The 108,125-nt window shown below is 35.1% G+C and overlaps 11 protein-coding genes across 13 annotated transcripts; 6 read left to right on the top strand and 5 right to left on the bottom strand.

Annotated features, from left to right (window-relative positions):
- The first annotated feature begins 20,221 nt into the window (after nucleotides 1-20,221).
- On the top strand, nucleotides 20,222-22,970 carry LOC132189112 (subtilisin-like protease SBT1.7). Its single transcript, XM_059603644.1, has one exon. The coding sequence runs from the start codon at nucleotides 20,375-20,377 to the stop codon at nucleotides 22,673-22,675; it is 2,301 nt and encodes a 766-aa protein (XP_059459627.1). The 5' UTR covers nucleotides 20,222-20,374; the 3' UTR covers nucleotides 22,676-22,970.
- A 1,022-nt stretch (nucleotides 22,971-23,992) lies between these two features.
- On the bottom strand, nucleotides 23,993-27,194 carry LOC132189113 (protein arginine N-methyltransferase 2). Its single transcript, XM_059603645.1, has 3 exons — nucleotides 26,855-27,194; nucleotides 25,901-26,296; nucleotides 23,993-24,382 (listed from the first exon to the last, which is right to left on the bottom strand). The coding sequence occupies exons 1-3, from the start codon at nucleotides 27,126-27,128 to the stop codon at nucleotides 24,069-24,071; spliced, it is 984 nt and encodes a 327-aa protein (XP_059459628.1). The 5' UTR covers nucleotides 27,129-27,194; the 3' UTR covers nucleotides 23,993-24,068.
- A 2,915-nt stretch (nucleotides 27,195-30,109) lies between these two features.
- LOC132189734 (alcohol dehydrogenase-like 2) lies at nucleotides 30,110-35,484 on the bottom strand. The gene is made up of 10 exons (XM_059604513.1): nucleotides 35,212-35,484; nucleotides 34,963-35,102; nucleotides 34,820-34,866; nucleotides 34,391-34,716; nucleotides 32,666-32,748; nucleotides 31,607-31,682; nucleotides 31,436-31,500; nucleotides 31,156-31,251; nucleotides 30,768-30,929; nucleotides 30,110-30,369 (listed from the first exon to the last, which is right to left on the bottom strand). Exons 1-10 carry the CDS (start codon nucleotides 35,270-35,272, stop codon nucleotides 30,253-30,255), a joined length of 1,173 nt encoding a protein of 390 aa, XP_059460496.1. The 5' UTR covers nucleotides 35,273-35,484; the 3' UTR covers nucleotides 30,110-30,252.
- Nucleotides 35,485-42,606: 7,122 nt separating this feature from the next.
- On the top strand, nucleotides 42,607-44,173 carry LOC132190358 (VQ motif-containing protein 9). Its single transcript, XM_059605328.1, has one exon. The coding sequence runs from the start codon at nucleotides 42,884-42,886 to the stop codon at nucleotides 43,871-43,873; it is 990 nt and encodes a 329-aa protein (XP_059461311.1). The 5' UTR covers nucleotides 42,607-42,883; the 3' UTR covers nucleotides 43,874-44,173.
- Nucleotides 44,174-49,233: 5,060 nt separating this feature from the next.
- LOC132189366 (14-3-3-like protein) lies at nucleotides 49,234-51,317 on the top strand. The gene is made up of 4 exons (XM_059604080.1): nucleotides 49,234-49,935; nucleotides 50,423-50,545; nucleotides 50,786-50,902; nucleotides 51,013-51,317. The coding sequence occupies exons 1-4, from the start codon at nucleotides 49,450-49,452 to the stop codon at nucleotides 51,067-51,069; spliced, it is 783 nt and encodes a 260-aa protein (XP_059460063.1). The 5' UTR covers nucleotides 49,234-49,449; the 3' UTR covers nucleotides 51,070-51,317.
- A 3,733-nt stretch (nucleotides 51,318-55,050) lies between these two features.
- On the top strand, nucleotides 55,051-57,282 carry LOC132190592 (plant cysteine oxidase 1-like). Its single transcript, XM_059605628.1, has 5 exons — nucleotides 55,051-55,269; nucleotides 55,366-55,514; nucleotides 55,672-55,816; nucleotides 56,463-56,666; nucleotides 56,769-57,282. Exons 1-5 carry the CDS (start codon nucleotides 55,146-55,148, stop codon nucleotides 56,867-56,869), a joined length of 723 nt encoding a protein of 240 aa, XP_059461611.1. The 5' UTR covers nucleotides 55,051-55,145; the 3' UTR covers nucleotides 56,870-57,282.
- Nucleotides 57,283-57,925: 643 nt separating this feature from the next.
- Nucleotides 57,926-61,819, top strand: LOC132189745 (serine/threonine-protein kinase SAPK2). 2 transcript variants are annotated; one of them, XM_059604526.1, is made up of 9 exons: nucleotides 57,926-58,476; nucleotides 58,602-58,676; nucleotides 59,359-59,460; nucleotides 59,657-59,710; nucleotides 59,822-59,914; nucleotides 59,994-60,086; nucleotides 60,176-60,280; nucleotides 60,425-60,523; nucleotides 61,246-61,819. In XM_059604526.1, the coding sequence occupies exons 1-9, from the start codon at nucleotides 58,357-58,359 to the stop codon at nucleotides 61,516-61,518; spliced, it is 1,014 nt and encodes a 337-aa protein (XP_059460509.1). In that variant the 5' UTR covers nucleotides 57,926-58,356; the 3' UTR covers nucleotides 61,519-61,819. The 2 variants fall into 2 exon arrangements, with proteins under 2 accessions (XP_059460509.1, XP_059460510.1); XM_059604527.1 differs by lacking the exon at nucleotides 57,926-58,476 and having other exon boundaries at nucleotides 59,359-59,480; nucleotides 59,805-59,914.
- Nucleotides 61,820-68,835: 7,016 nt separating this feature from the next.
- LOC132190315 (small ribosomal subunit protein eS6) lies at nucleotides 68,836-71,318 on the top strand. The gene is made up of 6 exons (XM_059605267.1): nucleotides 68,836-68,933; nucleotides 69,015-69,079; nucleotides 70,077-70,134; nucleotides 70,210-70,318; nucleotides 70,454-70,726; nucleotides 70,908-71,318. Exons 1-6 carry the CDS (start codon nucleotides 68,928-68,930, stop codon nucleotides 71,144-71,146), a joined length of 750 nt encoding a protein of 249 aa, XP_059461250.1. The 5' UTR covers nucleotides 68,836-68,927; the 3' UTR covers nucleotides 71,147-71,318.
- A 1,145-nt stretch (nucleotides 71,319-72,463) lies between these two features.
- Nucleotides 72,464-83,775, bottom strand: LOC132189855 (lysine-specific demethylase JMJ21). Of its 2 annotated transcripts, XM_059604670.1 has the most exons (16): nucleotides 83,250-83,775; nucleotides 82,464-82,574; nucleotides 82,219-82,274; nucleotides 81,696-81,838; nucleotides 80,611-80,808; nucleotides 80,315-80,514; nucleotides 79,631-79,730; nucleotides 78,972-79,526; nucleotides 78,441-78,563; nucleotides 77,439-77,519; nucleotides 77,035-77,366; nucleotides 76,652-76,909; nucleotides 75,230-75,314; nucleotides 74,905-75,115; nucleotides 73,199-73,364; nucleotides 72,464-73,116 (listed from the first exon to the last, which is right to left on the bottom strand). In XM_059604670.1, the coding sequence occupies exons 1-16, from the start codon at nucleotides 83,396-83,398 to the stop codon at nucleotides 72,978-72,980; spliced, it is 2,907 nt and encodes a 968-aa protein (XP_059460653.1). In that variant the 5' UTR covers nucleotides 83,399-83,775; the 3' UTR covers nucleotides 72,464-72,977. The 2 variants fall into 2 exon arrangements, with proteins under 2 accessions (XP_059460653.1, XP_059460654.1); XM_059604671.1 differs by lacking the exon at nucleotides 81,696-81,838 and having other exon boundaries at nucleotides 72,467-73,116; nucleotides 83,250-83,339.
- Nucleotides 83,776-84,829: 1,054 nt separating this feature from the next.
- On the bottom strand, nucleotides 84,830-89,428 carry LOC132189286 (phospho-2-dehydro-3-deoxyheptonate aldolase 1, chloroplastic-like). The gene is made up of 5 exons (XM_059603953.1): nucleotides 88,758-89,428; nucleotides 88,385-88,662; nucleotides 87,036-87,312; nucleotides 86,412-86,657; nucleotides 84,830-85,303 (listed from the first exon to the last, which is right to left on the bottom strand). The coding sequence occupies exons 1-5, from the start codon at nucleotides 89,316-89,318 to the stop codon at nucleotides 85,037-85,039; spliced, it is 1,629 nt and encodes a 542-aa protein (XP_059459936.1). The 5' UTR covers nucleotides 89,319-89,428; the 3' UTR covers nucleotides 84,830-85,036.
- A 13,783-nt stretch (nucleotides 89,429-103,211) lies between these two features.
- Nucleotides 103,212-105,922, bottom strand: LOC132189946 (F-box protein FBW2). Its single transcript, XM_059604802.1, has 3 exons — nucleotides 105,675-105,922; nucleotides 104,227-104,542; nucleotides 103,212-104,024 (listed from the first exon to the last, which is right to left on the bottom strand). Exons 2-3 carry the CDS (start codon nucleotides 104,529-104,531, stop codon nucleotides 103,358-103,360), a joined length of 972 nt encoding a protein of 323 aa, XP_059460785.1. The 5' UTR covers nucleotides 104,532-104,542; nucleotides 105,675-105,922; the 3' UTR covers nucleotides 103,212-103,357.
- Between the last annotated feature and the right edge of the window lie 2,203 nt (nucleotides 105,923-108,125).

Here is a 108,125-nt window from a genome sequence, read left to right as displayed (position 1 = left end):
TGGTCCCCCACTTTTTTCCTCAAAGTGGGGGGCAGGTTGGACGCTAAAAAATTAAGTAAAAAAAAAAACATTTTTACTCTCTTAAGTAAGAATTTTGTTAAAATAAAGAGCTAAATGAGAACGCATTTAAGAATTTCAAGAGTATGTATATCCTAATGAAAGACGCACAATCAGCCACATCATCTCCATGTACTAGGAAAAGAAGAAGAAAAGTCTACATAAGTTTTTCTATTCAAATAATGCCCTCTTGACAACAGTACTTAAGACGAACTATGCAAGTGTACCATGTCATTTCAATGCACCAAGGGGTGGAATCCACCCTTTGGCTTGGGGGGCTGAACCATGTCATTTCAATGCCACCTTGGGGCAGAACCATCCTTTGGCTTGGGGCCTAGCCCTCCAAGCCATGGGTCGGTCCCAATTTTTTTTTTTTTTTTTTTTTAAATAGTCATTTAAAATTAAATTCCCCCTATGCAGTTTTTAAAAGATTTTGCTCCACAAAATAAAAGTTTCAATTCCGCCCCTGATGCCACCTTAAAGTTAGATAAGTTAATGCTATAAGAATTAACCGAACCACCTAAAATAAGTTTACAAGATTAAGGGTGTGTTTGATAAAAAAATTTTGTGAATTTTTTGCTTGAATAGCAATAAGTAATGATTGATGTGATGGATATTAATTTTTGTTCTAGAAAAAAAAAAAAAAAAAAAACAATTTAAGAAGATTTTTTTTTTTTTTAAAAAAAAAGAAAGTAAAAATAAGGATAGAGAGTTGCCAAATATCACCAAGACTCCATCTACGTGGTAGACCTACATAGATGAACTATGTAGGTCTACCACGTCATTTCAATGCCACCTTGAAGTTTGGCCTACTCTATAGTTATTACTCCAAAAATCATCTTTTGGACTTGAAACCCACGGCTACGGACTATTTACTCAGCTATTTCTTTCTTTAGCACTTTTTTTTTTTTTTTTTTTCACATAAAATAATATTTAAAGAAAATAAATAGTAGAATAGAAAACTTCTTAGAGTGTGTATGAAAAAATGAGTAACGACAGTAAAAATTTATACTTTTTCAATAATTATTTTGCCTACTTTTATTAAAGGATTGAATTCCCTTAAAATTTTCTTTAAATTTGAAATTCTTAAATTCATAAATTTCAGTCATTCATTTCGTCTAAGAGTCTAAAATAAGTCATGCTTCAACATGTCCCTAAGAAGTAGCTCAATCGGTTGGGACTACACTTAATGAAGTAGAGGTCATTAGTTCGAATCCCCCTCTCCCCTCTTGTGCGGACATGTCAAAAAAAAAAAAAAAAATCATGTTTCAACATTTAATGAGAAAGTTACCCTCAAGAAATTTAATAAGTCATATTTGTTCATTAAACGTTAAAACATAGCTTATTTTAAATATTTATATGAAATCAACAGTTAAAATTTATTAATTTAAAAATTTTAAAAAAATTTAATAAATCTCAATCCTCGTTGAAGATGTTTTAAAACCCATCACAATGCCGTCTTTGCAACGATACATAAGATGCAAGTCTACCACGTCATTTTAATGCCACCTTGAAGTTTGGGCTATGCTGATAGTTATTACAGCAAACAGTGGCAGAGCCATGTTGCCCCTTGGGGTTTAATTTTTTTTTTTTTTTTTGCTTTAAAAAAAAAAAAAAAAGATCTTTTTACAAAAAATTCTTTTCTTTTTACCCTCAAAATTCTTTTTTGTTTTAACTCATGGCACCTTCAAAAAATTGTTTTAACCCACGGCACTCTCAAAAAATTCTAGACAATTTTTTTTTTTTTTTTTTTTTTTTTGTATTTTTATCTTTTTGATATAATGTCGACATGTTACATTTTTAATATATCAATTTGAGCACATATGTATGAACTTTTATGGATATTTTTTGTAATGCATATATTGTGTGAATTATCAAATTTTTATGGTAAAGAAAATTTTTAAGGCATAAAAAAAATTTTAGTGTCACGTCCAATATAAAATGGTTGGCTCGACCGCTGATAGTGGAGGACTTCTTTCGTGAGGACTTCTTTTGTGCATATACTTTTCACCGTCCTCTTTCGTGCATATCCTTTTCACAGGGGTAGTGGAGGACTTCTTTTTTCAAAGTCATGTCCAATACGATTATTGTAGTAAAAGATAATTTCTGAGTGATAAGTTAAGGAGACCAATGCCACTCACGCTTATTCTATTCCCATACCAACACAACTTGTCAAACAAGGGAATGAAATGTGTGTATATAATTGGTTCACTTTCCGTTTGTTAAAGGCTTTAGAGGTTTAAGTGGAAATATATTTTTTTGACGTAAAAAAAAAATATATAAGATTTTTTTTTTTTTTTTTGGAAAAATGAAAAATATGGATGTTTTGTATGAAAAAGTGAAAATTTTTTGTTTTGTAATGATTTTTTTTTTAACAGTAATAAAAAGTAATTGGTATAATATAAAAAGTAAGAATGTTATGAAAATGAAAATGTAAGATAATAGTATCCAGTCTCAAAGGCCTTTGCCAAATGAAACCTAGGAGTTGTTTGTTATCAATTTGTGAAAAAAAAAAAAAAAGAATAATAATTAGTATAGAAAAGTAAAAATAATGATATTGAAAAGTAAAAATTTTTGTTTTGTAATGATTTCTTTATTTGAATTGTAGTAAAAAATAAATGATATGATATAAAAAGTAAATCAGTGGCGGAGCCACGTTGCCCCACGGCACCCCCAAGGATTTTTATTTTATTTTATTTTTTGATTTTTGGTTTTAACCCATGGCACCCTCAAAATAAAAAATAAAGAAAAAAAAAATCTTTTTACAAAAAATTCTATTCTTTTTACCCTCAAAATTCTTTTTTGTTTTAACTCACGGCACCTTCAAAAAATTGTTTTAACCCACGGCACCCTCAAAAAATTCTAGACAATTTTTTTTTTTTTGATATAATGTCGACATGTTACATTTTTAATATATCAATTTGAACACATATTTATGAATTTTTATAGATATTTTTTTGTAATACATATATTGTGTGAATTACCAAATTTTTATGATAAAAAAAATTTGTAAGACGCAAAAAAAATTTTAATGACACCCTCAATATAAAATGGCTAGCTCCGCCACGGACACCAAAGATCATCTTTGCTTAAAAGCCACATCTACTGACTATTCACTCATAGGTCCTACGTTGAGTCAATCCAATCAAAAATATTCATCATTTCAATGCCACCTAAAACCCATCACAATGCCGTCTTAGCGACGGTAAATAAGATGGAAGTCCACCACGTCATTTTAATGCCACCTTAATTCCACCTTGAAGTTTGGGCTATGCTGATAGTTATTACACCAAAGATCATCTTTGCTTGAAACCCACATCTACTAGCTCCTACGTTGTCAGTGAAGGTCACATTGGCTCAGAATTCAATCTAATCAGAATAATTTTAGTTGACGAGGTTGGTGATTCGGACAAAAGAATTAAAGAGGTCATTAAATATTTGGTTGGATCCGTTGAAATATGAAAAAAGAGGAAGAAGAATTGGGGAGAGAAAAGCCAGCAATGTTTGATTAAAATGTCATATTGACGAAGAGTGTTTGATTAAATGTCCAGATGGGGGACCTTGACCAGCTCATGCCCATGTACTCGATGATGATGAGTTAAAGAGAGATATTTTTGTATGGATTTTCTCCATCAGATATATAAAATTGGAGTAATGATACAATGCACGCGCCGTGCGTGGCACGCCCACGCACGCCAGTGCAAAAAAAATTTTTTTTTTTTTTTTTTTTTTTTAAAAAAAATAATAAAATAATAATAAAAAAAAATTTTGTGCCTGGCGTGCATTACTGGGCGTGCATTGTATCATTACTCATAAAATTGATACGAGCATATGAGCAATACATGTTTTTTTTTTTTTTTAATGAAAAAAACTAGATGCTATAACTGGCCAAAATTATTTGCTTGGGACAATAATCATACAAGACACACGAGACATCCTTCTACAAAAAGATTCCAATATGCACCAAACTCCGTCACAAGAAAGTTTGCTTTGTATTTCAATTCCATCAACAGCAGTTGTCTTCCCCAATATATGTAGTATTAGTAGTAGTTTAGATTTGCATTAATTAATTTATGATGAGATATCATTCTCTGGGGTGACATCAGCTTTTCTATTTTTTTTTATTTATCTGAACAAATACTTCTGGTGCTGCATTGTGCTGGTAAACCATGTTTAATTTGGTTGGATGAAGTCTTAATCTAACTAATAAATATTAATTACCATATGTTGAATTGTGGCATATATTTTTCTTAACTAGATGCCATTGAATTTTTGAAATTTTTTTAGACAATTATTCATATTTGAAGCTGCAATCATCCTTTCAACCATCTTATATCCATTATGTAGAAACAAAATTATGCCAACAATAATAATTTTTAATAATCTATCTCTTTAATTATCTCATGTACTAAATACATGGGTTCTGACCAATTTTTTCAAAGCGCTTACATTTGGTTTAGCAGATATTTAGCTAAAGAACACGCTATTTCTTTTTTAGTTACTCACTTTTCCAAAAATATATTTCCATCCACTCACAACTAAAATATTATGCTTTAGTAGTTTTTCATGTTTACAGTGTTCACTTTATCAGTTATAGAAATAATTTTAAAGCATTGTAATGTCAAGTGTAATTGTTATTCTAAACTCATGGTATAATGGAAAGCCAACTCAGAGTGAAAAGTCAATGATTTCCATATTTATTAGCACTGTAAACTCATATATCAGTTCTGCAATTGTGGTGACGTCCCTACAATTGTGTAGATGTTGAAGGTAGAGGGTTTGGCGTAGTTCAGGGTGCGAGCTTAGAAGTCCATGGTAGAAGAACTCTGTAACAGTTCTGCTTCAAGTGGTATGATATTGTTCGCTTTAGACCTAGCCTACACGGTTTTATTATTGGATTTATCCCATAAATGCCTCATACCATTTAGAGAGAACATATTTTATATAAATACATCATATTTTTTACACTCAGGTAATATAAGACATTACAAACTCAAGTGACCTCTACTTATGGGTGTCGACTTAAGTTAAGTTTGCCTTTGTGGATTTGTATAGATGCTTAGTATGGCATGCTGTATATTTAATTAAGATTTAGTTGTAATGAATTTATGTGATGAATTAGTATTTCTGGTGTGTTTTATTGATAAGTCTGTCAAGTTAATTAATTGAAAGATAAAAATTATTACAGGTTTTTCAGCTGCGTTAATTGTTTAATGATGTAATAGTGGTGTCTCGTGGTTAATTGAGAAGAAAATTTCACTTTTGCCCTTGAATTTAGGGATGGGTGATACAAAGGGTATGATTGCAAAATATATAAAAAATTAAGAGTAGCAAATGAAAATTTTCCTATTTATGTAGAATACTATCTATAGCAAAATTGAGACTTGAATATTTACTCATAAACTATGTAATTGTGCTTGCTTTCATATTTTTTAACACTTATTTATAATTTTTTTTATTAAACCTAATTTGCTGGATACAACCTATTTCTTAATGGAGCACCTTTTTTTTTTTTTTTTTTTTTTTTTTTTTTTTTTTTTTAATTTGTGTTATACGTTTTGCTGAATATATGTTCTACATTGTCAGCGAAGGCCATATTGGCTGAGGAGCCAACCATATCAGAATAAATTGAGTTGCTCAGGTCAAGGTCATTAATGATTCAGAGGAAATTTTCATCAACTCATTATGATAAATACTAAGTGTCCTCTACTATGTTGGAATTTCTTAAAAATTAATGTTTAGGTTCCTAAATAATTAGTAGAAGAGTAATAAATGACGGTTAAAAATGTTAGAAAAAATGTGTTTTCTCACATGTTAAAAAAAACCTTTGGGTAAAGTCCTCTTAACTCCCTCAAACTATCACCTCAATGATAATTTACCTCACAAACTATCAATTGCGATAATTTACCTCCCAAACTACTAAAACAATGACAATTTTCTTCCAATTTTAATAAAATGACGAAATTACCCTTACTAAAATAAATAAAAAAATACTAAAATTTATAAAAATTAAAAAATAAATAAAAAGCAAAACATGGGTGCCAAACCACCCCTGGATGGTGGCTGGTCACCCCCTAAAAATGTTTGGTAGTTTTATTTGGTCAAGAATTGGGAGAGCAAGGCCTTCTCTAAAGTTGATGGTGTGGGCAACGCCGGCTTTTTGGATGGTCGGCAGGCCAAGCTCGTAGTTTTCTCTGTTGATTTCCATGGCCAAGATCTGCAACAATCACAAATAGAATTTTTTTTATTTGTTGGGTTCATTTTTGAGAGGTTTAATTTGTAAATGTGTTAATGTTTTGTGTAATTTTAGTACTTGTCCATCATTAGGAATAGCAAGTGATGTGGCGAGGAGGGAGTAGCCTGTGTAGACGCCGATCTCCATGGTGTTCTTGAGATTTCTGGGGGTAGCTGTTTTCGAGGGTGGCCGGCCACCCAAAGAAGTTTTTGGTGGTGGCCCGAGAAACCCCCTAACACTTTTTAGCCACCCCATGCACCTGGGGGGGCTGCAAAGCCGCCCCTTGCCACACAAGGGGTGGTTCTTTCGAACCACCCATGTTTTTTTTTTTTTTTAACTTTTGTTTTTTAATTTTTAATTTTTAATTTTTTAAATTCTTTTTTTGTTTTTTTTTTTTTTTCAAATTTTTAGGGATATTGTCTTATTGAAAATTCTATAGGGATAATTTCGTCATTTTGCTAGGGATGGGGAGCATATTGTCATTGTTTTGGTAGTTTGATGAGTAAATTATCGCAATTGATAGTTTGGGAGGTAGATTGTCATTGAGATGGTAATTTGAGAGGTTTAAGAGGACTTTACCCAAATACTTAACATTTATTAAAGTATGAATTTTCTCTAAAAGTATTTAAAGTATGGGAGAAGACGAAGAAGAATCGAAGAAAAGTCTGGAAATGTGATATTGCCTTAAATGCCAACTAGTTACCATCAAATTATTATTTCAATTGACAAAGAGGTCACTAATTAGATGGGTATACAAAAAGGTGGATTGAGATCCCCTAAAACTTTTTTTAAATTTGAGATTCTTAAATTCATAAATCTCACCCGTTTATTTCATCTAAGCGTCTAAAATAAGTCATGTTTCAGCATTTAATGAGGAAGCCATCCTCAAGGAATTTAATAAGCCATGTTTCCTTATTAAATGCTGAAATATGGCTTATTTTAGATGCTTAGATGAAATGAACGGGTAAGATTTATGAATTTGAGAATCTCAAATTTAAAGGAAATTTTAGGGGATCTCAATCCCAAAAAGGTTGCCCAACAACATTTTTGTAGAAATACATAATGCGGAATAATAATATTGCGAAAATAATAACAAAAGAGAGGAAAGAGAGAAAAACATAGAGATTAAGGGGGAGATAATAATATTGTCAAACCCGCAACCTGCGCTTCCAACACTGCTACGTGGTTCTGGATATCGTTATCTGGAATATGTGGAGCTCCAGGTGGAGGAGGCAGAATCTGTTGGATCGGCTGGACGATTGCTGTGCCAACTACCACCTAAATTAATAGACAATATTCGGTACGTTTTACTCGCAAGTGCATAAGATCAAACGATAGTATAGTTAGGCAAATACGAGATCATTCCCACGAGAATTATTGATTTTGCTTAAAATTGATTTTCCAAATTAAAATACCAGAATCGTCACAATTTTGAAAAGATTAAAAAAGAAATGGAAAATACACTTTACCCCCTGAACTATCCACTAATTTGCACTTTTAACACAAATGTTTAAAAAGTGACACTTTACCCCACCCTAAAGTATCTAACATTGACACTTGACCTCCATGATGTACACTTTACTCCTGAAGTATTTTGAGTTGACACTTTACCCCCTGAAGTAACTAAGTTTTGGCGGGGTAAAGTGTCAAGTCAAAATACTTCAAGTGTCAATGTCAGATACTTTGGAGGGGTAAAGTGTCACTTTTTAAACATTGGGTTAAAAGTACAAATAGGTGGATAGTTCAGAGAGTAAAGTTTATTTTCCCCTAAAAAGAAATAATAAAGTGAGGGTTAGAGTTTTGATATCCACCACTAATGAGATTAATTAAGATAACAATATGCAAATGTTACAATCATACTGGTATATTTAATGCTTGTCAACCTAAGGGCATGGTATCTACTTCTTAAGTTATTGATCTCCATAAGCAATGAATTAGGCATGGTATCTACTCTAACTCTTTTCTTCCCTACAATATTTAGCATGATATCTACTGAGTTGTTCTTTAGGAAATCATAAATCTATGGAAATCGACAAACATATGAAGCCTAGAGCATGGTATCTACTCCCGGTTTTCCATGTTGATTACCCTAAGAACCCGTGATGAGATTCTTTTGTCACTTTATTAAGTCCAAGACTCAATCATCCAAATTAACTTAATTAACACATCCAAACACAAGCATATGATGATCAGGCACATTCATATGAGGAATTCAATTAACCAGAAAATAACCAATTTAAATATACCAAAATATGAATGTAACAAAGACACCAATATTGAAATCCTAAAAAGACATGATTAGGGCTTCAATTTAGCTCTAACAAAGGGTTTAGTTACACATAATTTAAATAAAGGGAAAAGAAAGAACCGATAATGCTTCTAGACTGAGCCTCCAATTCTTCTCTCCAAGATTGTCTATTTTTCGTGAGGCTTAGAGGTCTATTTATAGGCTTAGGAAAATCCTAGAAGCCCGAGAAAACTTAGTAAAATCGGAGGTCTAACTTCTAGTCCAATTAGGGTTTGGAAAACTTAATTTAAAGTGGAAAAGGACTCTTTTTGCATCTGGGCTACTCGAGTGCGCTCGATCCGAAGGGTGTGCACTCGAGCGCATGCCTACGCTTGATCCTACTCTCTACTGTGCTCAAACGATGGTGCGCTCGAGCCTTCTGCTTGCTGCGTTCGAGCACTGGTGCGCTCGAGCCTAAGTTGTGCGCTCGACCCCTTCCTCTTTGTAGCTTTTTACCAAAATTGGTATTTTATGCTTGAAACTTTCCATAAACGCTTCTTTTTCTTCAATCATCTAAAAACTGACAAAAACACAAAAAGGAAAGTAAACATCACAAAGTAACACAACTAAGAAATTAACATACGTAAATTAATGGGCTAAAATATGTATATTTTAGCCCTTATCATACCCCCAAACTTACATATTGGTAATCTCTTAGCAATACTAAACTAAAAATAAAAAGAAAGTAAAACAGAAACTACTCTACCTCCACTGTCGTAGGAAACATGATTGTATTTAGCATATGCAACAAGCCTTTTAAACCCATAGGCATGCTTAGTAGGACGAGTGAAGTCCCGTGAGGGTTTAATAGAAATGTTACTGTTAAGTACTAAAATATTCATATTTTTAGCCCTTAACTTACATGTGTTAATCCTTTAGTTTTTGTTAATTCATGCTATTTTATTTCCTTTTTGTATTTTCTTTGTTTTATAGGTTTTTGGAAGAAAAGAAAGCGTTTCCGGAAAAGTTCCAAACTTAAAGGGCAAATTGGGGAGACCTAGAAGATATGGTCAATCTTAACCAATCATGGTTAAGTTTAATCAAATAAAAGAAAGGATTAAATAAGAATTTCTCAAATTGGAGTCAAAATCAGATTGGATTCAAATTTGGATTCCGCACATGTCTCAGTATTTTGACCATAACTTTCAGCTCAAATATCCTATTGAGGTGATTCAAGCAGCATTGAAAAGCCAACTCAAAATTATACAAATCGTTGTGAAATAGAATTTTCCTAATTTGGAGCACCGCCACAAGTCTCGTATAAGATAACTGCCACAAGCACCGCCAAAAGTGGCTAAGGAATCGCGTGTCGCGATCAGAAACTATGGACAATGGAAGGCCGTGGAGACGGTATACTTCTCGAAAATACAATTGCACCAAGTTCACGGCATCGGCAGTGTTTTTACACGCAATAAAATGAACCATCTTAGAGAATCGATCAACTACAACAAAGATAGAATCATTACCTTTTGGGTCCGAGGTAAACCCAACACAAAGTCCATGCTCACATTAGTCCATGGACCCTTAGGAATAGGTAGTGGCATATATAAACCGGCATTTGTAGCCGCTCCTTTTGAAACTTGGCACACCCTATAGCAGCGCACCAACTTCTCCACCTCCTTTCTCATGCTTGGCCAATAAAACTTCTCCGCCACCAACTGGAAAGTTTTGTCCCACCCCATGTGCCATTCATTACGGCGCTCTTGAATAATCCGCAACCGGAGACTACCCTCGGGGATGCATAGCTGTGTGCCCTTGAAGAGGAACCCATTATGCAGCCCAAAATCATTCCGATTTCCCAACAACACTTCATCAACAATTGGGCCAAAAAGATGGTCAGTTGATAAAGCATCCTTTAAAAGGTCAAAACCAATTACCTCATTTGGCATGGTAGTCAAGAGAGTCAACTTCCAGTTAAGGGCGTCGGCCACTTTGTTCAAAGCTCCCGACTTGTGTTTGATGGTGAAGGAGAATTGTTGTACATATGCAGTCCACTTCGCATGCCGGGAGGAGAGTTTATCTTGACTATTGAGGTGCTTCAACGCCTCATGATCCAAGTACAAGATAAAATCATTGTAGGCAAGGTAGGAACTCCAATGCCTCAATGATTGCACTAGCGCATAAAATTCTACGTCATATGTGCTATAGTTGAGTCTTGAACCACTCAACTTTTTACTAAAGAATGCCACCGGTCTCCCACCTTGACTCAAAATTGCTCCAATGCCGACTTTGGAAGTGTCACAATGCAATTCAAATGGTAATTCAAAATCCCGAAGGACAAGTAGTGGGGCCATCGTCAACTTGAGCTTAATCAACTCAAATGCTTTGGTAGCCGCCTCACTCTAAGAGAATTTTCCCGCCTTCATGCACTCCGTGATAGGTGCCATGATGGTGCTAAAATTATGAATGAAACGCCTATAAAAGGACACTAATCTATGGAAACTTCTTACCTCGTGTAATGTCGTAGGAATGGGCCAATCCCAAACAGCCGCCACTTTTGCTTCGTCCACCGCCAACCCGTCTTTAGACATCACATAGCCAAGAAAAGCACCGAATCTGTCATGAATGAGCACTTGGCCAGTGATGCGTAGAACTTCTCTTGTAGGAGTACTTGAAGTACTTCCCTCATATGTTGAAGGTGTGTTTCTCTATTGGGGCTGTAAATGAGTATGTCATCAAAGTATACTACGACAAACCTCCCTATAAAAGGCCGAAAAGCTTGGTTCATCACTCTCATGAATGTGCTAGGTGCATTAGATAATCCGAACAGCATCACCAACCATTCAAAGAGTCCCTCCCGCGTCTTAAACATTGTTTTCCACTCATCACTTGGTCGCACCCAAATTTGATGATACCCACTCCCTAGGTCCAACTTGGTGAGTATCGTTGCCCCACTCAATTGATCTAACAAGTCATCCAACCGGGGAATAGGGAACCGACATCTCACGGTGATCTTGTTGATGGCCCTACTACCCACGCACATCCTCCATGAACCATCCTTCTTAAGGGTGAGTAAAGCTGGTACCGCACATGGGCTCAAGCTCTCTCGAATGTGTCCTTTGGCTAATAATCCCTCCACTTGTCGCCTCAACTCTTCATGCTCATTGGGGCTCATGCGGTAATGTGGTCGGTTAGGTAGACTCGATCCCGGTGCCAAATCAATTTGGTGTTGTATGTCCCAAACAGGGGGTAACTCATCGGGTAAGTCAACCGGAAATACGTCTGCAAATTCTTCGACTAACCCCTTGGCTTCTTCCGGTGCCTCTTCTATCTTCTTGCCTTCTTTACCCACTAGTAAGTACCCACAATTCGCTTTTAGCTAGGGGTGTCAATGCGGGCGGTTAAAAACTGTTCGCTAACCGCTAATCGCTTAACTGTATTAACCGCTAACCGCCTAGCGGTTATTGGGTTTACTAACCGTAACCGCTAACCGCTAACCGCCTTTTTATATAATATATTTTTATAATTATAATTATAAAAATATTTATACATATAACATAATCACTTTATCATTAAATCACAATTTTTTTTAAAAAATAATTAAATCACAATTTGAGTATTAATATATTATCACTATAATTTATATGATTATATCATATAATCACTTGATCATTAAATCACAATTTTTTTTTAAAAAATAATTAAATCACAATTTGAGTATTAATATATTATCACTATAATTTATATGATTATATCACATGATCAATTGATCATTAAATCATTTGATTATATAATAACAAATTATACATATATAATATGACATAACTCATAAGTATACCAATTCATATTAATACAATAATTAAAAATCTAGAGACTTATTTCCAATGTATGTTATAAACTTATAAGTCTATATAAGTCTACATATGCATATGAATAATATAAATGTATAATATCAATACTTAATCATATGATTGAATGACAATTCAAATACTTTATTCAAGACTTCAAATGAATCATATTATTAATGTACAATGATGATATGATTCGTATAATATCAAATTAAGTAATTGATATTGGATTAAACAATTACCAATGTGTTACTTATAAACACAATTTAAGTATTAATGTATTATCATTATAATTTTAGTAATTTATATATTATCACTATGATTGATATGATTATATCACATGATGACTTGATTATTAAATCATATGATTATATAATAATAAATAATACATATAGAATATGACATAACTCATAAGTCATAAGTCTACAAGTTAATCTTATGATTCATGTACAATGAGAGTCACAATTGATTCAATTGAATTAAACAATATATTACTTATAACTACAATTTAATTAAAGCATTATTTAGGGGTGTCAAAAATAACCGGGAAACCGGAACCGGGACCGGAAAACCGGGAAACCGGGAAACCGGAAACCGGAAAACCGGGACCCGGTTCCGGTTCCGGTTCCAAAAAAAAAAAAAACCGGGACCCCGGTTCCGGTCCCGGTTTTTGGCACCCGGTCAAAACCGGGAAAACCGGAACCGGGTATTATTTTATTAAATAATATATATATATTTTATTATTTTAATTCTTTTATTTTTTTGGGTTTTGAATTGTTGTAGTAAGGGGTATTTATTTCTTGTGCATGTTGGTTTGTTTACATATTTGTTTTTACTTTTTATTGTTTTAATGTTTTCTTTATGTATCTAATTTAAAATTATGTTTAGGGTATTTTAAAAAATTTGAATTTTTATTTCTAAGGCTCATATAGGCAAAAACATTGATTATTTAGGATTTTTATGCTTTTTTAGGTTTATTTTTTAATTATTTGAAACAATCACAATCAAGCCTCTTTAATTTAGACAAAAAGATTAATAGTTTTTTTTTTAAATGAGCTAACTTATGAAAAAAATAATGGGCTTATTTTAGGCCCAATACCTAAAATAAGCCCCAAACACTAATTATTTTCAAAAACCGGGTACCGGACCGGGTAAAACCGGAACCGGCCGGAAACCGGGACCCCGGTTAACCGGGGTCCCGGTTCCGGTTCCGGTTTTCCAAAACCAATAACCGGGGTACCCCGGTTCCGGTTCCGGTTTTGGCCAAAAACCGGGAAACCGGACCGGGTTGACACCCCTAGCGCCGCCTACAAAATGGGCCTTTTCAAAAGGTACAAACCAACTTGACACGGAGGAGTTTTCAAAGCTGACTTTAGACTTAGCCAAGATTTGTTGTTTTCTTCTTTTCTTTAACCCAATATTGCCGAATATGGAGGACCAAATTGAAAAAGGACAAAAAAATTATAATAACCGCTGTTTTTTTGGTATTAGTCATCCTGCTAGACCACAAAAATGAAAAATTATAATTGCGGCATAATCCCATTAAAAACTAGGTACATAAAATTTGTTTAGCTTCATGAATGGTTATATTATTTTTCTTTTCTGGGCATAAATGGAAATATTCTACTTTCGAAACTAAATGTAAAGATATAAAGAAAGGTTGTTTTTATAATGCAATTAAGAAATACTTTGAAAAAAAAAAAAAAAAAGCTTTCACTAAAATCTATAGGAAAAAATGTTTTGAATAGTCCCTACAACGGAGAGAAAATTTACAATGGGGATATGTTAAGGGCTAATCATTGATCTAAAAGTTTTATGACTGGTGGATATTGATTTGATTAAAACATTAATTTTTAGGATCGTAATATTATACTATGCTTTCGAATTCAACATTTAAGATGGTACACTACTCTATTGGCACTAACCCGATGGTTGAACTTTTTCTTTGGCGACTTCACTCACTTATTAATATTCAATGGTGTGGTGTCTACTATGATACCAACGGTTAATAGCCTAATCATTGATCTAAAAGCTTTAAAACTGTTGGATATTGATTTGATTAAATCCTAACAGTTACATTTGTTTATTGAATAATTCTAGAAACCATATTTTTATCCTAAGACTACCCCATAATACTAATGTGCCAATTCCAACCAATCCTTAATTAATTATTTTTTTGTTTAATAATGACTTATTCAAAGATTAGTTAGGACTACCACATCAACATTATAAGAAAATTATTGGATTAAAATATAGTTTCCAACATCACTTTTGTTTATTTCTACCCATGATCCATAAATTTACCGGAAGTCACTAAGTATATATGCTCTCTTTTACTTAGGACATGTTTGAGATTACGTTTGAGGAGCCTAAAAGTAATTTTAACACTTAAAAAATCCATTTAAAGAAAAAAGTATTCGTTTGATAAAAAAATTAAAAGCGCTTTTAAAGGTCTAAAAAGCCTAAAAATTGTCAAAACGCACTTTTGGTAAAAGCTTAAAAATGAAGCTTTTGCCCAAAAACTCTTTTTGACTTAAAAGCTCTATTTTTCAAACACAATCTCAAACATGCTCTTATTCTATTGTTAGAACGTGAAAGAGCAAGCACTTTTTTTTTTTCAAAGCCATTTTGAATATCCTTAAAAGATTAATTCAACTTGTGTTGGCAATTGGGCCAACATGCTCATACTTGAGCAGCCCACAAATTCATATGCAAAAGCCACGCAACCAATCCATGAGCCCAAAGTCGGTCCAAGGCCCGATTTCGGCATGCCATGCACAATAGCAATAAATTGCACTCTAAGCTAAATAATCATGCTCAGCCTCATTTTGTCGATACACTCCTAATTGAGGGCCAGGAAGATAAGGGATGCTTAAACCTAGGCCGTCGTGGCAAAGGCCTAAGCGTGACATGAAACAACAATATTATAAAATATAAGTTCAAGCACGATAAAGAAGACTTTAGATCATATTTAGTACTGCATTCAATTTTTTTCTTCTCAAACTCTATACTAACTTAACCATCAAAACTATTGTTCGCTGGCATCTATCAATAGACTCTCATGCTTACATCCTTTTTGTTTTATAGATGCGAATTAGCCCGGCATACTTAGCATTAAGAAACTGTTCTAACAACTTAAATTATATAGTGAAATGAAGATTGTGTTAATTGAGTAGTGTGGGATGGTGACAACCAAGAGAAAGCATGCCATAATTCAAGAGGCCCACAAATTAAAGTTGAGATTCCTAGCTAAGATAGATTGAGGGAGGAATCAATAATGATTCTTCAAATAACCAATCAATCCTTATTTTCTCGCCACTTTTCTCTTATCTTCTCTTTTGTCAACTTGAATAATTGTATTGTATCCACCACGTACTTGAAATTGATAAGATACCAACCGAAAAGAAACATCAAGAGCGGCATATGCTCCAACGTTCACATTGCTTTCTCTTGGTCATTGTTGCAAATTATTGGTGATCCCAAGAGCCAAAAACACAAGGAAATGGAGCGGTAGTGTCGAGATCAGGAAAATGTTCTTTTACGAAGATCCAAAAGGTCGTCTCGTCGTAGTCTCGTAGACTTAATGGGACTACTTCAAACCAGTATGAAATGGACCCCACAACAGTCCTACCTAAGGGTGAAAATATGGACGGATAGTAATCGCCCACATTTTGCCATTTGTATTTATCCGCTAAACGTTATCCGTAATCTACATACGCGGATGTGAATATGGATAACGGTTTAGGGAGTGCTGATATGGTAATTCCCTTTATATATATATATATTCACTACAACCACATCTTTTTGGATTTGAGAAGTTTATAATAATCTTTAGATTATGTTTAGCTTTTTCCACTATCATCTCAAAGTCATTTCTCACGCCTCATAACCACAATTTTTTTTTTTTTAAATGTTTTTCGGATTTATAATTTATGTTTGTCGAATTTGTAATTTATGTTTTTATTTTTATTTTTTTTATAATTGCTAGATTTTTAATGTTGTTGGATTTCACCGTTGGAAAATTCTTATGATTTGTTCTAATTTAGTTGTCTTATATATTCTTCATTTATTATTATTATTATTTCAAATATTTTTTCCGCCACCAACTATAGATAGATGATTCAAAAAGCTAAATAATATATGAGATGAATTTTTACGGCAAAATGATTAGCAAGTGTAATATGAATAATAGTATTCAACTATAGATAATGTCCTTTTTGTATTTTACTAGAAGCAAGAATTATGTACAACTCCAAAAAGGTCATTATGCGGATAACCGATAATAATCACAATAACTGGGCGTGGATAGTAATTAATTATATTAGGATACCAAAAATCATTTTCACCCTTACTCCTACCCTCAAGGGGTGGCAATTTGTGCTCGCATATCGGATTTAGACCATGTCAACTATAATCCAACTTATTTAATTAAATGGGTCGAACCTCTCAACCTAATTCATAAATTTTGTATTGGGTTTATGTCAAGTTTATAGGTCATATCAAAAATTGACAAGTCATTATATCGTATGTCAAGGTTTAGATATAAGACTATATAAGTCAACCATAATTCGATTCATTTAACTAAACATGTTAGATTCATCAACTCTAACTTTTTAATTTTGTGTTGAATTTATATCAGATTCGAGAGTCCTATCAAAAATTGTCAATTTTTTTGACTTCCCAATATCTAACAATTTATCGTCAATATCAAGTTCATAGAGACGAGAATGCTTATGGCTTAACCAAGTGTCTTAACCTTCAATTAATCGCGCACGAGATTTATGCGAAACATTAACCTATAGTGACGGCTATCCCATACAATTATTAGTGGCGGGGTCCTTTTTCCAGCTACTTTCCAGAAGATAAGATGGCGGCCGCATAGGCGCATACAGCGGAAGAAAGCAGCATTTCGATTTCAGTCATCATCAGACATTACGTTAATCAATTAATATGCATTATCTATGGATTTCAATATTTTTATCATTATCTTTTCATCACACAATACTTTCGATTTTTATATCACATTTAAACATATTTTTAAATTAAAATATATTATAAAAAATCTTTTCATAATTATTATTGATAACTTTATCGATAATGATCCACTTTTCCATCAAGTATGCATTATATTACTCAAAACACGACACATGAGTCTAAGAGATTTTAGGAGCTAAACAGGCTCTTGTTCGATCGAGATAACTTTATATATAATGAACCTCTTCTCCATATGTGTATAAATTATTTAGAGAAAAGTGGAAGTACTCTCTTTAAACTAATACTCAATTTGCAATGTTGATTTCAAATTGTACCTATTCTGTTTTTTTTTTTAAAAGACAAAAATACCCTTAAACATTTTTAAATAAGGCAAAAATTATTCATGGAAATTAAAAGAAAAAAAAAAGCAATAGGTCGGTGAAAACCCGTAGCTCTTCGCAAGACCCACCGACAGTGGCCATGGGTTTGATGAAATTGTCGTGGGTTTGTCACCATTTGTTTTTCTTTTATTAAGGGCATGTTTGGGTATGTGTTTGAGAGGCTTAAAAATGCATTTAATACTCAAAAAGTCGTTTGAAGAAAAAAGTCTTTATTTGAGAAAAAAAAAAAATGAAAACGCTTTTAAGGGTTCAAAATGCTCAAAAATGGCCAAAACGCACTTTTGGCAAAAGCTTAAAAATAAAATTTTTGCCAAAAAATGTTTTTTTGACTTAAAAACTCTATTTATTAAACGCAATTTCAAACATGTTTTAAAGATATTTTTGTTATTTGGATGACATTATAAATTATTGGTAGTTTGACGGAACACAGATAAAACCTTTTAGCTTAAGAAAACATTGCAAATTAAACGTTAGTTTAAGAAGGCGCGTACACTTTTTTCTAGTATTTAACATGGGAAATGATGTAATCCACTCTCTAATCATGCTTTAATTAAAAGAGCTCCATAATAATTAGTTAGTGGAGAAAAGTGTGCTTGAAAGGAGCCAAAAATTTGGCATTATTCATACAGTTAGTGGTCATTCCACTAAACCTCTATGGACAAAGTATTGTTTAGTTTTAAAGTGAAATGGGTTGTTGGATGAAAAAGACGTTGATCACACTTCACCAACAAAAGGAAACAATAACACGTTCCATTAATCACTGAAATTGAAGTGCTAGCAACTTCAGCTTCTTGTGCCTTTCTTTCCCCTTCACACTTCAATTTTCTTGCCTCGTGAGACATGATGACGGGGAAGATTCTCTCCAACCTTTCACTTTCTTTCTTCACTTTACCATTATTTCCCAATTGCCATTTTATTATTTCCCAAGCTAACATCTAGAAAGATGCTTTTAAATTTATAAATAAATGTTGGATTCTATCACCTGCAATTCGGGAACCAGCTGGTCCAATAAGGAGACGCCATGTCAGCTAATATCGACATCGATTTTGGTTTTTTGCTTAAAGATTAAATATATTAGCTCAAGTTTGAGATTATATTTGAGGGAAAAAGTGTTAGAATATTGATTAAGCAATTAAAAATTCATTATTTTTTTCATTAACTTAAAATTTTGGAAAGGATAATAATTTATCACAACTCCTAAAGCATATCTACAAAATGAGAGGTACTCTAAAAGCATATCTTTTATTTGCTGTCTCTTAAAGCATACCCAAAAAAATAAATGAGACGCCAATCAAATGACGAAGTTTTGTTTGCTTCATTTTAGATAACTCCATGCTTAAAGGTACGCCCAATGATGTGATTTGTTTAGGATTTTGGATTTGGCTTAGGGTGCGTTTGAGATTGCGATTTCGCAAGAATAATTTACGTTTTTAAAAGATATCACAAAACGTAAGTACTGTAAAAGAAATTATGGCACATCTTTTATAGTTTTTTCAACTGTTTAAATTTAACTTCAAGCTTTTTCATAAATAAATAAATAAAAAGAGAGAAAAAAGTAGAATTAAGTTTGGACCGTTGAAAAAAATTATGATAGAGAATATGAAATAGAGTAATTCTTGAACGAGGATTAAAGTCCTCGTGTTTTCTAAAATGTGAAGTAGCTTTTTAAATCATTAGTAGATTAAAATTTAATGATAATTTTAAAGGTCACATCACATTTAAGATAACACGAAAATGACTATAATCCTTCTAGCATTACTCTATGAAGCAAGGATGCTAAAAACCCAAACCCCTCAAGCAACGACTCAAAAGCTTAAGCTATTATCATATGCCGGTATCTGCTTGAAAGTTTTGCTCCACAATTATTGCATTTGAATTGAAAGCATCACGCAACCTAAGGGCATTTGCTAATATGGATACTGACCTGTAAAGTATATGACAGTACTATGCAGGCCTTGTTTGCCATAATTTTTGCCCACTCAATCTGGTCCGTCCATCTGACTGGCTGCGATTCTCTTAGTCTGTGCTGTGTCAAAAAGTATTATCCAGCAAATGTTATAGAATTATTCAAGTCAACACAGAGTGGTCCTTCAAGCATTGAATAATATTTGCTTAATAACACCAACTCTGTCTCCAAAATCTGCTCAGAGACCTTGATAGAATACGAGTCACCGAGCAAAACCCCCTATCATATCATTGTTTCAAGTGACAAGTCTGCTTGAGATTGCGTTAAAAAATTTAAAAAATAGTTTTAAAATATAAAAAGCTACACCAAACAAAAAGTTTGAGTCCATTTGGTAAAAAACTTAGAAAATACTTTTAACACTCTACTTTCCAACATAATTCCAAAAAGGCTCTTAACCTTTTGACAAAGCAGCTCCATTTGGTAATTTTTTGTCCGCACTTTTTGTTTTTTATTATTAAAAAAAAAAAAAATCTAAAATGTTTTGCCAAACAAACTTATATTAGTAGCTAGCTAATGAACCAAGAGAACCAGGAGAAACCCTCTCTGATGCCCAAGTGGTATTCACTTCTCTATTGCGTTTTCAGAATCAATCCACTACCAAACATTCAACTCACTGAGTAGCCTGAAACCCTGCTCTCTCAATCTCACAAAGACACTGCGAGAAAAATGAAGATTATGGCTTTCAGGCTTCTGCAGATGGTTCTACTTCTAACGTTTTCTTACACACACGCAGCAGTAGATGAGCAAAACCAGAAATCAAAACAGACTTACATAATTCACATGGACAAGAGCAACATGCCGCTAAGTTTCAACGACCACTTTCAGTGGTACGCCGCATCTTTGAATTCAGTGTCGGACTCAGCAAAGATGCTTTACACCTACAACAACATAATCCACGGCTTCTCCACAAGGCTGACGGCCGAGGAAGCCGAGTCACTTGAAAAGCAACCAGGAATTCTGTCTGTCCTGCCTGAAGTGAGATACGAGCTTCATACAACTCGGACACCGGAGTTCCTTGGACTAGAAAAGCCTGAGGTTCTCTTCCCCACGCACGACGAAGTGGGCGAGGTGATTGTCGGAGTATTGGACACCGGTGTATGGCCTGAAATAAAGAGCTTTGACGACACAGGAATGGGGCCGATGCCGAGTGGCTGGAAAGGTGCATGTGAGGAGGGTAAGAACTTCAATTCATCAAGCTGCAACCGCAAACTTATTGGCGCAAGGTATTTCTCAAAAGCTTATGAAGCACAGTTTGGACCAATTGACGAAACAGTGGAATCGAAATCCCCAAGGGATGATGATGGCCATGGAACTCACACCTCAACAACAGCGGCAGGGTCTGCTGCAGAAGGAGCTAACCTCTATGGTTATGCTCACGGGACAGCTCGTGGTATGGCGACACATGCCCGAGTTGCCACATACAAGGTGTGCTGGCTTGGCGGATGTTTCAGCTCAGATATTGCAGCCGCAGTTGAGAAGGCCATTGAAGATGGTGTCCATGTCATATCCATGTCTATTGGGGGAGGAACACCAGATTACGACAGAGACATTGTCTCCACTGGAGCTTTCAAAGCAATGACACTGGGCATCCTTGTATCATGCTCGGCTGGGAATGGTGGACCAAGCCCATATTCCTTGACCAACGTTGCGCCATGGATAACCACTGTGGGTGCTGGAACTTTGGACCGTGATTTTCCCGTTAGCATTCCCCTCGGAAACGGGAAACATTACACTGGTGTATCACTCTACAACGGGAAACCGTTGAGTGATCCTCTATTACCGCTTGTTTATGCCGGTAACGCAAGTAACGTGACATATGGTCGTCTGTGCTTGAGCGACACTCTAGTTCCAAAAAAAGTTGCTGGGAAAATTGTGGTATGTGATCGAGGATCAAATTCTAGGGTGGAAAAGGGTAGGGTGGTTAAAAAAGCTGGAGGCGTGGGGATGATACTAGCTAACACAGATTCTTATGGGGAGGAGCTAGTTGCCGATGCACATCTCTTGCCTACAGCAGCCGTAGGACAGAAAACCGGCGATGCCATAAAGAACTATATCCTCTCAGATCCTAATCCCACTGCTATAATTGGTCAAGGAGAAACCAAAATAAATGTCACACCCTCGCCGGTGGTTGCAGCATTCAGTTCTAGAGGTCCAAATCCGCTCACTTTGGGAATACTCAAGCCAGACCTAATAGCACCAGGAGTCAATATCCTAGCTGGGTGGACGGGTGCAGCCGGACCAACTGGGCTAGATGGTGATACCAGGCGCGTAAGCTACAATATTGTTTCAGGTACATCCATGTCATGCCCGCATGTAAGCGGGTTAGCTGCATTCCTTAAGGCTGCTCACCCAGAATGGAGCCCTGCAGCCATCAGATCTGCCCTCATGACCACAGCTTACCCTAAATACATAAGTGGCGAAACCATACTGGATGTTGCTACCGGAAAACCAGCTACACCGTTTGATTACGGCGCTGGACACGTGGATCCAGTTGCTGCTCTTGATCCTGGCCTCGTATACAATACCACGGTTGATGACTACCTAGGCTTCCTATGCGCCTTACAGTATACCTCTAGTCAAATTAAGACTGCCACAAACATGCAGTTCACCTGTGATTCAAGCAAGAATTACACCATAGGAGAGTTTAATTATCCATCTTTCGCTGTTCCTCTAGAAACAGCTTCAGGCAGAGGAGGTGGAGTTGGAGAAACAAGCACTGTAAAATACACCAGGACTCTGACTAATGTGGGCACTCCGGAAACATATACCGTTTCTGTGTTATCCCCCGATGTGAAAATCTTGGTTGAACCAAAATCACTGACTTTCAGTGAACTGTATGAGAAGAAAAGCTACACCGTGACATTCACTGCCAGTTCTATGCCATCTGGTTCAAACAGCTTTGCTCATTTGGTATGGTCGGGAGAGAAACACCGGGTCGGGAGTCCAATTGCTTTCACCTGGACATGATAACGGGATCTGAAGTGCCAACATGGCGTAAATGTTCTCTCTTTATGTATAATGAATTGGTTTGCCTTGTAGTTTTCCTTTTATCTTATGTCCAGCAACCCAGCAATTGGGGCCAGTTATGGATTAAAAAACAGGGGAAGAAGAAATCTAGAAAAAAAAAATAGTTGTACAGCAAAGCATGTAAGGGACTGGCTTGTGAATTTAAACTTGGATTTGTGTCGTACTATTTCTAGAACTCTCTGTGTCTTCTCTGTCATGGCTCACAATCGAAGAAAATAAAAAGGGTTTGACTTTACAGCTTTTCTTTGATTTTGAGACGAAACAACTGCCTGTAGAGGATTACTACAGGAACTGCTAGATTGAGATTGGTGGTGACTATCTATTTTTAGTACTTGTGTTATCTAACTGCAATAAAAAGATGGATTTTGTGGACTAGTACAGCATAAAGTCGATTTCAGTCAGGTATCATCTTATCTAACACCGATTATTGGAATATCTGTACCTTTACCCGCAATGGAGCCATGGGATCCTTTTATTTCTATGAGTATAATTCTAAGCATGCATATTAAATTAGGGAGGTATTTTAAGCAACTTGTAGTATAATATGATACAATAATGTGGTGTAAAATTACAATTTTCTAATAGTTTCATTCTCAAACTAATATAATGCAAAAATTAGAAGTTTGGACTTAAAAACCTATGCTTATGCAGTTCTTTTCCCAGAGCCAGGAATTTGTATCATTTCAAATCTTTATTCTTACCATGGAATTCAATAGGTGCAGGGGGCCAGTTGCTGCTGCTTTTGCAGTTGTCTACTGTATGCCCGCTAGAGTGCAGAACACGGGTGTTTTAGATCAAATTGATAAAGATACCAAGGGAAGTATGTAGCCTTTCTAAGTTTCTCCTTTTCTTTTTAGGTTAAATTATCTTATTAGTTAATAGATCTCGATCAGCATAACCTTTGGAAGAAATTGACGGTCATCTTAGTGTTTTGACATTCATTACTGTCAACAATTTCCCAGATCCTTTAGGGTAAATTGCCCAATGAAGTTTCTTGTCATCCAAATAAATTTTCTCATAAACTTAGAGATCCCCTGTTTCTTTATAGCTTTGACCAATTGCATGGTTACTAAGAACATATGAACTGAAGTTATCAATCATGTTTCCACTGCATTATCACATCCCTAATACGTTTCTGAATCGATGGTTTCAAGTTTCATAGCCAACACAGGCTCAAACAATGAAAATGTGATGTCATATATATATGTAGATTATTTGTTATAGAATTCTAACCCTTCAAACTCATCAACCAGGGGATAATGCAAGCATCGAATAACATTGACTTCTAACTGGTTAAAAGCGCTTCTCAAAATATCTTAAGTAAAAGCAAGCATCATTCCGAATCCTGTATTGACTGACAAACAGGAAGGTAATATGTATCAAGCTGCCAATATTTGTGTTTCACACCTTCCCAAACTTCTTCTCCTAGGCAATCCTTAACAGGCAATGGTATTAACTGTGTGGAGTAGCCCAAATTCTCGAGTTCCAGAGAAACTAACTGACAGTAGACAACATGGAAGAATGCATTACCTCCACAAAGGCCATTGAAGAATGAGTAAATTCCCCCAGGCTTCAACAACACAGGAAGATGTTGGTGGAACTCTCTCAGGTCTTCATAATACTCTCCATACGTGTCAAAGAAAATACCTGAAAGCCAACATATAAGAGAGTTACCATATCAGCAAAATGTGCCATACAGGCTGGCCATATGGAAACCTAGAAGAACATCAAGGACGTGGGGTGAAATAGCTTAGTCGTTAGTTATTATCCTTGTTTATGTTAGTGCTACATGGGTGGTTAGCATTTAGTTGTTATGTTAAGTTAGATGGTAGTTATGTGTTATGGGTTAGTATGTATTATGGGTGGTTACTAGATGTATTACGTAAGTAGTGGTTTGTAAGCCTAGTATAAGATAAGAGTCTAGAGGTTGGTTGGGGTATTGAATTTGTAATCTGACTTGTGTCTTTGTGGTTTGTCTCCAACCTTTAAGAGGAGTTCATTATCTATCAAATATCTACCTATTTCTGTTCAATTTATAGTGGATTCCCATCAGAGATATTTCATAACAATTTGTCAATTTCAGCATAGTGTCAAAGAATATCTGAACGCCAACATATGAGAGAGTTATCAGATCAGCAAAAGGCAGTACAAGTTGGCCATATGGATACAGTGTATAACAACTCAGTAGTTCTTGTTCAGCTCTTTTAAAAATATTTGCAATTTATGCAAAGTCTACACAAGTTAAACTTAATAAAAAGTCACCCAAACAGAAACCATTAATGTTCAAGCTTATGCAACAGCAGAGAAAGTAAATTTGCAGATTACCATTGCAGGTTGGAAACCAGAATTAGTTTACTCAATGAAAGACATGAATAACTAACTATCTAGGTTCATGCAAGTTCATTTTGCCCCAGTCAGAGGAATCTTAAATACAAAAAGGTATATGAATCAACAGTCGCCTGAGCGTCCTTAGTTCAATTCAATGGCATGCAATTTCATCAAGCTGCACCCAGATAATCTTATATTTATTTTCCTCCCTTCACCAACCCAACCACCAACTCAAACTTGCACTCTCCTCTCTCTCTCTCTAGCAGTCACCCCACACCTAATCAAAAGCCCTCTCTTCAATCTGATCTCCTCCCATGACCCCTCCAACTTCACAGCTTTAACTTGCTCCTATCCCATCTCCAGCATCATATGCAGCTAGTGAACAGATACAGATTTCCGCAGCAGAAATGCATCTTAGGATGAAGACATTCCTATAAAATATGATTTGGGGATAGATAAACCTTTACCAGGAAAAATGCTAACTGGAACCAGAAAAAATCATTATTGGTATAAGGAAATCGAGAGAAATTAAACAATACAGCCATTTCAGTTGGTCACGGGAGAAAAATGGAAGCTGGCTACGTAGTTATAATCTGGATTTCAGGCTATAAGCAGCACTATGTCCCAGTTTTTCATATGGAATCCAATTGTAAGAGTTATTAAAGTGAACATTCTAGTCAGACTTATATAATGGAATTAAACATATAGTTTAAACACAGAATACGTACATATGCATAAAAAAAAATAAAAAAAAATCAATATATAGTTGCATAAAACATAAAGATGCAAAGATGTTTGTGTATATTGGCAAAAAGCCGACTGAGATTCTGGAGTTACCATCATAAGATTCAAGTTGAGAGAGAACATCTTGCCAACGGCCAAATATTATCTTCACATTATCCTTCTTGCCCCAACCGGTACGAAGCATACGTTCATAAACTTCCGGGTGAGCCTCAACAATAGTGTGCATAGCAGGTGCATATTGCTGAATGGCAGTATCCACAAGACCCATTCCAAATCCAATGTTCAGAATGTGACCGCCTCCTGAGCAAACAGCTTTGGCATGAGCCTCCATCAATGGTTTCTCCCAAGCCATCATGACAGCCTTGCTATCAGAGTCCATCAGCTTATCCTCGCTAAAAGTAACTCTGTCTTCCAAGTAAACTCCATCAAGATCACCATTTTTATCAGCTGTCCTTGCAATTGTTCCTAATACCAATTCAGCTTGAATCCCTGTTCATATACGTACTTTTTTGTGAGTAAATTTTTTGATTGGCAAGGTAGACACTCACCCAGTGCGCCTTGAACTCAGTACCCTCCACCCCATATTTATTGGGGGAGGAAATATCGTTTAGGATAGAGCTTATTCGTTTTATATACAGAGACCTAATCCATTCTCAGCTAAAACAAAGGATGCCTATTGTCTAAAGAAGCAAACAAATCTATTAGAATACACTCGCAGAAGTGGTAATCAAGGGTACATACAAAATAAATAGAGAATAAATCCTGTAATAATCATGATAATTATGCATGCAGTGCCTAAAGTGCTGGCAAAATCAGAATCAGCTATTGCTGACTCTGGGCTCTGTATTGCTTGTTGATAATTAACCGGGAGTCTCAACAACAAATTCTAGTGTACCATTTCTCGAATCATTCAATAATTAGCAATTGAATTGGGATTTCATATATACATCTATAGCGTAAGTACATTGTTGTAAGCCACGCATTGGATTACTTGAGTAAAACAAAAGGCAGAAGATGGTGAAGCAAGCAAATGAGCAAAGGGCGTACCGGCGTTGAGGAGGATATCAAAAGCGTCCTGGTGGCCAGCTTCCATAGCGAAATCTCCGGCGGAGATGTTGGAGGGTGAGAGGGCGTTCCATGGCGCGCCAGCTTCGAGAAGGGCCTTGACCGCGGGGGCGTGGCCGTGCTTCGCCGCGTGCATTAGCGGAGTGACGCCTTGCCCGTCGAAATAGGAAACATCGGCACCGGTCTCTATCAGAGCTCTCAGCTTGTCCGAATCGCCGCTCCTCGCGGCCTCGCATAGCTGCTCACCTTGGTCCATGTCTGCGCGAATGAGCAATGAGTATGGAACCCTTACTTGAGCCTCCAGCTACAAATCTAAAGGAAATCACGTCAGGACCCCGGTTTTTTGTCATTTTGATTTTATGACACATTTTCAATTTAAAATTGTGAGAAAAATGCAAAATGAGAGCCCCTGTGATCCGGACCTTCCGCAAAACACCATTTTTACGGCGCCTAATCAACATGTGCCACATTATCATTTCAAGAAAATTGGAAAAAACCAAAATGAGATCAAACACAGCAAATCAAAATGAAAAAAATATAAAAAACACCTTGGCTGCCAGACCCAGCAAACCCACAGCCAGACCTGGTCGCCGGCCGTGGGTCTAGGTAGACCCATTGGCCTAGGTCTCGCCATGACCCACAGGTATGGCCGACCGTGACCCGCTTCAAAACCCGCTGTGATCCGTTCGAAAATCGCATCAAAACTCAATTCTAATACCTCAAAACCCGTTTCTAATGCTCAAAACTCGTTTTTAATGTTTCAAAACTCATTTTTGGAGTCAAGTTAAAAACCTAGAGGTGGAAGGTTAATCCTTTAGGGATTTTATCACACTAAAGGCCGAAACAGGCGCCAGAGAGAGGTCGCCCACGGTGAAACCCACGGAGACCCATGGCACCATACCCACGTGGGTCTGGGCAGTTTCACGAAGGGATCTGGCCAGACCCCTTCACCAGTTCTTTCATTTTTTTTTTTTCTTCCTCAAAGAAAATCCAGTGTATTAGGACTTAGGTTATTTTGGTGCATTTTTTGAGTTTTTACTTAGGTATCAATTAGGGATTGAGGGCTGTAAAAGTGATTTTTAAGGAGGCTCATAACCAAAGTTAAACTCATGCAAAATCAGTATTTCAAACAAACCCTCCCCCTTCCAATTTTTTTTTTATTATTTTTTTTATTAAATAGTAATAAAAATAAATAAATAAATAAAACCTTTAAAGAGTTTCAAACCAACCTTCCTTTGTGGGATTATCATGTCAACATTTTCTTAGATATTGTTTCCTTGTTTGTGATTGGAAATGTTAAGTATTCTTTTAGTCTTATGTATATATTATTTTTTAAAAATCAAGTGAGATAAATAAGAGTATTTTTTTTTTTTTAAATAATATTCACCTACGATCAAGAGGATACCGGAAGAACATTAGGAGAGCACTATATAGTTGGTAGTTGTCTACCAACCACGTAAAAAATAAAGATAAACAAAAAAATTCGATTCATTTAAATCTCACGAAATTAATTAGGTAAGATATTGTCTTGAGAGAAATTTAAACTTGAACATTTGCTTATAAACTAGGTAATCATGGTCACTCTCACCATTCTTCTTAATACTTTTCATTTCTCTCATAAATCATGAAATTAATGTCACTTTCTGTTTTACCTTTCTTAAAGAAATCATGATTAGCTCCATCAGTGGTGGAGCCAGCTATTTTATATTGGGGGTGCCGCTAAATTTTTTTTTTGCGTTCTAAAAATTTGGTAATTCACACAATATATGCATTACAAAAAATATCTATAAAAGTTCATAAATATATGCTGAAATTGATATATTATAAATATAACATGTCGACACTATATCAAAAAGATAGAAATACAAAAAAAAAAAAAAAAAAAAAAAGTCTAGAACTGCACTTTACGGTCTCTGACCATGATCATGCCAAGAAAAATAAGAGAAATTTGACCAACTACACATCATTGAGATATTACATCAAACATGTGATGTGTGTTAAGTTTGAGGGTGCCGTGGTTTTTTTTTTAAAAAAAAAAAATTAAAAATCCTTGGGGGCACCCCCAAGGTACCACGTGGCTCCGCCACTGAACTCCATTTTCTTTTTAAATATTTGTTTATTCACTACATTTTTCATATTTATTTTCAAAGTAGCTTAAGGTTTGGCATATATTTTATACTTTTGTTATTAACACTAATTTTGTAGATCCAACATTTTTTTTTTTTTTTTTTTTTTTTATAATCTAAATCTATTTATCAAGTTTGAACTTCACCTTCTCAAATCGCTAAACCTCGATCAGATTACCGCTGAAAGTTAACTGCTTGTTTTTGTCATTGCTCATTTTCCATATGCTCCAAACATTAACGAAAAATAGGGAAAAATACAATTTACCCCCCCAAAGTTGACAACGTTTTTCAATTTGAACACCAAAGTTTCAATTTTTGCAATCCACCCCCTCAAAGTTCCAAATTTTTGCAATTTGACCAATTGTATCAAAAACTTCCCATATTGCCCATAATTTTTTATTTTTTTATTTTTTATAAAAAAAATTTAAAAAATATTCGGACCACCCCTTTTGCCATCTGGCCATTTTGTACCCCAAAATTTGTTTTGTTTTTTTATTTTTATTTTTTTATTAAAATAAAAATTATGGGCAATATGGAAATTTTGGGATAGTATTGGTCGAATTGAAAAAAATTGGAATTTTGTGGGAGTGTATTGCAAAAATTGAAACTTTGGTGTTTAAATTGAAAAACGTTGTCAACTTTAGGGGGTAAACTGTAATTTTTCCTAAAAAATATTTTAAAAGAAATCAATTTTGATGAAAATATTTTCCGACTACAAACAATTTACATCAAAACAATTAGAGCCAATAGCTATGTTTGGCAAGGGAAGTCTATCATTTGAACAGTGCGCTCACAAATTCTGATCTGAGCTTAAAAGGTTAAATTTGACTTTGTAATTTTTTTTTTTTTTAAAAAACAAAGATTAAAAATTGCTTTTGATTTTTTTTTTAATTTTTTTCAAAGCAAAATATTAAAAAAAAAAAAAAAAATTACAAAGTCAAATTTAACACTGTTCATGTCAAATTGCACTGTAGCTGGAACAGTGCCGTTCCAGCTACAGTGCAAGGCTCTTCCCTTGCCAAACATAGCTAATGTGTTAGCAATTTTTTTCCCCGTAACAATTACAAAAGATTGGGATCATTATAAGAAAGAGCTTCAACAGAAAATATAGTTGGAAAGAAATGAAGAGTGACATCGGATTTTATTAAATTGTTCAAAAAGTTTAAAACATACAAGATATTGTAAATTTAATTATTTAATTAATATTTCAACCCGACTGTTCTTCCAATCAGACAATTTAGAGAGGCACCCAGCCTAGCGATCCATCCATATAATGCAACGGAGGCTCTTCCCTTCTTCAAGTAGTTCGAAGGCTTTGTTAATTTCTTGGAAGCTCAGCTCATTTGTTATGAACTCGTCCAAACTAAGCTCCTGCATGCAACACAAGCACACACCAAATTTGAGCACATTATGTTCTAATTCATGACCAGCAACATGATTAATGATTAATGATTTCTATAAACTATATATAAAATAAATCAAACATATATTTACTCGAAAATTTTCTTTCTTGTTTCAAAAATTGATTTTCTTTTTTCGAATCTTCAATAGGCTAATTAATAGGCTTAATTTCGTTGGTATTAGTATACGATTGATATAATAAAATGAGAAATACTACGTAAACTCTTTGCAAATGTCATGTTAGGAACTAAACACTTAGAAATGTAAAAGAGGAACTTCGTGTAACATTTTTAACTTTAAGAAGGCATGATCACTAGCATAGAAATAAGCCAAAATAAATAAATAATTATGGCAACTTAATTAATTACCTTGTCTAGGTATTTCTGGGCAAGGAGAGGGATGTCAGATTTGGGTTTGAGACCTCCAAAGAATGAGCCAGCGACGGTTTTACCTCTCAGAAGCTCATGGGGACTCACAGTCAATTGGGAGCCAAACCTCTCCACTCCAAGTATCACTGTCTTTCCCCATCCCTGAATTCACCAAACCATAACGTACTAAGGGATTATTTAATTATCTTTAATTTGCATGAATCATGAAAACAATCAATATATATATATATGCATGTTATGCAATATTGAACAGCCATGCATGTGGGAAAGATGCCATCGATATGTAGATATGCAGTTGCATGCGTGTGCATGAATGAGAGAGGGAGAGAGAGAGAGAGAGAGAGAGAGAGAGGGAGAGAGAGGGAACCTCTCGGCTACTTCTAATAGCTTCTTGCATTACCGACGCCATCCCGATACACTCGAAGCAATAGTCTGCACCGCCGTTTGTTAATTCCTTAATTACCTGATTATCAAATCACAAAATAATAATAATAATAATAATAATAACTGTTCATATATATTCAATTTGCATAAAATATATATATATGAACAAAAGATGGATGTGTAAGATTTCTCTCCATTTTTTGAAGGTTTTGAAAATTGAACGTTCATTAATAATTATAATTTCATAAGGTAAAAACTCCAACCTCGTTGACTTGCTTTTCTCCACAGGTAGCAGGGTTAACAAAATCAGTGACTCCAAATTGCTTTCCTGCATATTACGTTAAACAAAATAACAACCGTATTAATGGTTAAAACAAAAATTCCTTAACTCTTAAAAGGAAATAAATCGTCAGGTTAATTAATAGACAGCTCACCTATCTCGAACTTTTCGGAGTTCAAATCTATACCTATAATCTTCAAAGCACCACGAAGTCTTGCTCCCTCCGCAACCTGCAGGTGTCAATTTGTGCATCTAACATTCCTTAATAAAGGGAATCTGAACCTTTTTATTTTTTTTTATTTTTTTATTTTACATGTCCAAGATGAAAATGGGAAGCATGATTCAAGCTAGTGACTTTCGCTTTCATGAAGCGTAGCTCCTAGTCAATTGAGGATGATCCGGACCCTATTTTGGTAGCTAAAACGAATTCTTTTAATTAAGGCCCGAGTTTTTTTTTTCTTTTCTTTTCTTTTTTAACTAAAACTCTTTAAGGTTGGGCCACCTAATGGAACTCTTTGCATGTAAGAAACATACTTTTTAAATAATATGTGCATTTCACGTCTCTTTAATAAAATTTCCTCCAAACTTATTCTTGCAATTAAAAAAGAGAAATGATAAATGTACAACTTTTTAGCACAACTTTTGCCAAACTTTTCCATTTTGTGGTCATTTTTTTAAAAACAAAATAAAAAATAAAATAAAATTTCTTAAGTAATAATATCTTATGTGGTCCTTTTTTTATTTGGTATTTTTTTTTTAAAAAAAAATAGTCTTTTTCTTCATAATAATGACCATTTAAAAAAAAATGATTATTTTTATGAAGAAATATACCTTTGTTTTATAAAAAATAAAAAAAATAAATTAAAAAAAAAGGACAACATTCGATGATATTGCTTCAAAAAAAATTATTTATTTATTTATTTTTAAATAAAAAATAAGAGAAAAAATGGATCAAAATTGTACCTTTATCATGTCTCATAAAAAAAAAAAAAATGTGTTTCTCACCTATAAAGAGATACATAGAAATTTTATAGATGGATGAAAAAATTTCTTTTAACTTAATTTGAAAGAAATCTTTGGCCCCTTCTCCGGCCGTGGACCCAAAAACTTATTTGCACAAAAATTTTAGAGCAGATAAAAATGCCACCAAGTAAGGGCAGTTAATCCACCCCTGGGGTTGAGTTATTTTTGTCAATTACTATTACGCACGTACCGCAAGTCCAACTGCTCCGAGCCCAAAGATAGCAACAGTGGACCCCTCTTCGACCGCAGCTACCTTCCACGCCGCTCCTACCCCTGCAACCAACCACATGGGAAGCCTTCTAGAATTAGAATTTCTAAATTAGTAAGCATTATATATATATAAAGAGTAAAGGAATTAATATTATTACAAGATAACTTTGGATTATGTGTGCTTGAGTAATTTCACAACCAGGCAGTGAGTGGACAGTAGGGTCACCGACTCACCATCATGAGATGTTAGGTATCGTGGAATCATAATCAGAAGTGGATATATAGTGCGATTTTAAAAGTTTTCAAAATTAATATAGTTATGTTTTTGTTAGGGAATATTTTAAAAAATGCTTGGTTTATATTTTTTCATATTTTCTTATAAATTCAATTGATCAATTATTAAATCTGTAAGGTTCATCATTAATTTGCGTGAGATCCACATAAATTTACAAATCTAATGATTGATTTATAAAATGAAATGAGAAAAATATTGAAACTAAACATATTTTAATATTTTATAATGAAAGATATTTAAAGGGTTTTGAAAAAAGAATAAAAAAAAATATATTTATGATGTTAACCCACACCAAACTCTGAAGTAAATATTTATAATGACGATGCAACAACAAAAAAGTTATTCTTTTCTTGTCATTAATTTATTGAAACGTTGACACTTCGTTTAACGGATTAAGATTCTTAGTAATATTGGGAAAATTATCTACCAATTTTTTTTTAAAATCTTGATCATCTATTTTTATTTAACAGTCACTATTTCGCTACGTGTTTCACTTAATATAAAATAATAAAATATTATTAATTTTTAAAAAATAAATATAAAATTAAATAATAAAAAATAAAAATAATTATTAAAAATATGAGATGATCCTGCCAACCCAATTCAGCCTGATGGCCGAAGATACCCCCAACGGTTTGGGGGTGGCTCCACTGTTCTTACCAAACCAAGTTAAGAAATTGACTAGTTGTTGGGTTTTGGTAACGATTGCAGTATGTCTCGAGTCTTTTTATTTTTTATTTTTTAACAACTTTATTTATTTTCTAACTTTCATCATTTTTACTAAAAATTCTCATTGAACTTAAAAAAAAAAATTGCAATGTCACAAGACTCACAACTCTGATAAAATATCACGTTAAATCCTAACATATATTTAATTAACATAATTTGTAATTTTATAAGTTTTTCAGTAGTATAAATGTCATTTAACCAATTTGTTGTCTTATTTAACCTTAAATCTTAATAAAAGGGACATTACAAATTCAAAAAAAAATGTAAAATCAGTTCTTGTGGTTTATTTGATTTACAGGCATCAAAATGAACTTAAAAGTCTTTGAAAAATGCCAAAAAAAAAAAAAAAACAATTTAGTCCTTACAACCAAATTTCGTTCACTGACTTAACAGTTTATAATAGCTTAAAACGTTAGATCCAATAAAATTATGATACTTGTTTACATTAACAGAATTTGTTAAATTAGTTGACAAAATTTGACTGTAGGGATTAAATTATTTTTTTGATATACCTCAATAACTTTTGAGTTCATTTTGATACCGCAGTGAGCTCATCGTAAATCAGGTAAACTGCAATAACTATTTTTAAAAAATTAATTGCAAAAGAGACGTTAAAGGTTTTTCTGTTTTTTAATAATTTGATGGTCTGTCAAATCAACGAACAGCTTTGGAAAGACTAACCTGTGGATACTCCACAACTAAGCAGGCAAGCCTTATCGACCGGAAAGTCGGGGTTAATTTTGACGGCATGGGTTACATCAACGACGGTATACTCGGTGAAGCTGGAAACCCACAAGAAATGGTGCAACACTTCCCCATTCATATCCTTAAATCTGCTGGTTTCGTCCCTGGGCATGTCAGGCGAACGCTTCTGCCCAAACACCGAGCAGGCGTTGCTCTTTTCAGACTCGCAATCTCTGCATTCCCCGCAATTCGGGAGGAACACCGGCACCACCATATCCCCCTCTACGAATTCCTCCACATGCTCTCCCACGCTTTCAACAACACTAACGAATGAAAACCCAAAATTATATAAACAAATTAACAAACTGCTTATGACATTAACGATAATTGAATTGGGAATTGAAAAAGGAAGAATTATATTTATACCCGACGGCTTCATGCCCAAAAATTCTTGGGAAAACTGCACCAGGTCCCTAGAAAGATAATATTGGAGTTTATTCGATTTAATTAATACTTTTAAAGGTTTATTTTTATGGTAGGGATTCACTGGCCGGGAACGGGAAGCTTACTGCATTCAGTTTCCAAAAGGTGACGTCAGTATGGCAGAGGGATGTGCAGATAATTTTGATCCGAACCTCCCAAGCTTTAGGTGGGTCTACTTCAATTTCCTCGATCGTTAATGGCTCTCCCGGATTTCTGCAAATTGCGGCTGTTTGGATTGCAAACAAAGAAGCTAAATTGGTTAATATGGGATCCGGATAGCCTGCAAAAGACGATCCTAGAAAGCAGAAATGGAATGTTGAAATAAATACAAGAACCTTTGCATCTTATAACATTTCCTGCAGTTTCTGGTGTGCTTCTGCTGATCTCCATAACCATGGATGGACTAAATTGGATTCTGTTGAGTTCTTCTCCGACCTTGACCAAAGCTTAAAGAAGACAGAGCTCTTTGCTTGATCTTTTTGTATAATGTTGTACACAAAAACACAAGTCTAAGCAAAATTATTGGATAATAAATGTAAGGCCTGTTTGGTGGCTGTGTTGTTTCCAGAACAGCACATTTATGTACGACTGAAGACTGATGTTGCAAGCTCTCCCTTCTCTCTATAAATTCCTCTCTTTTATTTCTAGGCATTATCAAGAAAAACTTTAAAATGAAATCTAAATTTTTCCTCATCTTTTTCTTTAGTGGTAGTGTTCAGTGTCTTCTCTATAAGTTCTTCCGGCTTTGGTTTTCATTTCTGGCGGGTTGCTTTAGATTTAGTTTGTAGATCTAGATCTAGTCTTTACAACCTTAAATCTGATTATCTTCTTCGGTCAAGGCGTGTCTTTCGATGAGATGTTTACGATTCAACCATTATATATTTAAATATGAAATAATTAAATATATTTTATTTAAAATCATTCAAGCTTTAACTGGAATGCAGTTGTGGACAATTCTCATGGGCGTTCTGGGAATGACCTTATGGCTCGGGATTAAGAGAGTAAAGTGTCGGCCGCACGAAGTTTTACAAAAAAATATATTAGTAGAACTTGCTCTGGTTAAAGGCTTGGCAGCTCTATACGTCGCAGAGTTTGGTAGGGAGATGAGCTTTATATATATTATTTTGGAAAGAGAGTAAAAGCAAAGAGTAAAAATTGGAGCAAATTCGGTCATATAGTGGAGGGTGAAGCTAAACGGCACGCTGGCTTACGCAAATTTTTTTTTTTTAAATATTTTTAATTTTTTTAAAAAAAAATTAGCTGGCGTGCCGTGTATCATGGCCCTATAGTGGATGGTATCAAAGGGGATTACATCATTTTTTGGTATTTGAGGATTAATCATGTAAAGAGTGATGTAAACTCAGTTGCTCATGTTTTGGTGAGTGTGTTATAAATAGAGTTTGGGTTGAAGAAATTTCAACTTGTTTTTATGGTATTATAATCTGGAAACCCAGTTTAATATTTGTTTACCAATAAAGGATTAAAATTTGTTCAAAACAAAATTCTTTGTAATTAGTTTTTACTATAATTGGAGCCATAATTAAACAACATTGATTAACTTCTTTGTCATAATTGGAGCCTTAAGGGTTTTTTTTTTTTTAAAAAAAAAAATGAAACTTAATTATACATTTATACTGTTGATATTTGGGGCCTTATTTTACTGGGGACCATAGGCATTTGCGTAATTTACCCAGGCAATGAATTTGCCCTCGTTAAACTCAAGGCCCGCTCAATAAATTTGGAGGCCCAAGTCACAAATTTAGGTGGAGCCTTTTTATATTTGAATATTAAATAATTAAATACTTTTTATTTTATTTAAAATTAATTTTCTCACTTTTTACTCTCTTTTTTTTTTTTTTAATTTTTCCAAATGGCATGTAGAATTTATTTATGTTGTGAGACATTTAATTTCAACAGATGACATATTTTTTGTTGAATTACATATAATCCTTTTGAGAATAACTTCTACAAGATTGTGGCACAAACCCATAATTTGTGCTATTCAATGAGAAATTGACACATCAGCTTCGTACAATTAAAGCAAAAAAAAAAAAATAAAAATAATGGATCATGTCCAAATCCACTAAAAATTAAAAACTCGCACATCACATATATGGATGTGATATGGTATGTTTATTTTCTTTTCTTAAATTGTACTAAGCTAATGTGTCAATCTCTCATTAGATAGCACAAAATGGTGGGTTTGTGTCACAACCCCATAGAAGCAACTCTCAATTCTTTTTATGTAAAGTTTATTCACACAAAATAAAATTTACTTTATTCTAAAAATTATATTAATGGATGAATATTGGTTTTAAGTTAAGAAGTGTCATTAATATTGTCACTTTTAATTTTTCACTTTTATTTCCTCTAAAATTTCAATATATTAGGATTTAATTCTTTGTAATTATGGTTTACCATAATTGGGGGCCGGGGCCATAATTATAGACCATCGACTATTCTGTTTCATAATTGAACCCTTAAAGGTTTCTTTTATAAAAGGAAACTTAATTATACTATTATTATGTCTTCAAGGGGTAGTTAAATCGGCTGTGAATCACACCTAATGAAGTGGTGGTCACTAGGTCGAATCCTTATCCTCCTTCCCTTGTATGGACATGTCAAAAAAAAAAAAATATTCTATTATTATTTGGGACCTTATTTTATTACGGCCATTAGGCAATCACCCAATTTGCCTAGGCAATGAGCTGGCCTTGACTGACCGGACTCAACGAAATTTTCCTTCTCTTTGGATTGTATAACACAATTCCTTAAAAAAAAAAAAAAAATTCCTTTGTTAACCTTCTAATTTCCTTTCGCTCTACATCATGCCCTTTCTCAGGAGTCATGAAGATATATATCTATTCTTTATCACATGCCAATATTATTAGGAAAATGCTTAATTTCTTCCCTTATTTTTCTCTGATATTTCTACTTTATAAAATTACCATTAAATCTGTAAAATCATATGAGTCTCACACATGATTCCACAGACCTAATAGTAATTTAAAAAAGTAGAATGATGAGTAAAAATACCAGAAAAGATTATAATTTATAATTATTTTTTTCGAAGCCAGTATACATCTGGGAAATAAAATGGACATCATGGGCAACAGTGCAACACAGTTGTTTTTTAAAGCCCAAAAGGCAGACGAAAAAAAAGAAGAAGCCCAGTTCTCGGAATCTGCATCAAGAACAGAAGAATGAAAGTGAAATGGGAAGGAGCCCAACACAATTACAAGTCGTGGCCCAATAGACTAAATTGTGGGCTGCTTTGTTAGGCCGCATATGGATTTTCATGACCAATTGTAGTTGAAGTCCTGAATTAATTTTTGTTTTTTTCCTGCTATTAATTAAAATTAAGGATTCCCCAAATTGGCGATGGGGTGATGGTCTCGTTGATTATATTTACGAGACACATACTGATTTGTAGCTAATTCATATAAATTCATATAATAAAGTGATGTGTGTTACTTAATATGTGAGAAATACATGTTTTTTTTAAGGAAAAATGTATAATAAATCTTTGAGTCAACCCTCCAAAATTTTAATATCTCTAAGTTTTTTTTTTTTTTTTTTTTTTCGAAAATTTAGTTCCTGGATCAATTGAAATTACAATAAAATTCTTGTTGTTAAAAATTTTTAACAGACATTAGGATAACTCAAAATGCATCATTTTACTCTATTAAAATATTAATTCTTTATTAATTTAATTTAAAAAATTGAAGGGTGGCCAGCACCACCCCTAGCCACCACCCAATCCCTATGGGGGCCGCAAGCCACCCTAGGGGTGAGTTGACCACCCCTGGGGTGGCTTGCAGCCACCCCCAGGGGGTTTGGCCACCCATGGGGTGGCTCGAACCACCCCAAGGGTGGTTTGGGGTGGCTCGTAGGCCACCCCAAACCCCCTAGGGCCACCCCTGGTCACCCTTTAATTTTATTTTTTATTTTTTAAATTAAATTAATAAAAAAATTAATATTTTAATAGAGTAAAACAGTGTGTTTTGAGTTACCCTAACATCTATTAAAAAATTTTAACGGTAGGAATTTTATTGTCATTTCAATTGAGTCAGGGACTAAATTTTTGAAGAAAAAAAAAAACTTAAGGATATTAAAATTTTGGATGGTTGACTCAAGGATTTATTATACATTTTCCCTTTTTTTAATAGTCATATGTGCTTCTCATATATATTTTTAATAGTTATAGGGCACGTGTCACTTTATTATATGAGTTTATATGAATTAATTACAAATCAGTTTGTATAAAATTTTTGTCCATATTTATGTGTGTGACTCTTTGAAAGGAATATTTTATATTTCCAAATTAGTTAAAAAATATAAATAAATAAATCATTATCCGGTTTTGATGAGTAATTTTAGGTAGTCTACTTGTGGCTATTATTATTATTATTATTATTATTTTTTTTTAGCTTTTGAGCTTTTGATTAATTATTATTAAATTTTGATCAAATAGTGATTTTAATAGCCACATCATTCTTAATAGGATACAAGTAGGCCACCTATGACTACTTGATGTTGACGGTTTATCATCTCATTAATGTTATAATTCGTTACACTGGTTTCAAATAAGTGAAATTATGCAATTGATTGTTTACGTTAGAAGTGTGAAGATTTAATTGTATCGTTATTTTATTTTATGAGTCTTATGGTGGTCAAATGCACCAATCTGAGTCGGAAGTCTCCATGGCTTAAGAATCCGTAGTCTTTTTCCAAGACTCTCAAGCTTTAAAAAAAGAAAATCCCATATCTCAAAAAAAAAAGAAAAGAAAATCCCTTTTAGACGAGGGGAAGACTTCAAGCCATATGAATTCAATGCTTTTTTAAAGGAATAGGAATTGAAATGAATATATCACCAAATGAAAATGACTAAATTTATAAAAATTGATATGAATCGGATTTTAATTAGTTTTTTAAAAAATATCTAAACTTATAAAATAATATCTCTCACCTCCCCCAAAAAAAAAAAAAAAATCTTTTTTAGCACCAAAAGAAAAATTATTCATATTTGTCATCTCTCTCATAGGTAGACTACTATCCTTTTGAGGGTGGTCGGTGGCGGCATAAGCCTCCTGGAGACAATGGTTGTAACGCCCTTCCAAATATAAATGCGTTAACTTTGTATAGGTAGATGACTATCCTTTTGTGGGTGGTCAGTAGCAGCAGAGGCATACCGGAGACAATGGTCGTAATGCCCTTCCAAATGTAAATGCATTAATTTTGTATAATCCATGTGGTGCTACTACTATTGCCAAAATATGAAGCAAAATTTGTCATGTATTTTTTTTTTTTTTTTTAAACCATTAACTCATTTTATAAACTTTAAATAGAACGCCAAACCTATAATATAAACGCAACTCATTCACTTATAACCTAAACACCACATACAATGCGCTTTTGCGGCTATTTTCTTCATGTAAAAATGAGAGAGAGGCTTTTCTTTCATAGTAAATACCAAAACTGAAAATCCCTAGCATTTTACTTTTCAACACCATGTCATAGTATACATTTTCAATTCACTTGCAAGCAAATAATAATGTGAAATAACATTTAAATCAAACATAGTCATAATACAATACACATTCAGAATACAAAAAACATATTCTCTACTTCACTTGATAGTTTATTTATAGGTTTGTTAAGCGTACTTTCCCACTTAATACTGGAAGAGAAAAAGTTATAATTATTACAATTAGTGAAGTTGCCATGATCTTCACTCACAAAATTATTACTATCAATATTATTGGACTTGTCATTGTTGCTATTGATGGAAGCACAATGCATATCTACTAGACTACTATTACTACTAAACGTGATACTACTATTACGGTTGGACACACAACTATTTTTACGAACGAGTATGCAACACACATTCATTATTACTATTGAATGCACAACTACTATTATTATTGGATGCGCAACTATTGTTACTGACAGGCGTACAACACACATAAATTATTACTACTGGATGTGCAACTATTGTTATTAACATGTGCATCTATTATTAAGTCGTGCATCTACTACTAATGCTAGACATGCAATTACTATTGTTGTTGAACGTAACATTATTCTCATTGTTTTTAAGAATGTGATGCCTTATAATTAATATGATTATCTTCATATTTTCACTTCTTTTTTTTTTATCTTTTTTTTTTTTTTTAAGTTTATATGTTTTTAAAATTACTATTAAGGACAAATGCAGAGTTTAGTATGGACAAGAATCAAGGGCCAATAAATTGTGTTGTTAAGAGCTAATATGCAATTTTTTTTTTCCTTATGAGGTGGGGGGTGGCCATCCGTCCCCGACTATTATCAAATATATATATATATATATATATATATATATATTTTACTTTGAGCAGTGCTACCGAGCAGTATTATTTTCAAAATTCATCCCCAAATAGTGTTGTTGTAAATTACAAATGTGCCATTGCTTCTAAACATTAGTCTTTCATTTTTCTCTAAAAATAAAAAAATAAATAATTTTTACTTTATTTGTATCTCATATTAATTATTTTTTATTACTGTTTAAATTTTTTTTTAAAAAACGCCCGACAAAACTCTCCAAACAAACGATTACGTAAATTAAACACCACCTAAAATATTTGAAGAGTACGGGACACAATTATTCCGACACGATTATTCGAAGGAAAAACAAAAAAGAAAAAAAAGCATTTGAGGCTGAGGATGAAGACAGTAGATGTACAATCCTTTTTGACTTTATGCAGCTTTTTCTCTATTTTTGGCTTTTAAAAGACGACAACCAACGAGAAGATAGGATGGTGCCAAGTTGCAACTGATCAGTTGAATTTTTGGGTAACGTTTCGTCTCACATTTGACCAGATCAAAGCATTTGGAAGTAACTAGTTAACAAATTAACAACGCTAATTACATATTTAATTTAAAACCCCTTAATTAATAAATCCTCCAATCGATATATTATATGGGACCTGGCTCTGGCTGGGTGGGTGGATATTATTGTTGCATCGCAGTCAAGCAATTAAGCATCTTGGAGGCGACTGGCGAGAGCTTAATTAGACCACAAAACGTTGGACGTAATACATACATCAATGTTAAAAAATCTGTGCGGTTGATCGAATTGTGGCCGCAGGATGGGTCAAAAGGGTGCACAGAAGTCAGAAATACAAAGGTTCAAATGATTAAAGTATAATCCTGGGCCCATGTGTGTTAAAGAGAGATACCCCTGCTTAAAGAAAGAAATGGGTTCCGAGCTTTGACCAGATTTTTGAAACTTCGGTGGTCCGTGAACCTCAAAGTAAAAACCTTGTTGAAGCTACCAACTTAACTCTCACGTTTTTTCATCCTATTCCATAGTTTAATAGGTAGTAGTTCACGTCTCATGACGTAAAAGTGATTAATTCGAATTCTTCTCATCTTTTTTTACGTGAACATGTTAAAAAAAAAAAAAAACTTACGCTATTTTACCATCGGGATTATTAAGAAAAAAAAGAAATAATGACATAAAAAGTAAAATTAATTCTTACATAAAAAAAAAAAGGATTAATTTTTCACCCACACTCGTCACAATTATACGAGAATTGTACATCATTCTAGTGAATAACATTCCAATGATTTATGAGATGATATGGTGAAAGAGAGAGAGAAACTATAGCGTGCCTTCTTTTACGGGTAATGTTTCTTCTTCTCTTCTTTTAAGCGTCGGCACGAGAAGAGATGGAAGAGACAGAGACAGACATATTACATCTTTTTACATCTTTTGATTTGGTATTCATATTTTACCGCTCTCTTTCGCTGTAGAAATGCTGATAAAGTCCTCGGACCATATCTCTCTTTATCTCCAAATATTGATAATTTTCTACATAGTCCCCCCTCCCCCCCCCTTCTGTCCCTACTCGCCGACTGCCATAAGAAGAAGATTTATCCCCACAAGACCAAGATATACACAAACACAGAGGCGCCACTGATAGATAGATACATATAGAGAGATCTATAGAGAGAGAAAGAGAGATGATGGATAAAAGCTGTCAATCCTCTGCAGACTCTACCACAACCACTACTAGTAGCAGCACTACCACTACTAGTAATAATAATACCAGCAGAGAGCAGTACCTCAGACACCTCAACAAGCTCTCCCACAAGATCTCCAAACCCATCATCAAAAAACCCCCTTTTGATCCCCACAATCAAACTCAAAATCTTGTTGATAATCATGACAATCACCAACAATCACAACCGCCGTCACAGGCGCAGCCGCCGGTCCAGCAGCATCAGCCGCCGGTGTATAACATCAACAAGAACGACTTCAGGGACGTCGTCCAGAAGCTCACGGGCTCCCCGGCCCACGAGCGCTTCTCGACGCCGCCGCCTATCCACGCACCTAAGCCTCCCAGCTCTCGCCTCCAGCGTATCCGACCTCCGCCCCTGGCGCACGTTAGCAATCGCCCCCCTCCCCTGCTAAACGGCGGCGGTCCCCCTCCACAGCCGCAAGCTATGAACACTTCCATCCCCATAACCGCCGCGAATTCCAGCTTCGGTCAGCTCGGACGGCCCGTAACGCCTCTGTCGCCTCTGCCGCCGTTCCCGAGCGTTCACGCGGCGGCCGAATCGCCCGTCTCGGCCTACATGCGGTACCTACAGAATACAGTCTGCACCTTCGATTCCAATCCTAAGCAGTTCTCCGGATTCTCACCGTTGGCCCCTCTGGTCTCGCCGCGCTGGCACAATTCGGCTCCGCCGATGTCGCATCAGCATCAGCAGTTTCCACCGCCGCAGCAGGGGATGCTTCCCCCGCCGACATCGGCATCGATACCGTCATATCCGCAGTTCCCGATGCCGACCTCACCGCTTCCATTCGGTTGTTTGAATTCACCGCGGTCACCGTACCCTTTGCTCTCCCCAGGCCTGCTGTTTTCGCCTTCGTCCGGTCAACTAGGGTTTCCGCAGCTCCCGCTTTCGCCCACTGTGCCGGTGCCGAGCCCTAGATGGAGAGCTCTCTGAATTGCTTCCGTCTTCAGGTAATCCATCTCTGCGACAACGATGTCGTTTTAGATTTGAGGTTTTTGTTTCTATGGTTTTGTAAATGATTGGGGGGGCTTAGGCGTTATTCAACCGGTGGTAGTTGGATAAGAAACATTGTCCACCGCTGGTGAATTTTAGAGCTTCTTGTGTAAATTTCATAAGAACGACATGTGAAAAAGGAGAAACCCTAGATTTGTTTTTGACGTTTTGTTGGATATTTGGGTGGGAAAGAAAAGTTAAGAGAAGTTATAGAATTATTAGTGTTGGATGCTTCTGTTATGAGTTGGCTATTTACTTGTGAAAATCACTATGCACTCAATTTTCTATTTGTCTTTGCTGATTGAGTTTTTTCGCATGTGTGGATTAAATTTGTTTGGCAATTTGGATAACCGTTAGCCATATCACCTGCACTATATTTGGACTTAAGTATGACATCTTAGGAATTGGGTGCCAAGCTAAAATTTATAAAAAGAAAATTTTAGCTTCTTGGATTACCACATATGGTCAGACTTCTCTTCTTAATGGTGTCATGTTGATTGTACTGGCTACCTCCTATGATACACCTGTAGCAGTTTATAGATTGGTTGCACTTTATAGGGTAAGTGGAATGGTCTTAATTGATGTAAAGTTGTCAACTAGCTTTGCCAAGCCTGAGTTTGGAGGGATGGCATTTGGAAGTAGGTACATAGAAGAGAGCTTAGCTCTTTGTGGTTGAGTTGTGGTAGACAAGCTTTGTTGTTGATTATTTGAGGGATATCCATTTGGCAATACGACACAGGGCTTGAGAGTTTGCCGTGCTTGGTGGGCTCTTGCTCTTGTATGATGATTCTGCCTTTTGACTTGGATGCTTATAGGACTTGGGAAGTTATAAATACACGGTGTTGAAGTTACCAACAATTTTTGTAGTGCTAGGCAGTACATGATATGACTGGAGTGATGCTCAACTTTATCAATGCTAGATATAAGATCAACACCTATTAGATCTTCTTGCAGAACAAGAGATTTACTTATGTTGATGGTTTTATATGTTTTTCTTTTAGGTTTCTTACAATACGATCTAATGCTAGCTATGTCTAGACTCCAATGAACTTTTTGTTATATGGAAATTTCTAATCATTGTGAAGATTTGGAAAGATATGGGAGTAATAATAATTTCAGATGCTAAGATTGAGTAGTGTTGTTCCTAATAGGACTGGGATTAGAGGATAAGAGTAGCATGCCTAAGACTTAGCTGTCTGTCAAGTGAAGGGTTACTTTTAATGTCAATTAATTATCTGCCTAACATAAAGATTACTGTTCTGTAGTTGCTATTGCCAATCATGCCATGCCACGTATCACATGTCACTCTCTGTGGAAGTCACATGCCATGAGTAGTGGAAGAAGATGAAGCTGTTCCTCCAGAGGAGGACTGCTTTTAAAAGTACATGGTGAACTATTACCCCTCTGCTTGGACGTGTGTAGCAGAGGAATGGAGAGGGACTAGACAGTGTAACCCATTGGCTGCTATTACCATGTACGTCCCACTTCACTGACTATACGAATAAAGAAAGAAAGAAAAACTAACTGGAGAGAGATAAGTAGCAGGCATACTAGTTAGGTTGGCCCTCTTTCCCCAACTCTCATGTTTAGTAGTTGTTACATTTTGTTTATTCTATGAGGCTTGTAAGGTTGGGTGGAGCTGAGCTAAGGTTTTTGCTTAATAATAAGATTGATTGTAACTGATGATTAGGTTTGGTTAGTACTTATAGTTGGGTGAGAGAAAGTGATCAATCTAATTATCAGTTATGTTGTCAATTTTTTAGGGGAGAACAGAGAACTACATTTTGTTTTCAAGCTCTATGTGGTCCACTTGGGAGACTATTTCATAGTAATAACATGCTTGTGGATATATGTTTTATGTTCTATAAACTTTTCACCTGCTCCAAAGATTTGACTGTTTAGGCTTTCAATGCTCGGTGAAGCAATGGAATGGATGGCTTAACGGTGTGAGTCTTGTGACAAATGATCAGGTTTGGTTAAGACCTGTGGTTAGGTAAGAGAAAGAGTTATAATTAATTATCCTTGTGTTATTGATTGTTTAAGGTCCGTTCTTATGTCGTTTTGAAGTTCTGAAGTGCACCATTTGGATATCTATTTTATACTTGAAATTCAGGAGAAAGGAGCCTTTTGTGAAGGTTGTGGGTATGTTTGTTAAGAGTTTTGAAAAGTGTTTTTGGTGTTTTGATTCAAAAAGTGTTTTTGATGTGAGATAAAAGTGAGAAGTGTTTTCGGTAGGGTCTACATTTGAAAAAAATGTTGTTAGGTGGAGTTGAGTATGTAGCATTACTCCACCTGTGGACCACTCGGCATTTTCTTGTTCTTGATTTAATGGTTCATGATTTCCAGAGTTCTCTCTACCTTTGAGGTAAGATATTCAATTACGTCACATGATTGATGTCATGATCTGGTCCTATGGATATAACTCTGACAATGTTGTGGTGAAACTCTATTGAGCCAGGGTTTAATTCATGATTCTAATTTTGTGGTGAAACTCTATACAGCTAGATTTAATGCATAATTCTCTGGAGAAACTCTATTCTGTCGGGGTTTGATTCTATCATATATCTCTTTTCTCTATTACTTATCTTCATGGATCCAAACTCTCATAATTTGTGATAATCATATCTATTTTATGGACTAATATCTTAATTACTTCTACTTTTTTTGTTTTTTTTTTTGGGTGTTAATTTTTCTTAAACTGATTTTCAATTCACTTTGTGAAGTATACTGTACACTGAAGATATACCCTTTATGTATTTTATGCTTGTTAGTCTATAATAATATTGATGACAGGACATAAGGATCATGTTGTATATTACTTATGAACATCCTCTGGCGATAACCATTTTGCTCCAACAGTTTGAAAGAATTTTCAGCAGTTACAGAAAAGTAAAGCTCTCATTTCTTTGATTCGATATTGCTCTTGCTGTTTAGGAATATACCTGTAATCTCTAACAAGGATTTAATAGTGAGGGTCTCTCGTGGCTGTTGATTATGTTCTCAAATGTGGGGACAAGGGAAACCTGCCTTCATAGTTTTTATGGTATGAAATTTCTAGCGGTGGGAATTCAAGGAAAAATGGAAAACCTTTCTTCAAACCCAGCTTGTAAATATGATAATTTTAGTAAAACGAAAACAAAAAAACATCGATAGAAAATTCAAGTCCCAACTGCCTACGTGTTCCCGAAGGCGGTAGGCCCCATGCGCATTGACAGCAAAAATTCATGTGTCAATAGACGCATAAACGCATGTACCCGAAACTTAGGTCAATAATGCTTGCAAGGGAAGAAGGAAGTAAGCACGAAGATGTCGACGGGGAGAGTTTTTGAAGCTTAAGTCAGTATAAAAAACTTTTGAAGAATGATAAGTAGAATATCTATCTAGCTAAAGTGATTGTGATAAAGTGTAGGAGAATACCTAAATTGGTTGATTTCTTTCAGTTTATTTGAAGTGTAGGACAAGTCCCAATTGCCTACGTTTACCCGAAGGTGGTAGGCTCCACGCGCCTTGACAGTAAAAATTCACATATCAATAGATGCATAAACGCATGTACCCGAAACTTGGGTCAATAATGCTTGCAAGGGAAGAAGGAAGTAAGCACGAAGATGTCGGCGGGGAGAGTTTTTGAAGCTTAAGTCATGATAGAAAACTTTTGAAGAATGAAAAGTAGAATATCTGTCTAGCTAAAGTGATTGTGATAACGTGTAGGAGAATACCCAAATTGGTTGATTTCTTTCAATTTATTCGAAGTTTTTATTCTCTCCTCATGGTTGCTTAGGCTTGTTTACCGGTAACGCGTGGGCACAAGGGAATACTAGAATTAGGTTCTCGCCCTCTGATGGTAGCAACTGCTGCCTAGCCCTCCGCCGAGAATATTAGGGTGGTTGGGATGATATGGCAAGGCCATTATTCTCTACACCCGTTCTTTCTGCTTTACACTCATTGGGCTAATCTCAGGGCCCAATTGAGTGAACATTGGATATGGGCTAATTCCAACGAGATCTTAATATACTCTAGATACTATTTTGATGAGGTTGCTGGAGAGTATTTTTTTGTTGTTGTGATTTTTAATGATTTAACTCACAAAAATAGCAAAAAATAATAATAATAATAATAGAGTTTGGTGAGCCTACCATTTGATTTCCTTTTTGTTGGTAATAATATGCTCTGGTATAGAACACTATCATTTACTTTTGAAGCAGTTTGGGCCTTCTCTAGACCAACCATCTTCTCCTGCCGCCCAGGGGTTACACGAGGTGTTGTTGCAAAGGCGGCTCAATGATCCATCGGCCTCCCTTGGTGGTTGATCCGAAGGTCAACAAGGCCTGAATCCCATTACCATTGGTCTATGACTATCTACTTTTCAATTCATACCAGCCCTGTCGGGACCCCAATATGAAAAAAAAAAAAAGGAAAAAAGTAGCCTTGCATTAAAAATCCCACATTTCTCATCATCATCTTTTCTTTTCTTTTTTTCCGAGATAAAAAAAGAAAAAAGAATTGCGAGATTTCCCATGAGTCAACGAACAAATAAAATTCAAAATAGAGATATAAAAAATATATAAAATCTAAAGGCGGATGCTTATTAAACAAATCAGAATTAGAGGGAAAATTAACTTGATAGATAGATTGGAGAAAGAAAAAGAAAGAAAATGGTTTTACGTGAAATAGATGGTCAAAAGAGTTTTTTTTTTATTGATTTTTTAAAAATATTTATAGGCTGATGTACACCAGTTAACACCATTAATAATTCATATCAATCCAACCTATCAATCTTTGTTAAAATAATAATGGAAAATGTATTCATATTTATCTCAAATTAACATTCAATTTTTTCCCTTTTCCCCTTCTCCCGCTTTGATCCGAAAAAATAATAATAATAATAATAAAAAATTCAATTTGCGACTTCTTTTCAAATTATAAAAAATTTACAATGTCTTACAAATAACAAAATACCCTAAATAAATAATAATAAAAATTTTCCAATTTTTTTTTTTCTTTTGAATTTTTAGGAGTATTTTTGTTTTATTAAAAAAAAAATTAAAAGCATTTTTATCTTTTTGCCTGACAAAAAAAGTAAATGGTAAATTTTTGATAATTTAGAAGAGATATTAATGCAATCTTTAATTCAAAAGGAGATTGCAAATTGCAAATTAATAAATATTAATTTGAGAAGTATCTGTAATTTTCCCTCTAATAATATATATTCTAAACAGTATTACATATGGATTTGATTTATTCAAAGATGCTGCCAAATAACAAAAACAAAACGAAACGAAACCACACCACCCTGACACCCCTCTTCCCTCAATCAACCCCTCCCTCCCTGGTCCTGTGGATCCAACGGCCCACATCCATCCCCTCCCAACGCAATTATCGTTCCCACTACCCCCAAGAAAACCCACCCGTCCCCTCCCCCAATTTAGCATAAAAACTCTCGCAACTCAGATCTAACCATCTAATTCCTCATCTCTCACTCTCTTTTGATCTCTCTGTTTCTGTGATTGAACCAAGAAATGGCGGTGACACCCTCAGCTCGCGAGGAGAACGTCTACATGGCGAAGCTGGCCGAGCAGGCCGAGCGCTACGAGGAGATGGTGGAGTTCATGGAGAAGGTTACAGCCGCGGTGGAGAGCGAGGAGCTGAGCGTGGAGGAGCGGAACCTGCTCTCGGTGGCCTATAAGAACGTGATCGGAGCGCGTAGAGCCTCCTGGCGCATCATCTCCTCAATCGAGCAGAAGGAGGAGAGCCGCGGCAACGAGGACCACGTGGCCACGATCCGCGACTACCGGTCCAAGATCGAGTCGGAGCTCTCCAACATCTGCGACGGTATCCTCAAGCTCCTCGACACGCGCCTCATCCCCTCCGCCTCCTCCGGCGACTCCAAGGTCTTCTACCTCAAGATGAAGGGCGATTACCACAGGTACCTCGCCGAGTTCAAGACCGGAGCCGACCGCAAGGAGGCCGCCGAGAGCACCCTCACTGCCTACAAAGCCGCTCAGGTCACTCTTTTTCCTCGTCGTTGCTTTTTTGTTAGGCTTTTCCGTTTCTCTCTTTCGTCTTCCAATATATTGTGCGTCTCTCATTACATAGTTCGTGATCTTGAAGTGCAGATCTGGTATCTTTGTCTGTGTTTCGATCTACTTTGGCACCTAGTTTGGATATTTGACTATGTTTATGATAAATTTTGATATATCAATTTTTTCCCCCTTTTTCAAATGAATGTCTGAGCGTGGATTATGCGAATGCGTTTTCTTTATCTCGGTTGTTATGGAAAATTTTACTTACTATTTTAAATTAATTTGGTAACAAATTTTGTTTCGTTCACAGAATTTTGCGAATTGTTTTCTTTTTTTGGTTTTATTGATGATATATTTGTAATTTGATTATGTGCTTGATTTTTATGTTCCTTGATGATTACAATTCTTATCGCATTCCTACTGATTTTTCTGTGTTATGTAGCTCCTAAAATCCGTTTTGTGTCTGCAGGATATCGCAAACACTGAGCTGGCTCCTACCCATCCTATCCGGCTTGGACTTGCTCTGAACTTCTCTGTGTTTCACTATGAGATTCTGAATTCCCCTGATCGTGCTTGCAATCTTGCTAAACAGGTTGGGAACCTGAACTGTATGTGTATGTGTATGTGTGAGTTAGAAAATGTAAAATTCTATTGTTGATTGAATTGAATTATTCTCTTATCTAACGTTATGTTTAGTTTCCGAGTGAATCAAATCTATGATAAGATCTCTTTTGTCGGATCTTATGATTTGTGTTGTTTTGACCAATATATTAATTTGAATGCTCTATCAATCTATGTGTTACCCATCACTGCTATTTCCTGTGCCAATCAGGCATTTGATGAAGCAATTGCTGAGTTGGATACCCTGGGCGAGGAGTCATACAAGGATAGCACTTTGATCATGCAACTTCTCCGTGATAACCTTACTCTTTGGAGCTCCGACATGCAGGTTTGGAACTTGATCCTTTTTGGTTATACCTTTTTTTTTTTCCCCACTGCCTCAGTCTTGTTTTTATCTACTTATATTTTGATTCTGATTTATTTCTGGCTTTGATGTAGGATGATGGTGCGGATGAGATCAAAGAAGCACCCAAGCGTGATGACGAACAGCACTAAGCGCATTGGGCTATGGATTAGAGTTGAACCTCTCCTCTATGTGTTTTTGATGGGAGAAGGTGCTTGTTACTAATTCCACTGCTATTCTGAGTTTTTAGGAATTCTTGTTTATTGTTACCAAATGGTGGCCATTCTGAGTCCTTTTAGCTTGTCCATCAAATTGCATGTGTTTCTGGATGCACCTTATTTTCTTGAAGATATTGATGCTTTTTCTGTATTGGGCATTTGAAAAGATATATTTTCTGTCATTAGCTTCCTCATGTTTTTAGTTTTCTACTTGAGGGAAGTTGATTGATGCATCCAAATGGGTACGTCTTGCGTTAGTCTGATCAGAAGGTGCATTGAAATGTTTGTTGGATGTTTGATGATTGCTTCCAGTCTACCCCCATGAGCCATAGTTAATTGGTTTTGCTTGCAATTTCGTCCATTACTGCTTGTCCTTGATGGTTATCCCCACTCTAGTACTAGTACAGTCCACTCTCCTTGGGTCCGTAGCATTGGTGACTCTTGCTTTGGATGTTAGATTTTGTTTATCACTTACAATTTGTCAAAAGATTCTTCTAGGCTTGTATAATTACTTTGGTTGGAACCAACTATCTTGTTTGAATCGTGATGGGCATCCAATGAACTTTAGATTAGTGTCGGAGGCTGAAGCTTGTGAGCCATTACTCTGCCTGTAAAGAAGAGGCATAACCCATCAAGGACTCGTGGTTTGGTGATATTTTAAAATCACTTTTTCTAAAAAGATGCACGCAGTCAGAACATGGTTTGTATGACTTTCTTAGTGTCGACAGTTGGCATCTGTGTTTGCCTAGGTGGTCCACACAGTTTGACATGTGATCTGGTAATTGTCATTAACTGATTGATGCAGCTCATAATTGTTAGAGACCTTTTGAACGTCAATAGTCTCTTGCATTCAATGTATCCGTATTTCTATGATGATCGATAAGGCCTAGGGGATGGAGAGGGAAGAGAAAGAGAAAGAAGTCTAGTCTGTTTTGTTACTTTGTAAGAAGGAAGAGAAAAAGAAAGAACTCGGGAGGTAAGTTTAATGGCTTTAGAAAGTATTTGTTTTTTTATTTAAAAAAGTTTTTAGAAAGTATTTTGTTTTTTGATTAATTTTTTTTTTATGTGATATAAAATTGAAAAGTGCTTTTGATGGGGACTATAATTTTTTTATTTATTTTTAAATATTTTTTTTACAGGGTTTACTAAAAATTGTTTGAAAAGTATTGTGTTTTAAAGAAATAAATACTAAATATGCTTATTTTAAGAAAATTAAAAAAAATAATTTTCAACTCCTTTAATAGTTTGATTTCTTATTTATAAAAATTAGAATTTAAAAAAATGGAGATAGTGGGCGGTGTGGCCGCCTGTTTTTTGGTTGAGGTGATTGCTTGGGGATGGTCGGGTGGCCATCTCTCTCTTTTTTCAATCTTTTAATGAATAATAAGTTGGGCCCCACATCAGACAAATTAAGCACTTGCTTTCACAAACTATTCTTATGAGAAGAGTTTTCTAAAATGTGTTTTGTGTTTTGTTTTTCTGAAAATTTGTTGTGTTTTAAAAAGTGAAATGTTTGTTAAAATGTTTTGAGAAAAATGTGATTTTGGTTTTGAAAAAAAAGAAAAAAAGTACTTTTGAAACCGTTTCCAAACATACCCAAGTATTATCATTATGTGATCGTCTGAATGGTTTAGTGGGAAACAAATAAAACCTAAAAAAAAAAAAAAAAAAAGGAATAAATTATTCTTGGGCCGACTGATTTTGATTTGTGGCCTATTGTTCAACCCTTTGACATGCAATTAATTGTACAATCTCATAATTATTAATAGGAAAAGTTATGCAACTAGTCATTGAGATTTAGGTTTATATCAAATTGATCCCTAGAGCATAAAAATTATCTTAAACTCCCTATGGCAAGCTTCGTTATCAACTTGATCCTTCTGGCCAATTTTGTAAGGCCCAACCCATGGCCACCCACTATTTAGGCGGGAAGGGGGTGAGGAGATGGCTTGAGCTACTCCCTTTAGAGTGGGGTCATAAGTTAAAAGAGGAGTGGCCAACATATTCTTCTTGGACTTTCTTTTTCGCGTTTATGATGTGATATTTCTATAATTTTTATTAGGGATAAAATTGAAATTTTTATCAAGGCTTCATAAAAAAAAAAGGAAGAATAGAATTTGTATGGAATTGGGCAGAATGATCAATTTGATAACAGCTTACTACAAAGAGTTTTAAGATATTTTTGGTACCAAATTATCAATTAGATATAAGTCTAAAGCTTTGAAGCTAATTAAGTTTACTTATTAATAATGTAATCATGCCTTATATCATGGGATTGACTCGCCTCCCATTGAAAATTAAATCTAACGGCCAGAATCTTAAAATTTACTTCATCAACCCAACACCCTTTTCCTTAATGGCATAAAAGGCTGCATCCTTCTTCTTCCTCTTCCATGTTTACCCGCTCTCAATTCCCGTCAATGCATCTTTGTGAGGAATGAGTGGAGTGGGAAGACATTGTTTTGGTGATACAATTCCATGGAAGATCTATATATGGGGTCTCACTGCCTTTGAGTTGTAGAGAGAAAGTTTTAGATAAAGAAAGGGTGAGACCTTTCATTTTCTTCTTCATGGCCTGACCTTTCTCTATCTTTTTAAAACGCTCTCTTTACAACACGTTGCATGGCAGATATGTGATGACACACCATATTTTCTTCCATGGTTGATCTATGCTCACAATATGTTTGGTAAAGAGTTTTGAAAAGAAATGAGAAATGAATTAATTGATGTAATATAAAGGTGAAAGAAATTTTGAATTTTTTGTAAGAGAAAAGTGAATAAAGTTGTTTGATAATGTGAAAAAAAATGAATTTAACATTTTTGAGAGAGAAGAAAAACAACTTGCCAAACATAGTCCGATGGGTGAAGCTTCATTTTGGGATTTCATAATTGGTTTTCCAAACTACCTGTGCTAATTCAAGTTCTTAAAAAAGTCAAATCCGATTTAATAGCAGAAAGCCATGGTTATCTGGTAAAGGGTACATTACATCGTTGTTAGCACACAAAATAATAGTGTGCTGTAATACATTGTAAAAAAATTTAGAATTACTTTCAACCATATTTGTTTAAGTAAATCAAAGAACTTTGGCAAGAAGTGTTTTCTAACCTATGCTCAAATTGATGAAATATATAGACTTCGTATTTACAAGCTAAGTTACGGACCATCAATTAAAATTTTTTCTTAGTCATTTCTCTCATCAAGAAATAATTAATAAAAGAATCATGTCTAATTATATTCATCAACAAAAAAAAAAAAATTATTTCTAATTATAATTTCACAAATAATTTTTTAGATGAAATAAATTTCAAACACCTTCCATCCTTCTCGTGCCACATAAATTTCTTTATGGTGACATGTACTTTAATAATTGTCATAACTTTATTCATTTCAATTTATTCACGAAATACGCTCAACGATCATTATTGCTTGTTGAAGTCTAGTGATTAAAAAAAAAAAAAAAACTGAAGTCAAATAGAAAAGAAACAAGCTATGCCATCCATGGTAAAAGTACTAAAAGAGATGGCAGCATTCAACTAGCTCTAGCTGGAATCAAATCAAAAGGACCGGGACAGAGAGAGAAGGGGAGCTCGAGTGAGTCAATCTATCCGTTGGTTACGCTATCAATTTGATTACGTGTTTTTTTATTATCATTATTACATGCCAAGTGTTTAAAGCTGAGACAAACTCCGGCTGGAAATGGCACTCACCTTTCAACTCTCTCTCTACCTACAGGCTACAGCCTACTTTTACCTTTAAACATAGGGCAGATAATAATATTGTGTGCACAAATTGATTGATTTATGGCTCCCCGTAACAAAAATTCCTATTTGATAAAAGAAGCCCACTGTAATGTGGAACTCAACGCAAGCCCCAGGTTTCGTTGACTTCTTTTTGCTGAGCCGTTTTCTCGCTTTTTTCGCTATATATAGTCATCATCATCATCATCACTGATAAGGGGATAAAAATCATACAAAACCAGTTAATTGTCCTACCCAGAAAAACAAAAGCCATGGAAATGGTCTGCACAATGGAGAGGAGCAAAATCCAAGTGATATATGATGCCTGTAACGCTGTATTTTCTCAGAAAGAGCTTCCAACTTTCCAACAAATTCAATGGCTGAGAAATCTCCTAGGTATATATTCGCCTTCATCGATTATAAAATCCTCATATATACTATATTAGAAAAATCTTCCTTGTTTTTTTTTTAATCGTGACTGCCTGTATGCAGACAAAACAAAAGCCATAGATCTTGGGATTGATGAATTTGGGTTCTGTGAATCTCCGCCATCAAGCCCAACAAGTGTCGAGGGATTGATTCGTGGGCAAGGCGTCTGTAACATCACTTACATTCATATTCATGAATGCGACAATTTCTCAGTAAGTGGAAACATGTTTAATTATTATTAAATTTTCCTTTCTTTCAATATGCTATGTACGTAGATTATGAAAGTAGCACAATATATATTGTTGAATTTAACAAAGCCAGCCAGTTAGCAGTACGAGGTAGTAAGGTGATTTAGTTTTATGGTCGCAGATAGGCGTGTTTTGCTTCCCAGCAGGCGCGATCTTTCCTCTTCATGATCACCCTCGGATGACGGTCTTGAGCAAACTCCTCTACGGTTCTGTTTATGTCAAAGCTTACGATTGGGTGAAAGTTGTGAATTCTGGCTGCCAAACATGTAAGAAACCATGAAGATTTTCTGTTTTTTCATGTCTACCTAAATGCATGGCACCGCCTTCCAAATTAATTTTAAGAAATTACCCTTTTAGAACACTTTAGTGGAACTCTTATGCTCTAATTTATAGAGTAAACGAGAAATAATAGCAACTAACACATAGAAGTTCCACAAATACGTGATGGTAACAATGAGTTTCCATGTGAAACATAATTAGGTTTTTTTTTTTTTTTTTTGTGTACGCAGAGCTGACAATTTTTTATACGAACTACGAATCGGATACAAAATTAGCAGGTTATGGTTAATAGGTTTGACCAATTTAATTAGGATTGACTTATATATACTCATGCATCTACATAATCCGAACCTGACACACAAGACTGGCAATTTTCGACACCACCTACAAACCTGATACGTACGATAAACCCAATATAAAATTAATGGGTTAGGATTGAGGAGTTTGACCCATTTAATTAAATTGATCAAATTACGATTAACTTATATAATCTTATACTCATGTTTTAATATGATCCGAACCTGATATGTGAATACAAATTTGCCGTACTTTTATGTGTGTGTTGATCAATGATTTTGGCACATGTTTGCTGCTGATGATGATTGTTATGTCCTGCTAAAATGGTGGGTGCAGATGGATTGGCGGGCAGTGTGGTAGATGGGATTTTGAAGGCGCCATGTGAAGCTTCTGTGCTCTTTCCAGGAAGTGGTGGCAACATTCATTCTTTCGCTGCGTTGACTCCTTGTGCTATCTTGGATGTGTTGTCTCCACCCTACTCTGAAGAACTTGGAAGGCCTTCCACTTATTTCTCAGACTTCCCTATCCCTTCTCTTCCTGGTAATCACCCATCCACTTTAATTCCTTTTTGTAAAAATATTTTCTTTTGAAGGGTGGGGTTTAATTGCTTCCTTTAAATCACATCCGTCCGTTGTGGCCCAGGCTATGCTATTCTCGAGGAAAAGGATCTCCCAGATGATCTCGTTGTTATTGGAGCACCTTACCTTGGGCCTCGAATTGTCACCCAAGATAACCTTTCTTGAGTTGGGCCGGCATGACGTAGTACGCAATAGGCCCATTATATGTGTAGGGTATATTAGAAAGTTTATTTAGTAGACTCTTTTATGACTATTATACAACTGAATGACGTGACAGTAAAAATCAGCTATTGAATCAAAGCTCGTAAAAGAAAAAAACTTATAATTTTTACTGTCACTTCAGTTGTACAGAAGTCTACTATATAAAATTAATTGGTATACATATATGTGAATGTAAATACAGGGTGGCCACCCAAGTCTACTCTATATATATATATATATATATATAGTCATGCAGGAATCACGTTGGTCTGTAAATGAGGGAGCAAATTAATTTATGTAGGTTTCCCCAAAGATTTTGGTGAGAAGCAATGAGTGTTGGTTCTTTGTGGAATATGGACGGGTCTTGTAGCTACCATTGCCATAAGGGAAGTGGCAATTTGACTATGATTTGGATGGACCGTGGGATACGTTATACATATTATATACTTCATTCCAAGCATTTTGGTCCCAAATGATGTCAATGGGCTAGCTCCTTTGAATCGTAAATAACACAACACATTTGCTCAGCAGAACGAATATTGTCTCAATCAATTTATTTTTTATTTTAATTAAATATTGTAATGTTGAGTCTCGCTTATGAAAGAAGAGTTTGAACTCACACTAAATAATGGTATTAAAATATTAATTAAATAATTATATTTTTTATTTTTTATCTACTTAAATTTTTTAGATAAATCGCATATACTTATACAGTGGACTTTGAAGGAATAGGATTTTACACAAAACCCAGCTAATCAAATTTCATACCAAATTTAGCAAATTATATAATACTGAAATCTGGTAAGAGGAGCAGGTGCAGCATGCGACTCAGTCAAGTACTTGGGCCCGACCCACAGAAAGGAAAACTTCACCATTAAGGATCCTCATAGATCCATTGGATGTACGATGGATTAACGGCTAAAATTTTGCGAAGAATAGATCGAGTCAAAACTTTTTACCATCGAATTTGGAAAAAGTTCAAAAGAAAACAAAAGAGGTATGGCTTCCTTTTTACAGGAGATAAATGGGGCTTCCACAAAGTCCATGCCAGCCAACTTTGGCATGTAGCAATGATGCTCAGTCGTCAACATGGCTGTGGCCAATCTATTATCTGTCTCGGGCAAAGAATTTTCTTTACCCTCCCACACCGCCTGACCTCTCCCTTCTGATCTCCACCATACTTTCCACGTGTCAAATCTCTGTCTCTGTCTCTGTCTCTCTCCATCTTTTTCTCTCACTGTCTCTTCATCGTTCACTGCAGTCAATCTGTGGGATTTGTTTTGTGTTAAAAGACTTAAATGATGAGAACCCACGAGCAACACCCGAAGAAGCTTGTGATAAGTTAACATATCGGTGCTCTGGGTTTCCTGTTCGTCGAGTAAACGGGGAGGCGTAGGGTGAAGATAGAGAGATTGCTTTGGGTGGTCTTCTTTTGGAGTTTTTTTGAAACTATGGAGCGGTATGAGATTTTGAAGGCTATAGGGTCTGGGAATTTTGGGGTAGCCAAGCTGGTTAAGGATAAGTTGACCAGAGAACTCTTTGCTGTTAAGTTTATTGAGAGAGGCCAGAAGGTGTGCTTCTTTCTCCTTGACCTTTTCATTCCTTTGTTTTTTATATTTTTATTGATTTAGTTATTTTTTTTAGTGTGGGTTTTTTTTTCTTTCTGGTTGATTGAGTGGCTTTCTCAATGTTCCAGATTGATGAACACGTGCAAAGGGAAATCATGAACCATAGATCATTGAAGCATCCCAATATTGTTAGATTCAAAGAGGTATCTAATCTATTATGTTAGTATTCTCTGAACGTAGTAATAGGGAATAGTCTTTGTAGTTTTGGGTGTTCATTTTTTACTTGAAGAACAAAACTTGGCGTTTCTCAATATCTGATTACTTGTTCTTGCTTCCAAGACTATTCTCCGTGCTCTCTGTTTCTAGCCATCAATCAATATTCTATAACAATTTCTTTATAGGATAAGTCTCTGTGTGAAAATTGTATAAGCATTTTGAATTAAGCTAGAAATTTGGAGTGCTTATGTTATAAATGAAGCTTGCAACATACTTGAAGATAATATTTAAAAGGAAATATGAGATGATAAATAGCAATAATCAAACAAGCTGCTGCTTTTGTCTCCCTGTCCGGACTGAGATGTGGGGTTAGGACTTGAGAATTATGTTTGTGGATAATGCGCCTGGAACCTAGACGAAGTTTCATCAGAATGTTTGTTGGGTGTAGGAGGAAGGTGCAAATTATCCTGTTTGGAGCATTTTATGCTTTAATTAGTAAGAATTATTTTAGTTGTTTCTTACCACCCAAAAAAAAAAAAAAAAAATTGCCAACAAGCACAGTAGATTAACAGGACCAGAAAATTTTTCTTGGGGGGAGGGGGAGTCTTTATTTTGGTCATTTCTGGATAATGGTGATATTTGAAGAGCTTACAGTGCTGATTGTTGCAGGTCCTGCTAACACCAACGCATTTAGCAATAGTAATGGAATATGCTGCTGGAGGTGAACTCTTTGAGAGGATATGCAATGCTGGTAGATTTAGTGAGGATGAGGTATTCTATGAAAAAAATAGGTGGTTTTTTGGGTGTTCCATGAGGATCCAATCATTCCAATATAATATGAATTTACGTTTGAAATAAGTCCCATCTTATTTTTAGAAGCTATTGTACATAATAATCATAATAGAATTTGTTTGAATATTACTCCTAATGTATCTTTCTTTCTTTTTTATTTGTTTGTTTGTATCAGGCAAGGTTTTTCTTTCAGCAACTGATATCAGGGGTCAGTTACTGTCATTCTATGGTAAAACGTTAACCCTTCTTTGTGAGTTATTGTAACCTTTCAATGCAAATTGTTATTTCTTTATCTATGATATTTGACAGTGGGTATCATAAAGAAATTCATGTGTTGCAGCAAATCTGTCATAGAGATCTTAAACTTGAAAATACGCTCTTAGATGGCAGCACAGCACCCCGGGTTAAAATATGTGATTTTGGGTATTCAAAGGTAAACACGTTCACCAACCACATCAGGTGCTTATGTCCATTAGACTTTGATTACTAATACATTTTACCTCATATTGTAGTCATCTGTGTTGCATTCACAACCAAAGTCTACTGTAGGGACACCAGCGTACATTGCACCTGAGGTCCTGTCTAAGAAAGAATATGATGGAAAGGTGATAATTTTTCCTTATTCATGGAATTTCATCTTTCTTTTTTATTTGCTCGACACCTATTATCTAAAGCTAATCCTTATAAACTATAGATTGCAGATGTTTGGTCCTGTGGTGTCACCTTATTTGTGATGCTAGTTGGGGCTTATCCCTTTGAAGATCCTGATGATCCAAGAAACTTCAGAAAAACAATTGGGGTAAGTAGTGTAGTATAAACTTTTTGATCTCCCACCCTTCACCCGTCTTATTTTTCTACCCCAACTATGATAAAGATAGTGCAAATGTGGAGGTTCTCTTTTCTGTTTTGGAGTCCTAATTTTGAATGTTATGGCTTCTGGCAGCGGATACTTAGTGTCCACTACGCAGTTCCTGATTACGTCCGAATTTCCATGGAATGTAGACATCTTCTATCTCGGATATTTGTGGCTAACCCTGAAAAGGTAAATGAGGTTTCAATTTGGTGTTGAAATGTTGTTCCTCAAATGCTACTAGAGGGTTTGGTTTACCCACCAGATAGCCTATCTTTATTATATTTGACTAAATTTGATCATAATATCTGAACTCTCGGAATCGATTTATCACGGTCTGACTACATTCCTCATACCCAAATATTGTTGTTACCCTGTTCATGAAAGCACTAAGCAGACATGGCACATTCTTTCTAAGTTCAGGGATTTTCTTATCTATAGTGTCTGTGAATGTTCAAGTTTCAATGGCTACCACTCCCCTTATGGTCTTTTATGAATGTTGAAGTTTTGTATATTTCTACCTAATAATTTTGTGGTGAGACTGTCGATTCATACCCAGATCAGTTATTTATTCTTGATGGATGGTAAGCCCGACCTCATCTCCTGCTAATTTATGTATCTATTTTGGGTTTTTTAATTAAATGATTAAATTTACCATTTCTTATCATATTAAGCTTTTAGGATGAATGCTAATTTTACATAGTATTGGAGCTGGGGTCTTGAGTTCGAATCTTGATTCTATGGTTTATTCCCCATTTTCAATTAAAATTCCGCATGTTGTTTGGTCCCACACATGAGGGGAAGCGTTAAAGTAGTAATTAAATAATTAAATTTGCCATTTTCTATTAACTTAAGCTTTTGTGATGAATGATGATTTAACATTTTCTTCATGGTCTGTACTTGTCCCTTTGCAGAGAATAACGATCCCAGAAATTAAAAATCACCCATGGTTCTTAAAGAACTTGCCTGTAGAACTGATGGAAGGAGGAAGCTGGCAGAGCAATGATGTAAATAACCCATCCCAGAACATTGAGGAAGTATTATCGATTATCCAAGAGGCAAGGAAAACTCTTGAGGTCCCCAAAGGTGGTGGGCTTATCCTTGGAGGCAGCATGGATCTTGATGACTTGGATGATGCAGATCTTGAAGATATAGAAACGAGTGGTGATTTTGTGTGCCCACTATGAGTGGAAGTGTAAATATAATTTATGCCTTTCAGAGGTATTGTTTCCACTGTTCCCTGTTGTATCCTCTGTTTTGCCATTTGGGCAGATAAATTCCCTTCATGTACCTCTTGTATTACTTGCTTTTCATCATAGTTTTCTCATAAAAATATGTTCTGTTAAGTTTTGTTTCTTTGTTGCAATGACGTTGAAAGATCCTTTTGTTTTATGGGGAATGATATATCATTGAATGATTTGAGAAATTTTATAATGGTGGCCTCATCCCATACGTGTTGAGATGTATGAGCATGATTCAGACACTCCAGATATGCTTTTATACCAGCTTGCATTTTTTATTATTAATATAATTAGTTTTCTAATTGAGAATTCCTAAAGAGAAAGTTCTAGAATCAAGACATGCTTAACTTTTTTGTTGATACGAAGTTCAATTGTTGTTGTAGCTGCACCAGTGGAAACTAGAACACTTTTTGCCGGTTGGTGCTGTTTTTAGAACAGGGTGGAGCTTTCAGAGTCATCTACCTAATCCAACTTCATAGTTGAAAATATGATTGACTTTGAGGGCTTAAAGTCAGGTTTGTTGAACTGTTTTGCGCTTATTATTGAAAAACAAGCACTCGTTAGACGAACTAAGATCTTCAAAAAGTGAAAAGACAATAATACCTTTCAAATATATCTAATTAAATATTTTTTAGTTCATTTAAAATTGAGAGGATCATGTTTCTTGTTAGACTCGGTTTGAATCAGTGAGTTGATATATTAACATTTATGTTCTGCTCTGGCCATTTTTTTTATCTGTTCCTTATCCTGGCTCCAAATTCGAGCAAAAGCTTCTCACAAATTTTTAAATAATTGGTTACCATATATACCATTAGATGCAATAAAATCAAAATCTTAACAGTAAAATAGATCTTCTTTGTTTCACTTAAAATTCTTGACTTTTGCTAGAATAATCTATCGCGAGTAAATCCAAGGTCCCCAAAATAAATCCAAGGTCCCCAAAATAATTTGCGCAAAGTTTTTTAGCCTTTTTCAAAACTCAATTTTGGGATTCCACGTGGAGGGGCCATAAACGGCTGTTTGTTAGCATCCATGGTTGGTGGATGGGGTTGGAGAAAGACATGCCATATCTCTTATATGCAACTCAAAAGACAAAAATCTAAACACCTTTTCATGAGCTGTCACTACTCTCAAGTTGTTTATAATATCTTAACCATGGACTCCCATCACCATGACTTAAAAGCACATCATTAACCAAACACATATTCGGCTCTAAATGCTATTGATATTATTTATCGACATGTCATGTCAGCTGAATATATTGAAAGAAAAATTATAAAATATAAAATAATATTTTTCAATTTCAAACTAGTAAATTGAATTAACAAAATATATAGAAAACACCGCGATTGTTAGCACACACTCATATCATGACACGTGATCTCCTGTCCCTAACAATTTCCTCAAAAAAAATAATAAATTTGATCCAATGATCAGAGAAGAGAAGATGATGACACCCTCATTATAATTTTTGGGACCATTTTTGAAAGATACAGCAATGCCTAGACCCTTAGAAGTGCCCCATTTGGCCTCAGAAGCAAGCATAAAAGGACAATTAAATATCATTTTTGAAGGCGATTTTGTCACTATCATTCACCACATTTAAAACCAAACCCATCCATCGAAATGATCATAGTAGACATCCACAACATTATTGCGTAGAAAAAAAAAATCTTTGATCTCTACACGGGTCTGTCTTTGAAGGTGTTTGGTTGGTAGAATCTAACATTTTTTTTGGGTATTTATATTCTTATAAATATCTGAATTTTTTTTTTTAAAAAAAAAAACCGTTCAATCATTTGATGAATACTTTGAACAATATGTTCAGCCATTACAATATCAAAAGCATATTAAGGGGCTTCTTCTATATGAATAACTTATTTCATAATTGTGAGTGCACTCTTTGCAAGCCTATGAGCTGCTTCGTTCACTTCTCGTCGAACATGAGAGACTCTACTTTGTATAAGAGATTGCAACACAATTCGAGCATCGTCAATTACTTGACTATAGCGACACCAATTTTGCCCCTCTTTCTGTAAAGCCTGCACTATTTGTAACGTATCTCCTTCTAGCTCCACCTTATTCCACCCCATCTCTTTAGCAAAAATAATTGCCCGTAAAGCAACAACATATTTAGCTACAACTGGGTCAATAATATTACCTTTTGGAAATTGCAAGATAGCCAACACCTCTCCCATAGAATCACGTACAATCACTCCTATACCCATATTTTTATTATGTATGTCTACTGCAGCATCTCAATTGACCTTGACAATTGCCTTAAGAATATGACTATTTTTACGATTTGAAATTATTAGGAATATGATAGAATTCTAAGGAATATGAGTCTCATATATTTGGTTTGCTCCTAAGCATTTTTTTTTTATCCTCTTAAAATGCATAAGGCTATTTGATACAAAATTATTTGGAAATTAAACTAAAAATGACATGGAAGAAAACTATATGTAAACCGTGATTTTCTTTCATTTCTTAGTACATAAATTGTCTATACTATTTAATCTAGTTTCTTTATTTTTTTTATTTATAACCAAATAAAATCTATTCATTTTTCAATTTTTTGTGCGATAATAGTTTATCACTTTTATATACAGATTTTATGTTCATTTTCATTTTTTTTTAATAAAATAATTCATCACTTTTGTACACTAATTTTACAAATGGTCATAATCAAACCCAAAAAGTAGTATTAAAAAATAATCATAACAAAAATCTCAGAGTCCAACTTTTCTTCTATCACCGTTAGAATATCCAACTAAAACAAAAAGTGTAAAGTCCACATACCCCTCAAACTACCACCAAATTGACAATGTTCTTCTAATTTTTTAATCATGACAATGTTCTCCTAAAAAATGGACGGAACTGGGGGCTGGCTGGTGTAGGGCATGGCCCCCCAATCAAAGGAAAGAAAATATTTATATGGTAAAAAAAAAAATTATAAGGTAATTTTTTTTTTTCCCTATTGGCCCATACCCACTAAAATTTTTGGCCTTTGGCCCCTACCTATCCCAAGCTATGGCTCCGTTCCCCCCAAACTACCAAAACATTGTCAATGTCCACCCCAAGAATAGCAAAAAGATAAAAATGTTCCTATATATTTCCAATACAACAAAAATACACCTATAAATTCGAGAGAAAAAAATAATTAATTAGTTAATTAATATTTTTAAAAAAACTTTTAAACAAAAAATTTTAATTTTTTTTAAATGGAAATTTTAATTTTAAAAAAATGATTTTAAATTTTTATTTTTAAAACGAAAAAATTTTATTTTTTAAAACAAAAAATTTTCATTTTTTTAAAGGAAATTTTTATTTAAAAAAAAATTATAAAATAAAAATAAAAACAAAAACAAAAACAAAATTTTCAATTTTTTTTTTTTTGTTAAAAAAAAAAATTGAAATTTTTTAATTTTGTTCTTATAAAAAATGATTTTTTTTTTTTCTTAAAAGTTTTAGTATTTTTTGTTTTCATTTTACTAAGGGTAGTTTCGTCACTGGGGAACACTAACAATGTTTCGGTAGTTTGGAGAGAACATTGTCACAATTGAAAGTTTGGGTGAACGTTGTCAATTAAGTGATAGTTTAAGGAGTATATGAACTTTACTCAAATAAAAACAAGCATGAAAAAATATAGCGCCTTATTAATAAAAACGTACAGTATGTGGGCATTCTTGCCATTTAATAGAAATAAAACATTCTACGACCTCAAAGCCAACAGGAAATGTGGAATCCAACCTTTTTAGAAAAGAATTCATATCCACAATTCAGATTTTCTGTATTTGTATTACCTTTTTAGATAAGAAAGTCATTATGATATTAGCATTATCCAAAAAATTAGAAGAGAGAAAATATAATATGTATTACTACTGAAACCAAAATTCCCACTGGGCTTGATAGTGCTCAACTGAGGGATAATCCGTTCGTTGGGCTTGGCCCATCTAATAAGCTTCAGTTGGACTCCATTTGTAATGGTTTGGGGCCTTGGGCATTGGCCACATTGGTCCCAGAAAAAAAAAATTAAAATTAAAATAAAAAATAAAAAAACTCGCGTATCCTACAAAACACTAAAACGCAGTGCACACACTTCCTCTTTGTCATTTTCATTTGTTGCAGAGTGGCGCCTCTGCTCAGACCCGGCTTCAACGACTCAAGCTCTCATCCATCATGAAGTTCAACCTACTTCAACGATTGATAAATGCATGCTATATAACTTGTTTGTAAAACCACCACTAAACTCTAACTCTCCAATTTTTTCTAGAAATGCACAACTTAGAAGAAAGAGAGGGAAAAACGAGCTTCCCCGGGCAAACCAGCATGCTGGTGAAAATCTGCTTCCTCTTGAAAATGTGTTTCTTGTTGACTACTTGCTTCCTGAAGACCACTTACTTTTTGACATTGATAGCTTTGATGTTGAAACAAGCTATAGTGTAAATCAACCTCCCGTCATTATCTGCTGTTTTAGGATGTGTTGAGATTTCAGGTATTTCAAAATGACACGGATGTGAATCTTCTGTTTCCATATGAAGTCGATGCCGATATGGCTGGAATTCAGCTGGACAATATGCCGCCGACTGAATTTCAGCAGGTAATTCCAGTCGTCAACACTAATGCGGTTCTATTTTATCTTCTTTAACTCTTCAATATATATTTTTTGTATTTATTGGTAGTTAATTTCTATTGTTCCTGTTTGTGTTGGCTTTCAGCATGAGGATCTGGCATGATTTCAGGCGGATCTTCCATTTTTATTTGAGGCCGAATTTCAACAGGGAATTCCAATCGTCAATTCTAATGCGATTCTCTTCTTTAACTCTTCAATATAAATTTTTTGTGTTGATTGGTGGTTAATTTCTATTGTTTCTGTTTGTGGTTGCTTTTAGCAAAAGATCTAGCAGGATTTTAGGCGGATCTTCAGTTTCCATTAAAGGCCGATGTCTACAATCTATTGCCGTATTCGTTTCAGGCCGAATTCGTTTCAACATGAGGATCTAGAAGGATTTCATAAATATTAGGCTCAATTTGAGGCAAATGTCTTAAATTTGAGCACTATCAATTCATGATATAACTTAAAACATCGTAATTGGTTCTCCAATTTGCATACCGATTATAGACATTAGCCTCAAATTCGGCCTAATAATAAAGGGCCGGCAAAACAGGTGCTTGGCAGGTACCTGTTTATTCTATACATATTTTCTTATAATAAGGTTTTAGATTAGATGCATGAATTATCTAAAACTTTATTATAAAAAAACATGCATATGATAAACAAGTACCTGCCAGGTACCTGTTTTGCTTGTCAGTAATATTTATGAAATCCTTCAATATCCTCATGTTGAAACGAATTCGGCCTAAAATGAATACAACGGTAGATTGTAGACATCGACCTCAAATGGAAACGAAAGATCCGTGTAGAGAAAACTTGAAACCCCTCATAGAATAGCCTAGAAATGGACACAAGAGTAAGGAAACTTACTGGATAAAATTCAAATTCAACTTGAAAATTCAGTTTAATTGACAAAAAAAAATATTTCTATCGCCTATCAAACCGAATCGACGTCGAAATAATATTTTTATTTCGCCGTCAAAAGTTGGTTGCCAGTCGGTGACGGTCAGTAGGCAGTAAACGGTTAATTTGCCTACCCTTAATGTTTTTGGTAACTTGGTGGGAAGGGAATAAGGGATTGTTCAAATAATAATATATTTTTTTAATTTCTAGTTTTATTTTTTTGTGCATGGGAGATATATAGTCTCCCACGCACAAAAAATTGTTGTGTTCTTAAGCATATGATGTTTTTATTTTTATTATTTTTTTATTTTTTATGAGAGTTCTAGAGTCTATCTAAGGGAGGGCTGTAGTTTTGGAGTCTACACTCCGAAGCTCCCAGTATTGGTCCCGGCCCTCTCCATCTTTTGAATATTTTGTGTGTTGTAGTATATAAATAGCTAAATTTGCATATTTGGGCAAAAATAATTAAGTTTGACTCATGTCTAGAAAAAAGGCTTGTCCATTGGCTCTATTTTATATATAAATTATTTTATACCCGAACCTTAGACGGCCCAAATTTGTTATTTTTAAAGAAGTACGAATCAGAAATAGCATGTGGGAGCAATGTAAAAGAGTTTTTAATACAACATAGAGCTGAAGCGGCACGATACAGCTATGACAAAATGTCAGGTTTCATTTTGATAGGTGCTTGAGTTGAAAATTAAAGTATATATATATATAAAAAGCCCCTACCATCATATGGTGTAAAACCCTTTTTTTATACCATTCAATAGAAAATTGACACCTCAACTTTTCTCACAAATAATATAGAGCAAGTCCACACACAATCAACGCTCTCCCACTCATGATTCAAGAGAAACCCTCTCTTGCAACAGCCAAGAGAAACGAAGGTCACCTTCAATGCTTAATTCTATATGCATCTAATAGCCTTAAAGATGATCATCTCTATCTCTGTTCCAGACTTAGTTCCAGATTCGGTGAGTTTATTTATACAAGGTTTGGAAAAAAATTGATAATAATTGGTTTTAGCATAGAATTTTAGTCTCTAGCCTAAATATAGTGGACGCTCACAGAACTTGTTTCAGTAGACAAAAGAAAAAAAAAAACAAAAAGATTGCAATTTTAAATGGATAGCAAAGACCCAATCGCTTCAAACGAAAGTTGAGGGTGGCCGTTGTTTTTCTTGAATGAGATTAAGCATTTAAAAAAAAAAAAAAGAAGAAAAAAATCAAAGCGGGAGAGTGGGAAAAATGGAACAAATGTGGGTCTTTCCCACTATTGATCTTTAACCAAAGAAAAAAAAGAACAAGATATAAGAATTATTCCAAAAATACGGTTAGAAGCGGTCTATTTAACAAGCTGGTATGCTTTAAAGTTATTACTACTGAATGTCTTCACTGCTGTCCAATGAGTTGATGCATTCAATCGAAAAACAGAAGGGTTTCTTTTGAATTGGACTGGTTTGATCGTGTGTGGACATGCTTTTGGTTATTTGTGAAAAAATTTTAGGTGTCGGTTTTTATTGGAGGGTAGAAAATACATTCTTTATACAAGACCTGACTAGTTATTCTCATATGGTAATTCTGAAACCAAAATTCCCACTGGGCTTCATAGTGCTGAACTTAATCCGTTCGATGGGCTGGGCCCATCTAAGCTGCAGCCGGACTCCGTGGGCATTGGCCACATTGGTCCAAGGAAAAAATAAAAAATAAAAAAATCAATAAATCGACATCCTACAAAACCCTAAAAGGAGTACACCTCTTTGTATCTTCATTTGCAGCAAAGAGAAGCGGCGCCTCTGCTCGACCCGGCCTCAGCGACTCAAGCTCTCATCATGAAGGTTTCTATCTCAACGCCTAAATCTCTCTCTTCTCTCTCTTTCTCTCTCTCACTGAATCTGGCGTTCTTTGTGGTTTTGCAGTTCAACATCGCAAACCCGACTACGGGATGCCAAAAGAAGCTGGAAATCGACGATGACCAGAAGCTGTTAGTTCCTCTCTCGCTCTCGCTCACGCACACACAAACACACATTTACTAAAAATTAAATCTTTTGTTTACATGTTAACTTGGGTTTCTATTTGATCATAGTTTTCACGCTAAAGATGAATCTGTTTCTTTCAATTGTTGAATCCTATGAATCAGACAATTTTGGCCCAGTTGGATCTAACCTTACGTTATCATGATATAAATAAACCAGACAGTACAATAGTATGGAGAAGTTTGGCTGTCTCATAAAGTTCATAGGCTTGGGCACATTTGATTGTTCTCGCATAATTTGACAGACATTCTTGTATGGGTATAAACACAGAAATATGCAAACCTGCGTCTATTGAAATTTGGGGTCTTGTGTATATAATTGCATATCACTATTAATTCTTGGGATTGAAGTATGAGCTTAATTAATGTTAACAGTAAGCATAACTATGAAGATTTTGCAGGCAAATATATAGTATTTTCCTTTGCAAATATTTTGATGAAAAATTTGAATTATTAGTAGATCTTATATTACTTTGAAAAAAAAAAGGTGCTGAAAACATTTAATGACTTGATTATTTATGTACCTTTATAGGATGAGCACTCTACACTCCCCCAATGTGCTTGAGTGGTTCCTGTGGTATTTTTTCTTTAATATTTAATTTGTTTGATTATAGAAAGAGACTAATGAGTTTAGTGTCATTCATTAAGAGTTGTTCACAAATTTTACTAACTAGTAGAGAAATCTTTGGTTTGAAGCATCTGTTGTAAGCAGCCCAACTTTTATTTACCATGCTTTATGTTTGATTGATATGGCGTTTTCTAAACTTGTAGGCAATGATTTGCTTGGATTGACAACTTCTTAAGTTAGCCTTGTGGCCAAATGTCAAATTTTGTAACGAGTGGAATATCACTAGATTACAGTCAATTAAAATAGCAAATTCCTTTTAACTAATGTTTCTCTTTATGATACCTGAGGATATTCTGTTCTCTTTCTTTGACCTTTTAGACGGGCATTTTTTGACAAGAGGATTTCACAGGAAGTCAATGGAGATTCTCTTGGAGAGGTATGCACTGACAATGTTCTGCATTTCCCAAATCCTATTGAGTCTTCTAAATTTCTCAAAACGTTTGTTTGACAGGAATTTAAGGGCTATGTTTTCAAAATCATGGGAGGCTGTGACAAGCAAGGATTCCCCATGAAGCAGGGAGTGTTAACTCCAGGCCGTGTCCGTCTCTTGCTTCGGAGAGGTTGGCCAAAATTTCTGTTTTCAGTGCTTACTATTTTTACTAAAATTTAAATAGTCATTAAACGCATTTTGCTAGGACACATGTTAGATTGTCTCAGAGAACAGTGATAAGGACTATTTAAATTTTTCTGGCCAGGAACTCCTTGCTTCCGTGGGTATGGTAGGCGCAATGGAGAGCGTAGGAGGAAGTCTGTGCGTGGATGCATCGTCAGCCCAGATCTTTCTGTTCTGAACTTGGTTATTGTGAAGAAGGGTGATCATGATCTTCCTGGTCTGACTGACACTGAGAAACCAAGAATGAGAGGTCCGAAGAGGGCGTCAAAGATCCGTAAACTTTTCAATCTCTCAAAGGAGGATGATGTTCGCAAGTATGTGAACACTTACCGTAGATCTTTTACCAACAAAGCTGGTAAGCTTCCTAATTTCAGTATTGAATTCATTGGGCAGAAGAGCTTGTGAATATTTTTCCCTGCTTGTTAAGGCTTTTAAAATGGATTGAGAAGGTTCAATTTGTAATACAGTTGCTATAATTATCAGCTGTATGTTTTCTATAATTGTTAAACTCAATGCTCTGCTTCTGCGATTGGCAGGGAAGAAAGTAAGTAAAGCTCCCAAGATTCAGAGGTTGGTCACTCCATTGACCTTGCAGAGGAAGCGTGCAAGAATTGCAGACAAGAAGAAGAGAATTGCTAAGGCCAAGTCAGAGGCTGCTGAGTACCAGAAGCTCCTTGCCTCAAGGCTGAAGGAGCAAAGAGATCGTCGTAGTGAGAGCTTAGCCAAGAAAAGGTCCAGGCTCTCTGCTGCATCTAAGCCATCTATTGCAGCATAGGTCCACGCTCTCGCAAAGACATTAAATTTTGGTTATAAGATGGATATCATTGAAATTTTCTAGTATTCTGAAATACTTTTATGATTGCTTTGTTAGAAGCATCTTTAATGCTTTGCTCTTCATTTGATGTCGCTGACATATTTATGGTTTCTTATGTGGGATTGTTTTTTAATTGTTGCATCGTGATTTAGTTCTTTAATCTTATTTTTTCTATTTTAAACACTAGGTTATAGTTATGTCCATCTCCTGTTTTTTCCACCTTCACTTGAATTGACGTTGTTGTGAGTGAACCTTAACCCGGCAAGAAGTTCTCTCGGGGCTGTTAACCGCCCTATTGTCCGGCATGATCTTCACAGGGCTTGAAATTGTTATGAGCCTTAACTCGATGTTTTCGTTCAATGATATTTACTTTTGTGAATAGGAATAAAGCTATTATCTAGTGCACAGCTGAGCGTCAACTCAAATATTGAGTTTCATAAAAGGTCTCATGGAGCTCCGAAATAGAGATCAGAAAGCAATCTTGCAGAACGGTGTCACTTCAATGAAGCAGCTATTATTACTAGGTATCGGGGACAGATTGAAGTTAAGAGTAGGCAAAATTACTAGGTATCCGTATCATGGCATTTAGACCTTAAAAATTAAAGGGAGGTACTAACATTTATCTAAAATAACAATACGTTAATTAGGCGATTATCATGCTTAGAATTACGCCAATTATGGGAGAAAATATCGGGTACCACTCCAATAGTTAACGAAATAAAATTTTAATTAATGAAAACTGAGCAAAATTTATCGGGACCACTCCAATCACAAAGCATCGCAAATACCAACCAAAAGAACACACAAGACCTCAATAATCTCACCAAACATACCAGATTTCTCTCAAATAAATTTAAAACCACAAGGAATAATTTTAAAAAGTTGTGCGTGTATATATCTTCTTCTTTTAAGACTCGAGCTTTAGATCAGTTCTAATACAAGACAGACGTAATAATAGAAATGACGTTTTAATACAGTTTTGCTACTAAGATAAAAGAAATTTAAAATAAATAAATGCCTTATGCAGTGTTTCGGCAAGGCCATCACCTCCTAACTTAACAAAAAGGCAAATAAATAAATAGAAACACAAGCACGAAAGGAAAAAAGAAAAGTTTCAGAAAAAATTTGCATTAAAAATTGCTTCTTTTTTTTCTTTTTTTTTTTTTTTTTTTTTTTTACTGGCCCTACCCAGACCCAAAAAGAAAACTTCTTAGGGGTATAATTTTTTTTTGTTATTTATCTGACAAAAAAGTGAATGAAAGTCTTAAATTGAAACTAACATAAAGCTCAGGAATTAAAATAAAAAATTTTAAAACTGAAGTTTATAGTCGAAATGAGGTAAATCACGAGGATTGAAACACTGAAATATAATTTTTTTTCACTTCAATGACACGCTTTATCAAGAAGGAATTAGGCCACACCCTTTCTGTCGATTAAAATTTCAATCAAACCAGTTATGGTTGCAATAAAGACAATTTAACAACTCTATAAGCGACTGAAGGAATAAATACATTATTATGAAATATACGTCTTTTTTTCTTCCTTTCTTTCTTGTGTCTTTAACAACTCTATAAGCGACTCAATGAATAAATACATTATTATGAAATACAAGTCTTTTTTTTTTTTTTTCTTTTTCTTTCTAATTACTTTCTTTGTTGAAAATGAGGATTGAATGAGACCCATTACATTATAAACTCTAGCATATTGCTGTGCCCGAATTTTCTATGCGTATTAGAAATGACATAAATTTAGCAGAGACATGGCATCCAAAGTTTAGAGTTGCAGACAACGATCAGGGAAAGCCTTTGTAATTATTTAACTCTCCCCATACTGCCAGCTCAACTTCTTCCCACGACTTTGCCGTTCTGAGTTCATTCCATATGTCGAAGATGGCTCCCAAAATATTCTCGTCATGCAAAATACAGTAGCACCTATGCCCAAGAAAACATCCAAATGAATCCCACCACTGAAAATATGGCGTTGTTCAAATACATAGAGAGACCATTTACTTACATGGCAAGGTATGAAAGTCGTCCAACTTTCTCACCACCCTCCTCTGATTCATGCTGTGGCATTTTTATGAAAGGAAGTTTATAGCTTTCTAAAAATTGCTTAAGGAGCCTCTGGTCGCCTCTAAATATGTCTAAATATATGGGGATCAAATCAAAAATAGGATCTCCTGCACAAAGAATAATGAATCAGTTTGACACCAATACGTAAGTCATGCTTCATAACCCCATGACTCTAGAAATATCTTACTTTGTTCCCTATTTATGGTTCATACTTTTGACAATATTTTGCACTCACATTATCCTATGAACACAAATATATCAAAGCATACAAGACAAACTAAATTTGTAAGTCATGCTATAAAGCAGCCTGTGGTCTTGTACTGTAGCTATGTTCTATTTGTGTCATAAGGTAGTAGCATACTATACATATCCTACCGCAGAAGTTGCTCATGTGGCCAACAGCTTAGCCGACAATAATTGGAAAACCAGTTTAGGCCATTGGTGTCTAAACCAATACAAAATCTCTGTATTGTTTCTTTTAATCAGATGACTTTGTCTACCATGAATAATGAAATGCTAGGATCATTTAGCACAAGCAGATCTAGGGGGAGAACGAAAGGGTGAAAGAGGGGAAAGACTAGCAGGGTTAACATTTTCACATATTACGACTCAAAAATGCATGAGAATTGAATACTATCATCTATGTAAAACAAATCTGTATGGTAAAAGATTGGTTCGTAAAAAAAGAATCTAAGAGACCTAAAAGAACTTAAAATATGAAGCCTCAATTTTCATGAAGAAGCATACAGTTTCAGAAAAAAGAAATAAAGTAACAGTTAAGAACCACATACAACCCACATATTGAAACTCATACAAAAAGTAATCATAACGAAGAACTAGGAAATAATGAAAAATAAATCCAAGTATATACAGTAAACATGAAATTGAAGTAATTCATGTCATACCACCCCACCTGTACTGTTTAGCAAGAAATTAAATCATATTTATATATTGGAAATTTGCACAAACACTATTTTTAAAATAAAAAAAAAATCCATGAAAACATTTAAAAAAACCATAAGTTTTAGTGAATAGAAAAGGATGAAAAAAGTGTACATAGTCTGAATACTAATGAAAAACAATACAAAAAACAATTAACAGTCCAAGAACACTATTAAAGATTAGCATTAAACCTAATTAAGGTCTCATAATCAAAATTAATTGAATCACATAAAAGAACCAGATATAGAGAGCTGAGTGTCAGCAAAACGAGCAAAAATATTTACACAAATATACAGACATGCACAGGGTATATGTACATTACACAATACTTCTATGGAATATACATCCAGATAACTGAAGAATGTCCCAGAAATAGGTCAGAAACTGTCTGAAGTAAAAGCAGCCAGCAGACTGCGGTTAAGATTTGAGCAGTAGGCTACAATATTTAAAAGTTTATATTCCCTTTTCCCCCAGTATGTACCCTGCCCGACATTGTCATGCAAAAATAGAATCTTTATTTGACCCAATTATCATATATTTCTAAGATTTCCCATAAACATTTTTATCGAATTGAATCAAAATCTGTCATGTCATCAGGTCCATACTCAGCTCTATGCTAATCATGATTAAAGAAGCCTAAACAATCACTAGAACAAGTGCATATCCAATACATGGAAGTCTAATTGAGTAAATGAAAGCACTAACCTAACGAAAGATCACTGAAATCAAGAATGTGGCTAGGGCACCATGATTTTCCCTTTCCACCTTCATCACAGCCATTCATAGAGTCATCATCTTTGGCATTTTCACTCAAGAACAAACTAACCAACCTTGATTCCATGTGAATATTATCATCCATAATATCTGAGTGTATCCAAGAGCAAGGTTTACAAACTTTATTTAGGCCATTTTCACCCTGAAGTCAAATAGAAGACTGTGTTAGTCACAAATAGAGACTAATCTATCAAAGGACATGTCGATAAAAAATGTTCTGTAATAATGAATCAAATTGGTAGGATGGGCAAGAGACCTCAAATACATTAAGCAACTTCGCAAAATCATCTGGGATGTATTCATCAACTTTCTCTATCAGTGTGTTAGGAATCGGATTGCCCCTACAATGTGCAACAAAAGTATATCAGAGGTCTCACATTAAACTCTATGATTTCATTTATAAAATGCACAAATGCAGCTCAATTTTCATGCCAATATATAAACCATCATTATCATCACCATCTAAGAAATTTCACAAGGATTCAAGAAACAGATATCAAGTTGCAAGTAAAACTAGATCTTCAGCAGTACAGAATAAGTCTCTTGCAGATCAGGGAACAATATGATGCATTGTTATATGCACAACCATAGACTAACAAGAAAAGATACTAGAAAAATCTCAGGTTTTTGCCCTAGATATATTTGATTGAAAGAAATAAAAAGTAGGTAATGCCAAATATAAGGTCACCTATCAAAGCACTACTTTACCTATGAATTTGGTTGAAACACAGTATCCCTTTAATTAAGCACTCAAAATTTTACAAACCCATGCAATTTTCACAGCCACAACCTGATAAAGCACTAATTAGGATATTCAGACATGTAACAACATTCAGGCTGTTACTATCAAGCACAAAAAGCCAATGCCTTGACTAGCAAAATCTCAAGATATAACTGAAGACTCCTACAGCAAGAAGGTATCCAGTTATCGAACCTTTTCGTAGAGAATCCACTAAGTTAGACTAATTACCATCAAGAACATACGGATATAATGACCAGAACTGAGCAAACTTGCTCAATTAAAAGCTATAATATATAGGACACTTCTTAAGGACAATTGGTATGTCAACACTTTTCAACAAGATGTGCCCATCTTTATTTTCTGCAATAAATGTCGGAAAGCAAAGATGCCTTTTTGTTAGATTATTAGCAAACAATATTTATTGCTCAATGTACTTTCTATGATTTTTCTACAAGCATGCACAAAACATAAATATATAAGCCCCCCAAAAAAGAGTAAATTAGCCTATGCACACACACAAAGGGTTTTTGTCAAGAAATTTTAAAATCAGTTTTCAGAAACACAAACATTTGGAAGCATAATTGAAATCGATTTTTTTTTTCTTTGCACAAAAGCTCCACAGGCAAAGGTGTACCTCATTAATATATTTGGGGGAGTTCTGTGTCTATGATCTCAGCATATACATTTTAAAGAAGATATACAGATGGGTACTAATGAGTATCATAATAAAAATTACAGTGGAAGTGTGTCTACTGCCCAACATGACAATCTCCAAAAACTGAACACACTCAGCAGTCTCAGTCTCCAACACAGGCACTGGGTGTCGGACACAAGATAAAAGCTACAACCATCTATGCCTCACATTTTTGGTATATCTTCTTTATTTTTTGCTAACAATTGCAGGTAGATGTTCTAATATGAAAGACATAGGCATACCATTTAGACAAGCGACTTGATACATCCTTCTTCTTCCTCATTAAAGTTCTGATGAAAATTTCCCATTCGGCTGAAATTTTTGAGTTAATGGGAACAGCCTCCATAAAACCATTAGTAAAGGGCAATTGCAATTTCAGCTCAATATCTGAAAAAATTGAATGATTAAAAGGTGGAAGGGGCAAGAGATGAACGTTACGGAGCTGCTCTCCCAAAAAAGAAGCTAAGCTTAGTGTATCTTCCCATGACAGGCTATCTCTCCTGCAAAGAGAATATAATGAAGTCAAGGCCCGTTATTGAATTGTGCTACTTTTAGCATATCCTAAAATCCAAAAGTTTGTGGCATTTCAATTAGAAAGAGAAACTATTTTCACTTAGTAACTTACAATTGAGCAAAAATCTTCCCTTTGCACCGTTTTATTATGATGTATGGCCATATACTAGTGCATCCTGCCAGACCAATTGATTCATGTATTGAAATCGCAGCTTTTCTGTATTCTAATTGTTTCTTGCTCCATACACCAAAAGGATATTCATCTACTTTGCAATTTTCTGGACTCAGATTGCTCTCAGCAATCACATCAGGAACTCCTTTTCCATCCCAAGAAACAACTTTATAAGACCCATTTTCAAGGTAAAGAATCCCACTTGCCAAAACATCAGGAATGTGATTCTTCAGAGGGGAGTTGACTTTACATAATAGATTGTAAAACTCAAGCTGTTAACATGCAGTAAAATATTAGGTTTGTGTAAAAGATGTTATCATTCAAAAGTATAAGTAAGATCATACCTCGGTGCCTAAACCATAAATTGAAGCTTCCAGCCCTCCTTCAACAAAAATTTTGATTACAGTGTTTTCCATGAGATAAACCTGTTGAGAAAATTAACAGCATATTACCAGAGTCAGAACATAACTTCTTTGGCCCCAAAACTGAATTATAAGTTGATTTAGTGTTGTATAATACAATTTTGTCATGTTATACCAGTGTATAGCCACCTAAATTCAACAAGGACATATAATGAAGAAGCTTCAAAAAATGCACCCAAGTAATTTAGGTCTCATTTATTCTTAAAGTTAACACACCTAGTTCATTGTGGCTTACACATAACCAACAACCAAACTACTTGCCACAGAAGCATCATCTTCATTCAATGTTGATGTGTCATGACCTCCTCTACTTTGTTGATAGAAACAATCAAATGCCAAGAATTGTTTATTGCTAGCTGATCATTCCTTTGTTTATTGCTAAGTATCAAATTTATCAATCATCTGGTGGCACATGCCAAACAGATATCAGATTCTCAACCTGATTCAAAGCACTGACTGTCATGAGCCCCAATTGTGCTAGTTGGTCCCAAAAACACATTCAATGTGAAGTCAAGTCAGTGGGGCCTCCAGTTTTCTTTTTCTCTTTGGATTTGGGGTGTTAACTGACTTCGTGATTCTCTCCTAATGGGACTTGGCACATTGTTTTGTCCCACAGCTTAAATTTCTTTTTTAGCTGACTTTGATCAACTACAATGTCCTGTGTGACTGGCTTATTTTATTATGTTCTTTCTTGCTTCTGTGCTATCCAAAAAATTAATTTGTCACAGCATCCAATGAACTTCATGGATTTATCTCTTACTAAAAAGAATTGGTCCAGGATGTCGTTGAATTGATTTCCCATATTTTTTACAACATCATGAAATAATACACCTCAAAATAGAAGCAGCAAGTTAAAATGTAACAAATTAATATGTGTATCTTTTGAGAACCATGATTAATTAAAAAATAGATAAACCAACTTACAGGATTGCTACCCGTGCCAACAGGAAGCCTCTCATCATCTGTAGGAGAAGGCAAATTGTGGAAGGCACAAATTTCTGCCAGGCATTCTAACCATTTGTCCGCATTTAGTGCGAGACATGCTCCCTAAGACATATCATAGCAAAATATGAAGCAATAGAGATGAGAAGAAACAATAACAGGCACTTCATTTCAGCAACAAGGCAAATTCCTAAAAAGTAATCTAGCAGAAAAAACTTGTAAAATCACAAAGGCGCATAGCAAACTGTGTTAATGAACTCGAATATATAAGAGGCATGAAAGATGTGTAAAGAGGTTACGCCTCAAAGAGGATCTCCTCGGAAACAAACTGCCTCATTGGTCATAATTACCCTAAGCAAAAAATATCAATTATTTGTCTTGTAAAGAGGTTGATAACCTATGGCATAAAGTATGGGAATATCTTTATTGAATACTGCTACTAGCTTCCGTATTTAATAATTTTCACTTCAACTTGATGGACATAAAGAATAAGCTAACAAGGAAAAGTATTACCTTCCATATTAGTTCTCTCAATCCTGGTTTTCCAACCCAAAGCTTGGATAACCAGTCTCTCATTTCTCGTTGTCCCATGCAGTTGCCTGCGCTCCATGGATGAATGTAGTGGTCTTTCTCTTTATCTAAAAACATGGATAAGAAATTTATATCATATGAAAAACCTTGTTTCCACATATTATATCTTCTAGAGGCACCGTTGGTAGTTTTTTCATGATTTGGACCATCTCCAGGTTTCTGAATTCTGGCCCTCTTATCTTTCCTAGCCAGGTCTGGGTAATTGAAACTATCATCTGCATCCTCAAAACTGCCTTGTTCAAGAGCAAGCAATCCAGCACGGCAAACTCCCTTATGGCGATAACCAGGGGCCATATCCAAACATGCAAATTCAAAGTTTTTGGAATTCACAAAATTTTGTGTCACAGCAATAGTTGTTTCCAGATTCAAGACACAATGCCACCATCCACTCGGAACGAAAATTGTCTCCCCAGGTAGTTGGGTACACTCTACTGGCTTGTCTTCATCAGCAAGTAGTGGATAAAAATCTAGCCACCACTATACACAACAAGAAAAGCAAAAATATCTGATAAAGGTAAATTAACCAGATGCTACAGAATATAAGAATGATTATGAAGTACCACAATTTCTGCATTAAATACCTGCAGCGATGATGGAGTCTCAACATTGACATCACCATCTTCTTCATTTACATGTACTGTGGCTCCCAGGGGCACTCTTCCTGGTGGATAAAATGCCCACCTACATGATTGACATTGCTCCTAGCAAGTTATTTCAATCACAGTAAAGCAATACAAAGCGTGATAGATCTTATGCAGCCAATAGTATGAGATACAAATGATCCATGGCAGAAAAATCATAAAGGCAGACCCCCAATTAATGATTGAACGGGTTTGATGATATTCCCAAAATTAAGCAAATAAAAAGTAGCCACCTCTTGCTTAGGTTGTATTATACTTATAATCTAGGAATGAGATGACTTAAAATCCATCAACTCCCACATTGAAGAGAACCTCAAGCATGCATCAGATTCAATGGGCTTTTATTTCCTGAATGTGGGAGCACATCAACATGCTTAAAATTCCCATGAATTTTCCTTTTCCCCTACATTGATTCATGAAAAAAATAAAAAAAATCTAATCTAGAGCTGTTGAGTAATTATTAGTGTAGTAATCTGGACTTCCAAAAACAAACAGCACACAGTTTCATCAATTACCAGGTATATACAGGCATAGGCTGCAAAAGACAATAGGTTGCATTTAAAAACCATGAATTAATTTGGGTAGAATGAATGCACAGATACACACTGTTATTAAGGGATTTACCTTTTACGACCACATAGAAGGGTATTCCAGGCACTGGTAAGAGCAGGATCAACATGCCAAGAGGCACCAGACCTCTCTGGCCCAATTATAAGCCATCTAAATGGTGGTCGCTGATCTCGTTCTAAGACATCAAAAAAGTCTTCTTGAAATAGATGAGGGACATTGTAATCCTTCAACAAACCAGGTGCAACTTCCCCAAACTGCAAAAAAAGTAAGAATAATTTTAAAATTTCAAAAGAAACAATTAACAGAAAACAGCATAAAAGAGTAGTGATAATTTTGCACAAATAGAGCACCTTGTCATCAAATATATATAGTGGATCCTCATCATGCTGAAGTTTCATGTATGAGACATAATCTTTAAATTTCATCAAGATTTTTTGCGAACTCCTTTGAGAAATTCTGAAAGCTGTGTCTCCATAGTTCAGCAACAACTGGTCAAGCATCCATGTATGCCTTGCCGGCCAAGTGTCCGTCAGTCCAGTAAGCAAAAGCTGGTACACGTGTCAACAACAATCCATGTGAATAAAATAAACAATATACTAGATATGATTCACAACTTGCCAACTGAATTAATGAAGAAATGTCTAGTGCAGACAACAGGCCAGAATATGTTGGTAAAATCATGATTTCCTCTAGTTTTTCCTTTTTCTTTTTAATCATGAAAAAGAAGAAAGAATGGTCAGTAGGTCTGGAAATTCTAAATAAGACTGGCATGATAGGTGAGTACATAAACATGTTTAAAATCAGATGTAGCCAGAACACACAGAGTGGAATTTGTGATGTCTGTATCTGTGGTTATAAGAGAAGTCGTGTGGTGGAAGTAGACAAAAGAGTAATAGCCATTCAACTGGCAGAGGTTTTTGGGTGGTGGCTATACTGCAAATGTAGTTGGCAAGGTGGCGACAGAGTGTGCCAAGTAGGAGGTGGCAGCAATATAGTGGTGATGATAGTGTTGGCACAATAAAGGCAGAGATAGCATCTAACTGACGGAATTTGCAGTGCTAGTGGTTGTGCAGAGGTGGGCAATGGCTCCAGCGGCAGGGACAGTTAGTCTTGGTGGCCAGTGTGGTATTGGTAGGAAAGATGGTAAAAGTCTGGTGGCAATGGTGGCCAATTCTTTCAGAGAAAAACTTGTCCCTTCAGCAACATAAAAACTATAAATCAAGTGCACAAATATAGATCCATATAAATAATAAAAGTCGCAAATGAGTTTACTGTGAAATGATTACAAAAAAGGGGTAAAAGGAATAAAGAGAAAAGTGGGCCAAAGGATGACATGATAGATCTAAATGAGGAATATGTTCATACATAATGATTTGGAAGACAACGGTCTCAAAAGAAAATCTAATTAAATGGATATGAACCATTATCACTTTACCGGTTTCTTCCCATCATACTGATGATAAAACTCTTCTAAAGTAAGGTCCTTCTTTCTTTCCACAGTACCATTATCAAAAGAAAATCCGTTCAATGTGGTATGGCTCCTGTATAATCTTCTGTACAAGAACATAGAGCTGAACCCTGCAGGAAGGTTATAAACATGACCTTCAGAGATTTTTGTTTTTTTTTTTGTAAAGTGAAAAATATTGTTATGGTGACTTCAGAAAAAGTTTCTCAACATAAAATATCAATATCATGACGAAAAAATGAACCCCTGGAATAGTTGTTAAATAATACTCCACCCCATATAGTCGATCTTTTATTCCATTTTGGGATGTTCCAAAATATGGTCCACTTTGAAAAGTCAATGGATACAAGTTTGATAAATTTCCTAACCTATAACATTTTATTTGAGAGATAATGCATCAAATGATGTCTGCTTAAAAAGTTGGATTTCTAAACAGGATCAACAACATAGGAAAGAAGGAATACCAAAGATACTATGGCAAGAAACAAGTTACCATCAAAATGCAGTGGTTTTCTGCAGGGTTCTTCATATTCATTGAGAGGCTGCTCCCTGCATCCAAAAGGACAACAACCATTCATAATACATATAACAAAAAATTCCAATTATAATTTTTATAGCTCATGAAAATCCCAAGAATAAAAGGAATTAGTTACACCACAAAAAGAATAAACCTAGTTTCAAATCCCAGCAAAACCCCCTGATACTCAGCAAAATTATAGCATGAATTGTGAAACATACAAATGACGAGCTGTTTTCTTCCATGACCCTTTGTACTGAAGCGGGCCATTTAGTCTTTTAAAGCATAGACTCATCCACAATGGTTCTTCATTGCATAGTATGTACATCACACTGCATATCAGAAAGAAACAAAAGATACAGAATTATAGTAGGAAGAATGGAAATCTGCCTCCTAAACTTCCTTCGCCTTTCTTTTAAGATAATAAATTAATAATACATACAACTAGATGAACAATTTCTTCCAGCAAAATTCACTATTTAAAATGAAACTTATGACGTTGATAGGATCTCTGTTGTTATTTTAAAACGCATGAACCTAAACTGGGAGTCATGAGTCAACAAATGAATTAAAGACTCTGAAGTTAATATGTTTTAGCACACATACATTGGGGCATTGCCGGCATAAATTGGTTCAATAGGACTCAGGAGAGAAATTTTGCTTTTATGTGGTTAAGAATCTGTTCAACACTTCTTTACAGACTATATATGGATACAAATTTCATAAGCTATGGAACTAAATTCATGACGGAATTGCACTACTACCTAATCTGAGGCATATTCATAAAAACATCGCGAGAAAATTGGTGTCACTGGCTCTCGCTCCATTCCAAAATCGATTTATTGTTCTTAGCGGCAAAAATCAAATTCAAAGCACGAGTATAGCTATCAATGAGGAATTAAGAAATGATAGAAATGTGTAAAGCCCGAATCTTTCAGTATTGGAATAGCTGTGTATAATTTATAATACAAAAACCTAGAAATGCGGATTAGAGAACAGGTTTGAACCTGCTGACACAAGCGAGGCGAGCGAGATCCCGAGGAGATAGGTATTCCAAGAGAGCGCAGAGGGTTTCATCGGGAAGGACCTGAAGGTCTCCGAGGGCGTCAGTTCTGCGGTCTCTGGGCCCCAACGCCTGGGCCTGAGAATTATCCATTGCTGTCCTTTTGCGAGATGAAGAAATGAGATGCGGTTGAATCACAAGGTGTTTCTCTCTCTCTCTCTCTCTGTCTCTGTGAGTATTGTGGTTCGTTCTTTTTCGAAGTTGTGCTTATCGCTTGGAAAGAACGCGGCAAGTTGGCAGATAGGCGGGCTTTAGATAGTTTGCAATTGCAACTGCGTGCGCGTGCGACCGCGTTTCTTGTGCGCGGGTCTACCGTGTGGCGTGTGCACAGAAATTTCACGCCTGCGCGCTACGGAGTGCGGTGAGAATCGTGAGATGGCTGGCTCTTTTTCTCTTTTAATTTTCTTTATGAGAAAGCGAAGACATTTTACACACGACCAATCATAAGAGTCTCTCTGTAAATTTGAGAATTTGAACTTTGGCCAGCAATACGAAACCACTTCATAAGATTTTTCTTTTTTTTATATCTATATAATCTATGCTCTACGAAATTTATTTCCCAACACTTTTCTTTATATATTCCACCACCTATTCCGGATGGTTCAATATCAAGTGAGTTCATTTAGGCTACCCCAATATCATAAAAATTTAGAGAGCCTAAAGGAAAGAGTTGTAAGAATCACTGGTTCCAAATAGCTGAGATTGCAAAACCCACTTATTTGAGAAAACTGGGCTCTGCAACCCCATTCTATTAAGTTGCCCAGTTTTCTCAAGTAAATGGGTTTTGCAATACAACAACCCATAGCCGAAAACAAAAACAAGAAATATGCGAAAAGAATGGTTCGGCCCAGGTAGTAAGAAATCTGTCTTAGACAATATTTATTGCAACACTAAGCCAACTTGACAACGACAACAAAAAAGGGTGCACTTGAAGATGCAGCACCAGGACCTGGATCCATTGAAATGGAGGGGATCCATTTAGTTAAAACAAGATAATGTTTTTGTCAAAACCAAATATTTTGGACAAGTTTTGAACAAAAATACCCTCTTGTTTTAACTAAATGGATCCCCTCCATTTCATTTAAAATGAAAATGATAATGAAATGAAGAGGATCCTTCTCCCTGCACCAGAGCCACTAAAGCGAAACTCCATTGTGATGTCTGACAAGGGAAGTACTTGACAATGAAGGCGCAGAGGACACCACATTTGGACTTGCAACTGGATTTGAATGTCTCCATTACAAAAGCGGATTCCAGCTATCGTATGACTCACGTGAACCAAAATAAGCGAGTAACACATGCAAACTATGCGCAGCACATGGGTTACACGAGCTGCCGAGGGGGTCGCGGCGATCGGAAAGGTGAAAGAATAAGAATGTTGTTGACAGGTTTAGTAGTAATGTTAGAAAGTACGTTTTTTATCTCACAATTATTTCACAATGCAGACATGATAATTCTAACCAACCATTTATATTAGTTCTTGTTAATATATATGTATAGTAATACCCCAAACATTTTCTGACGAATAAAATGCAGCATCTTTTCCATTTATTCCACTTTCCTTTCATAGTCTCACATCATCAACTTCCTTATAAGTATACACATACAATACAAAACATAAATAACTAGAAAAAAAAAAAAATGAAAACTCGAAAGTGATCATGCTAATACAACCACTTATAACTTAGGGGCGAAGAACAAACATATTGGTGGGCATTTTGAAGCCCTGCTCTAGAACCCTAAGGAGGGAAGAGGTTGCTGAGATCTCATCCTCCTCTTTCTAAGACGCTCGGCAATGATGAAGGCAAGCTCAAGAGCTTGTGAAGCATTCAGCCTGGGGTCACAGTGGGTGTGGTAACGTGAGCTTAGGTCATCAAATGTCACGGTTCGTGACCCACCAATGCACTCTGTCACGTTCTGCCCTGTCATCTCAAGATGAACTCCTCCTGGGTGGCTTCCTTCTTGCTCATGCACGTCAAAGAAGGCTCTCACCTCATTCTGTCCAAATAATAGAAGTAAAGGATTAATTGCATTTTACTTCCCTAAATACATTATCATAAATAAAAGCCCGTCTGTCCAAACAAATTACCAATTATATTGTCGAGAATAATTTTAGTATTGAACCACGAACTATTCACAGTTTCAATCGTCACCAAAGTTCCAACAAAAAAAAAGAAAAGGTTTTACAATCCTTGCACCAAACCAAACACGTCATATGGATCACTTGGGTCCAATCACAATTGGGTAGAGTATCATGGAGAGTAGAACATAGGAAGGGAAAGTGAACTCAACTGTTTTAGATCAAATGAGTTTCTATACCGCAAAATTGAGAATTTTATACTGCAAAATGAATTTCAAGGTCCGAGCCTAACTTACAGATGGGGAAATATGACCGCTCAGGAAATAAAAAATAAAAAATAAAAAGATGGGGAAATGTGGCCACCTACCTACCAAAGGCAGCATATCTTATGAAAAATTATTAAGACACCCAACTTGACTGTTTCACCCGAACACATCATACAATTTGTCTCTTTCCACACCTACTACGCCTGATTATATTATTTCATACAAGTCAATTGCTAGAAAATGAAATGATCTTTCCTTCAAGCTACTGACTAATCGCTGTTCGGGACAATTGACTAGTTGCCCCACCTAATGAATGATCCACTAGCTAAATCACCTAACTTTTCAAAAGCAGTCAGGATGCACCATAGATTAGGTTGTTATATTAAGTGCAAGCACTGATTGGTGATTGATCCATCTATAGGTATTAAGGATCCCGAAAGCAATTTGGGAGAGAGTTTTGGGGTTACTACCAAAGCAAATACCTAGTTTATTAATGAATTTTAATATTTGGTAAATGAATTCTTAATCCATTCTAGTTGTGATACTTAATTGTTCTTTTTTCCACTTTTTATAAGAACTTCATTCTAAAGGATGTTTGTTTCTCTGAACGTTATGGAAAATAAATAGATGTTTTCATTTCTATGCAGTGTATGATACCATTTTGCAGCATGCATGCAACTCTTAATAATTACTTCCACCCCCTATCAGTGAAAAAAATAAACGACGAGTAACATAAGAGAAGAAATTGATGAGTAAATACCCTGATGGAGTCGAAGGGGCGAGTTTTGAGACCGCATGGAGCCTTTATTGTGTTTCCATGCATAGGATCACTGACCCATGTGACAATCTGCCCTGATCTGCGGACTGCCCTAATTAGATGAGGAAGTTTTACTCTCATGTTTTCAGCTCCCATTCTTGTGATTATTGTTATCCTCCCAGCTTTGTTCTGAGGATTCAAAATCTCGATGAGCTTGACAAGCTCACTTGGATCCATCTTATCACTGACCTGAAGCACAAGAACCACTCTTTGTTATTCATCTCATAAACTCATCATCAGAATAACAGAAAAAACTTGCATATATTCACATACAAGTATCGAAAACAAATACTATTTGACTTAGAGTTGGGACTAGAGCAATGCTCCACACAATTTCCAGTCTATTACTGGTTTCATCTTGGAATAGAACCATGTAAAAAATTAAAAACAGGATTAGTGGTGCCAATAAAACCAGCTTGGGCCAACATCTAAATCAGCTTCCCTTGGGTGTTTCATTCATCCAGTGGTTTTCAAAATACTTCACTTGTTCAAGTTAATGTTGTTCGTATCAAATTATCAGATAATCAATGTTTATGATTGAATTAGAAGAATAGAAAGCATAGTAACCTTAATGCCCAGGGGATTAGCAATCCCTCTTAGAAACTCAACATGAGCACCATCCAGCTGCCTGGTACGCTCCCCTGCCCATAGAAAATGGGCAGAGCAGTCATAGTAAAGGCCTGAAGTTGAATCCAACCTAGTAAGTGACTGCTCATATGGCAAGAGCAAGCATTCATGGGATGTCCAGAAATCAGTTGTCGTCATAATGGGATGGTCAACAGTGAGTCCAGCTGCAGTCATGAATCCAAGGGCCTCATCAACCCGATTAGCTAGTTCACGGTACCTGCCATGTCGAGACGATAATTAACATAATGATGACATACAATTATCCGTCAAAAGAAGGGAAACCAAGCTTAACGCGTTTGAATTTAGAATCCTAGAACCCAATTAAACTCATCACACTTTAAGAATTAGTCGATCATGTTATGAGAGAATTAGCCATAATTAAAAGGACAAAAAATTCCTCTAAACCAGTTTAGAGGAAATTTCCTTTAACCCACTCTAATAAATGCCAAATGTCTTCTAACATGTTTGAGTTCCTTAAAAATCAATGTTTGGGTTCCTAAGTTAGTAGAAGGGTAATAAATTACTGTTAAGAATGTTAAAGAAAACACGTGCATCTCATATGTTAAGAGGACATTTGAGATTTATTAGAGTGGGTTAAAGGAAATTTATGTCCTTATCAACAAAAATAAAAAGCCTTCGAATACTCAAAAAAGAATATTCCTATTAAAAATTGACATTCCGAACAATCTATCCACATATGTTATTGGTGAGATGGTATCATGGATTTAAGCTGCATAATTTAAGCTGCATAATTCTTCCACACGCCAGCCATATGAAAAGACAGGATACCATAGGACACGTTGATACCATTTAAGCTGCACAATTCTCCCACACGCCAGCCAAATGAAAAGACAGGATATCAAAAAACACGTGAAAGACGTGAAACAAAAAAAAAAAAAAAAAAACACGTGAAAGCAGTCCATCATTCTAAATAGGCAGATTTTTTATTTTTGGATGAATGAGTAAATAGGCAGATTCTTCAAGGAACAATCATAGAAGAGCAAGTAAAAACGTAAAGGAAGGCAGTTCTGGACAACCTAAAAGAAACAACCAAAGAAAGTAGCAAGCGATATGGATGGATATACTATATATGATATGAATTCATCTGCCATATAGTTATAGACCATGTCATCAAACCAAATAGACAGGAAAAGTGATAAAAAAAACATATGTGAAAATGACAAAAGTAAATCTATGCTGTAAAAACCTTTCAGTTCTATGCGCCACATAGTTCCAAGAAAAGTAATACAATTCCCAATTATGAATCTCTCGTCTGAGATGACACATACCTATCTCCCTGCTCGCTGTGCTCCGCGAAATCCAGATTCCACTGGGTGACCCTCTGCATAGCAGCATACCCTCCGGTAGCGAAGGACCTCAGAAGGTTGAGAGTGGCTGCAGATTGACAGTAGGCCCTAATCATCCTCTGGGGGTCCGGAATCCTCGACTTTGCGTCGAAAGCATCTCCATTCACATTGTCCCCTCTGTAACTCGGCAGCTTCACACCGTTCTTCTCCTCGAACGGATCCGATCTTGGCTTCGCAAACTGGCCAGCCATTCTCCCCATCTATAAAACAAACCAAATCACACAAATTCAATAATCCTATCCAATGCCCCAAAAATTCTAACAATTTAGAAAGAACCAAACACAAAAGCTTAGACCTTGATAACGGGCATTTGACCTCCGAACATTAAGACGGCACCCATTTGGAGGATGATTCTGAAGGTATCACGGATGTTGTTGGCATTGAATTCCTTGAAGCTCTCGGCGCAATCTCCACCTTGCAGAAGGAACGCGTTGCCCATGGCAGCCTCGGCCAGCCGCTCCTCAAGGTTCCTCGCCTCGCCGGCGAACACAATCGGAGGGAACGTATCGAGGGTCTTGAGCACCGACTCGAGCTCCTCCTGATTCGGGTACTCCGGCAGCTGGAGCGCCTTCTTGGTCCTCCAGCTCTCCACGCTCCACGTCACCGGAACCGCATTGTGGGTCGTCTTCGCCGTCGTCTTCGTTGGCGTTGGCGTTGGCGTCGCTTGCTGCTTCGCTGGCTTGTCGGAGACGACCGGGTTCTTGGCGGGCTCGGCAGCGTGGACGGCGGAGATCGAAGGGAGTGATCTGCGCCTGGAAGGGATGGAGGGTTGTTGGGGTTTGGTGGAGGGTAGGAGAGAAGACTGGGTTTGAACGAAGGATTTGGTGGGAATCACAGAGCTGCTTGTGAGCGCCATTATTTTGTCTCTCCCTGTCTCTTTATTTGTGGAATGTGAGATACGCAGATGTTCAGGGGTATCTGGAGAGGGTAAGAGAAATGTAGGGGATTTTATAGAGGATTAGCTTTGTGGGTTGGGCACTTGGGCTGTTTGTCTGGTGGAACAGAGACGTGGCGGGGGTAGTTGAGGGTGGGGGTGTTTTCTAAAATTTGGAGAGACGTGAAGGGTATTCTCGGGAGTTAGACCATGTTCGTGTGTTAGGTTCTTTTCACCCCTTGACGTGCGATAAATTAATAGTAATAAATGTTATTAGCAAGAGGATTGAAAAAGAAAAATAGAAAAATCTTCTTAATTACTCTGTATAATATTGATTTGGTCCAGCCGGTTCAGAGGATCCGGATCCTAAAATTCTTAAGGAATTAGTTTCTGAAATTTTAAATTTATTTATTTTATTCAATAATCATTATTCTGTCATGTCTCACTATTAATAAAATAATAATAAATTTTTAATGATATTAATAATCATTATTATTTTATTAGTAGTGGGATACGTGGCAAGATAATAATTTTTTGATAAAAATGAATGGCTTAGATCTAAAATTTCAAAAATTAGAATTTCCTTAAAAATTTCAAGAGATCTGAATCCCTGTTCAAATGCTTTTGCTGTAGTTTTTGTGCATTTGCATATACATATTATAAAACATGCATATAAGTTTGAGATTAAATTAGTTAAGACTTAAGTTATTTAATTAATTTAAATTATAAATTTTAATATTAATTAAATAATTAATGATTAGCATGAATTAAAAAAAAAAAAAGTTATGATATTTACTCTATATAATAAATGAACAAGTTAATTGAATAAATCGTGAATAATCTCGAATTTGTTGGAAAAATAAATGAGAGAAGTTTGAACAAAATATCTAGCTTGATAATAAGTTTGAGAACTTGAACATTCAATATTTAGCTCAATAGAACCTTATATATAACTTAAAAAAAATAAAAATAAAAATAAAAAATTATCACCATGACTTCCTAAAGATCTAGAGCATCTTCAACAAGTTTAGTTAAAATACATATAACCAAAAAAAAGTTTAATTATCTACTTCGACTGCCCATTTTTATACGAACTTAACTTCAACACACCCTCTATTCTCTATTTACTTGATTTAAATATTATTTTTTATTCTATTATTGCAATTCTCCGACTTAACCCTACCCTTGATTATTTCATCATACACCTGCAATGCATTCTCATGCTGCCCGCATTTCACAAACCCATGAATCAAAATATTATTTCATCATACACCATCGATCATTTTCCCCTCATAGTTTCAAATGCAACCGCAGCCTCATCCACCCTCCTGGCTCCCAAACTCTACAACGCCATTGGTTGAAAATCTAAAGGCGTGGAAGTTTGTAGTAGGTGAGTGAAGAGTGGTGGGTGCGGCAAGATGGACCTTGAAGAAGCGAAGGAGGTAGAAATGCGGTGAGAGAGAGAGAGTGAGAATGAATAAAATTTCATAACATTTGCTACAGTAAACTCTACCAACTTGTAAGATTTTAACTAGTTATTATTTCTTACTCAAAAAAAAATTATATATATATACTTTAATTGGGTATTTGGTGTTGGGTACCATGAATCCGAGCGAAAAAGGTCCATTACATGGCGAGTGTCCGAGGTGGTTTAAGCCTTTTAGGACAAAAAAGTAGACAATGTCCAGAAAAGATCAATTTCTTGTAGTTGACAAAAGCAGCACTCCTTATGAGACTTGAGAAAAATCGGGAGGGTCCAAGTCGGCCACTCTCCCACCTACCCACTTTCATTCATGCACCACCTTCCCTCTCTCCTACCCCCACCTATCGAAACATCTCATCCTTTACGCCACGTGTCCTTCACAAAATGACACTGGCATCAGATTCGGCATATTCGATCTTTTTCTTCGGGTGACATCAATGATTATTCGTAAAAAAATATTATATATTATACCATTATTTTTACCCCAACATTATCATAATATTATAATAATAAGAATCTACTAAATAACATTATTCATATTATTAAGCTAATATGATATTAATTCATCAACTCAATACCCATAACATTTCTCTTTATTAAAGTTTTGATCATTTCAATTAATAAACTCCACACATCTTGGTACATATTTCTTGGTAAACAATTTAATGACTAGCTTTTTTGAAAAAATAAATTAGTAGACAATGAGTATTGTCACATCAATCAAGAGAATGAAAACGTAATATATAACATTACTTTAATCTCATTTTACAGTTCTATCCGCCATTATTAAAAAATAAATTTAAATGCTAATTGACACATTGTCGCTGTGAGATAAGAATAAGATAAAGGTTTTTTTTAAAAAAACAAAAACCAATATTAAACGGGTCAAGCTGTAAGTATTTCATTGGTCTAAGTTACTAAAAATTCAAAGGGAAGTTGGAATGACTTCTAAGGACAGTTTCCTTTTGTCTTGACGTTGTATTGCTCACTTACACTATTTATTAGGCAATATTTATTGCTCCTTTCTTATGCAATTATTTTTAGCTTATTCCGTTTTCATAAATTTGAAAACAAAGTTTGGAAAGAGGTCAAAATTATCGGGGCATAATTGTATTTTTCTTTTTCTCTTTTCTTTAACTTGTGGTCAGTGGTCACCACACCTAAGCACCAATAACTCGTGTACAAACATGCAATGAACAAGTGTCCGACACATACAAACTCTCCTCCAAAACCACAAGCGTCCACAGCTCCACACCAACCGCTTTAGTGCGTGTTATACACGTGCAGCCACGTTTATTGTTTTTCTTTTTTATTCATACGTTAGGGCTATGTTTGGCATTCGCACGTTACCGTAGTAATGGCATGTTACTGTAGTCGAAAGTGATAGATGTGAGAAAATGTAATAATATTTGGTATAAAAAAGTTAGATTTTTTTGTTTTATAATGGTTTTTTTATTTGAATAATAGTAAAAAGTTATTGATATGATATAAAAAATAAAAATGTTGTGAGTTTAATTAATTATATGTTGAATGGTAAATGGCTTTGGTTTGGCCATTGCCAAACACACCCTATATATATTTTTGGAGAACTCCATATTTGGTTGTACTTTCCGTTTTGGTGTTCTGTGTTCGACAAGCGTTTCTTGCCAAATACCACTCTCACCAGACATCATGGCTAAGTTTCTCTTTGGCAGTTCTAATCCAACCTTTTTCAGTACTACTTTTTCAGTGCTATTTTCCTCGTTGTGGAGTATCCTTTCGCTTGCTACTGTCGTTATTGTGTAGGTAGTTCGGTTTCTATAACATTACCATTGCAAACCGGCCGTTGTGGCTGTTTTAGTTTATCAAATTGGTCAAATCATTTATTTGACTAATTCTCAATAGTTTTAGATTTGTTGGCGCTGATTTCTAGTTGTTGTCATGTGAATTACCTACCCTTTATTTGTATTTATTATTTAATGGACAATAACAATGCAAGAGTTTTTTTAAAAAAATAAAAATTTATAAGTCACAATGCAACAATTGAGTTGGAAAATTGGCAATACCGGCCCCAGTATTGTGACCTGCCTGGGCCTAAAACTTGTCGCTTGGCCATTACCTGGGCCGGACTGGGGCCCTATTTAACTTTTGGGTGTGCTTCACCTCCGGAAATTGAAGACCGAGCCTGGCCTCACAATGACGAATTAGGATTTTTTTTTTTTTTTTTTTACACATGTCCATAAAAGAGGGAGAAGATGATTCAAACTAATAACCTCCGTTTTATTAGGCATGGTCCCAGCCAATTGAGCTACCTCTTAAGGACTAATTAGGTTTCCTTTATTAGAAAGAAGTAGATATCTGATATCCTTAAATCAGCCCCCTATCCCACATTGAATAAAAAAAAAATTAAAAAAAAATAAAAGACATCCTCAAATCATGAGTAATGTTAGAAGTCTCTCTTATTTTTTTTTATTTTATTTTTTTTGTCTCTTCAAAAATGATGTGGCTTTTAAAATCACCATTAAACTTGTGATTGATCACTATTAAATTTTAATCAAATTATAATTTTAAAAGCCACCTCAATTTTAAAGTGATACAAAAAAAAAAAAAAAAAAAAAAAAATTCTAAAATTACTCTTAAATCAGGAAAAGGGGATTCTCTCTAGTGATTCGAAACGTCCCCATATTATCACAATCATCCGTTGCAGTTGGGATTTATTTTTTAACATACATCCACACAATTTTAATTTTTTTGTCAATTGAATTTTCTTTAATCCTTTATAGGTTGGACATTGGCAACTAAAGGCCGGCCTTTTTGGGCCCATCTGGTCCAAACCAGCATAGAGCCACCAATTCTTTCTAGTGCGTGGCTCTGTGAAATTTTCAAAGCTTCGGATGTTCTTCTCTGGAGATAGCCAAGAATTTCAGTAGGTCCAAAAGCATCTACGTACGTTTATCCAGTGAGAAATGGGGAAAATCTTCAGAAGCAGAATATTCCAAGCAACTTTCCAGATAAAATGCCCTAATCCAGATTCAGAACTGTTAAAACGAATAACACAAGGCATATTATGTTAAATTATGACAATCATATGTGTCTTGTTTTTCTTTCCTGAGGATAATCATAGGCAACTTTATTTCATCATAAAGTTGTTCGAAAATCATATAACAGGCGTAAATTATTGGGTATACAATTTGAAAGTGGGGGGGGTGTCCGGGTCCCTTACTGCTGTGTCATTTTCGGTTGGTAGTTTTTGACAGGAAATATAAGCAATCATGGCATAGGACGATTCCCCAAACGGGCCCTTGAAATTCATTATTAGTGAAAGGCGGTAGCCCGTAGGCCTTCTATATCATTCATGCCACGTGCAGGTTTATCATTCACCCTTGGCCCTGATTTGCCTCTGGTTTCCATGACCAATGAACCAGGTTAGGTGGGATTTCATTTTCAGAAAAGCAATTTTTTTATTTTTTATTTTTAAAACGTGTATGCTTGTCAATGTATTTTGTGTTTGGAAGGACATTTTATATTTTGGGTCGTTTGTTAATGTATTTATTTTTAGAAAAAATAAAGATACAAACAAACACGACACTAATTAGTCTCTCAAAACATGCCAAAAATGCTTAGGTGTAGGAAAACATTCTTAACACCATAAATCTAATTGGAAGAGGTAGTTTAGTTGCCATATTATCAAAGATTATTGATGATTAGAGCATGTCCTTTATTCATCTCAAATCATCGTATTGGACCCCTCCTCAATCTTGTCGGGCACTACATATACCATTTCGTGTTGTTCTTTGACGAGTGGATTAATTTCTTTTAAAATATTTGAAATAAGTTAACGTAATTTCTTTAAATTACTATCCAATTAATAATATCATCTTAAACTTTTAATTATGACAAATCTTTTTCACTGACCAAATTACTTAAATAAAATAAAATAAAAAATCTTTTTTTTTAAAAAAAAAGAGACTAAAACCAAAAATGAAAATAAAGGACCTATCAAAAATTGACAACTCTACTAAAAACAACCACTTTAATCAGTTGATGGGTAGGGCTGGGAGTATAAATAGTTCTTTTTATATGCATGTGCATGTCTTTTTTTTTGGTTGTAGGCATGCATGTGCATGTCCTTGTTTGTTCCTAAACTTGGCTAAGAGCCTAAGGCAAAAGGGGATGATGTATGATTAATAGATGTATGTATTAATGTATGAGTGGGTAGGTCCGGTTATTTCCCCATGGGGCCTGGGCAAATTAAAATGGAGGACCATCGATGTCTGATCTGTCGCGAAACATCTCACATGCGTATATATTCCTAAAATCCTAAGACAGGCAATAGGGACAAAATTCTAGAGAGGACACTAGAACAGTGCTTCAGGGGAATCTTTTCTTCTAGCCTTCATCTTCATGGGATTTCTTCCACGTGGCAGTTGATGATAATAGCCAATCGGAGCCGCCGGGTGGGGTCCGCAAGATCGCTCGCTCATTTTGGATGATTTCTGAGTTTTGTGGTTCAAATTGAAGAAAGATTTTAGAAATAGGATAAACTCCATTAGATAATTGTTTGATAAGGGATCCGTCTATAATAACTTGGTAAATAATAGCATTATTTATTAGGAAGTACTAATTCTTCACTAAAAGTGAGATCTTTCATAAATCATTTCATTATTTTATGAGTAATGCATTATCCATTTTCGCTTCCATAATTTTCAAAATTACCATTAAATTTAAATACATAATTTTTAAAGTTATTATTGAAATAATCCAATAATGATTTTTTTTTTTTTTTTTTTAAAGATAAAGGTGTAAGTTGTATTACGGTTTGTTTGAGAGTGCATTTTTAAAAAAATAATCTGGGTTTTTAAATCAAATCGTAATTTTGGAGTATTTGAAATTTCAATTTTAAAAACGCAAATTTTAAAATCGGGGAAAAATTCGCCATTTCTATTAGCTGACAAGGGGGTGTTTATTTGAAAATGTGCGAATTTAAACCAAAATCATGATTTCGCTTAAAATAATATTTGGCGCAATATTTACCCATTCGTCCATGAAACTGCAATTATATGCTAATGTCATCAAAACACTCAATTGATAAAAAAAAAGTTCTCAACATGTTTTACCAAATACCTATATGATTTTAAAAAGTTGTGATTTCAAAAACGCAATTTTTAAAATCGCACTTATTGAAATCGCACTCACAAACAGGCCCTTAATCAATCAAGAGATAGAGTAATTTGCTCCGTCAAAATTACATCACGGATATAGTCAATAATTTCTTCCCTCCGTATGATTAGTGACTTGATGGATGGCCACCTTTGCCAATTTGTGAGCTGCATTATTTACAGCTCGATTCACATGGCAGCACCGCCACCGGGGAAAAGATTGTAGGATCATCCGCATGTTGGCTACAAGCCTACAAGGTGCCAAAATGACTCTAATTTTGCTCAGCCGAATTCATCACATTCACTAGTGGGAGTGCATCTCCCTCTAAGCGGATGGTCTGCCCTCCTATGTCATGGCACAGCCTGGCTGTGCAACAAGCTGCCATAACCTCTCCAGCAACTGGTTCCACATTACCAAACTAGGTAAGACTCCTAGCCGCTATCACTAGTCCCTTTGAGTCCCTAACCACAACTCCAACATCCACTCGCCCTTTTTTTTTTTGGGTCAAAAGTCGCTTCCCAGTTGGCTTTGCAAGCCATTTTATGTTGCGCCTTCTCTCTTTTGCCTGGCAGGTTGAGGAAAATGGGTATGAAAAAAAAAGAAAAAAAATAAAAAAAAAGTTTGGGTAGTATTTTCAAAGGCCATTAAGGTGGTTTGGCCACCCATTCTAGCCGTTGGGATGGCTCAGCCACCTCCAATGGCCAAAAGAACAAAGTTTTTCTTCAAACTGAGTTAGAAGAATTTCGTCCTACCCAATCTATAAAAATGACGTATGTCAATTTTTTTTATTAACATCTGAGATGCACATGAGTTTTTAGTAAAATTTATTCCAACTTTGTCCATACCATTAAAAAAAGATGTACATCTCATATGTTAAAAGAACACATGTCATTTTTATAGATTGAGTTTGAGGAAATTCCTAAAACCCAGATTTGATGAAAATTTTGTCCCAAAATGGGGGTGGTCGGCCATCTAAATTTTTTTTTTTTTTTTAGGGTTTAGTTTTTTTTTTAATTATTATTTTTAAAACACGTGGCATGTTTATATTATGACACATAACAGTCTATTAGTTTGGGTTGACGAAATATAACAGAGATATTAAACTGGTCTTTATCCATAAAAAATAAAAAGTGGAAATTTATATATATATATATATATATATATATATATAAAAGAGCAATTAACACTGAAAAAATTTATAGGAATTTTATCTTTTACCCCAACTCACTATATAATATTCTTTTGATAAGACAGTTGCTTTATAAGATAAGAGAGCCCATTTTAGCTTGTTACTTGCATGTTGGAAAATGAAGAACCGACAGGATCTAGTAATTGGTGCTGCAAAATCAACATATAATTCAAGAATAGACAGGTTTCTTAAAAAAAAAAAAAAGAATAGACAGGTTTTCAATATTGGTTGGTCATGAATTAGCATTTATTTATGAGAAGATTTCGAATCTCTTAATTTTTCTCTTTGCTCTTTTTATTTATAATTGTATGTATTCTACTTTATATATATATATATATAAAATAAGAAACAAAAGAATAGTTAATTAATTTTTGAATAAGTATTGCTATATGCTTAATTTTCATATTACTTTTATTTTATTGGGCTAATGTGATAGTATTCATTCATATTTAAATCAACCTATATTAAAAAAATAATAAAAATAAAAATAAAAATAAAAATCAATGATGATGGGCTTGTTTGGAAAGGGAATCTTTCCAATTTTTCTCAGCTTCTTTTTTCTTATTTTTAAGTTGATTTGATACAGCTAACACTTAACTCAACTCAAAATTTTTAAACTTTATTCAAAATGAGAGTCTAGAACTTAAAATTACTATTTTGGAATATATAGTGATGTTAGTAATTGATCTATATAGAGTTTTCCTTCAAACTGTGTCGAAGGAATTTCCCTTGATCCAGTTAGTAGAGTTTTCCTAACACTGAATTTTAGTGTTAATTAATGGATCAACATGTTAAGTTTGAAAATACTACGAAAAAGATATGAGGCTATGCTGGTCCAAACGGTAATAATTGTCTTAGTAATTCACCGTGAGTGCGCAGCCTACCACCATGGCTTCGATTGTCCCCCACTACGGAAAAACAAAATTATATTTATACAAATTATATATAAAACCTCCAACTGATAAGGAAATATACATATACTACACTGGTTTTTTTTTTTTTTTTCAAAACTTTTAGGTAATTAATATACTAATAACTATTAAAGGTAAACAATTGTTTAATTTTACTAAAAGTTGTCTCTCTTGATAAAAAAGAAACATTGTTAGATAAATTGGATAAGGATCTTGGCCTTGGCCTATCTATAAATAAATATGCGATTTTCATCTGTCACAACTTTAATGTAAAAAAGAGATAAATAAAAAAAACTCATATTTATCACTCTTCATTCTCTCAAATCTTGATTCTTCAATTCAAATACTTAAACAAAACTGGTCAGAAATTGACGTTCTCTTTTATGTTTTGTTATTACTTTTCTCCCAAAATCGTACATTAGTTGTTGGCGCCCATCTAGCTCTATTGGTAGAGTATAAAGTTTTTTTTTTTTTTTTTTGACATGTCCACACAAAGGAAGGGGGATGAAAATTCGAACTAGTGACTTTCGTTTCATGAAGCGTAGTCCACTGCCGATTGAGTTACTCCTTGAGGATAGAGTACAAAGTAATTACAAAAGGAAACAAGTAATTAAGGTAATATTTATATATAAATAATCTTGTTTGATTTTTTTTTTCTTTTATATAATGTTAGAATTTTAGTTTGGTTCTCCATTAAGGGATTAAAAGGAATTTTGTTTAGTTTCCAAATTCTTGCTCATCATATACAATTTATTTATTTTCAATTTTGTGGATGGATTAGGTGTAGCACTTATTTGAAGGGACAAATTGGGTGAGCCGTCCAAGGCATGAAGACACGGGTCAAACTCACATCTAAAATGGTCCATTGAAGTCGTGAGTCACAAGATCCAAATAAATGAATCACATGCAATCATGTGACCACAAAGCCTCTACTATTGTACAACTACGAAGCCTACTCAAAAGGAGTCACTACAAAACAAAATAAAATTTATTGATGTGTCTACACTAATTCATTTTTTGTCACATCATCATGTCTTGACGTGTTAATTATTATCACATTGTTAAATTTAAATTTGTGTTTTTTATATAGAGAAAAATACAGTTTATTTTTTGAAGTTGCAGAAATTTTTTAATTTTAACCCCGAAGTTTAAAAATTGGCAATCTATCCCTTAAAGTTTAAAAAATTGGCAATTTAAACCCTGCGTTTAATTTTTCCTTCTAAATTGACGGAAATCTATGAAATTACATCATTATCCTCAGGTTTTTTTAAAAAAAAATTTCATCCAATTTAACGGAAATTAGTAACGGAAGGTTTAAATTGTCAATTTTTAAAATTTCAGGGGGGTAGATTGTCAATTTTTGAACTTTGGAGTTAAAATTGAAAAACCACTAAAATTACAAGGGGTAAACTGCATTTTTCCCTTTTATATATTTTAGTGAGGTGGCAAATTATAAGAAAACAAAACTATATTATAATAATAATAATACCAATGAAAAAAACATCTCACAATCTCATATATAGATATTAGGAGTACTCCTTTTACGTTCACTATTCACAACTATTTATTATTTACAGCAAAAATTATTATCTGCATATACGGATGCGTATAGCATATAGCAGTTTTAGAAATAATCGCATCTGCATACTTTTTATATATAAGTATATTTTAAAAATTTGTTTATATATATTATATTTAACTAAAGGAAGGTGGAACATAAATAATCTCTTGCACGATCAAAGGCCAAATTAATGGCTGTTTGTCGACAATTCTCTTATGAAGATACGACCTAAATGGTACTTAGCATATATAAGGTTAGTATGAGGCTAAATTCATGTATGCTCTCATGCTTTAATTTAGGAGTTGACAATTTTTGGCACGATCTGCGAATCTAACATAAACCCAACACGAAATTAAATGATTAAGATTGAGGAGTCTAACCCGTTTAATTAAATTGGTATAGTTATGATTGAACTATATAGTCTTATACTATGCATTAACATGACCCGAATTCAACATGCGATATAATGGTTAACAATTTTTTTACATAACCCGTGAATCTGACATGAACCTGATATAAAATTATAAGGTTAGGGTTGAGGGGATTAACTGGTTTAATTAAATAGGTCAAGTTATAAACGACTTATATAGTCTTATACCTATGTCTTGATACGATCCAAACAAGACACTCAAATACAAATTGCTACCCTTACTCTAATATCTATCTATCTCTTTCATTTTCACATTCATACCTTTACTGATTTAAGCATCGGAGGTGGTGCCACCGCGTCCTCCCCCTTTTGCGGTGCACCACTTTAAAAGTTGGCTGTCTTGCAGAGATCCCATATAGATAATTAAGCGTGCGTAGTTCCTAATTAATTTTTGGCATTAACATTATTAAATTTCTAAAGTAGTGCTATTCAACACACTCGGCGTGAGAGAACAATATTTACACTAGATAAACATTGCGTATGAATTTAAAAATATTTATTGTTTTCAACTTTTTTTTTAAAAAAAATTCGTACATACTGTTCACCCAACATAAATACTGTTTACTTGAGCCGAGTGCGGTGAGCGCACTACCCAAATTTCTGCCATATAATCGACACAACCAAGACCAGGCTGGCTTTGATTAGTACGAATTCTGGACACTTATATTAATTTACTTTTGGTTTTGATTTTTTAAGTACAAATATCCAATTATTAACTCTATGGGTTCATGAACATAATTGTACTTCACAGAGCATCTTTTCCTTTTCCTGATAAGTCCCCATTTTCTGGATGAGGAAAGTGCCGAAAGCTATTACACAAGATCTCCTTTGTCATTAGCTTTCACAAGTTTGTCCCAACTTCAGCTTAATGCTTACAAAAGTTAATGTTAAGGATCTTGTCGTCCAAATTTCGTTATATATATATATATATATATAAAAGGAAAAAAAAAAAGAAAAAAACGAAAAAAAGAAAAGTTAAAAAGAAAAAGGGTGCACACACTTTTGATTGTATTTGATGACGTGAAGCATGTATCAATATATGTACTTACATCTATCATCTTGTTGAAAGGGGCCGTGCTAACATGGCAACCAAAATGACAGCTCACTCGTACATCTCAATTTTTTTCAAAAAGATAACCTGAGAAGCATGTGTGTAGGACCCACTTATTCCCTGTACAACTTGGCACAGGTGATTCTTGGGTGTAACAGGTTGTAGGTTTTCTTATTTGAATCCTGTGATCAGAGTTGTCTTTCACTCCAAATACAACCAAAGGACTTGATGCTAGCACCACTCTTAAGTTAGATGTATGCATATTGCTGAAAGGGGATTGGGGTTTCTAGAATTTGTTGTATACATTGCTAGTAATTTGAACGATATTACGTGAGCGAACTCATATGAAATTCATTTATTTAAATAAATTTTGCACTTGAATAAACGAGTCTCATATAAACTATCATTCTGATTTTATATACTATATTCAAATTGCTAGATGGAAATCTTTATTCACCAAAGAGTGCCTTTCAATTGTCATTTGCTAGTTGAAAATCCTTATTTACTAAAGAGTGCTTTTCAATTGTTATAGGGGTGGGTGTCTTCTCATACTCTCTACCCCTTCTCTTCGGACATAAATATGTGAGAAGAGCTTTCTTGTCTAAATAGAGACTCACTTTTGCTTTTTGTCATTTTTTTTAATAGAAGTATGTGAGAGTGATTCTTTTGCCTAAGCAAATACCCACCTATAAGGTATTCTATACGGGCAAGGGCTCAGAATCTCAAATAAGAAAATCTCTCTCACAATCTTCTGTTATTATCCGTGCTACTTCTCTTTCGATAGAAGTATGTGAGATGTACTCTCTTGTCTGAGCAGAAACCCACATTTACTTTTTGTCCTCATTTTTTTGAATAGAAGTATGCGAGAGAGGCTCTTTTGCCTGAATATAAGTACCCACCTGTAACGTCTTCTGTATGGGTAGGGGCTTATAATCTCAGATAAGAAAATATCTCTCACAATCTTCTGTAATTATCCTTGCCCATTCTCTTTCGACAGAAGTATGCGAGATGTGCTCTCTTGTCTGAGCAAAAACCCACATTTACCTCGACTCCTTTTTTTTTAATAGAAATATGTGAGAGAGGCTCTTTTGTCTCAATAAGTACCCACCTGTGAGGCCTTTTATACGGGTAAGGGCTCATAATCTCAAATAATAAAATCTCTCACAATCCTCTATTATTATCTTTGCATATTCTCTTTCGACAGAAGTATGTGAGAGGAGCTCTCTTGTCTGAGCAAAGACCCACCTTTACTTTCCGTCCCCTTTTTTGGGACAAAAGTATGTAAGAGAGACTCTTTTGCCTTACCAATGACCCACCTACAAGGCCTTTTATGTGGGCAGGGGTTCAAATAAGAAAACCCTTCTCATAATCCTCTTTATTTATCCTTAACCCTTTCTCTTTGGGAGAAAATAAGAGGCATCCGAACCTATGGCTAACATTATTTTTTTCTGAACACTGCTTGGAAGAGTAAGCAGATTTCGTCACTCGAAAAACTTTGTTGCCAATACGATTCTAAAACACACAGTCCACTTGTATTTGCCTATTACACGATGCCTTATAAAGGAGAGATTGTTCAATGGAAAAAATCAGAGCACACAAGTCTTTTAGCCATGGCAGCTGATACAGAAACCCTGAAAATTTCATTGTCATAAAGACTTATTATACACCTTGTTATGCCCCCACATGATGCGAGGAGAGAAGACGGCTTAAGGCCCACAGACAGAGCTATAAAGATTCCATTTTACTGCTCCTCCAGAGCCAATTATCTTTAAGAAAACAGAGAATTTTCTTCCCCTAAAGCATCAAAGGGGCCTTATCCATTTATCCAAGAAATGCCAAGCTTGCTCTTAGAAAATCAATGGGGATTGTAGAAAGTAGGAAATAAGATGCTCGTAAAAGTGGGGTGGCACTCATGACCTGACCCAACCGGACCCATCCACTAAAAATATCAAATGCCGGGCCATCTTTCCTATTTCAAAAATCCATATGCCCAACTTTCGGCAACAAACTATATGTTATATTTTTCAGTAGAAACAAGTCAATAACATGTAAAAGATGCAAATATCGTATAAAATTTTGCACGTGAAGAAAAACTTCTCTACTCATGGGAGTAGAAAAACAAAGCAAACTTCTTCATTCCCATTGAAACATATACAAGCTCCAAGTTCCAAAATAGAAGCATAAAGCAAGTTTCTAGATATATATATAGAAAAAAGAAAAAAGGAAGCAGAGAATTTCACAAGAAAGAAAACATAACTTATGGAGAAGGAGGCCAATCATACAGTCCTGCATCTTCATCAATTCCTTCATAGAATCTCAGCTCAAGCTCCTCAAGCCTTCCCTCATCATCCCACATGCCATAGTAACTACTATCATCATCATCCTCATCAAAATCTCCCATTTCACCAGCCATAAATTCCCAGGCCAAGTACTCGAAAGCGTCCGACGAATCCGAGCAATCATCCCAGTCATTCCGCTCGTAGTGATCAACTACTAGTGGCCCCAAAACCTTTAATTTTGGGAACCTCTCCTTGAGGATCCTCTCATCAAATTTAACATCCCAACAGCCTCTCAAATCCAAAAATTTGAGCTCAGGACAGCTTGATAGTATCTCAACAACACTTGGGGTGCTGATAAGATGGTAAGCCATCTCAAGATGCTCAAGCTTCGGCATTGTGGAGGCAATGGCGTATGCCTCATCATCTTGTAAGGGCTTCCCAGCCGTGTCTAACGGGTGCAAGTTGCGGCACAGTCCTGCAAGGAATTTGCAATTCTTTCCAATGGCCTCCAATGCTCGAGCACCAATTTTACCACAGTAGCTCACATCCAAGAATGTGATCATAGAGAGCCTGCCAGCAATCTGTTCCACCATTGAATCACTCATCTCACTTCTAGGCAGCCTTAATGTCTGAAGGGATCCAGCACTTGCAAAACCAAGAGAACGATTATAATGTCAATTAGAAAAAAATTCCTAAACACCATTATAATTGCAGTCCTGATTCTACCAAGGAACAAGTTAAAACTTAAAACCCTCACATCAAACTATGGCTCTATAAAAAAAGATTTCAGGAAAAAATTAACTGCAAGGTATAGTGATTCTAAAATCAACTGTGCAGTTTTGCTTACTTTTCAGCAATAAAGGTAAAAATCATTTTGCTGTGGAGACCAGAAACACAAAGCTTGCGAACTGATCCACGGCTTCTAGTGATTAACATCGGAAGCATCCGATCGAGGTGCTCAGGCCGGCGGTTGCTCCATTCCTCGATATCTATCTCTTGCCAGCAATAAGGTCCGGTCACTACTTTGCCCCATGATTTGCAAACCCTGGGAATCACTGTCAGTATCTCCTGGAGAGAAAGATTGCTGAAGATTAGCCCGAGTGTGTCAGGTATTAATTCGTCCCAAGGCCGATAATCTCTTCCCTCTTCCATCTATTCTCCACCTTCAAAAAAACAGAAAGAGATCAAATAGAAAAAACAAAACAATTAGTCCCTTTCATTACGCATGGAAAAAAGGCATTTTGGGTCTGCCTTGTGGGAATCTCTGATGCAAAAATAGGCCCTATTTCTGACATTTTCTATGAAACCATGTGGAGAATATCGAACAAACAAGATTCTCGCATACAAGTTATGAGCAGAAGTAAAATATTTACATATCATATCCAGCAATCAGATTCCTTTTAACTTGTGATACAATTTTTTTTTTCCTAAACAATAAACAAGAAAAAGAGAATCGATGAAAGCCCAGGAAAGTAAATATACAAGTTTCGCTCACAAAAAGGGCAAAAAGAAAAAAAAGAAAAAAAAAGTACAGATTAACACCCAGAGCGGTAAAATCCATATAAGAGTAACCAGAGGAACAAATATAAAACATTAATACCAGTAAAGCAACAAGAAGAACAGTTCGAAAAATAGAGAGAAAGACAAATCTAAAAGATTAATAGCAGTATAGCAGCCAGAGAAACGGTTCAAAGGGAAAATAGAACTTCTTTTCAATAAAAGCAAAATCAAAATTCTTGGGAAATAGTGCAAGTTTACAGATCCATCAACACCCAGGTGAGTTAGTCGGCCAGAAAATCAGAACAAATTGGGGAAAATAGCAAATAAAAAGTAATAAATAGAGAGCTACCTGGAGCAGGAAGACAGAAAATGAAGATAATTCAAGTCATTGCATGGAAATGACAAAGTCAACACCTCTCCACAGGGAGAGAGGAGAACTAAAACTCTGCCCGGTTACTGAGAAAACCAGGGAAAATAAGGGAAAATCAACTTAAATCCTAGATTTTCCATTATTTTTTTTTTTTAGAACCAAGAAACAGAACCCCGCAGTGAACGGAGGCTGGTAACGACTACTTCACTCCAAAGTACCGAACTTTGAGATTTTGGTGGAAAGACAGGCAACATCAAGCATGCAAAACACAGATTCAAATTCATGTTCTTTTGCTCAGCTATCTCGGTAACAAAAGGCGGAGAAGAAGGAAAAAAAAAATGTAAAGTACACAAACACCCAAGAGAAGTGAGATTTTCAGCTAAAAAATCTGTGCCTTTAAGGATATGGATGATGCAAAGACTCACCGGTTTATCCGCCTGAAACGCAGGGGAAAAGAGAGGAAAGAGAGTGAAGCAGAGGCGGAGGGGGAGGGGGAACTAAAGCTACAAAGCGAATAGACCCATCACCCCACCAACCCACAAGCTTCAACGCAACCACCACCACCAAGAGAAAAAACAGGAGTAAAAACAAAGAGTAAAAGCAACCGAATGCGTATGAGATTAAAACTATAAAAAAAAGTGTTTGTTCAGAGAGAGAGAGATGAACAGAGAAAGACAATAATGGGGAGTTTTATTGTGACACTCAAAGACTGTCAAAATTTGTGTTAATGACACCTTTTAATAGCGTCGGTATCATCCACTATTTTTTTTTTTTTTTTTACTTTTATGAAAGAGAGGCTTTAGGGTGACTGATGAGGCAGTAAATATCAAGATGTCTGTTTTTTTTGTGTGCCTTGGACAGAGAGAGAGAAACAGGGGAGGCACCGACACGGGTAAGTGGCTTAGAGGAGGTAAAAGAAGGCAAAGGGTGTCTCGATTGACTGTAAATATAGGCATCTGAGATTGGCCACTGGGTTTCTCTTTTCAACAGTGGTGGGCAGTTGGGAAGTGTTGAGACTGTTGACCATAGCCATAGCCACAGCTTCAATCTTCACCTTCCAATTGCTTGACCGACTTTAAACAGTTGATTCACTTTGGTACTTCGTTTGTTGCCATTTGCCAACCACAGTCAACTTTGTTCAAAGTAAATGTGATGATCGGATTTCAACAATTCCACTCTCTCACTTGACATTAAATTGCACTAATGTTAGGTTTGAATTAAATTGCACTTGAAATTTAATTAAAGTGGATGTCATTAGATTAGATGTGACACTTTTGTTTATGTTAGGTTTTGTTTTTGCAAAATCGAAGTTTAAGTATAAGAATACGATTAATTTAATTAAACGGATTAAATTCATCAATTATAATCTGTTAATTTTGTGTTTAGTTTATGTCGAGTTAGCACGTCATGTAAAAAATTATCCTCCTTAATTGCACTAATTTGCAATAAGCTCCATATAATTTAAAAAATGACTCAAAACTTCATATAATAAGTATAACTTACAAATAATTCTCCGTTCATTTTTTTTTTTTTTTGACATATAGGACCACATTTCATGAAATATGGAGGTCACTAATTACCTCGACATATAAAACTTTTTAAATTACAAGTTAACAAATCATATTCAACCTACCACTAATTACCCCTTTATTTATTTTTTATTTTTTATTTTTATTTTTTTTGTAATGTAAAGGAGTTGAACCTAGGAGTTTCACTCCATGGTAGTTATGCTTTTACCGTCAGCTTTTTAGATAAACATGGGGTAGTTTATTATTATTTTTTACTTATTTTGTAGGTGATAAACTAGGTAGGGGTAGTTGAATCACGCCACATTCCTCACAGGGGAAGCGAGGCATGATTTGTTTTGCAATGTAAATGCGTTGGCAATCCCTTCCCAGTCAAAGTTTCAACCTCCTTTTTTTGGGTTATGGAGACTCGCATCCAAGCATGTGGGTCCAGATAGTCTCAGAGCTGTCATTGTGAGTTCCACTGTCACAATTTCTTCCCATTTGGACCTCCCTTTTAAATATATAAAATAATAATCGTTTTCTTTTTGGGTTTTTGGGTTCAAATATTCTTATTAGCATAAATGTCATGAACACAAGTTACAAAATGTTATCCGAATCTTACCCCAAATTTGATCTATTATTGTAAAACAAGCCACACGTTCAGAGCATCTAACACATTCGTCCACATTATGCATACATCTTTCTGTCCCTAAACATCTTATCTTCTCCTTCACCTCTTCTTTCTACCCATTATTCTCGAAATATATATATATATAATAACATGTGTTTCTCACATGTTTTTTTTTAATAATCTTAGTGAGAAAAATATACTTCATATACTTAAAAGAATATATCATTTTTTTAGAGACTGAATTATAAGAAGTATAACCCGCTTTGTAAGACGTTGGCACCAAAAGAGGAGAGACTAATTGCAATGGAGAGTCATCAGATAATATTTTGTCTTAAGCTGAGTAATACTACATACTTATCTCTCATTCTAGTCTCATATCATATATCACTCTATGCCTATCAGCCCCTTAGATCAACTTATATTAATAGGAGAAAAAAAAAAAAAAAAATTCAAAGATTGATGAGCACAGTCACACCAACCCATGAGATGAGAAATAATAATTTAGAATTTTCCACGCAATTAGTTCCAAAAAAGTGATTTCTTCTTTTTAGCTTAAGAATTAATTATTGAAGGCATTGTTGGGGCTGGGCAGGATCCTATTCTAGATATTAAAAGCCCAAAAGAGTGAGAGAGCATGGCCTAAAAAGTACTTAGTCAGTTAACCAAATTTCGCACGCATGAGAGAACATGTAGATGGGCTAAAAGTAGATGTAATTTCGAACCGAATAAGCCCAAGT

This window comes from Corylus avellana, chromosome ca8 (genome assembly GCF_901000735.1).
Source record: "Corylus avellana chromosome ca8, CavTom2PMs-1.0".
In the NCBI taxonomy this organism is placed as follows: Eukaryota; Viridiplantae; Streptophyta; class Magnoliopsida; order Fagales; family Betulaceae; genus Corylus; species Corylus avellana.
This window is presented reverse-complemented; position numbering and strand designations above follow the sequence as displayed.

Bases quoted from the DNA above. Each gene is read 5' to 3' on its own strand.
- LOC132190358 (XM_059605328.1), top strand. From the start codon at position 42,884: ATGATGGATAAAAGCTGTCAATCCTCTGCAGACTCTACCACAACCACT.
- LOC132189855 (XM_059604670.1), bottom strand. From the start codon at position 83,398: ATGGATAATTCTCAGGCCCAGGCGTTGGGGCCCAGAGACCGCAGAACT. The intron at 79,527-79,630 runs GTATTTAATGCA...TGTTGTGTATAG, and splicing joins AGACTCCATCATCGCTGCAG to TGGTGGCTAGATTTTTATCC. The intron at 73,365-74,904 runs GTTAGTGCTTTC...TTCTTTGTGCAG, and splicing joins TTTCAGTGATCTTTCGTTAG to GAGATCCTATTTTTGATTTG.
- LOC132189946 (XM_059604802.1), bottom strand. From the start codon at position 104,531: ATGGAAGAGGGAAGAGATTATCGGCCTTGGGACGAATTAATACCTGAC. The intron at 104,025-104,226 runs GTAAGCAAAACT...TGGTTTTGCAAG, and splicing joins TTTACCTTTATTGCTGAAAA to TGCTGGATCCCTTCAGACAT.
- LOC132189113 (XM_059603645.1), bottom strand. From the start codon at position 27,128: ATGGACCAAGGTGAGCAGCTATGCGAGGCCGCGAGGAGCGGCGATTCG. The intron at 26,297-26,854 runs GTACGCCCTTTG...GTATATGAACAG, and splicing joins TGATATCCTCCTCAACGCCG to GGATTCAAGCTGAATTGGTA. The intron at 24,383-25,900 runs GTAACTCCAGAA...GTTGGCTTTCAG, and splicing joins TCAACTTGAATCTTATGATG to GTATTTTCTTTGACACGTAT.
- LOC132189734 (XM_059604513.1), bottom strand. From the start codon at position 35,272: ATGGTTATGGAGATCAGCAGAAGCACACCAGAAACTGCAGGAAATGTT. The intron at 31,252-31,435 runs GTTGGAGTTTTT...TTTGATAATCAG, and splicing joins GAGAAAAGCAAGTCAACGAG to GTAATTAAGGAATTAACAAA. The intron at 30,370-30,767 runs GTAATTAATTAA...TGTTGCATGCAG, and splicing joins CCCAGAAATACCTAGACAAG to GAGCTTAGTTTGGACGAGTT.
- LOC132189745 (XM_059604526.1), top strand. From the start codon at position 58,357: ATGGAGCGGTATGAGATTTTGAAGGCTATAGGGTCTGGGAATTTTGGG. The intron at 58,677-59,358 runs GTATCTAATCTA...TGATTGTTGCAG, and splicing joins ATATTGTTAGATTCAAAGAG to GTCCTGCTAACACCAACGCA. The intron at 59,711-59,821 runs GTAAAACGTTAA...CATGTGTTGCAG, and splicing joins TCAGTTACTGTCATTCTATG to CAAATCTGTCATAGAGATCT.
- LOC132189366 (XM_059604080.1), top strand. From the start codon at position 49,450: ATGGCGGTGACACCCTCAGCTCGCGAGGAGAACGTCTACATGGCGAAG. The intron at 49,936-50,422 runs GTCACTCTTTTT...TTGTGTCTGCAG, and splicing joins CTGCCTACAAAGCCGCTCAG to GATATCGCAAACACTGAGCT. The intron at 50,903-51,012 runs GTTTGGAACTTG...GCTTTGATGTAG, and splicing joins TTTGGAGCTCCGACATGCAG to GATGATGGTGCGGATGAGAT.
- LOC132190315 (XM_059605267.1), top strand. The intron at 70,135-70,209 runs GTATGCACTGAC...TTTGTTTGACAG, and splicing joins ATGGAGATTCTCTTGGAGAG to GAATTTAAGGGCTATGTTTT. The intron at 70,727-70,907 runs GTAAGCTTCCTA...TGCGATTGGCAG, and splicing joins ATCTTTTACCAACAAAGCTG to GGAAGAAAGTAAGTAAAGCT.
- LOC132189286 (XM_059603953.1), bottom strand. From the start codon at position 89,318: ATGGCGCTCACAAGCAGCTCTGTGATTCCCACCAAATCCTTCGTTCAA. The intron at 88,663-88,757 runs GTCTAAGCTTTT...TTTGTTTTATAG, and splicing joins GTCAAATGCCCGTTATCAAG to ATGGGGAGAATGGCTGGCCA. The intron at 85,304-86,411 runs GTATTTACTCAT...TTATTTGGACAG, and splicing joins GCCCCTTCGACTCCATCAGG to AATGAGGTGAGAGCCTTCTT.
- LOC132190592 (XM_059605628.1), top strand. From the start codon at position 55,146: ATGGAAATGGTCTGCACAATGGAGAGGAGCAAAATCCAAGTGATATAT. The intron at 55,515-55,671 runs GTAAGTGGAAAC...TTATGGTCGCAG, and splicing joins ATGAATGCGACAATTTCTCA to ATAGGCGTGTTTTGCTTCCC. The intron at 56,667-56,768 runs GTAATCACCCAT...GTTGTGGCCCAG, and splicing joins CCCTATCCCTTCTCTTCCTG to GCTATGCTATTCTCGAGGAA.
- LOC132189112 (XM_059603644.1), top strand. From the start codon at position 20,375: ATGAAGATTATGGCTTTCAGGCTTCTGCAGATGGTTCTACTTCTAACG.